Source organism: Saccoglossus kowalevskii, chromosome 2, assembly GCF_978046115.1.
Source record: "Saccoglossus kowalevskii chromosome 2, keSacKowa6.1, whole genome shotgun sequence".
NCBI lineage: Eukaryota > Metazoa > Hemichordata > Enteropneusta > Harrimaniidae > Saccoglossus > Saccoglossus kowalevskii.
The window spans coordinates 8,275,718-8,397,613 of NC_140642.1; the positions used below are offsets into that span (position 1 = coordinate 8,275,718).

Here is a 121,896-nt window from a genome sequence, read left to right on the forward strand (position 1 = left end):
GTAAAATGCAGAGGATTGCCGTCGACATCAAAACCATCCGTTTCGAAAATAGATGCCAAATTGAAGGCGTCTTCAGGTATGATAACCGACGCCGGTAAGTTAGTTATTATCGGTGCTTCATTCTCGTCAGTGATCTGTACAGTCAATACTTTAGGTGTGCCAGCACTAATGGTGGCATGGCCTAGGTCATGACACGTTACACTCAAGGTATATTCATCCACAGTTTCATAATCCAGAACAGGGGAGTTGATGACGTAGATAGAATTAGCTGTGTTAAAAGAGAGGATAATTGTTAGCAAATACATGCGATAATTGCATACAACAGTTACTATAATTCTGGCAATGTAAATGTTGATGTAACGACAAACTGTATTATGTATAGTAATATGTTACACTTTCATCTCATCGTATATCATCTGTTTAATTATGTATTGATCGGAAACTTGTATGCACCCATAAATTAATCTTATTTCAGTATTTGCTTTTTTGATATAGTGAATTTAAAGGTGCGGCATTTGAAAGTTTGGCTTCTAATATCAAATTATATACTTACTGGACGAGGTAAACCCAAAGTTACCATCATTTGGATTGGCAAACATGACACAGTAAAAGTCATCTCCTTCATTATCCACAGCTTGTACAACAAAAATATCTGTTCCTCCTGCACTCATTTCACTAATCTGTATAGTATCGTCCAGGTTGGTGATTTCAGGTCCTAGGTTAGGTAACAACGTGACGTGTAACACCTGATCATCTGTAAATCCTTCTTCATCGCCAACGAAAACGGTTATATCCCAAGTGGCTTGCTCTTGGTATCTCAATCCCGGAGACACTACACTCACCGACCCTACAGAGAAGAACAGTAAGTGGTCGTTAATTCTAATTTTCAAAGCAAAGTGGGCAATTAATTCAATGGAAAGCAGCATACAAATAAGAAGTGTATTTTCTAATGTTGCACATTTTTAGCACTTTTTAATTAGTAAATTTAGTTTATTCATTAGATCAGGCACACTCAAATATGGTCCATACAAACCCCTGTTATGGCCATCAATCATGAACAAAAACAATAAAATGATCTCGTTTTACCAAGATATTCACGCCACAAATTTGCTAGCGAGTTTGCAAATTTACTGCCCCAATATTTCTGAGACTTGCTGTAAATAACCGTATAGAAATTATGCACTCATTATAAAAACGTATTCTTGTTTGTCATTGGAATCATTGCATACTGCCAGAGCTATGCTATTGACTTGACTATAATTGCCTTTAGTAATGGACATAGTGAACGTCTAGTATCCGAGTGTGGAGAAGAGAAACAATACCTGTTGCGTCGATAATAAATGGACCATTGGCCGGCGAGGTAGATAACATCCATACCGGATCGTCTGGTGGATCCCACTCAGCTGAAAATATACTCCCAAACACAGATTCAGATATCTCGATCGAATCTGGTAAATTGGTTATCAATATTGGCTCCCTTTCGTCTAAAACGTGGACAGTTAATGTAGAACTTCTTGTACCCCCTGTTAAATCTGCTGCCTCGATGACTAACTCATAAACGATTGGTCCAGTTTCATAGTCAAGGCCAGGGAGATCGATATTCTGGATTTCTGCAAATGATTGTTATCAATATGTTAATAAATATCACTCATAAAATAAAGACACTATATCACCATTTCGACAAAATGTATTCATCCATTTATATAACGACTTTCTCCTATAGATATCATTTAGTTAGAACTTGTGTAATGATGCACAGATTAAATAACATACTGACCTAGCACCGCGTTATTCCCAATGACTGTAACTGGACCAATTTGAAACGGAGCACCAATCGGATTTGAACTAGCAATGGTAAACGTTATATCACTTGCTTGCCCGTCGGCATCCATCGCTGTTGCTGTGGCTATTGTTTGAGGCGCTGCTGCGAACTCGCCAATGGTAGCATTATCAGGGATTTCAAGGAATACTGGAGCAAGAGTAACTTCTAGAGTTACAACAGCAGTAACTGTGTCACCATTGGCCTGGTTTTCTACCACAACGTCAAATATGTATTGTCCAATGGTTGGATCAAAGCCGGGGGGAACCACTGCAACTATCTTACCAGTATTTTCCAAAGAAGCAGGTCCTTTTAACGGAATAATACATGATGTAATTTTGATAGTATGATTTGTGTTGAATCGTTGACGTGAAATATACGTATAATTGTCTTACCCTGTTCAATTGCGAATGGATATGGATCTGGAGACAGGTCTGGAGTTACGGTGCCAATGTAGAACCAATATATAGCTTGCCCACCAGCCCCTTGTGCTCGGAGATCATTGAATATTACGAAACCATCAGGGTCTGTGTCAGTAACATAAAGTGTAATGGCACTTCCCATATTTCCTAAATTCAGTGCTGAGAACGGAGAAATATTAATTCATGTTGGTCTGTCGACCACGAACATATGATATTTGAACTCATAACTAAATCAAAGCGACTCAGTATGTCTCAGTCACCAACCCCAAAACGTTGCTTCTAATAAACACGCCTTTTCAGTGAATGGGTAAACATGCGTGAGCGGAACCTCTAACATCCCAACCACATACATATAAAACCAATTATTATATATTATTATAATATGTGTAGTCCGCTACTGTACTATGTATTGCATTGCTTTCATAATAGCATTCATATGAATGTAAATGAAATTCTAGATAAATCTGTCATTTTATCATTTTAGTTGTTGTATATGTTGGGTATCGCAATTAGCCAACTGCTTTTTCCAAGATGCTGTTCAAAACTGTGGCGTTTACCATTATAAGCACTGTCAATTGTTTATATACTTATGCTACTATACACAAATATCAAATGATATGTAAATATCACACTTTTCTTTACAAATTTGTCACATTTGGGTTAAGAAAAGTTTTGAATCTTCGTTATCCACGCCCTAGGTTGATCCCGAGCACGCACTTCAGACAGATGCACACATAACGCCTTAAACATTGTTGATTCGGGTAAAAGCAATTACACGTATTAGAATACTGTTTTGCGATGTCACGTAGAAGTATTAACGAGCAAATGTCAGAGCTTTTATTCAATACTGCACATAGTAAAAGCAAAGCTTGCTTTCCGAGTCCCTTAATTCGTCCTGTTATAAGTCGATAATCGCGCGTTATCAAAATACTTACCACAACTGTGGCGTTTTTACTCATAAACAAACTCACAATACTATGAACAATCTGTACCAGATTTCATGTGGACGCTTCGTTTAACTACATTCTGGCATTCAATTCAAGTCATTTGGGGGGTCCCATGTAAATACGATTCCAGCCACTCAACGGGTTACTGATTATAATATCGTCTGTGGATGTTCCCTCCCAAACCGAAAATCAGAAATGACTAAATTTATTTCGGGACAATCAATATTGTATTTACTTCAATCCCTAGGTTTAGTCACGTCCATCGAACACATCAGCCTTTAACCAATATACACATTCGCAATTCATGTGTATGTTATCTATACTAAACTCCATAGTTTTTGCCCAGGTGGGTGGGTCATTATCTCTGATAGCATTTATCTCTCTGAGCATAAAAATTATAATAAATTAAACGAAATTTGGTGGCAGCAATAATGCACTAATTCTTATGTAAAGTTACAACGTTTTGTTTTATGTTCGATCTAAAAGATCATGAATTCATTACGAAAAACCTAAACCTAAACCTAAATCTCCTAAGACAAAGTTATTTTATTTATACTTACCGCACATTGCGTGGTGTACCAGAATCAGAGAAACAAGCCATTGCAACACTCTCTTCCACATATCTAACTCGTTCAGAGCAACTTCAGTGTAGCGTCAACGTTTCGCAGGCATTGCCCATCCACAAGTAACGAGAACCTTAATAAATCACCAATACTGTTCTATAGCCCCCTTAACTTTATGATCGTACTACAAATTCAAAAGTTGGTATGTACGTAATAAATCCATGAACAAATCAAATACAGACTCAGTTAATTGTCTTTTTGTCAGAATACAATGGTTGCTTGGTAGCATTCATATACGGATGTCATACACGAAGATGAAGAATTGTTCTTCCATAAAAATAGCTTATTGTTCTCTATTGTTTTCACCACACAATAAAAACAACGAGGGTCCCACTGACAAATATTCAGTGCACAGTTTACAAATAATTATCGGTGGTTGCTAGTCAATATCGCATCTAATATGTTTGGTTTCATTGGCAAAAAATTCTACCTCAATTTATTTATAATTGACAAAAATCGTTGCATCAAAAAGTTACTTCACGTTTACACGTGAAATTACAAATTGATTTTATTTCAGTTATTATGGTGATTTGTACTCTATGCAACTTCTTCATAACAGATTTAGTACAGTATGTTGGTGCTCAAATCTCGTGTGTGCGTGTTTATTTGTTCGTAATTTGCCTTTACTTATATTAGTTCACCTCAGGTGTGTTTCACTGCTATTACTATGTTATTACCTGAATACGTGATATTGACCATGAATACTTGGTTTTATATGAATGTGGTATGTGACGTTAATGATTAGAAAGTTCGAATCAGGGTCCAAGAGCGACAACACGCAGTACAACGCCTCACTTTCCACCGACATTCTCCTTTCTATGTTCTGTTCTTATATTTCGTGTCACCATTTCAAAGATGGCGTGTTATTTATTTATTTATCATTTATTTCTTTATTTAAAAGCGTGATGAAAAGTACTAAAAATATCAATATACTATCAAATCTTAAATAGAAGGCATGTTCTTTTATGTATTCAGATGAGCTTTCCAAATTAAAACTATGAATGTAATCTAACAATCTGCAAAAATGAATTAGTATTATAAACATGTATACAAGAAGCATAAATCAAACACATCCCAACATAAAATTCAAAATACTGAAAACTTGCACAATACTCTGTATATGTAATTTGAGATTAGTGTTCCAACATAAATAGTTACAAACACTGTTCTAGTTAAAACATTCATTATTATTAATGTGGGTATGACAGTGATAATAGTAACTCAGCTCATAAAGTGCCTGGAAAGTTCGCGTAGTAGTAGGTCACATGGCATTGTACTGTTCTAGCTTATCATTCAACTCAAATTGTTTACACCTGTTATCGTCTCTGTTGTGATTGGGACCAAAGAACAAGGGTATATCGGTGTAAAGTTATTTGTGTTTACGCATAATGGTAGATAACTGTCTATACATATACACCCATGCGTCTCTAATTTGGATTGACTTGAGAAGGTGAAATTCATTTTTTAAACACACAAAGATGGATTAATCCAATTAAAATACGCACTGCACTAAGTTGGATTTGATCGGTAGAATGACAAAACATAATGGAAACCTATATACGTCAATTGATTTAGGATGGTTGTGTGTGATCCGTACAAGTATGCATGTCTATTTAAACTAATTGATGTTGGCCATTTGTGTTCACTCAAAAAGACAAAAACACATTTGAAGCTGTAATAACCCGTTTCTCGAAAATACTTACCGAATACCTTGTAGCTTGTTTTTCCTTTGGTATTTGTGACTGTTGGCGATTTGTGGATGAATTGCTGATTTTAATAACACTCAGTATGTTCTACATTTGATTGCAGGTGCATATTAATTATCTTCGAATAACTATGACTAAATGACGGTCATTTTTTTCATTACGTGCATGTTTGCTTAATATTTAGCTTGCTGTAACTAATTATGTTCAAACATGGTACAAACTGTGAATCATGTAATCCACCTAAATTTGCTCTGTAATTGAATTTGAAAATTACAATCGTTTCCATGTGTTGCTGGTAAACATGATATTAATTTTGCCAGTTAATAACTTATATGTAAATGCGTATCTCGTTCGCACTGATTTACTCATCTGTAAGTGTCAATTTTCAACACGGAAGTACTCTGACTGGTTTACTCCTCTGTAAATATGAATTTTTCATATGGAAGTACTCTGACTGGTTTACTTCTCTGTAAGTAAGAATTTTCCGCATGGAAGTACTTATTTCATACCAACACACCCACTAAAAATAGAGCACTAATGATACCAACAACTTGAAGAATCAATAATTTTGACCACAAATCAATTTAAAACGGTGATAGATTTTACCACTGGCAATCAGGCCTATGGTCACATAAAGCAAGATAAATAACACTTATAAAAATTATTTTCAGCCAACACAGTAAATCGTGGGATATGATCATTGGAACGGTAAGCGTGCAATCGAAGTTTGAAAACCACAAAATTTATAAGATAAGTAGGTGGTACAAGACTCATTGTCTACGCATGATATATTAAAGTAAGTATATATGACTTATAAATAACGGTTATAATAAGAAAAGCAACAATATTGTGTTTGGAAGTTGTGTGTTAATATCAGAATATCAGAAACCATAATATTTGCATCAGCTAAACAGGTCAGTCATGTGGTCGGTGTTTAAATTTAAAACACTCGCCTAAGTGGCTTCATATACGCATAATACTTAGCGCTAAGCCTGTATACGTCACGATCATACAAAGAACTTAAGTTGTGTATTCATATATTGGTTAAGAAAGTGCATTTATTAAATATAGTCATCATTCAATTTCTCAATTCCCAATGACAGTTCAAATGAAAACAAAGGCTAGTTGTAGTAGACTAGTAGTCTATGTACGTCAGTGATTACACCAATCATAATGTAGGATTAGTGCTGGCATGGTCACTTCAGCAAAAAATTATCTTCAAGTTTCGTCAATCACGTATATTCAGTGCATCAGATTATTTAAAAAAATACAATTAGTAAAACATTCGTGTGGTAGTTTGCATCTTACATTGTATCATGTCAATATAATTAGAATGATGTTGCAGACCGTCTCTTTGTTATATTAGTAGATGTATAAGTTGTTTCTCCTCGAAATACGTTTTCTTTTTCTCCTCGCGAATATATTTTCCTTCTTCAGACATGTTTGTTCTGCTTGCATTTTCTGCCTGCTTGAGTTTTCTCTTGAGTTTTTCCTTCGCGGTATGATATTTTTCTGGCGATGTGTTCTCTTCTCGCAATTATTGTATTCGTAATTTTTACTGAAAGTGAATACCAAGAATTTCAAATCTTCGCCTGCCTCCCTATACTGTATGCACACAACAGTTAAATACTCGTCGTATCTTGTTGGTACAAAAACTACATAGCCCGCGTCGCAAAACCTATTATTTTTCAACTTAGCAGAACCATTGATATCGAACCAACCAACCAATCTACGTACACAAACCATGATAGCCTTTCAATTATAGGCCAATCCGTAACGTGGAACATTTAAAATTACGAAACATAAACACAATTCAACGTTACAAAAACATCATTCATCAACATTCTCTGTGAATTCTATATATTGTTTTCTAAATTTTCAAAATATATTTTGCAGTGGCAAAATAGAAAAAGTTATAATCAGACTGCCTATTTTAATGTCTAACTAATTGATATTTTGTTTTATAGATTTTTTTTTCTGGATTTAATAGTTTAAATAGACGTACTATATAATCCTATATAAAGGCCAGATACAATTTACACCACCAACCATCCATTTCAACTGATTAAGTGAACGGCAAACTTGTGAGTACACTTTATAGCGCACAAATGAATATCAAAGACCAAGCTAATAACCTTGCAATTCTTTCAGTCTGGCAAAATACAATCGGGACTCAAGTTCTCAATGAAGAAAGTGATTCTAGGACACCAAGCAACTATAACAGTAATCAATCTCTACGAAATATCGTGTACGTAACTTTTAAAAAACCATTTGTCCATACAACTGAAGGCCAACAGTTAATAGAAGGAAAAGAATCATCTTTACTCAAAACACAATAGACAAAGCTAAAGAAGCACGCCCTCACCAAATAAAAATAAACTCACAAAACAAAAAACAAACTAAGGCTAGCCCACTCGAACCGGCTAAAGAATAACACCCAGAAATACTCAAAATGTATCCTAAATTTGTTAGATAGAACACCATTTTTTTCTGCTCTGGGTAGAGTTAGTTGATAGAGAGGGTCATTATTTTATTTGCAATATATTTTTAGGATTTATTTGTTTGTCTTTGCCCTCACACAATATCATACAAAGTAACTTATTCATTATTTTAGTTATACGTAGGATGGGTTGGAGGAAGAGCACGAGGACTCACTCTAGTTACAAGACATATTTTATACTTTTATGAAATACATGTGTCTATTTAAACTTTCAAGGCTCAGCAACGTGGAAACGTGTAATACACGCTGGATATACTACGGGATTCACGTCGCGAACAACGCACACCGACGTATTGAAATTGTAGACATAAATTTGTGTTCATCGATCGTATCACATTTGTGTAACATAAATGTGTGAACATTTCATGTACATAGAGCTTTGACTTGGACTTGACTGATTTATCTACTAATGTGAAAATATGTAATATATTCGGACACACAGTGATCTTTTGTTTTACAAAATGGAAAGTACCAATAATGCACAATGGCAGTAATTGACAGCTTTTTGGTATACGCAAAGATTCATTTTATTTCGGGCGCGCGCTAGAAATGTAAGTAAACAAACAATGTAGTACGTCGACACACATTGAACACGTCGGTGTGTCCTAATAATACAATTGAGGGCGCAGTATATTCATATAACAGTAGAAAATAGTTGGAGGGAATGTTACAGAACGTTTGTAAGATTGTTCTCACTATTCACACCCTACGCTTGTATAAGTATTACAATATAGTATAGTAAATAGTAAACTTTGCCGATTGCATATATAAAATGTACGATATGTTTGGTATATTTGAAAGATAAGTGTCCAAATCAGTCATTTTTGGCACACAACTGAATTTGAGGTTTCATTTTACGCACTCGATTTATTTATCAAAAGCCTCCCACCTCCACTCATTCGTTCTACCTCAGAGTGAAATTACAATAAATCACCCTCATTATATTAGTTTTATTTCGTCAAAAAAATGTCACATGCCTGGATGCAAACACACATCACTAAGCATTCTAGAAAATATTAAAACTGGGACTCACTGACGAAGGGAAATAAAAAAAACTTGGATCAAATTGGTAATAAGAAAAGAAATAAAACTTTAAATATGGGATGATTACGTCGTAGTGTAGGAACTTCTTCGGACCAGAAATATCAGTTTAAGACAAAGGGTTCACACAGAAGGCACTGTCCAATCATCGTCCTCTTCAATGGTAGGCGGACTCGTAACGACATTTACAAGAAGAAGAAGAAACTACGGAGTATTACCGCACACATATACGGATTTGAGTCCCAAGCGACGATAAAACGGAAAGGCCCATGGATAGACCTTGTTTGTGAACAGCGACACGCTATGGTCGTTTGCCATATGCGCAGGTAATGTTTCCCCCACTTTAATAGGAACCTGACACAGCGAAAATCAAAACTATTCGGTCAAACTAATGCAAGAGAGAAGTTGAAACACTGATCTGAATTTTTAATATCGGAATGGATTTGAAAATAGCTTGATAGAATGATGTGCCAACCCAAGCTCAAAAGTTGATGTTGCAAAAAGTCAATATACAAACAAACTCAGATAATTTTACAACAATACATCAATGAACACACTTTTAAAACTAACTTTAGTATCAACACTATTGACCATACACGTTGGTGTTATTACTACCGATATTTCAGTTCATTATACAACATATTCAATATTTTAAAGTATTTTCTCTCTGGCGACTAGGCATCAAATAAGACTATCAACACTAATGACGATTTATTGGAGACTGATGTCAAAATTCAGTGAAATATGTAACAAATGTTTTTTTAAAAGTTGGGTTAAATAAGACCAAGTATAATAAATACCAAAAACACACAAATGTTTTTACAACTGTTCTTAAAAGAGCAGAAAAGGGCTACTACGCAGAACAGTTTTGTTACCATTGTGATTCCAGTGGTGATGGTGGTGATGATAAGTAGGTAATAAGTAACTCCCATACTTGACGTTGGTGGCGCAAAACATATTTGGGCACGTCCTAGAGAAATCTCTTGAGACCTCCAGTATTTTTTTTTTTAATATTGATTCTACCCCGGTATTAAAACAACCTCTAAATACAGTGATTTATCACCATACTTCACTACCTAAAACAAAAAAAAGATGTGACAATGCTATTGGGTAAGGCCACACTGATTTAATTTTATGGATGACATCCTCTGAAGACCCCAACACTAATGCGAGAGGGCGGAAAAAAAAATCCTGCCAAAAAAAAATGCTGCTAAAACCACAGGACTACGGAGCTGTTATTACGAAAAAAAAAATCTTTATTTGTAGGAGGCACATGTTGATGTACACATCTTGTACTGTATTACTGTCACAGGTATCATCACCTTTGATTTTGAAAAGGCTAGAGGATAAGGCAGATGTTAGCTTTGCCAATGGCATACACATCAACTCAATAATAAAGAAAAACTTACTGTTTTGTATTGAAAAAAAAATTAATTAAATGAACAATAAGTTTGTCAACAGCAACCTGGAAATAAACTTCTTTGACATTCAAACTACAGCTTTTAAAGTGACACTTCAGATAGACTAAGTGTATACACAAATGCTCTAGAACTACTTCAACTATGTAACAAATTAAAAGAGGCTCGATATTGAAAAAATAAACACCAACAGAGAGTCAACACAAATTTGGATGCAGAAAATTATGTACATGTATCTTGATGAAAATTTGTCATATTATCAAATTATTACTGACTGTGTGTGCAAGCAAATTATCCGAATCAGAAAATGAAAAAAAAAATAATAAACTTTTCTTCAACCCGAAAGGGGACTTCGGCCGAAGAGCTTTCGTTGCAGTTTTGTCGACTTCAATGCAGACAAAGCAACCGAACTGACTTGTCGCCTGACCGACTTTTAGGCCACCATACACAACCACTCCTCTCCCATTTCTCTCAGCTCTGAACAATATGTCCTTAAAGTTGTCTGGGCGAAACTCGCTTGCCGCTACTGATCTCTCGTATAGCTGTGTAAATGTCACATCTCCCTGGCCAACGTCAATTGCGTACCAGTCCACAACAATCCCTCCCATTTATTTCTGAACTTTTATGCTCACGTATTTTGGTGTTGTGGTCACCATGTTGGATCAAAATTCATTTATGACAAAATTGGCATGTTTTGAGACAATCTCCTTCCCATAGGTCTTTGCGCTTTACGTAACACGCATCTAACTGCGTGGAATTTGGTTTTGAGGTAGTCCAAAATAAGTTTTACGACAGTTGGCGCTTTGCGACAATACGAGTCGGCAAGTTCCGGACAGAAAACCAATCTGTGGAGACTTGTCAGAGATTTTTTTTTTTTTTTTTTTTTTTTTAGAACAGGCGAAAAGTAATGCACGCGCGGATGTCATCCATAAAAGGACTGGGCTTACTCTGGGAGGGGTAATAGTAGAAAAGTGATGCCCCCATTTTTCCCTTCATTTAGTTTTGTTTCCATGATGAATTAGATGCATTTTTTTGAACTCTACCAGGTATGTTAAGATTTATCTATTATTGATCAAAGCTGGATTTATTTTGAAGTGCAAATTATTGTTTCCCAATTTATAATGGTCAACCTCTTATAACCTATAATTTAAAAATTCAGTGAGAAAACCATAGCAAACTATACAACAGTTTTGGCTTTTTTTTCTTTTAAATATTTATTTAACCTGCTGGCAATCACAAAAGCCTTCTATTATTATTAAATACATATTTAAAAACTACGATCTTAACTTCATCAGATTGGTGTCACAAAGAATTATTAATTTTGTAACTGAATAATGGTAATATCTGACGTTTCTAGCCACAGCAACAATCCAAACATAACATAGTAGACGTTGGCACTTAAACTGTCAAATTTTCGTTTTATTTTTGCAAGTATGTACAAGGGATACAGTGAAATGAAAGTTACAGACTAGTTAATACAGATCCGACTGCCAGCAATGACTAGTTTGGTAATCTTAACACCTTCATTATTTCATCACATTTTGTCCCACATGTGCACTGAATTATGGTTGATGTGCAAGACATAGTACCGTACCATGCACGTAGAAATTTGTGAAATGAAGGCAAAAACAAGGTTTTACTATAACGATAATAAAAAGTTGCACCTAATATTACAATGTATCAAATCTTATTCTGTAAAATACATTATGTCAAGTTGCCATAAGCGTAATACACACCATGCTGACAAGCACACAGGAAAGGGGCAGAAATAAATAATGACATTCTGTTACTACCTAACCAACATTGATATACTGCACATAAAACACATTACTGGGGAACATTAGACTTTTAAAAGTTCTCTGTGCATAGTCTACTGAATAAAATTATGGAGAGCACCTCCTCTCTTTCCGACACATCTTAAATTTATTGGAATGACGTATCATTTTAAAAAACAAATTTGGCACAATCTATTACATCTGTCACAGCTTGTAGCAGTGTTATTCCAGAGCTCTGCACATCACTTCTTGGATCAAATGACAAATTGTAGTGATATGGTAGTTAGTTTTTACCACACATGTAGACAGTTGTAAGAGACCCTGGATTGACTTTTTCAGTGAACTTGAAGGCATTATTTATAGATATTAATAAGCACTTGAAAATGAGACATACCTGGGGATGATGATAACCTGAAAGCTATGTCATCCTGGTTACTGCTAACAACAACTCTGAAATAGTGCAGTGTTCTTTTGAACACTACCATATATTGATGTTATACTAATCATGGTAAATGATGTTGGCATCCTGATTGAATGGAATTTATTCCAGGAAGCAGCTAATTGACTACGATGCAGATGGTCTTCTTGCAACACTGAAAACACCATGAATCCCATCACTACGGATACCAAATACCTCAACATACCACAGTACTTGGGCAGACATGATTAAAAAAGACAGCATCAATACTTCAAACAAGCAATCAAACCTACATAACTGTTGATACAACTTTCTCTATTGTTCCACACATTTTAAAATTCAATCAGCTCACAATTTTTTCCAGAATTTGTAAACATGTACATTTGTGTTAAAGTAAGCACATATCCTATCAAGCTATCTGGAGAGTTATTTGGTTACCATGACAACAACCTACACAAGATATGGGCTTACTAACATATTGTATAAATTCTGCAGATAAAACTGGAGTGTATGGATGGATGATTGGACTAGTTGATTGGAGCACTGCTTCATCTCATGTGTTTCTCCAATGAAAACTTCTTGTTCTCTCAACTATTATTAGGTCTATAACAAGCTGTGCATTTCAATGACGTGTCAAATCACATATACACGTGGACAACATAAAGAATAAGGAAAATAAGGACAAAAACAGTTACTGTAAATGAAATAGTTACTTGTGTTAACCTAGTATAAATATTTAAGAAACTGTACACGGCAATTATTTGCAAGTAAACCAAATACATCAAAGCAAATTACTGCCCTCTATATTTGCAATAAAGATTTTTAAAGTTGACCCCCCCCCCCCCCCACTGCATTTACCTCCACAAAATTATGCCATAATATTGATGTATCACAAAAAAATCAAATACATACATTTATAGCTGTATTTTGTGTTTTAAAATAAAATTACGTCTTTACAACAATTCTCAACACAAGAATTAAAAAAAATTCACCTGATAATAGGGTTTTACAAAAAAAAAAATATATAACTAGGGAATGTATGGTCATTTTATTGAACCATTGATGTGCTCCTGACGTCCAATCATCACAGAAAAGTTGATTGACAAACCCTCCCCTCTAAACGAGACATCATTTCTTTCTAAAAAAAAAGTGTTACACCTCATCAATATCAAATTAAAAACAAAATCTACCTATACATACAACAATCTTCAGTACAATCAAATTCATTTGAGCTGCATGAATGGGCTTTTTGTGTCCAGTTTTTAAAAATAAGTGATAAAATGAATGATTTATATCTGCCCACTGAGTTGTCAACTCAAAATCTTGTTGTAATTAGTGGTGATGACTGCTGCAACTGTTGATTGTGAATGCTGCATTTTAAAACAATTTTTCCCTTCTGTTCTGGAAACGTTTTGACACATTGTCGTGCTGAAGGTTTTTCATGCAGCTGAAATAATTTTGATTTTATCTCTCCCTGCATACATTCAGGATTTGTCTAATACTTTTGTGCAATTTCATCTCATGCTCTTGTTAGCAAATACTAACTCTTACTGCTGACTGTTGTTGTCTTGAGACGTTTCGGCCTGCCCTGAGCCGTTCGTGAATCAGTTGATGAGTCAGAATCTGAGTCTGAACCACCATCAAAAGCTGACAATGGTCCCCCTTTATGATTGGTGAATAATTGGGTTCCATCTGAGTCGACTAGTGATGATGGGTCATAATTTCCAAGTGTCTTTGCTTTCTCTAAGGCACGTACTGAAAAAAAAGGAAGGAAAAAGAATTAATATCATTTTCATTATTCTACATTGCACAGATATCCTACAGAAAGTATACAAGTCAAGTAGTGTTGCATTTTAGTTGAATGAATTCACAATCAATTGAATATGCAAATGAGCTGAATGGTTCAAACCAATGATCAGAAATATATAGGTGACCCATGTAATATAAATTCTTTGAATTAGTTTTTTTCCCTGTGAATTTTATTTTTGCAAAGGTTAATTTGCGGAAAAGTAAATTCCACAAGAGCAGCTAATCAAATATTCATAATTAAATGCTTTCATGACACCAAGCTTGAATGCTAATTTGCAATTTTTGCATGAATGTCATTAGAATAGAATCTATAGTCGCTAGGTTTTCACTTCCTTGTGTTAACCAGTGCTTCACACTGGTGATTTTGTTGATCTCGTCATTGGCATGGTGTCAATTTAGCTTGGTCTACCAACAAACCTAGATGAGGATTTGGCAAACCAGCAGTGGCTAGTGAATTGGCTTGTTTCAGCCATCAAAAAAGACACATTGTTGCATAATGAATCCTGGACAATATATATCTGACTGTTTAGATAGGTAAATTCATTTGATTTCATTGGCAAGCTGTCTGACTACTCAGCCTGGTTTCAGTCTTCACGGCAACACTTTACCTCAGCACATTTTCTGACTGTCAAGGGGAGCTTAACACTTAGCTGGTAATTCTAATATCTAGAGACTTAATGTAGATGAACATGTGCTATAATTGAGACATCAGACAAATAACATATGAAGGTCATTGTGATCTCATTATTACGGATAATTGTAATATCTCAAACACTGTTGCAGACTGGGATATGCAACCAGAGCTGTATTTTAAGGCACAAGACAAAGCGACATGGCTAACCTACAGATGACAATATATGGTCATGTGACCTCATTAATTATTTCAGCATATTAGATTCACTGAAATCCACAATGTTGTACATCACATGTTAATAACCATTCTGCTCAAAACCCAGACATTGCTGCTATATAGCTTATATTTATTTAATTAGTTTACATCAATTAGCCTATGTTTAGTTTTTCCATGCATATATCGATCACCACTAACCAGATTTTTAATGACACTTCATGTTTACTAGTACGTACTCTAGTTTATGGTTGAAACCATGCATATTAATTACTCAATTTACATGAATTAGCCAATTTTTAGTTGTTCTACTGATATACAATCACAGTTCAATGGAACTAAATATTTTTATATTGTGCTTTAATTTACTGATGCAACAAAGTTTATGGTTGAAATACATGAATATTAATTACCTGAATTTGCATAACTTGGGTGATTTTAGGTGATCTCAAAAAGAATTTATTCAAAACAAGTCATTGAAAATGACAGTCCCTGTTAAGTTCTCTTTGTGCTCGTCATATTAAAGCGGAGGGGTTGTCGCGAGCGTGTCCTTGAAACTTGAGTTTCAACAGATTGTTTATTTACATCAAAACACGTGTTTCGTGTCATAGTAATATGGCCAAAATAAAAACAGCCGTTATTCAGCCATCTTTGATCTGATTATGAAACACACTGATATGTATGATGTATGTGCCAAATACGAATGAAAATGGTACATAAATTGTGGAAATATAGTAGTATGGCCAAAAAGTCAGATGGCTGTCAATCGGCCATCCTTGACCAGATTGTGAAAAAAATTGTCATGGATATGCATCCTAACATGTATAAAGTACATGTATGTGCCAAATTTGAATGAAAACTGACAGAGCACGTCCAAGATACCGCATAAAAAAACAAAAACAAGATGCCTGCCAGTCGACCATCTTTGATCCATCATGGACATGTATCCTAACATGTATAATCTATGTACCAAGTTTGAATGACAACTGACAAAGCATGCCCAAAATACAACATTTTCAAAAAACAAGATGGCTGCCAGTCGGCCATTTTGAATCGAATCGCTAAACCACTGCATGTGCATATGTCCCACACAAGGTACTAGGCACATGCAAAGAATGAACGGAATCGGTCCACAGGATTCTGAAATATGACGTTGGATAGACTGACGCAGGGACAGACGGACACACGGATGGACGGACAGACTCAGGAACTCATGGACGGTCGGGGACATGTATCCTAACATGTATGATCTATGTAGTAAATTTGAATGAAAACTGAAAAAAGCATGTCCAAAATACGACATTTTCAAAAAACAAGATGGCTGCCAGTCAGCCATCTTTGATCCAATTGTGAAATAAATCATCATGGACATGTATCCTAACATGTATAATCTATGTATCAAGTTTGAATGAAAACTGACAAAGCATGTCCAAAATACAACATTTTCAAAAAACAAGATGGCTGCCAGTCGGCCATTTTGAATCGAATCGCTAAACCACTACATGTGCATATGTCCCACATAAGGAACTAGGCACATGCAAAGAATGAACGGAGTCGGTCCACAGGATTCTGAAATATGACATTGGATAGACTGACGCACGGACAGACAGACACACGGACGGTCGGACGGACAGACTCAGGAACTCACGGACGGTCGGGGACATGTATCCTAACATGTATGATCTATGTACTAAATTTGAATGAAAACTCACAAAGCATGTCCAAAATACGACATTTTCAAAAAACAAGATGGCTGCCAGTCGGCCATCTTTGATCGAATTGTGAAATAAATCATCATGGACATGTATCCTAACATGTATAATCTATGTACCAAGTTTGAATGAAAACTGACAAAGCATGTCCAAAATACAACATTTTCAAAAAACAAGATGGCTGCCAGTCGGCCATTTTGAATCGAATCGCTAAACCACTGCATGTGCATATGTCCCACATAAAGTACTAGGCACATGCAAAGAATGAACGGAATCGGTCCAAGGGACTCTGAGATATGACTCCGGACGGACGCACGGACGGACGGAGACCGAATTATAAGTCCCCGTTTTCGGACTTCGTCCGAACGGGGACTAATAAACTTGCATAGGTGGGATTGAAATAGAATTTTTTCCCTACATGCATAGTGTGCATGTTGAATTTGAAATTTACCTGCACTAACTTGTTGTGAAATGCACCACTTTTAAAGTTTAAATAAAATTTACGGATTCTTGATTGATGCGATCACGAAAGAATGTTTTTTAGTTGTCTTACAATGGTGGTTGAGCTTAATTTAGGCTTAGTGAATATAATGATAAAATGTTGTGTTAATTCCTACATGCACAGCGTGCACATTACATTTTGAGTTTACTTGCACTAGCTAATAATCTGTGTATTTTGACTCCTTGGGGTTGCATTGCAGGGCTATATTAATCACCAGACTTGTTTAAAGCGGCAATAGTTTTCCAATTTTTATTTTTAATAAAACATTTCCTGTGTCATTAGTATCAATTTGTAATGATGATCGTCGTAATGTGAACACCGGAAGCACAGCATAATACGCTATATACCAACATTGTACATTAAATCACTTGCAAGTGAAAAGTGGGTTACATCCAGGTCTCCAGAGGGCGCCATCTATAGAAATCCAGTTTTGCAAAGTGAACCTTAGGACTACTGTACAAGATGACAACTTACCAGGGGCCCTGGGTGAAATTATGTCAAATACCACTCTGATGGCCTCTCAATGATTTTCATTTTAAGTGCTACTTTCCATAATAGTGTGCATCATAATTTTCGACTGCCCCATCAAATGATCGTTTTTAATTATGGCGATTTCACATCAAATTGTTTGTGGTATTGCTTTGTGTAGGATCACTTTGTCCATGCAATTGTGTCAGAAACAACATTTTGGTGAGATTTGGTCATGCCTATGTGGTTATATCGCTGGACTTAGAGTGCTAGCGTCTGAACTAGGTATAGCCTTAGAGCAGCTTGAGGCAAAAGCCCTGCAATGGAAGTCATTCTCACAAAGCTCTAAAGTTGTCTGAGTTGCGGGTGGGACTGAAGGGAAGTTAGACTGCTAAGTCTTAGATTTTGAAAATCATTCTGGCGCAGTAAACAAAATTACATGTATTAGTTAAGCACCATATCAATGCCATGTTTAAATGCTAAGAAAATCATTAGTGCGATGTAGTGACCTGAAGACACTCGAAGATGCCGAACAGAACAAGTCATTGTCAATGACACGTCCCCGTTCCGTTCATATTTGAGTGACATATACATTCAAAGCAGATCATGACCGAAATGCACCTGCATATGTACAACACATTGTACTAAATCTGAACAAAATCCATCCATGCATGACTGAGATCTGGTTCCGGAATTGTGAAAATACGTGATTTTAATGCATTTTTGGTCTTAAAATGGCCATCATTCAGCTATTGTTAAGCAGATCATGAAACAAATGCACATATCTATTTGTGACATGATGCACCATGTGTGTGTGAAGTTTGAACTTGATCAATCCAGACATGTCTTGGATACGGATCCAGAACTGAATTCTTTAAGAAAATGGCCGCCAGTCGGCCATTTCGAACTTGATCCGGAAAAAAAAAATGACGTGCATCAAGGTCCTATTATGTTTAATGTAAGTACCAAATTTGAACGAAATCCGTCCATGCATAACTGAGATCCGGGTTCGGAATGGTGAAAATGTGCGATTTCAATGCATTTTCGGCCTTAAAGCGGCCGCCATTTGGCTATCGTTAATGGGATCATGAAACAAATGCACATACATATTTGTGACATGATGTACCTTGTGTGTGTGAAGTTTGAACTTGATCAATCCAGACATGTCTCGGATACGAATCCAGAACTGAATTCTTTAAAACAAAATGGCCGCCAGTCGGCCATTTCGAACTTGATCCGAAAAAAAAAATGACGTGCATCAAGGTCCTATTATGTTTAATGTGTGTACCAAATTTGAACGAAATCCGTCCATGCATAACTGAGATCCGGGTCCGAAATGGTGAAAATGTGCGATTTTGATGCATTTTCGGCCTTAAAATGGCCGCTATTCGGCTATCGTTAATCGGATCATGAAAAAAATGCATGTGCATATGTCCCATATAATGTGTGATGTATGAGTGAAGTTTGAACATAATCGGTCCATGCATGTTCGAGATACAGGTGATCACGGACGGACGCACGGACGGACGCACACAGGGCAAAACATAAGTCCCCGTTTTCGGACTCCGTCCGAACGGGGACTAAAAATGAGGATGGAGGAAAGAGAAGAAACCAGAGAAAAGATGCGACGCAACCACGATCCAACCAAAACACCAATGTGACCTTGAACCCCAAACCGGCCTGACCCTGAAAGTACCATTAAGTGCATGAACAGCACAATAGGAAATAAAAGTAGATAAGTAGAAACATTAGACAATATCATGCATATAAATGTACTGACTGGTTTGACCTCAGATTACAACTCAATACTTACTTTGTTTATCCAGTGTATCATTTTGCCTCTTGAGATCATCTATATCTAATTGATGTGCATTGTTTTTACGCCTCATGAATTGAATGTACTCTGTTGCCTTGTTTAAAATCTGAGCCCGAGATGCTTGCTGAAATAAAGAAAATAGGAATCACTAAATATCTCAGGAAACAGAAAATTAATGTCTTTAACAAACTAACCATGGATAAAAGGTAAAAACACTTAAACTATAATAACACTTTTGTTAGTCAAAATAGCGTTTTGTTAAATAAAAGTCTAAATTATTTTTTTCCTGAAACAACTATACATCAGAATGAAACTAACACCGAGCAGAACATTACATATATAATGTTAGATGAAATTTAATCTCATAGTTGGCAGCGTCACTCAAAGCTCTGCTTAATGGTTAGCTAGTTTATTACATGTACATGTAGAATATCAACAGTCATAAATTCTATGAAAAGAACAACATTTGGATTTTATTGTCAAAAGTTCAAAGATCATTCATGGTGTGAATGATTGATTTGTTAAACGGCACTAAATGGTTATAAAAGATAAATTATAAGACTGACAACAAATACTGTTTCTGAGCATTGTACACCTGACCCTTTTATACCCTTGATAATTGAATTTTAAATAAAAAGTGAACAGAGAATCAATCACCAAAACAGTATTTTCATCCCAGTATAATTAGTATTATATGCAATTAGTGACTACAGCTGCATGATCAATATATTAACATAAAATATTAAAATCAATATTAACATTATGGAATATATTCAACAATTTATGAAAGCCAAGACTTGTTTAATTTTTGCCAGTAGTACCCTGAATAGTTCAAAATGATACAATGTATTACCGATACTGACCAAGGCAAAATTTGTGGAATACTGTGGAATACTTTATTTTTGCTGAAAAGACTTTTTGGGCGTTTTGTATGGAATTTATTTTCACTGATTTTTGATGAGTTTAATGTGAAATATAGGAAAAAAAGTATATTCGCTGGATTTTATTTTCACAGAATCATTCCTTCAGCTAAAATAAATTCCAAGCGAAAATAAAGTATTCTACAGTATTTGGGATACTAAACAAGTGACTTACGAGGCAAGCACACTGAAACATGTCAGGGAGAATCATTTTAATTTATCTAAATTAAGGGGTTAGCATACGTTTAATGTGTTTTTTTTCAATATTTTTTTTTATTTTAAATTATTGATGGTTATGACAGTATCTATGACTGCTTTTTATTCTAAACAAAAACTCCATTTTAAAAGGCATATTTCAACGTTTTTTCTATTTCAAAACATTGCCATGTGTGATTGTTTATAAACACCACCAACACAAGCACAACACTCGCATGAAAGTAATCCTAATTGACATTTGATGAAAGATCCGATTTGCATATCAATACTACAAAGTTTATGCAATTACGGTACTCATTTCGCCCAGCTTTCCGCTTTTACACCCACAGCTTATTGCTTGATTTACGACCGCTCGGTCTTGTCCGACCGGAAACTGACAGCATTTTAATCGCTCTTTTTTTCGCTCGCTCGCTCATTGAAAACATTGACTGCTCGCCAAAACACTGATCACACATGAGTAGTCGAAATGGTGGTTTTTCAAATCTAATAGTTGCATGACACTCAATCGCCAAAGCAACTTAACTGGGACCTCTTGTTACATGTTTTCGGTGCTTGTTCTAAATGTAATATTTTATTTTAATGAGACAGTTACGTGAAAAGGGCATAGGTAACTTCTTTCGACAGAACAGAGAAACGAGGAAAATGTTAATGATTAATTCCAAAAATAACGATACCAAAACCACGACGACCCACAGACCCACAGTCTGGTATAATTTGACATTAAATTTTCAAAATTAAGTCACGATCAGTGAATGAGCTCAATCTATACGTACGGTACGTGTTCCCACAAAAAATATTTTGACTAAAACGGCCAAATGCTCTGAAAAAATAGAACAGAGCTTGACATACATGAATAATTCAGAAAAAAAAACATGTCAAATTTAGTTATAGCCATAAATAATTGGTGGCCAGACGACTCATGGCTGAACAATTCGAAAATCAGAATTCATGCGAAGTCCTTCAGGGCTGAAAATCATCAACCCTACTCTGGGTTACCTTATTTCAGGACTAACAAAGAAAACTGATTCGCCATGGACTCAGCTTAGTTTTTCTTCTTTTTGAACCAAGGTCAAATCCCCTCCGTTAGACAATTTAGTAGCTGGTCGCTAGACAGACATGTTTCAATAATTATAACTCCATATTTTTCAAATTTGTTAGGCCTAGTTTGAGATTCATTGACATTGGACGTTTTTTGCGTTTATCTTGAAATTGATTTCTACGTAGTTCTACAGATTCAGTACGCAATTTCTAACAAACGAAAGGTCAGATCGTCACAATTTTTGGTCAACGTTACCGCTATATAGAGTACTGGAGGAATGTTCCTGGATTTATTTCTGTCTGCCTTCGTTTTGATTTTTTGCTTATTTTTATATAGAGACATGTTGTTTTTACTCAGGTATTAACGTCCAAATATTTGAAATAAGGCTACATAAAAACAAATTATAGATGCAAAAAAACGAAGAACATTGTACATGAAGTACCCCTCTATAATATTTACATAAAAAAATATATTCAGTCGTGCTGCAAATTAATTATTAATTGCGTCATTAACCGTTTTACTCCATTTTCGCGTATTCTTGTGATCACGTGACTTGGTATTTGCATAATTTAAAAAAAATTGCCATATTTCCAAAGTTTGAAACAAGATCTTTATTATAGTATATAACATGTATGGGTAAAATGTATGTTTCAGTCTGTAAATTGAGGCCAAAAAATTGAACCTGCCAACGTATGCCATCCCTTAATACATTAAATTAAAGGGAGTACCGGTAAGTTAGTTGTGTAAACAAACTAGGTATTTTGTCATTACAGTAGACGGTTTTTATAATGGGTAATTCTCAATAGTTATTTTGATTGATAGTTCCAAAGACAAAGTAGTATTCAACTGAAGAAACAATTAAAGTACACTGAATATTCAATTTATTTTAAATCAATACACACAAGGCAATGACAATTGATGTGGTTTGTGTTCCTTAACGCAGTATATTTCGCATTCATATGCTGTGTGTATGCATAATGTGAATTGACGTATGTACTTGGTTTTCACACTTTGTTTGAGATTTTTTTTTCTGTGGGTTGACATTTCAAAAACAAAATGGCCGACAAACTGAGAAGCTTGGCAACTTGGCAACAAGAAAACAATGTGATCCACATTGTTGAAGTTTTAAAACTTCAGAAAACAAAAAAAAATTTGAAAATTTCCAGACTTTGTAACCAGCCACTCAAAATCCTATAATTTTTTTTATATAGACTAATAGTAGTTTGCGCATACGCCAAACAAAAGACAGCATCTCCCAAAACATGAGATATCATGTTTCTTTTTATCATATTTCCCAAACTTCTAAATGTAATTTCATTCAGTAACTTAACCTACCGATTGAAAATACAATCTTTACAAAACTTGACTTGTGCAATTTTGTTACATTTTATTTTTAAAAAATTGTTATGGAAATAATGATTATTTTGGTGCAGTTTGGAAACAAATCTATAATCCATCTATAATCAGAATTTTCTAACAATTTGTGAAAACAGTTATATAACTAACACAAGTCATTGAAAATGACACAGTCCCCGTTAAATTTTTAAAAGTTCTCTTTGTGCTCGTCATATTAAAGCGAAGAAGTTGTCGCGAGCGTGTCCTTGAAACTTGAGTTCCAAGTGACGTATACAACAGATTGTTTATTTACATCAAAACACGTGTTCCTTGTAGTAGTAATATGGCCAAAAATAAAAACAGCCGTTATTTTGCCATCTTTGATCTGATTATGAAACACACTGATATGTATGATGTATGTGCCAAATACGAATGAAAATGGTACATAAATTGTGGAAATACTAGTAGTAAGGCCAAAAAGTCAGATGGTTGTCAATCGGCCATTCTTGACTAGATTTTGAAAAAAATTGTCATGGACATGCATCCTAACATGTATAAAGTACATGTATGTGCCAAATTGGAATGAAAACTGACAGAGCACGTCTAAGATACCGCATAAAAAAAACAAAAAAACAAGATGCCTGCCAGTCGACCATCTTTGATCCAATTGCGAAAAAAATCGTCATGGACATGTATCCTAACATGTATAATCTATGTACCAAGTTTGAATGACAACTAAGAAAGCATGTCCAAAATACAACATTATCAAAAAACAAGATGGCTGCCAGTCGGCCATTTTGAATCGAATCGCTATACCACTGCATGTGCATATGTCCACATAAAGTACTAGGCACATGCAAAGAATGAACGGAATCGGTCCGAGGGATTCTGAGATATGACTCCGGACGGACGCACAGACGGACGGACGGAGATTGAATTATAAGTCCCCGTTTTCGAACTTCGTCTGAACGGGAACTAATAGCCAAACAAAGTTTTAAACTATGGTGAGAATTTTTACTATAGAAACCAATGGCAAATAACTCAAAATTCACCATCATCATGGAGGTTTGACCCGTGTTTTGTGTGAAAAATCAGTTTGGACTATATATTTTTCTCAGGATTTTGTGAACAGCATAAAATGAAGCCATATTGCAAAATTCAAAGAAATCTGATGATTTGTTTTTATGGTAGCCAACTACTGTAAACATTAAATTTTACTTGAATGTGCTTCATAATTATCATACATGTACTTCGATGACGTAAGTGTCTCGTTAATTTAGCGTGAAATAATGTTGAGAAAAAATTATCAACTTTTATCGACAGCCTGATTAACACAAGATCTGCCTCTATAGTTTTGAAGAGATGCTGTTGTTGTTGTTTACACTTCCTATTAATTGCTACATTTACACGACAGCATTGAAGACACGGAAGATAAAAATCGGTCACAGTACGGCGACCAATTCCTACTTGGTTTTAAGTTGACAACTGTTACACATATCACAACAGTTGAACAATTACAAGATGGTAATTTTGCATGACAATAACTTAAGTGAATAGGCTGCAACACATTTAGCGAATTTTAGCTGCCGTGTATCCTGTTTATTCAAAATTATTACACCAGTGCATTGTCTCAGACCTCAGACTAGTAATACAACAGACTCGCAACGCAGCGTTTTCTTTTGAAGTAATGCGTGTCACGTTTGTTTAGGTTATCAGTTCTTATCGTACCGAGTAAACGTTGCTGAGCAACAACATTTTAATCATATTTCACAAAATAACGCGAGACCTATTCATATTACAATCAACTATCGCGATGCATCGGGAGACATAAAGACAGGAAGTGACATAGACGACAGTAGTTGTCAGTGAACTTCGAAAATGGCATTTACAGAAAAATTTGGCGAATCCGAGGACGATAATTACGAGTGGAAAGCTATTTTAGGAGAACATTTTGACGAAAATAATGACAATTTTTCTGTAGAACTTTGCAACCCCTGATCAATCTCGTGTTTTTCATTTCCTGAAATTAAGAATAAAAAGAAATATACTGGGCTATTTTTATGCAAAACTATGACGGAAGTCAAACAAAATCAGTGAAACTCGAAATAACAACAATACTGACACACAATAGAAAATTTAAACAGTCACTGAACAACGCGTAGATCGCGTACTATGAAGTCGAACGAGACAAAAATAACACCTCCAGTTTTAACCTTTACCGGATCACGCTGATACGCTGAGAGATACATGTATCATGTACATGACACTAGGTATCTCATGTTTCAGCATCCCGGAACACGAAAACAACACGGATAACACACAAAGAAGTATGATCGTTCAAAACGCAGCGATATGCTCTCTCCGAAAAAATATTGGAAACCTTCCGCAAAATCCGCAACAGCGAGAAATATCGTTTCAAAGTTGCTCATTATATATTCAAAAACTATTTGAGGTAAACACTAAGACATTCAGTTACTTGTAACTCCCCTGATTCTTGGTCGATTCTTAAAATTCACAGCTGCAAAGGTCAAAATGTCCAGAACGTATCTCCCGTTTTTTTAAAAATATCCGGATCCGTTTTACAAAGAAATACGCAATTTCCGAAGAAGCCGAAGTGTGCAGAATATCCAATGCTCGGTAAACTTAGACAGTGTCTATGTCAATGCTACAGAGCGTGGCACACATAGCATATACAATTAAGCCGATTAACACCTTAAACAATGGACGTTGCAAGTCTGTTGTATTACTAGTCTGAGCTCAGACTCATGACATTGAATCGTGCCATGTAAAGAAATAACACAAGCACGCACTAAAATCGTTTTCAGGCATGTTGTATTTGAGGGCACTATTCCGTTTGGCTCTGATCGAACTGAATTGAACTCTGGCAGATCTTGGCTGTTTTTCGACCCTCTGCCATGTAAACACATTGAAGATAATCTGTTAATCGATCGAAGAAGCAGTAGTTCGTCTCTGATATAAATGCTACCAACAGACATTATTGTTTACTAAACCTAGTGCTTTGGCCTTCTTGTGCTGTAAAGGTCACCTGAACAGGGTCAAATAGTCTGTTTGCTTTGTAGTATTATTGCTCAATCTACTTAAATTAGTTTTGGTGTGCCCTCTAAGTCGATATAACATGCCACTGACGCACAAAGATTTGCCGTAACGCAACCATTTGTACGACTTCACTGGCACATCATTGACACAAAAGAAAACATACATTAATATAGAGAAAAACATCTTACTATAATTACTATTTGTGATAGTAGAGAAGGAGAATAGAAAAATAAACAATTTATAAACAAAGTAGAGGCAAAAATAAAGTTAATTAGAATTAACATTTTTGTTTGTGCCTAAAGTCACCTATATAGTCACAAAATACAATTTTTTTTTTCTTTTAGATCGATCGCCAGCGCCAACAAGCTGATTTACCATACTCGATCATGATTTTTTTAAGGGGTGAACGCTTACCTGTTGTGAACCACAATAACAGAGTATAAACTACACTTCCACTATGATGTGTTAGTGAACATGAAAATGAAAGCCAGTAAATACCTTATTCAGTTTAGCTTTCAAAAAATTACCATTTAAAAAAAAAAAATCTTTTGATGAGCCATTTTTCGCTGAAATCCATATCAACTGATCATACTACAGCATTGATAATTCATTTCCACATTATGTTACGAGAATGTCTGTGAATTCTCAAAATATCTGAACTGTATCAGTACGGCAATAAATTATTTGAAAAATAAAAAATTTGATCTTGATCCAATGCATTTTACTGAAATTTAAATAATATTCAGATTCATATCGTCAAAATGTTTTGGACAATGTCGGTATCATTTACTATCTGATCATAGACCTTAGGGTCCATGGTCTAGTTAATATTCAAGAATAAACTGTATATAAAGGAAACCTGTCTATAAACACCAAAAATCTCCAAGACCGTTTTGACGGGTTTGACAGTATATGTCATGGCTACAGTGTATGTGTCTAAACACCAAATACATCATAGTAATGCTATGTGTGCTTTAACACTGTACTGGAATAATTGGACCTCTGCTTTACAATAGTAAATGAAGGACAAAGTAGAACAATAGGATGACATGTGAGTACAGGTATTTATTTTGTAATGTTAATTGTTCTATGCAGCAACTGACAAATATCACAATGTGATTATGTAACTAATGGCTGTAATACTAGTACACTCTATTACAGGAAGCCATCAAAAGAACTCAGTATTTTCAAATTTGAAACCACAAGTTTCATGCATCAGCATGTGTTCAGGCATAACTTATGACTAACATATTGTCATAGTAACAAGTCACACTATGAACCTGGTTCTATTGAAAACTTGGCTGAGTGGTTGCAAAGTTAATTGCTTTTGTGCAAATTCATGACCTACTATAAATAAATAAATGAAATTAAGTACAAATGCTGTAATGTATAACCATGGAATTTTATGGCACAACTAGACACAACAAACATTGCAGGTAACTGTAATACAGGATGAATGTTTTAAAAAACTCACTTTGTATGTAAAAAATAAAAGTTTATCAAGATACACTATTAAAAATTTCCCTACAGACTACAGCACCACCCTAAAACATGATTTTATGTCTACATCTTATTAAATTGCAATTAATTAATGTTGGTGGATATGAATTGTTCAGTCTACTGCACCAATAAATAAGAAGACCACATGTTCACCTCACGTTGTTATTCTGCCACTGTGAGTCGCCATATTGAAATGCAATTGTTGTTTTTCGAGTTCACGACAAGATCTTTGCAAGCATGGAGCATTTCTACTTCCATGTTGCAAGTAAGGTTGCGTAGTGTGTTCCGAAAAACACTGCACTCTAAGCAGGGTGAAAACACCAACAGATAATGATCATTAGCATCCATATGTTAATAAATTACATAACATTAGACCAAGATAAATGACAAAGCAATATGTATATTTATAACAGAAATATTATTACAGCTGACACATTCTGTGATCACAATAATTCTTTTATATAACATGGAATAGTTCAGCATAATGATAAAATAAACATATCAAGGCTGGTAGGGGTTGGTAAAATTAGGAGATCCACAAACCTTTTCTCCCTGTAACGTTGGTACAGATTCCTTTAAACCATTAAAACTGTCTTTGATGTGATCCCTCCTCTTGCGTTCCAGAGCATTGTGGTGTGCTCTCTTCTCAGCCTGCAAGTGACATGAGAATATGATTAAAAAAGACAAAAACAAATGATGTACAATGATCTATAGAGCACTGGCCGACATACGTGCGACCTTACGCGTGTTGACATGTCATAAACATAGACACACGTGCAAATAAAAATAGCGCATGACATCAAGTAGAAATAATCTCAGAATAGCCAACTACGTGAGACGAGTAGAAACTAAAAAAAAACGGTTTAATAATCGCTTTCGCGTATGGCCGACATTAGTAAATCGACATCAAAAGAAAACCTAAACGTACAACCCAGTGAAAAGTGAACCCTGGATTTCGTTTTTCAAAATAGAGTACAGGATATTGTAGCGATATATAGCGGTCACTCGACGTTTTTTTTTTTATTGACTACAAGAAACTTTAAGAGAATCGTTGAATACGTAAACAAAATTGTAATGTCATATGGTCAAAATTTAAGACAAGCCAGGAAAAAACAGAATTCCCGAGATCAATATTTTTTCGGCATCTTTCTACACAGCTTGGCAAACGAATGATCGCTCTTTTAATATGCACGTGACCTTGTGTATACACGCATACCTCGTTCTTGTGACTGGATGGACTCAATGCTTCTTCCTGCAAGAAAAAAAGAGATCGAAAATACACCAATAATTCGCGAATTAATTACAAATAATATCAGGCACGAAATCGCCTTTCTACTGATAGATTCTTACGTCGCTTTCGATGTCAATATCCCTGTCATCGTCGCTCATTTTGAAATATTTCCTTGCACACTGTTCTTTCCGTACACAGCTAACAACTCCCTAAATATGGCGTCCAAACAACGCCACGCGGAAAACATGCCACTAAGCACCAACACACGTGGATTGCTAATCAGCTGATCGTGTCTACGTCCGCCGGGCAGTCAAGGTCTAGTTTATTTTCAAACCCATGCCAGGTACGATCAGCGCGTTTTATTTATATTATCCCATATGCGAAAATTGTCGGTGAAATGTTGAAATTTAGTCTTATGATATTCGTAAATTTAGATTGTATCACTGGAACTATATCGCGTAATAATTTATAAGAGAGAAGTGTGGTTAAAAGGTGTCAATGACATTTCGGTTGTAAACATTGTGATATTTTTATTCGCAAAAGACCTATACATGGTTCAAACATTGAGTGTAAGAGTTAAGATTTGATATAACATATAATCAGATAAACATAATTTGACTGTCAAATTTATAAAGTATTTAAATCCCTCCTGTTATTTATTAAAACTTACTTAGGGGGTTCGCTGATGTGATGTAAGTTGTTTCTCTTCTCCAATGTGCAATAGATTTTCTCGCTTTTTGGAACATGTACAAGATGGCGCACCAGCGGGACCAGTCGAACATTGCTGCTGCTCACCGTATATATTAGGCCGATTGCAACCTGACATCACAGTAATTGTTTTCACTGATCGGAGTGTTGATCTCTATTGCCTGCACTGTTTCTGTCATATAGGTAAGTGCAATGAGTTGTACGATTAATACCGTGTACGGGGGTAAGTTTACCTTTTCCGACCGTTACCGGTGTACTTTTTTGCCTGCGACTCATTCGATCGTTGACAGATGCGTGATGTGCATCAGTAGCAGTTGGAAGTCCATATTACCTGTTATGCTGTTACGTATCTCACCGAGAATACGTACTGCAGTACCGCGATTTCATGCCGCTAGTGTGTTAAATGTTTTATTACAAGTAATGGACTTCAGTGAATTCGAGTATTATATTTTTTAATAAATTGACATCCTGCTTGTCAGTTTAAAATAATGATAGTAATAATGTATGGTAACCTCTACTACAGATAGACAATGGCCGATGTCCTTTTTGAACATTTAAAAAATGATCATAAGTGTACAAATTAATTGGATACACACTTATTTAATAAATAATAAGAAGATTATAGTTATCTTGTTATTAAGTTCGTTGTACTGGAACCAATATCCAAACTATCATATATATAGATTGCATTGCATAAATACTTAATGCTATCTCCTTGTCTACGCACAGTGCATACATGTATATGATAACATTCATGTACCAAGTTAATATGTCCATGATGATAAGTTAAGTTCAATATAAAAAAGTTCAGTATTTCCTCCTGTGTGTGACTTGCATTGCAGTTGTAATACACAAATTTTAGGTATATATATAGTATATAGAGATCAGAATCATGATTGTATCTGTATACAAACAAAGCAACTCATTGCATTGCTTGAGCCCTCCATGTATTGCTCCGTATACAACTATAGACTTCAAAATGAGAGGTCTAAGTTCGATGTTTCAACAGTCTTTAGATGAAAGTGGAAATATAGTTTCTGGTTATGTTGAAAACATAAAAGGGGTAGATAGGGATTATATTCAATGCTATACACAAATGATTAAGTGATATCCTGTATAAGCTTGTAGACGCACATGGTCATATGAAAATCAAGCACTATAATGGTTGCCATTTGAAAACTAAAATGAATTTGACTTGCAGGGCAAAGTGGTCCAAATAAAAATTGTAGTCATCATCATTGAAATTTTCATGTAACATGTAGTCATCATCATTGAAATTTTCATGTAACATAATTAATACAGTATTAATATTGACATGAATCTAAATATTGTTAAAATAATGGAAAAAATTATACTTGCCGTAATTTAGTGAGCTTCCATCTAGTGATAATAGTTTACATGTATACAGTGGGACATTCATTCCCATAATGCATTACATATATGTTCAGTAGTGAAAATTTTGAATTTGGCTCAATTTGCCTTTAAAAACATTTGATTTATGAATAATTTCATCAAGTACATCTACAATAGCTTCACTTTCTTTTTAATTAATATTTTGAGTTTGATCTGTTAAAATATCCATTTTAGTATTTCAGTATTGTTATTACATGTATGTGTATGTATTATGTCACCTCTCTTTTATGCATACTTTATGCGTACATATAATGTCTGTCATTATGTCACGAAATTCTATTTTTAGACTTGAGTGAATCTTTTTGTAAAAGCTGTCACAGAATATCATGACAACAGATATGGCATTGGTCACACATAGTGTTTCACAAACAAAGTCTCCTATATTACTATATTATTAGATATTTCTTTTGTTTATGGCGGAATGATGATAGGATGAGTTAAGATATAGGGATGGCAGATGTTTGTGAGTTTGCCAAACTTTGTACAACACAAGCAATTAATTTCAAATCGTCAATTTTCAGTTTCCCCCATGACACTACTTTTTAGATATCAATACACTTGGATGATCAGGTGACATATAACACCATTACAAAAGTATGTATTCTAATGCATGCAATAAAGTAGTCTAAAAAATGTCATACATATACATGTGTATAATGTCACTACATGTTTGAAATATTATTCTTAAAATATGGTAACTGGATTTGTGTTTTATTTTAAAATGACATGTTGCTCCAATCTATTACTTAATGAACAAACTACCCGGTAATGGGGGGAATTCCAAAGATTGGTATCTCATGGAAAGAACACTGGCTTGTGAATTGGCCACTAGCTAGGTAAGCTAGGTGCTGCTGGCTTGTGATTGGCCACTAGCTAGGTAAGCTAGGTGTTGGTTACTTGTGATTAGCCACTAGCTAGGTAAGCTCGGTGCTGCTGGCTTGTGATTAGCCACTAGCTAGGTAAGCTAGGTGCTGCTGGCTTGTGATTGGCCACTAGCTAGGTAAGCTAGGTGCTGCTGGCTTGTGAATTGGCCACTAGCTAGGTAAGCTAGGTGCTGCTGACTTGTGATTGGCCACTAGCTAGGTAAGTTAGGTGCTGCTGGCTTGTGATTGGCCACTAGCTAAGTAAGCTAGGTGCTGCTGGCTTGTGATTGGCCACTAGCTAGGTGCTGCTGGCTTGTGAATTGGCCACTAGCTAGGTAAGCTAGGTGCTGCTGACTTGTGATTGGCCACTAGCTAGGTAAGCTAGGTGCTGCTGGCTTGTGATTGGCCACTAGCTAGGTAAGCTAGGTGTTGGTTGCTTGTGATTAGCCACTAGCTAGGTAAGCTCGGTGCTGCTGGCTTGTGATTGGCCACTAACTAGGTAAACTAGGTGCTGCTGGCTTGTGATTGGCCACTAACTAGGTAAACTAGGTGTTGCTGGCTTGTGAATTGGCCACTAGCTAGGTAGACTAGGTGTTGCTGGCTTGTGAATTGGCCACTAGCTAGGTAGACTAGGTGCTGCTGGCTTGTGATTGGCCACTAACGAGGTAAGCTAGGTGTTGCTGGCTTGTGAATTAGCCACTAGCTAGGTCGACTAGGTGTTGCTGGCTTGTGAAATGGACACTTGTTAGGTAAGCTAGGTGTTGCTGGCTTGTGAAATGGACACTTGTTAAGTAAACTAGGTGTTGCTGGCTTGTGAATTGGCCACCGATTAGGTATACTTGTAAAAGTTCAATCCAAGTTATTTAGGTAGCCAATCAGGCTCAGTTTTGTCATAAGTCGGACACCCTGACAATTTTCTGTGAAAGAGGAACTCTGGAAGAGGCTCCAGGGGAAGTACTTGTTTTGCTGCTGTTTTTTCTCCTCTCCTGAGGGCAGCAGACTTATTGAAAGGGTATAATTTCTATAATTGTCGGATATGCAATGAGATAAAATAGTCTGTTCTGTTTTCTTGGCATTTTCTGCATAACTTTTTGCATGCCATTAATGCTATATTGTTGAACATTGTTATGATTGTATATTTCAATGTCCAAAGTTACTATCTTACACAATACAAGTATCATAAGCTATGAGGTAACTATGTAATTTAGTAACATTTAATAATTGTCATTATTTTCATGGCAAATTATACAAATTTACAGCTGTACAGCACAAAGTAAAAACAATGTCAACACCAGAGAGCTGTGCTGTTACTAAAGTTTATATACTCTTTAGTTTAGCAGCAAAAATTGAACAATAAATCAATGTTTATTTTCCAAATTTTCAAATCAACAAATTAGAAACTAAAATTGTGTATCATTTTGAAAGCAAATAAAGAGTGTTTCAAAAACTTGCTGGTAATAACACTGAATATCGGGTCTTTGTTGGTATATCCGTGTAATTTTAAGAATAGTTTTTGGGATAGCCTACTGCTTTTATTTTATTTAAGTGTTAAATATCGACTATTTTTCCTTAATGTCTCAGTCTATTAATTATGTGCTTCATTTATCTGAATGTTACCACCATTCACAGAACAGGTTTGAATGACCTGAATTTGTTGGTTTCTTTTGTGCTCTACACCTTCTAGTGTTAGTATTCTATTGGTTTTGATAAAGACATTGCTATTAAATATAGAACAAAACCCCTTCATTATATTTTTTTATTTCCCCAGTAGATATATGTATACTAAAGAGAAAAACTAAAAATAACCTATAATGTTTATATAATATTATTCTAGTCTAGCTACAGTATTCTAGCTATTTAGTGTGTGTATGCTACAACATTATTGGTCTGTTGTGTCAACAGTTATTTGGATTGGAAACCTTTCCAGATGGTAGATCCAAGATAAAGATTATTATAACTCGACCAATGTTTAATTATTAACTCTGTGTAACAGCTAGTGGACAAGTTAAATTGTATTCAATGATTACACATGTGTTATTGCACCAAATCCCCGATAGTTATATTTGTATGTATGTGGACATTGGTTTTATTTAACAACTACAACAGAGTGTAGTATGATGAGATGCAAATTAGAATATTGCATTCCAGGGTAATCATTATACCCATATTTTTAATAGACAGGTCACACAGGAATTACTATCTCTCATGAACTTTGCCCTTTTTATGTTTTCATGAAAAAAAACACAACATGCTAGTCATAGACATTTGTATTAGTTGCTTTGTGGAAAGGAATAATGGAAGCTGAATTGCATTGTATATTGTTTGCCTTATGTTGTGTTAACATATGGTGGATGACAATTAATACATCAGTGTTGTTAATGTCATATATACCACTATATGTCAATGTGCTATATGCTCCTGTTGTGAAGTGATTAAATTGTTATTTCGTATATTTATTTGTTGAGTTTAGCCAAGTCCTTAATTAAACATGTTTGTAGGAAATATATTGATGTATCCTTGTCATTTCGCCTGTTCTTGCTCTATATAAAAAAAAATTCTGTTATTTTTCTGTTATTTTTCTTTCTTATACATGTATTGGTCCTCCTTCAAACAAAGTTCGAAACAAGGGACTTATAATTAAGTCTCCGTCTGTCCGTTCAGAGTTGTATTTCAGAACCCTGTAGACCAAATCTGTTCATTCTTTGCATGTGTCTAGTACTTTATCTGGGACATACATGTATGCACATGCAGTGGTTTACTGATTCAATCCAAAATGGCTGACTGGCAGCCATTTTGTTTTTTAAAAATGTGATATCTTATGCATGCTTTGTCAGTTTGTGTTCAAATTTGGTGCATACATTATACATGTTAGGATACGTGTCTATGACAATTCATTTAGTGTCTGGATCAAAGATGGTTGACTGGCAGCCATTTTGAATTTTGAAGATGTGGTATCTTATGCATGCTTTGTCAGTTTTTGTTCAAATTTGGTACATTGTACATTTTAGATATTTTGATTACATGTCGACAATATGATTACATTTTAGATTACATGCAAACGACAATTTGTTCTGATATTGAATCAAAGATTGCTGACTGGTGGCCATTTTGCTTTTTGTCCACAGTACAATATCTCCAATCTACCATTTTCATTCATATTTTGCACATACATCTTACATATTGGAATACATGTCCATGTCAGTTTGTTTGATAATCAGATAAAAGATGGTCAACTGGCATGCATCTTGTTTTTTGGAAATTTCTGGTTTATTGTACAGGATTTGTCATTTATTTTTCAAATTTGATTCAAACATTATATATGTTGAAATACATGCCCATAATAATTTGTTTCATGTTTGAATCCAAAATGATCAACAGACAATCATCTTGTTTTTTCAAAATGTATCGTTGACATGTTTTTTTCTCAAATTATACATGTTAGAATACATGACATGACAATTAGTTTCACAATCGGGTCAAAGATGGTTGACTGCCTGCAATCTTGCTTTTTGACCATACTACTATATATCTGTACGTGAGCCCGGACAAATGAAATTCAAGTTTGGATACAAAAAATGCATAGCGTATCTCATTTAATTTTTAACCATATATTTCGATTTTGGAAGAGTAATTTAATACATCTAATTTCTGATGATACCTATTACTAATTATGCTTTTGGTCCATAACTATATTTTTGGCATGAATAATATTTTCCCTAACTGCAACAGGGACTATGTCATTAACAATGACTTGTTTGCATACATGTATAAATTATCACAACATAAAAGAAACAAGAAGCAAGTCTATGGTTCACAACAGGCTTCAGTTTACCTTGTCCACATCATCAAAGATGAAGATCAAGGTATACGAAAAGGAAAATACTTTTGTATCTATCATTGTTGTTGATGACTCATCATGAAACTTTTTATTGTAATTACCATACCCAAACAATTCAATTTTTTTCAAACTTGGGTATTATGTTAACCAGTTTGGAGTCTCAACCAAGTTGGATTTTGATACTTGTATCAGTGTTTGCAGTTATGCACAAATATGTGTATCCCATCCATTCAAAGCTGGACTAAATTAGGTGACATTTTATGTATGCAAAAAAAAATGTTGCGACAGTTGGACCAATTGCAGTGTGAACTAGTCAATTCTGCTTTCCAACATGCAACAATAAGTTGCAACTATTGGACCAGACATAGTGCATCAAGTCGTCAAAATGAAATCGACAAATTTGCATGCAACAAATTCAATTTGCGCGTCAAACCACAAACCTTGCCCTTTGCCACATGCCATTACTGGGTTTTGCTGTTACTTATGCAAATATGCAGTCGAATTAGAAAACATTATTTTTATTTCAATTTACTGTTCTAACGCCTGATGTTTCAATTGTTCACACACCATTCAGTCAAAACGAAAATGCTCCCATCTCCACTGACAAATGGCGATTATCGAGTAGATGCCCTGACTTAATACGCAACTCGGAACCACGTTGTTATTCATGCCAACTCTCGACGGGAGTTTATAAAGTACTCTGTACCTTATTAATAGCACAAGAGACTCTTCTTTGCAGGAATGCACTGTTTGACAAAGTTTTGAATACCAGCAAATTTCCACAGAAAGATGACGGACTACGCTATCACTGCCTTGAAGCAATTGATGAATTCAAAGTTACATGTACCATTCCATTTTCTGTGGATCCTTACGAAACATATTCAGACAATTGAAATTTGTCCTGTGGACAATTTTCGTGTAGCTAGCATATGCAATACATTGTATGATTGAATTTGCCTGAAATGAAACAAATGTTATTATTAGGCCAAGAAAAGATTTTAATGTTAAATACCTGATTTTCTTCAATAATAGATTGAATACAAGGTAATTTTAAAATATCATGGTCTATCAATATGATAGATGAATAATCTGTGGTGTAGTGCTTCCCCTAGAAATCATGACTTTCTCCGTTATATTAGACATGACCCTGTTGATATTTTTATTAGCTTGCTTGTTATTACAGTCCTTTCAGAAAAGCCATTACATATACATGTATGCATGTTGATTACAACTATTTTATAACATATTTACCAAATGCTATAATAATTTGTGTGGTGTTCATGCGTGGCAAAGCCAATCAGATTTTGGTTGATACGTCTACACACATGCAGTCTTGGTTGTCCCTTTCAGAAGCATGTATTCATCCGTGGTGACATCATGGCAATTGGGCTGAGTGGTCAATATACAAATTTATAGCTGTTTTATGTTTATATACGATAAATAAAACAGCTTCTCTGAAAGCACTGTATCTATTGGGCCATTCCAGTTTATATCTGCACCCCCCCTGTTGATGTGGTCGAATTTCCAGCACTGTATATGGAGAAACAGAATCTGGAAATCCAGACGAGTATGGAAACAAAATTCCTGGAAATCCAGGCAGTTATGGCTACTAAATAAAATATGGCCTTGTTTATCTCGCCACATACCGGTTGATGAGGTTGGATTTCCAACAGTATGACTGAAAAAAATTGGAATTCTGACTGTATATGGTAAAAAAATTGGGCCAGTATGAAATGGTTATTACTGAAATTAGATAAGGATGGTGGCACGAATGAGCTCATCAACACCATAAGTAGGAATTATAGTTTTGGATTTCCATTACTGTATGGTGAATGGTGATTTTGAAATAAAACTTTGTATGACTTATACACCCATGGAAATTATACCCTGTATGAATTAAACACACAAGCAGATATATGGGGGGTGCAGATATAAACTGGAATGGCCCATTCTCAGTTTTATTTTCATATTCTTCCATATCACATTTGGTGTTTTGATAATCTATGAATTAAATTTTCAGGATAGTGTCTGAGGATGTTACAAAGCCCTTCTGTAACTGCCTACCAGGCTTGATAAATGCAACTACCCGGTATTCTGCACCTGCTGTAATACTTTATTGTGTCCACTATAACTCATGCAGTTTTTCTCTAGTCTTCCCCAAACTTGTGCAAATTATCAATTAATAGAATCCTGGTGCAGTTCAATGGTGTCTGGCACATATTTTTTGAAGATATTGTATTGCCAACTGTAATATTCTTTTTTTTTAATTTTTATTTATCTATACATGTCTTGCAATAGATTAAATATGGTTCATAATAATAAAACTTGTTTGGAAAACATTGTAGTATTAGCCACAATCGCTAAAACTATTTCATTATCAACAGAACCTGTGTTTCATGTTCATGATTTGTTGACATGGAATGTTATATTGGCTGAACTTGCAAAAGATCTGTTTTACAGTAAAATCTGTTTTTCATTCCCAGATAGAAAACAGGTTTCCTCATAAATCAGAATTTTTTACAGACAAGACTTAGATAGTTTTGAAATTTGTTCTATTAGTTGGAGAGATCATTACACGTTTGAGTCTTCATTTTGAGGGGAGGGGTAATATTTGATGTTGCCAAGTAGAGCTATATTTAGAAGAATGACTGGCATTTGAAATGCGTTGTTTGTGACTGGTATTTGCTGTTGCAATAAATTGTAGTTTATAGTTCACTGCCAACCACAGTACATAGTATGTGCATGCTGGAAGCTCTTGCTCATTTAGGAAAAAAGGTACTTTGTTTTTAGCGGTTTTTACTGAAGGGTTTTAACTGGGCTGTAGAGGGACTGTGTTACAACGGGTTCTTATTGAACGGTTTTAACTGGGCTATAGAGGGAGTGTGTTACAGCAGGCTCTTAATTAAGGATTAGCCATGCTATAGAATGACTGTGTTACAGTAAGTTCGTAATGAAGGGTTTTTAACTGGGCTATGGAGGGACTGTATGTGTTACAGCAGGTTTTAATGAAGGGTTTTTAACTGGGCTATGGAGGGACTGTATGTGTTACAGCAGGTTTTAATGAAGGGTTTTTAACTGGGCTATGGAGGGACTGTATGTGTTACAGTAAGTTCGTAATGAAGGGTTTTTAACTGGGCTATGGAGGGACTGTATGTGTTACAGTAAGTTCGTAATGAAGGGTTTTTAACTGGGCTATGGAGGGACTGTATGTGTTACAGTAAGTTCGTAATGAAGGGTTTTTAACTGGGCTATGGAGGGACTGTATGTGTTACAGTAAGTTCGTAATGAAGGGGTTTTAACTGGGCTATGGAGGGACTGTATGTGTTACAGTAAGTTCGTAATGAAGGGTTTTTAACTGGGCTATGGAGGGACTGTATGTGTTACAGCAGGTTTTAATGAAGGGTTTTTAACTGGGCTATGGAGGGACTGTATGTGTTACAGCAGGTTTTAATGAAGGGTTTTTAACTGGGCTATGGAGGGACTGTATGTGTTACAGCAGGTTTTAATGAAGGGGTTTTAACTGGGCTATGGAGGGACTGTATGTGTTACAGCAGGTTTTAATGAAGGGGTTTTAACTGGGCTATGGTGGGACTGTACGTGTTACAGCAGGTTTTAATGAAGGGGTTTTAACTGGGCTATGGAGGGACTGTATGTGTTACAGCAGGTTTTAATGAAGGGTTTTTAACTGGGCTATGGTGGGACTGTATGTGTTACAGCAGGTTTTAATGAAGGGTTTTTAACTGGGCTATGGTGGGACTGTACGTGTTACAGCAGGTTTTAATGAAGGGGTTTTAACTAGAATATAAAGAGCAACAATGTGCACAAAATTTTTGAATGAAGGATTTTTACTGGGCACTGTAATGACTGTGTTATAGACAGTTCTTATTATGAAGGGTTTTAATGGGGCACTTACTTGTTTTATAACTGGAGAACACAGAGTAGTGTGTTTTATAGCATAATATATAAATACATATACATATACATGTACAATGTGAAACATTACATACATGTAGGTACATGTATATTGCTGGAGAACTCAAACAATATTTAAAACATTTACTATAAAAAAAAGTATTTTATATTATTCCACATGTTGGAAATCTGAATAATAAGGTAGACATTGTACTTGGTTCTTCTCATCGCATCATTTCTCTCCACATGCTTCATTGCATTAAGAACATTAAATAATAAAAAAAAATAAGACTACATTGTTTTTACATCCATTAACTGTTATTCTAAAGTGATGTTCTTTACAATGGTGGCAATTTATTGTAATTAAATAGCATGGGGTAGAGATGACAAAACTCACTTAAATTATTTCCTACTGAGAGTTTGTTTCCAGTCTCTCAGCGTGTCAGCTATTACCTCAGCACAAATATTACAATTGTATGTCATAGTTTATCTCATGGCAGTCTGCGCTCCATGATCGATTGATGCCATGGCGTTTGACAAAAATACATGTGTTGTAGCTTTTGATCTTAATGCATAGTAATACAGGGTTTTTTCTAGAAAAAAACTTCAAGAGGGAGCACTGCAATAAAGCGACGCCACCAAGTGGGGGAGATAAGGTTCTCCCTACCAGGGTGTGGAGTTTTTGATAATTTTAAGTTAAAATGGAGCATTCTATGGCTTCCTTGGGGCCAAAATTACTATCAGACAGGTCACAGCTGAAGACTGTCGCCGCATGTGATACCTGGTCAATCAGAATTTTATGGTTGCCAGAGGATCTGCTCCCCAGGGTAAGTAGGCGCATGGCCATGGCATGAGGGCGCTGTGCCTCTGTTCCCTTGCTTGTTCCCTGTTATAGATATCTGCAGTGGTAAGGTAAAAAATAAAAACTGCTTTACTGCTTTGTAATTTTTGACAAGTTATAACATATAAATATAACTACGGTATGTGTATTGTATATCTAATATTCTTTAAAATGTTGGTAATTTGTTAAAATTGTTTATATTGCCTGCATTATATGCTTCACATGTAGACCCATATCAGATCACTGCCCTTATATCTTGGACTTCAATTCACATTCTATGCACCTGTAACAAGTCACACCCCTCGGGATTGTTTGTTACACTAGTACATGTGTGTAAGTATCTTTATTTACATTCGTATTGGTTTACACAACAAATAAATTGTATTTTGTACAGAATACGAAAGTGTCTTTCTTAGACATTCCTTGATTTGGTATATCCAAACTTGTTTCATATGTAATACATATGTAACGCACTTAAATTGTTGTGCTTTAATCCATGTGGGATGTACCATTGTTCAGGTTTCTTTCTTAGATCTAGCTTTGTTTTCAGGATTAGGGAATGGTGACAAGACTGCTCAGTTATTCAGTATCAACCAGTTTTTGAGATACATGTACATCCCTTCTTCCACCAAAAATGAACACTAGCAGCTTTGACTGTACACGTACTTGTTCATTTAGACCTCAGCTTCTAAATGTTTTTACTTCGCTAATAATCTTTCTTTTGTTGCTATTACATCCAAGTGAATAATAAAACATTTCAAATTTCCTCGTCTCATTGTGTTGAGCATATTCCGACAAACATTACTTGCAAATGACATAGCTACTGATTTGGGTTTATGGCTCAATTTATTGAGTAAAAGACTTCAACTGAGTTTAGCAGATAACACACCTATTTCATTGATATCACAATGAATTTAAGTATCAGAACGTGCACCCAGATCTTTATTACATTTGCCTTGGGATATATTTTACTATTGTACTAACAATGGAATTAATAAGACAGTGAAATTATCATTACTAGATATTATTATGTTATCACAGCATGAAACTCTCTCTCCCCTAATAGAATAATACATCTACCATTAATGTTGTATATCGACTTGCATAACATAACTTCTTATTGTACAGCTTGTCAAGTGAGAAACTCAAGATTGACGATTGCAAACCAACAAAATCATAATAGAATATCATTCCTGTATGGAATAATCCGTTTTACTACCGGTACCAATATATATATAAATTACTACTCATCCCTGTACATTCACACACTTGATGACACTACCAAAGGACACAGATGACAGAAGCCAGATTTTGCCAATTTGACGTCCCAGCCAAACACTACACTATTTACAACTGACACATATTTTAATTTATCAAATAGAAAAGCACATTAATTTAGATGGATTCATCTACTAACACATTCTAATAGAGCTAAATACTGGGCTTTGACTTGAAATGACAACAATATTTTAGAAAAGAATGTAAAAAAGTCAGTTTCATTTTTGGTGTTGGCAAAATGACCTCCCTTCTTGGTTTAAGAGGAGAATTGTGAACGGTAGTGCAGATTACCACAAACAAATTATCTGAATATTACTCTAAATGAAACGACAAATATAAATACTAATTAGCATAAATTTGTTTATCACATGTATAAAAAGTATTTCCAGATTCCAAATTCCAATCACTAATTATCTTCAGGTACTGAAATTCAGGAGCAATTACAGTTTCCTAAAAGGTTAGGAAAATTGTAATATATACATATTTCATGGACTAGAGGGCACCCTAGGTAGTTGGTTATTTTACTAGTATATAATCAGTTGTAACAGGAGTGCTTGTATAGCTGACATTCGCTGCTACGGTAAGGTTGAGCAATATCACTATTATGTGTCAGTGTACTATGGTATCATTGATTATTCCAATATTTCACCAGTTGTTTTACTTCATTTTTTTTATATTCTACATCAGAACAAATCAATGAATTGAATTACATATACAGGTAATAGCTCTTTCTAGAACATTATTGTTACCATAAATTAAGTATCAAATAAGAGTTGTGATGAGAAGAGAAGCCAGAGTAATTGGGTTGGTTGTGCACATGTTGAAATAAGTTGTTTGAATGTAATTTAACTGACAACCTCTCCTCATACTTGTATTCAGCAAATTTATAATCAACATATTGTCACATTGTAATATTATCTGCTTCTAATTCTGTCAAACCTTGTCAGTTAGTTATATCATCACTCTGAATAAAAGAGACCGTTCTATTTTCCATATCATCTTCGTCCTTCCATTAGGGAGGTTATGCATCAGGCAAAAATATGTTTTACCGGTATTAGTCATATTGAACCATAAGATACACTAATTAATGTTTGAACCATTCAAATTTGGCTCAATGTACTGACAAATTTTAATGAGTGGAAATCGCAAAATTTTGTATAAGTGAACATTTCTTTGGTGTTCTACAACATGGATTGTCTGTCACTTTGACTTCTGCAAAATTGTGTCTTTTGGTTGCTGTACAATCTTGAGATCGCCGAAATTTCTAACAGTAAAAATTAAATGGTTTACAGTAATTACCTGTAACCTATGTCTCAATGGCCAATATTTTAAATGTATTTGCTTGATTAGAAATTTTTAATTAAAAATGAGTTCCATTTCTATTTTGGGGCGAAGTTCCCTGGTATTTCAATCAGAACTGTAATCTCACACAGTACTATTTTTTTTTTTTTTTTTTGCAAAAACCTCATATTTTAATACATGTATTGGTAAAATGTTATAATTTGGTTATTGCAGATGTCAATAGTACAGTATAATAAACATTTTTATGTCATAACATTTTCTTACAACCAATAAAAAATACATGACTATCATATGTTTCCTTGTTTATTTAAAATTTTGCGGAATGATTTGGTACTGTAATACAAGGAATTTGACATTGATGTGCTCACCAAAGATCAGATAAATTGTTACTGTTGTCATAAAATGAATTTTTAAATGAGATTAATTTCTCTGACTTACTAATTTTGCTTATGGTGTTTACAATGTATATAGTAATGTCTATCATTTATCCAATGTGTCCATAGACTTGTAATGATTATGATTGGTAATATTGATTGCAATGTTGGTTCTTTCAACTTTTGTATTTTATTCCTAATTTGTTCTTACTAAGTCATTTATGTAGAATGTTTCGAACAAAATTTGTATAAAGGAAGCCATACAAATTGCAATAACTACATTTTCTTCAACATTTTTGCTAGATAATGCTAAACTTGACCAAATCCTATCAAACCTACATTTTAGAAAGCATTCTGTGTTTGTTTTAGTGTCCCAAGTTCGTTTTCATTTTTTTGAATCAAATCTGGATGGCAAAATTTATCTGTTTGGTTTTTCTGGCTTTCACAAATATTAGCTTTAAAGGCATTTGTAAAATACATCAGAAAAAGGGTTGTGACCTCAGAGTGACACTAAAAATTGTTAAGAAATGGTTTTCATTGATGTGATGTAAACAGAAATTAGAAAAATACAGTACTTACAGGTGTTTACTGGTATTTTTTGCAAGAATAACCATGTGACTCTAAAACAAACAAAGTTTATGTGAAAAAAATTTTAGGCCAAGATTGTGTAGGTTTTGGCCATTATTAATCCCCGTTCGGACGAAGTCCAAAACGGGGACTTATAATTCGGTCTCTGTGCGTCCGTCCGGAGGCATATCTCAGAATCCCTTGGACCGATTCCGTTCATTCTTTGCATGTGCCTAGTACCTTATGTGGGACATATGCACATGCAGTGGTTTAGCGATTTCATTCAAAATAGCCGACTGGCAGCCATCTTGTTTTTTGAAAATGTTGTATTTTGGACATGCTTTGTCAGTTTTCATTCAAACTTGGTACATAGATTAAACATGTTAGGATACATGTCCATTACGATTTATTTCACAATTGGATCAAAGATGGCCGACTGGCAGCCATCTTATTTTTTGAAAATGTCGTATTTTGAACATGCTTTGTCAGTTTTCATTCAAATTTAGTACATAGATCATACATGTTAGGATACATGTCCCCGACCTTCCATGAGTTCCTGAGTTTGTCCGTCGGTGTGTCCGTTCGTCCCTCAATCTGTCCAAGAGTCATATTTCAAAATCCTGTGGACCGATTCCGTTCATTCTTTGCATGTGCCTAGTACCTTATGTGGGACATATGCACATGCAGTGGTTTAGCAATTTGATTCAAAATGGCAGACTGGCAGCCATCTTGTTTTTTGAAAATGTTGTATTTTGGACATGCTTTGTCAGTTGTCATTCAAACTTGGTACATAGATTATACATGTTAGGATACATGTTCATGACGATTTATTTCGAAATTGGATCAGGCAGGCATTTTTTTTTTTTTTTTTTTATGCGGTATCTTTGACGTGCTCTATCAGTTTTCATTAAAATTTGGCACATACATGTACTTTATACATGTTAGGATGCATGTCCATGACAATTTGTTTCAAAATCTGGTTAAGGATAGCCGATTGACAGCCATCTGACTTTTTGGCCTTACTACTATATTTCCACAATTTATGTACCATTTTCATTCGTATTTGGCACATACATCATACATATCAGTGTGTTTCATCATAATCAGATCAAAGATGGCCGAATAACGGCTGTTTTTATTTTTGGCCATATTACTACTACATGGAACACGTGTTTTTATGTAAATAAACAATCTGTTGTATACGTCACTTGGAACTCAAGTTTCAAGGACACGCTCGCGACAACCCCTCCGCTTTAATATGACGAACACAAAGAGAACTTAATTTAACGGGGACTGTTTCATTTTCAATGACTTGTTGATTTAGTTATAGCCATTAACACTCTCCAAGTAAAATTCTATCCTGCTATTTTAATTTGTTTCTCAGTGAATGGATGAAATGACAGAGATGTTTTAATAAAACAATTAGTCAAATCATTAATTACATTGGTATAATTTCCACAATCTGTGCATTTTTGGTTATATTAGTGACAACTGTCGTTACACTCAATTCGGATTACCCATGAATCGAGTTACCGATAACTCTTGCTTTGTGTAAAGATAATTTCATTTCGGTGGATGTTTCTCTGCATATTCCTTCTTGCTCGATAATATACGGTTTCTGGTTTATAGACCTACGAGTATGAATAACCTAACATACACATCATGTGATAAAATTCACTGTAATAATTGCTGACAACATAGCATGCAGTGTAAACCACTGAGATTCAAACACAGTGGATGGAACCAATGTGTTGTAGGGGTTAAAATAATGGATTGAACTATTGTGTTGTAGAGGTTAAAAACTACCATTTACATGTATACTCAAATAAGATAATGAGTAAAAAAAATCAACATATAGGATATTGATAAAATTAATTCTCTATTTGATTCAATGCAAAAAAACAATTTGAAAATAAAAGCTCCCATTAAGCCGTGTATGTGGTACATTGGTCTCCATCACCTGCATCAATTTTTTCAACTTCTTGAAAACCACAATTCTGATTGCTTTGATACTTTGTCACGTTTGTGCATATGTACCTTGGGTAGACCACTCTCCGATTTGTTTATTTTGTGATGATGTCTTTAAATCTCTAATTTTTCTGAATATTTTGTCATTTTTGGTAAAAAATAATATTTTTAAAACCACAAGTCCGATTGCTTTGATATTATACTTATAGGTACCTCAGGTGTATATATCTCTCAGATTTGTTCTATATGTGGTGAACTTCTTTAATTGAAATGTGTCTTGCTACTTGTTTAATCTTAGTAGACAGCAATATTGCAACTTAAAACATGTAATAATGCAATAAATAGAATCATTCAGAACTATGTGAATGACATGTATGTGTCTATGGTAAACAAAGCTATAATTTAATGATCAAATATACAGTAAATGTAATGTTTTGTCTATGCGTACTTCTAGTAGAGCAAATGCCTGTCAACCGAAACCTAATAGGAACATGTTGCCGTACCATGGCCACTTCTACGATTTTTATCTTCGGTGTCTTAAAAAGTTTCTTCAATTTGATTTGTTCAGTCGTCCTTTCAAGTCTTTGTTGCTTAACTTCATACGCCATTTTTCTGTTTCCCGTTGAACTATCGATCTATTGCAGTACTGGGTATTTCTTTACTCTGCCAAATAGATCTTAGGGCGCGTACCTCTTCGCAAAGCCAGAAATTATGTGAAATTACAAACAATGTTGTCTCCGCCATAATTGAAATAAAAGGTTACTTGAAGAAGACGATTGAGGGCGCGAGTTCGGCTCCAATAGTTGGGTCCCGATACACATATACACGGTCAGAGCCATGTTGGAATACAATCCTCAGGGTTTATTGGAGCCAAGCTTGGCTCGAGCCTAGTGCGTATAGACAGCCATTTTTGCTGGCTTGAGCTGTAGGGCTGCTATAAAATGATGTTTTGTTAATGTAGCAAATGTCATTCAATGTTGGTCTGATAAAATATCTACGCAAGAAAACAAACACAGTGGATGACCACCATTAGTAAAGCTTTTTTATGGCATTGAGTTCTTATATTTCCAGCTTTAAAATCCCTATGTAGGCAAGCTTTGAATACTAATGAGCTGTCTCATAGAGAATGCCTAGACCATGATATCTATTCACTTGACAGATCCTTTGAGAGCTGTGGTTAAAACATATACATTTATCATAGTTTAGTTGATAGTACAGTGACTCCTCGCTAAGTCGTGGGTGATGAGATCCAAGACAAAACAGCAACTTATCAAGGGTCTCGACTCACCAAGGGGCCTTGTGAAATTCACTCCCAGCTCTTGTGATCTGTAATCTGAGTGACAAAGTAGTGGCAGTCATTGATTAAGCCGCTGTCTGCTTGATTAATGGGACAGTATTAACCTGCAAAGTAAGCATAGATTTACATTTAGTTCACTACTGGAGGTTTACCAATCTGTCTTGTATTTTCAATTTTCTTTAGATGTTGTGTTTTGCTCTCCATCACTAATACTGCTTCTAATACCCCTTGTAATGCAAGTTTTGTGTACTTTATGTGTTATCTGGAGGAATCCTGTACTGTCGGTATTCACTCATCAAATCTAAATATCATGTAGGCTTTCATTAAGGAGTGAAAATACTTGATTGCTGTGTAAAATATGGCTCTGAATAATATTGTAATTGAATTAAGATTGTATAACGTAAGTACTCAACTCAAACATGATTAATGGTATCCTGAGTCTGGTGGCTCTAATCAACCATTGCCTGGATTTACATAAACTTGACAGGGTTTTAAGATGTACATGCATTTTGTATGTACCGGTAATAATGAAACTTCTGATTATCTTGAATGTAGGGCTGTATATACATGGGGTTGGAGGCCAGGGTCAACTCTAGGTCTGATGTAATTATTCCCATAGGTAGAACAGCAATTTGGCTTGCGGGTATTTTATATGATTATGGAGAATAATCTTGAGGTGCAAGGTGATAGTGTCATGCAGTAATCTCATTTTTTTGATACCTTTTCTCTTTCAAAAGTCTATCCATATGAATGGCTCATGTCATTGTCTAGATTAAAAGTGGGACCAATAGACATTTAGGATTTAATTTAAAATTCAATGAAAAACAAGGTACACAGCACAGCTAAATACAATATACATGTATAAGACTATCTTGCTACTATTTGTTAACATTTTACTGACACTTCTAATATGTAATGTTAACAAAACGCAACTGGCCCAAAATTAGTTATCCATTATCCAGTGGCTTTGACCTGTGGTATGTCTGGCCAGTGGCTTTGATTTGGTCAATTGAGTCTATGGCAGTGGATGAAGTCTGGCCAGTGGTTTTGATCTGATCAATTGAGTCTATGGCACTGGATGAAGTCTGGCCAGTGGCTTTGATCTGATCAATTGAGTCTATGGCACTGGATGAAGTCTGGCCAGTGGCTTTGATCTGATCAATTGAGTCTATGACACTGGATGAAGTCTGGCCAGTGGTTTTGATCTGGTCAATTGAGTCTATGGCACTGGATGAAGTCTGGCCAGTGGCTTTGATCTGATCAATTGAGTCTATGGCAGTGGATGAAGTCTGGCCAGTGGTTTTGATCTGATCAATTGAGTATATGGCACTGGATGAAGTCTGGCCAGTGGCTTTGATCTGGTCAATTGAGTCTATGGCACTGGATGAAGTCTGGCCAGTGGCTTTGATCTGATCAATTGAGTCTATGGCAGTGGATGAAGTCTGGCCAGTGGTTTTGATCTGATCAATTGAGTCTATGGCACTGGATGAAGTCTGGCCAGTGGCTTTGATCTGATCAATTGAGTCTATGGCAGTGGATGAAGTCTGGCCAGTGGTTTTGATCTGATCAATTGAGTATATGGCACTGGATGAAGTCTGGCCAGTGGCTTTGATCTGATCAATTGAGTCTATGGCACTGGATGAAGTCTGTCCAGTGGTTTTGATCTGATCAATTGAGTCTATGGCACTGGATGAAGTCTGGCCAGTGGCTTTGATCTGATCAATTGAGTCTATGGCACTGGATGAAGTCTGTCCAGTGGTTTTGATCTGATCAATTGAGTCTATGGCACTGGATGAAGTCTGTCCAGTGGTTTTGATCTGATCAATTGAGTCTATGGCACTGGATGAAGTCTGGCCAGTGGCTTTGATCTGGTCAATTGAGTCTATGGCACTGGATGAAGTCTGGCCAGTGGCTTTGATCTGTTCAATTGAGTCTATGGCACTGGATGAAGTCTGGCCAGTGGCTTTGATCTGGTCAATTGAGTCTATGGCACTGGATGAAGTCTGGCCAGTGGCTTTGATTTGGTCAATTGAGTCTATGGCACTGGATGAAGTCTGGCCAGTGGCTTTGATCTGATCAATTGAGTCTATGGCACTGGATGAAGTCTGGCCAGTGGTTTTGATCTGATCAATTGAGTCTATGGCACTGGATGAAGTCTGTCCAGTGGTTTTGATCTGATCAATTGAGTCTATGGCACTGGATGAAGTCTGTCCAGTGGTTTTGATCTGATCAATTGAGTCTATGGCACTGGATGAAGTCTGTCCAGTGGTTTTGATCTGATCAATTGAGTCTATGGCACTGGATGAAGTCTGGCCAGTGGCTTTGATCTGGTCAATTGAGTCTATGGCACTGGATGAAGTCTGGCCAGTGGCTTTGATCTGTTCAATTGAGTCTATGGCACTGGATGAAGTCTGTCCAGTGGTTTTGATCTGATCAATTGAGTCTATGGCACTGGATGAAGTCTGGCCAGTGGCTTTGATCTGATCAATTGAGTCTGAGGCACTGGATGAAGTCTGTCCAGTGGTTTTGATCTGATCAATTGAGTCTATGGCACTGGATGAAGTCTGGCCAGTGGTTTTGATCTGACCAATTGAGTCTATGGCACTGGATGAAGTCTGTCCAGTGGCTTTGATCTGGTCAATTGAGTCTATGGCACTGGGTGAAGTCTGTCCAGTGGTTTTGATCTGATCAATTGAGTCTATGGCACTGGATGAAGTCTATCCAGTGTCTTTGATCTGGTCAATTGAGTCTATGGCACTGGATGAAGTCTGTCCAGTGGTTTTGATCTGATCAATTGAGTCTATGGCAGTGGATGAAGTCTGGCCAGTGGTTTTGATCTGATCAATTGAGTCTGTGGCACTGGATGAAGTCTGGCCAGTGGCTTTGATCTGGTCAATTGAGTCTATGGCACTGGATGAAGTCTGTCCAGTGGTTTTGATCTGATCAATTGAGTCTATGGCACTGGATGAAGTCTGGCCAGTGGCTTTGATCTGTCAATTGAGTCTATGGCACTGGATGAAGTCTGGCCAGTGGCTTTGACCTGTGGTAAGTCTGGCCAGTGGTTTTGATCTGATCATTTGAGTCTATGGCACTGGATGAAGTCTGTCCAGTGGTTTTGATCTGATCAATTGAGTCTATGGCACTGGATGAAGTCTGGCCAGTGGCTTTGATCTGGTCAATTGAGTCTATGGTACTGGATGAAGTCTGTCCAGTGGCTTTGATCTGGTCAATTGAGTCTATGGCACTGGGTGAAGTCTGTCCAGTGGTTTTGATCTGATCAATTGAGTCTATGGCACTGGATGAAGTCTGTCCAGTGTCTTTGATCTGGTCAATTGAGTCTATGGCACTGGATGAAGTCTGTCCAGTGGTTTTGATCTGATCAATTGAGTCTATGGCAGTGGATGAAGTCTGGCCAGTGGTTTTGATCTGATCAATTGAGTCTATGGCACTGGATGAAGTCTGGCCAGTGGCTTTGATCTGGTCAATTGAGTCTATGGCACTGGATGAAGTCTGTCCAGTGGTTTTGATCTGATCAATTGAGTCTATGGCACTGGATGAAGTCTGGCCAGTGGCTTTGATCTGGTCAATTGAGTCTATGGCACTGGATGAAGTCTGGCCAGTGGCTTTGACCTGTGGTAAGTCTGGCCAGTGGTTTTGATCTGATCATTTGAGTCTATGGCACTGGATGAAGTCTGTCCAGTGGTTTTGATCTGATCAATTGAGTCTATGGCACTGGATGAAGTCTGGCCAGTGGCTTTGATCTGGTCAATTGAGTCTATGGCACTGGATGAAGTCTGGCCAGTGGCTTTGACCTCTGGTAAGTCTGGCCAGTGGTTTTGATCTGATCAATTGAGTCTATGGCACTGGATGAAGTCTGGCCAGTGGCTTTGATCTGGTCAATTGAGTCTATGGCACTGGATGAAGTCTGGCCAGTGGCTTTGATCTGGTCAATTGAGTCTGTGGCACTTAATGAAGATTGGCTAGTGGCTGTGACCTGGCCATTTGAGACCATTTCCACTGTTCTGGACCCAGATCTCAATCTTACATAGACTTGCTAGATTTTATTAAGACAGGCACAGGTACATACATTGAATGATGAGTCTGTAATGTCTGTCAAATAACAGAAATTTTGGATTTACAAATGATGTTCCAGAGCCAAGTCTCTGACATGCCTTGACTGATTTACTTCTACATTGTACATCATGTTACACTAATATGCATTTATTTCAAGTTCCATTTCAACATGACTCATTTCAGTGTTGGAACAACATGACTTGTCTAAATTAAATTTGTATTAGTTGCTCTATGCTATTATTTTGATATTCCTTGTGCATTCTTATTCAATACCCTTAACATAGGAGAATTGGCAAACACAGTGACAACTCAATTCCATCAATTCTGATGTAAGGAACCAAAATTGTTTCCACTTCAAGTGATAAAGTGGATGCAATGAGTGAGTTTGTTCAGTTGTGTGTCAGAGATTGTCAAAGCTGCATAGTGTACAAATTGTTCAAAGATATTGGCCAAAAAGACTTGATGACGATGGATGCAGGGCTGCTCCTTGTGATTGTATGATTTATTAGGGTCCAAGTATGGACTATCTACTCTACATGTAATTTATAGTCATGGGGAGTAGTTAGATGTGTTACAATTTTTGGAGGGATGGTGACCTTATTTTTATTGGATTGCCAGCATTACAAATTCTTTTTCAATCATACAAGTGTTAGTTAAATTCTGCTACATGTATATTATTACTTACTAAATAGTCACGTTTAGATTACACCCAGTACAGGCCAAGATTCCCACTTATGTTCACACATAGAAGGGAACAACAATTAACACGGGATAACATCCAAACTCAGAATATACAAATCTTCTACCAGTAGTTTGATTTCTCAGTACAGTAACCAGCAAGGTATACATGTCCTATGGTTATACACATTTACTAGTTCACAATAACAATTCAAACCCAGAAAGCAATTGCAGGAAAACAGGAAGTATTACAGAGTTTCATCATCAGTCCTTTTTTTTTCCCCAAGAATAATTTCTCTGGATGTTGATTGTCATGTCAGAAATGGCATACTGAAATGAATGAACACTTCTTTATCCTATGCTAAGAATCCAGACTGTTTTTTTAGCGCTTACAAATATACTAAATGTTTGCTCACGTTTTCTTAGAACGGTTTTGACCTCTTAGTCAGTGCTAAGGAGGTGTGTGTGAACACATCTAATGGGGAACTCCTCCGGTTGCTGAACCTTGACACTAAGAATAAAATTAATGTTGGTAAATCACCTGAGTGAACTGATTGCTTTGTTATCCTATATTATGATTTAAATTGTATCTAGATTTATTAAATTAAATTATATTATATTTTAATTATATGTACGCTACACATACATGTATAATACAAATCTTTTTTTTGCCCAAAAGTTTGAAAGGGAAAAGTAACGAGATAATTTTGCTGCCAGAAAATTAATTGTGAACAAAACATGAAGAATTAGCATTTTTTTGGCATCAGGAAATGTCAACCTTAACTCTATGTGCAAGTAACATTTTTACTTATCTTGAATGTCCGTTTAACGATGTACAAAATGCAGAAATGTAAAAAAACAATATTGCAAAAATTGAAGCAGACGTTCATTTGTCATGGACAATGTCTGTGAATGCAGTTTTAAGTTTTAAGAATGTAAGTTTTAGTATTTCTGGTGTATAAATAATTGATGGGTTGAATAATTTTCAGGAAGCAACCAACCATTTCATGTCAGCCTTTTAGAAAAAAAGCAGCCATAATGATGTATACCTGTAGTTGAAAATAATCGAAATACAGCTGCTCCAAACTAAAGCTATGAAAAAAGTAAATCACCATTGTCAATATAATGTATTTGTCACAGCTTATCAGTTTTCAAAAATCGTGGTGTTTCTTTGAACTAAACCTGTCAGCTCATAACCTAACCTCACTTATGACAATATCAATTCTCACCACATGTCATTTGCAAACAGTAAAATCAAATTGGAAAACCACTTACACTTTAGACTTATGTTATTACCGCTGAAATTGTTTTCATCAAGTGTCATATAAAAATTTATTACCTACATGCATTGCAATCGTAATCTAGAGTACCTTGTCCTATGCTTGTATGATTTGCACAACGCCGACAATTGTCACACCCACTGCCCTAATTGTCCTATCAGCCTTTTATAAAAATAATGATTAATGATATGAAAATATAGATGAATAATTGGTAGGGGTTACATCTGTCCTCTGAATCCTGTCTGGAATATAACACTGAAACTCAATTCGATGTGACTAGCATGTATAATTTTTTTTAAATATACATGAAAATTTGGCTAAAACAGAATATTTGTTGAACATAAAAGTAAGTGAAGAATTGAAGACATTTGTATTGCTGATCATAAAAACATTCATTTTACTGCTCCATTCAATTTACCCAATCAGTTTTTATGGTTGTTTCACTAACAGATCACTTAGTTTCTCCTATACATTTGTAGTTCATGGGCAAGGTGTTCATTAGTTTAACTATGTTATAAATTTCAACAGATGGTTAAAAACAATTTGATCAATCACAGTGGCTCAGTGAATGAATACTGCCTGTATAGAATTCCAATGTCAATTTGTTGATTGACCCATCACGACAATCTCTTGACAACCTGCACCCACCTGTAGTGACAATTATTCTGTTGAATCACTTTGACTGAGTTTGATGGAATCTATATTTTATGTAAATCCGCCATGAAGGAAAAAACAGAGGCTCATGGGTAATTTGTGTTACAAAATAACTTTCATAGCTAATCATCAGATTCAAACACAAAGGACTTTCAGAATAAATATTATGTATGTTTCCATAAACTATGTTTATCAAGATTATCAAAAGTCATGAAATAACCATGCAAATGTAATACCTGTAATTTTGGTATTTTCACAGCAAATTATGCAAATGAGTCGTTTTCATAATCAGGTGTTGTACAGCTCAAACTAAAAACAATGTTGCCTTTGTTGAAGCTGTAATCTGTGTTTGTTTTTTTCAAAAATTGAGCAACAAATTAAACTGTTGTTTCTATATTGATCAGCAAAGTCAAATCAACAGAAAAACTTTCCCCCATTCTACCATATGTTGCGCACTTCACTCATACACAAAATTGCAAAGAAAGGTACAGGCATGGTAAGATACAGTTTTCAAACTGACAGGTGATGATGAGAAGCAAAACCAGTATATATTTTTTTTATCCAAGACTTGTGAACAACAACATAAAATAAAACTATCGGTATATTTTAAAACAAGAAATCGGATTATCTGTTTTAATAGTAGCCAGGTACCATAATGAGGCTTGATTCAAGGATTGAGTAATTACGTGCATGTTGAAACACATGGTTTTTACCACAGCAATAATGATTGTTGATATGACATGACATGAACACCCACAACAGAGACTGTCACTGTGATTGATGTACTCGTCATTTGTAGTTTACATTATTAACAAAATTAAAAAATATGCTGTTTTTTCACATAATTTCTCTCATTATTTCCTAAATTTACTCCAACAATATATACATTTTTTACACCATGTGTGTGCACTGAATAATAATGCAGAGATGTCTGATGAAATATTCAATACAAGTGGTATGTTTTATCTCTATTTTTAATGCTGCCAATTTACAAGCAATACATTTGCATATAATATAATAGTTGAATCATAGTTTCCTACCAGGAATGTATGAAAAGTATTTTTTATTTATATTAATATTATGGTGTCTGAGTGTATGTTTTTGTTGTCAGGGAAACGTGACTGTTATACACAATATGCCAATTATAAATTCTCATAACACAATTATCAATCATGTAGTGGTGGTTTGTGAATCAAATTCTGTCATTTCATCTGGTATCAAGCGCTCAACAGACTGAAAATATATGTTGGAAAATATGTTGACATCATGTAATACTACGAGGTTATTACGAAGATACCTCAAAGTATGCACGAAGACAGTACAGCGGCAGTATCAGTGAAGGTCGATGCGATAGGGTACTGTCTGAGTGCATACTTTGAGGTATCTTCGTAATAACCTTATTATTATACATCTTTTCCTACCAAGGATACATCATGGGAATGCCGAAATCTATAAAGTTTAGAACAGAATTAGTGAACTTCTTTGTATGGAGTCCGGTTAAATCCTGGTGGCAGCCATGTTTGTTTTTATTATTAGAGGACGCTTAAGCACGTAATAATTCCATATTTGGAATTCGCATTTCCTTATATGGTAGGATGAAAACACCCCAAAAAATACCGCAAAATTACGGCATGCTGTAACTTATGGCGTTACAGTGACAGATGTATAATAATACTAAATATTAAAATCAAACAGTGAAAATAAAATATTTGGAATCCATGGTATACTATAAGTGAGATAGTATTTAAAGCAATATTCAGTGATCTATTTCTTTATTTAATTCCACAATTCTTCTTTTGCCGTTTATCTCATACCAGTAGTAAATCACTACAACATGGATAGCCATGTGAATTTTAATGTTTTTAGCGAAAGAAAAGGTCAGACAAGTCATTTTAATATAATCCTGAAACAGACCATTTTTACAGTCTTGATTTACAGTGTGTGTTGAGAGAGATTCCAACATAATTTCTGCCTCATGTGAGATGTGTGTTGCCATGTCAACTATATATAAAATGATAGCTCTGGAGCAGTAAGAGTCATGGAAATGTGTACTAGCTGTGCTACCATGCATTAAACTAATCCCAGTGGAGTCAATGTTTTACAGAGTTGGAATATTAACTCTCACTATTTCTGAATCATTGGCTACTTGCTTACGTGACATGAAAGTTAAACCTTTAGCATCAAAGTGATGTTTTTCGAAGTAGAAATGGATTATCACTATACTATATGGGTTAATTGATACGCACAGGAATGTCATCCACTTTTTCGTTGATCACCATGGAAATATCAATGTGTTTTTATAGTTAATCACAACTCACAGCTCAAATCTTTTAACAATGAAACATACTGCAACATTGGAAATGTCAACCCCCCCCCCCCTATCACAAAAGAAAAGTCAACCATTATTCAAAAATCGTGGTACTGCAACATTAGAAAAGTCAACCCTCGATCAACATTGGTGGTAGTAATTCAACATAAGTCAACTTTAGAAAAGTCTGCCCTCAATCAACAATGGTGGTGCTGCAGCATTCTGTAACAACTATCGTACAGTATCTGGTCTTACATGATATCAGGTATTTCTGTTGCTTTCTTCAGAGAATAGTACGATTGTTTGGGAATGTAGAAATATCACATTTCTGTGTAAAATAAAATTGTTAAAATAGATGATCCTAAGACTGAGATTGGTGATTCGATCTCTATGCCATATGTAGAGTAATAGAATTCATTTTATCTTTGTCAAGTTTGTGAACTTCTAACCCACTGAAATTACTCAAAACATCAAAATAGCGAAATTATTAAATGGCAGTGAAAATAAATGGTTTTACAGTATTGATATTCTTAATGTTTCAAACTTGGATTGGCATCTGATTTTGTTTAGAACGTTTAATTTTATTGAAAATGACAATGATTGACATTATGGACAAAGCTTTGATGCTATGTACAATAGAATCATATTGTGATTTAATATTGTAAGCGTAGTTAAGTTACGTCTGCCTCTTTAGCTGCATACACTGAGCATCAAAGCAGTAGGCTTTTTGAAACTTTAGGTTATTTTTGTTATAAATACTCACTTATATATATCTAAATAGTATTTAATATGTTATACTATGGTCTGACTTTAGGTTATTTTTGTTATAAATACTCACTTATATATATCTAAATAGTATTTAATATGTTATACTATGGTCTGACTTTAGGTTATTTTTGTTATAAATACTCACTTATATATATCTAAATAGTATTTAATATGTTATACTATGGTCTGACTTTAGGTTATTTTTGTTATAAATACTCACTTATATATATCTAAATAGTATTTAATATGTTATACTATGGTCTGACTTTTGATACAAAAATACCATGAGGTTTTGGAAAAAAACTATTCATTCTTGAAAATTAAAACATTGTACATTTAATTCCTTTCAATACATTGCATACTTACTGTTGCTTGTATGCACAATGTACTGGCAGCCATTTTGGGTGACGAAATAAAATATGTGGCTATAAAAACTCATTTTGCTAAGTAAAACATTTATTATCATTATTTATTACAATTATTATTCTCTCTAGTATTGTAAAATAAATATTTATTTATTCATCTGACTTATGTTATCAATATGCATATTCACAACACTCATATGTAATGTACAGTATGTTGTTGAGAATAAATCTTATGAATAGCTAAATACAAATTAAATATTGTCATGTGATTTTTGAAATACATTTTGCATGTTAAGTGGTCTTACCATTGTAAAAATTGCATGGCTATTATAAAAGGTTTGTAACATTTTAAAAGTTCAGGAGTAGGTCAAAAAAGCTTTTCACATATGTATTTAATACTCTACTAAAATTAAATTGAAAATAAAAAAAATAATTCTTTTGTTGTCCAAAATTGTTATCACCACGAGTACATTTGTACATGTAGTTTTTAGGTTTCATTAAAATGTACCACATCCATACGTGTACGTCATCCATGTAACTGTATTGTAAGTTGTTCAGAAGACCCCTAGGAATAGTTAGTTACAAACAATGTTTTAAATAGCTGCCTGTCCACTCGTCCATGATGGCTAACTAAGGGATAAGGGATACTTTGACCGATTATGTTCAAATTTCATATATTCATTATACATAATGTCATAGATATACAGATATATTGGTTTGATGATCCAATTCAAAATGGCCGAATGGTAGCCGTTTTTTGTGGTAAAAAATCAAGCATTTCTGGAACTGGATCTCGGCCATTTATGGATAGATTTTGTTCAAACTTGGTAAATTCAGTAAACATCATGCGTCCCTGATACACGTCATTTTTTTTTTCAGATCAGATTCAAATGCTGACTGGTGGCCATTTTGTTTTTATGAATGTTGTTCTAGTGCTATATCGCTGACATGCTTTGACTGATTATGTTTAAATTTTATATTTTCATTGTACATCATGTTACAGATAGATGTATTGGTTCGATGATCTGATTCAAAATAGCCAACCAGTGGCCAATTTGTTGAAAAAAATAGACTGGGAACTGTTACCACACAATGGGAGTCTTGGCAGATCTGATTAATTTTTGGTTTAAGTCTGCGCATATTTATGACTCAATTTGCATTTTAATTAGATAGTTTTAAGCATTTTCACTTGTTTTCCCAAGTACTATTCAACAGATTTCAATGAAACTTTATGTATAGGTACATTATAGTTTTTAGCCTTTTCACTTTTTCCCCTAAGAACCACCTGACAGATTTCAATGAAATTATGATAAATAAATAGACTGGGATAATGCACAGACCTGATTTGTTTCTGGCAGCAATATGTGCATAATAATGACAGTGTTTGCATATTCTTTAGCTTTTTCACTAGTATCTCATTCACTCTTCAGATATCAATAAAACTTTGTGCTATGGGATAAGCCATAACTTGGTAGACAGGTGCTATGGGATAAATCTTTTGTTGTCCAAAATTTGTATTAGATTTGTACCACCAATACATTTTACATGTTGTCTTTTTACAAAATATGTGAAGTGGTCAACCCATTATATAAATTGCATGGCTAATAAAAAGGTTTGATGTAACATTTTAAAAATTCAGGAGGAGATCGAAAAAAAAGTGTTTGTATATATTACTATTATAATAGTAAAATTTAATCTGACATTTTAAAAAAGATCTTTTGTTGCCCAAAATTTGTATTACATTTGTAGCACCAATACATTTTACATGTTGTCTTTAGGTGTCATTGAATATTGTCATGTATTTTTTAAGAAATATGTGAAGTGGTCGATCCATTATATAAATTGCATGGCTAATTAAAAGGTTTGATGTAACATTTTAAAAGTTCAGGAGGAGATCGAAAAAAAGTGTTTGTATATATTACTATTATAATAGTAAAATTTAATCAGAAATTAAAAAAAAAAATCTTTTGTTGCCCAAAATTGTTATTACCACCAATACATTTTATATGTTGTTTTTAGATTTCATTAATAATTGTCATGTATTTTTTAAGAAATATGTGAAGTGGTCGACCCATTATATAAATTGCCTGGCTATTAAAAAGGTTTGATGTAACATTTTAAAAGTTCAGGAGGAGGTCTAAAAAAACTCCACTAAAATTAAATTAAAAATCTTTTGTTGCCCAAAATTGTTATTACCACCAATACAAGTGTACACATGGTTTTTCCCGTTTCATTGAAATTTACCACATATTACGTCACAGCTGACTGTATTATACATTATTCACAAACCCCCAAGGAATAGTTAAACACAATTTTTTTAGAAATATGCCATTGTATAAGGTTTGAAAAAAAATTAATAAATTGAATTTAAAAAAAAAAGCTTTTGTTGCCTAAAATTATTATTTGTAGATTTTATGTTATATTATGTCATCATTATCTGGATACTTTCTCAATAGACTGTAATGTAATGTAAATAATTTAATTTGCTTCAATATTTTTAATGGTAAACATTTACTGCAATAATAATTATTAAACGTCTTAGTTTGCCTTTCCAAATTACTGCAGACTCATTAATTATTAATTACCGTTAGTTATTTTTTAATGCTAAATTAAATTCATATTAAATTAACATGTAAAATTATAATAGAACCTAATTTTGTAAATTCTGTGAATATAGTTTCAAAATAATGAATGCCAGTGAAAATTACTTCTTCCCCAAATACTGTTGATTTATAGTAATTATTCTGTCATTTCTGTTTATTGAGAATGTTGAATAGTAAGCCCTAAAAAATACATGTATGGGCAGTACCGGTAGACAAAAACACAAAGAGGATGCAAATCTTCTTAAGCAGAGACCATATGTGCTAAAAATTGTTTTGATAAAAAACTGATGAATATGGCTCTTGATGAATAGTTCCTATCATTATCACTTCATTATAGAATATTGAAAGGTATTAGTAACTTCAAATCACCAATGTAATATGAAGCTTCCACAGATCTTTTGTTAAATGTAACAAACAGGACATAATAAGTATAATAAGTCACTGTATAAGTGAACGGGTATCGTTTCATGACAAGGTACATGTATATTTAAAAAAAAATTTACTAAAATTATTTTTTGCTGTACATATTTTATAATTTCAGTTATTGGGAAATAAATATGTCACATACATCTGTAATTTGTCTGTTTGTCCTGGGTGTCATGATTAGATAGATTTATATGTACATAAGATATAGCTTGTACCCATGTGCTTGTACCGGTACTTATGTACTTGTAAATGATAGGGGTGTATTTGTTGTCAAAATAAGGGATGTTTAAATGATCCAGCATATAGTAAATTACATGTGTTTCTATTTGGAAGCTATGTATTTTTAGTAGAGCAAATACTGTGCATGTGTTTCTATTAATAATGCGTTTAATAATATCTCTGTCTGAAGTTTTTCTTTCCGAGTAAATGCTGAAAAAAGATGCTGTATTAAAACTGTCCTCTGCCAGAAATAAATACCATGCTTAGTACAATAGGCAGTGTTATACTAGTAACTATTTTTATACGAAAGTTTTTCTTGATTTACAAACACTTGGTGTGGATTCAGAATTAAATTAAGTTTCACTGATTTTGCAGCTATAATGTAGTTCATAGGCAAATTAGTCATCCCATCTTTCTTCCTTCTCTTCCCCCGCATACTAAATGGTTGCTGCCATCCTTATATTATGCATCTGGCAAACAGTGTATGATATTGAGTGTTGTATGCCTGGTCTTCCTCAGATGTCCTGCATGTCTGGTGAGTTCTAGCAAACATAATCACAATTATTCAATAATTTGTATATTTCTTGTCTATAACTGTTAAAGTTAATATTTCTAGATGCGTTCCATAATATTGTATATATCAAATGTATATCAACCACGGACGCATGCTTCAACCTTCAATATATGTTTCCCTTTAGGGAATTTGATGTAGATTTAGTATGTGACATGAAATGCCATCAGGCATCTTTATAAATGGACTTCTACATGTACAAATCATTATCTAAGGTCAAAAAAAATAGTATTCTTGTTTCTAGTTGCCGCACACATCAGTTAAAAATGTGTGCATCACAACTTTTTTTTAATGTCAGAATTTTAGAAAAAATAATATAACACCAATTAGTTTTCATAAAAAATCATAAATTTAATGACAATTTCAGAATATGTTGATTTTAAAGAACAAATTGACCAGGAATATATTGTTTTTTTGTCTAAACTCGTAACAGCTTTATTGACATATGTTGTAATTTCCGTTTGATGTGCACATCATATACATGTGCATCTAGGTCCATCCATGATTTTATGCAATTCATGAAAAATGAGATGTCTAGTACAAAGTATGTTCACAAATACAGTGGTTTATACTGCATGACTACTCACCTCCAGTCTATCAGCAATTTAATTGTATGTGTACTCACTTTATTAATCCCGATATTTTATCATGTAGTCGCATTGTACCAACCAGATTGCTGATTATAGTTCAATAAATTCATTATTCCGTGCAGATTATTATTGCCTTGTACAATTACGTGCCCATTGCAGATTTATTTTCAATTACTAAATGGTATTGCATTAATCTGAAATGCAATAGTGCATAATAGGATAACCACATTCAAAAGTCAAAAGCTGACAGAAACATATTATCAATTTTATTTTGTGTTTCAGTTTGATTCATGACAGACTGTCTGCCATTTGTGTTCTTACCTTTCTACCTTGCCTTTTATGACAATGAAAGCCGCAAGACATTTGAACTGAAATGTCTGTGGTAATGGTTAACCATTTTCCTATTATTACTATAGCATGAAAGGTGTTTATCCAATCATTGTTAAACTTGAATACCTTGTCAGTCAGTATAGAATCTCAACCAAGAATTTTGTTAGTGTCGTTTTGTACACTTTTCAAAATGTGGGTAAAAAATTCCTGTTGGTTTAACATAGAGTACATATAAACGTACTTCATAGTAATCCTGGAATACAAAACCCAACTTTTTTCAATTCTTTTTTCCATCATTATTCTGGTAACTAATACAAGTATTTTTCATCATATATTCCCCTAGCTTGCGTAACGTAGTGACAGACAAATATACATTAATAATTAAAACATTCTCTATGATTTACATGTAACCATAGCAATTTATATATTTTCAAGAGGCTGGAGAGTAGGAGAATACACCGTACACATTTAGTGTCTTTATTTGTTGGAGCTGTACATGTCATGTGTTCAGTCTGTACTGCATTACTGAATCTCATTTGTTGGAGCTGATGCCATGTGCTCAGTCTGTACTGTGTGCATGTACATTACAGAATCTGTATCATTTGTTGGAGCTGATGCCATGTGCTCAGTCTGTACTGTGTGCATGTACATTACAGAATCTGTATCATTTGTTGGAGCTGATGCCATGTGCTCAGTCTGTACTACCTTCGTTACTGAATCTGTCTTTTTTTCAAATTACTTTTGTATGCTCTTGCCTGTATGTATGTCTGAATTCTAATTGTTGGATAGATGAGGCCTAGTAGGGCATAATGTCATATGTGTTGACTGAAGGCATATGTCATTGTCAATACATTGTTCTGTAAACATCATAATTATATCTGGAATTAGTTATTCTACTGATGCCTGTTTCTGTAATAATAACAGTGATTAATACTTGTAGACAAATAATTAAAATATGAATGAGTTGATAGAAAAAAGATAATCTAGTGTTTGTGCCAATATTTAAGGCCATATCCACATATATTCCCATTTGTGTAACATCTGTCTCATGACATACATTGTATCATGTTGAGAAAGAAACAATACATTAACTACAAAGGTCAGATATCATGTTTGAGTATTTGCTCTGTTGTGAACTCTAAGTGTAAATAAATGGGATGGCTTTTTGATTTTTTTTTACATGCAAGCACACTCATTACTCTAATATTGTTACACCACTGTACATGTCAATGTGTCATCATGCATGGTGGGTTACTGGTACATGTCAATGTGTTATCATGCATGGTGCGTTACTGGTACATGTCAATGTGTTATCATGCATGGTGCGTTACTGGTACATGTCAATGTGTCATTATGCATGGTGGGTTATTGGTACATGTCAATATGTGTTATCATGCATGGTGTATTACTGGTACATGTCAATGTGTCATCATGCATGGTGCGTTACTGGTACATGTCAATGTGTCATTATGCATGGTGGGTTACTGGTACATGTCAATGTGTTATCATGCATGGTGCGTTACTGGTACATGTCAATGTGTCATTATGCATGGTGGGTTACTGGTACATGTCAATGTGTTATCATGCATGGTGCGTTACTGGTACATGTCAATGTGTTATCATGCATGGTGTATTACTGGTACATGTCAATGTGTCATCATGCATGGTGCGTTACTGGTACATGTCAATGTGTCATTATGCATGGTGGGTTACTGGTACATGTCAATGTGTTATCATGCATGGTGCGTTACTGGTACATGTCAATGTGTCATTATGCATGGTGGGTTACTGGTACATGTCAATGTGTTATCATGCATGGTGCGTTACTGGTACATGTCAATGTGTTATCATGCATGGTGCGTTACTGGTACATGTCAATGTGTCATTATGCATGGTGGGTTACTGGTACATGTCAATATGTGTTATCATGCATGGTGTATTACTGGTACATGTCAATGTGTCATCATGCATGGTGCATTACTGGTACATGTCAATGTGTCATGGATGGTGGATTACTGGTACATGTCAATGTGTCACCATGCATGGTGCGTTACTGCTACATGTCAATGTGTCATGCATGGTGCGTTACTGGTACATGTCAATGTGTCATCATGGATGGTGGGTTACTGGTACATGTCAATGTGTCATCATGCATGGTGGGTTACTGGTACATGTCAATGTGTCATCATGCATGGTGGGTAACTGGTACATGTCAATGTGTCATGCATGGATGGTGTGTTACTGGTAATGTCAACGTGTCATGCATGGTGGGTTACTGGTACATGTCAATGTGTCATCATGCATGGTGGGTTACTGGTTCATGTCAATGTGTCATCATGGATGGTGGGTTACTGGTACATGTCAATGTGTTATCATGCATGGTGGGTTACTGGTACATGTCAATGTGTCATCATGCATGGTGCGTTACTGGTACATGTCAATGTGTCATCATGGATGGTGGATTACTGGTACATGTCAATGTGTTATCATGCATGGTGGGTTACTGGTACATGTCAATGTGTCATCATGCATGGTGCGTTACTGGTACATGTCAATGTGTTATCATGCATGGTGGGTTACTGGTACATGTCAATGTGTCATCTTGCATGGTGCGTTACTGGTACATGTCAATGTGTCATCATGCATGGTGCATTACTGGTACATGTCAATGTGCCATCATGCATGGTGTGTTACTGGTACATGTCAATGTGTCATGCATGGTGGGTTACTGGTACATGTCAATGTGTCATGCATGCATGGTGCGTTACTGGTACATGTCAATGTGTCATCATGCATGGTGGGTTACTGGTACATGTCAATGTGTCATCACGCATGGTGGGTTACTGGTACATGTTAATGTGTTATGCATGGTGGGTTACTGGTACATGTCAATGTGTCATCACGCATGGTGGGTTACTGGTACATGTTAATGTGTCATGCATGGTGCGTTACTTGTACATGTCAATGTGTCATCATGGATGGTGGGTTACTGGTACATGTCAATGTGTTATCATGCATGGTGGGTTACTGGTACATGTCAATGTGTCATCATGCATGGTGCGTTACTGGTACATGTCAATGTGTCATCATGGATGGTGGATTACTGGTACATGTCAATGTGTTATCATGCATGGTGGGTTACTGGTACATGTCAATGTGTCATCATGCATGGTGCGTTACTGGTACATGTCAATGTGTTATCATGCATGGTGGGTTACTGGTACATGTCAATGTGTCATCTTGCATGGTGCGTTACTGGTACATGTCAATGTGTCATCATGCATGGTGCATTACTGGTACATGTCAATGTGCCATCATGCATGGTGTGTTACTGGTACATGTCAATGTGTCATGCATGGTGCGTTACTGGTACATGTCAATGTGTCATGCATGCATGGTGCGTTACTGGTACATGTCAATGTGTCATCATGCATGGTGGGTTACTGGTACATGTCAATGTGTCATCATGCATGGTGCGTTACTGGTACATGTCAATGTGTTATCATGCATGGTGGGTTACTGGTACATGTCAATGTGTCATCTTGCATGGTGCGTTACTGGTACATGTCAATGTGTCATCATGCATGGTGCATTACTGGTACATGTCAATGTGCCATCATGCATGGTGTGTTACTGGTACATGTCAATGTGTCATGCATGGTGCGTTACTGGTACATGTCAATGTGTCATGCATGGTGCGTTACTGGTACATGTCAATGTGTCATGCATGCATGGTGCGTTACTGGTACATGTCAATGTGTCATCATGCATGGTGGGTTACTGGTACATGTCAATGTGTCATCACGCATGGTGGGTTACTGGTACATGTTAATGTGTTATGCATGGTGGGTTACTGGTACATGTCAATGTGTCATCACGCATGGTGGGTTACTGGTACATGTTAATGTGTCATGCATGGTGCGTTACTTGTACATGTCAATGTGTCATGGATGGTGGGTTACTGGTACATGTCAATGTGTCATGCATGGTGGGTTACTGGTACATGTCAATGTGTCATCATGCATGGTGCGTTACTGGTACATGTTAATGTGTCATTATGCATGGTGGGTTACTGGTACATGTCAATGTGTCATGCATGGTGCGTTACTGGTACATGTCAATGTGTCATGGATGGTGGGTTACTGGTACATGTCAGTGTGTTATGCATGGTGGGTTACTGGTACATGTCAATGTGTCATGCATGGTGTGTTACTGGTACATGTCAATGTGTTATGCATGGTGGGTTACTGGTACATGTCAATGTGTCATGCATGGTGTGTTACTGGTACATGTCAATGTGTCATCATGGTTGGTGCGTTACTGGTACATGTCAATGGAAATGTCTGGACTGTAAATAATGAACAATATTTGAGTGAATAATATTGATGGCAATAATACAATTCTGTACTGTCTCGGCATAATCTAGTTTTGTTGACATTTGCATGTACTTTGTCAAAGAAAAAGATGTCAACTGCACATTTAGCTGAATTATTAATTTTTAAAACAGATATAAATATAATTCATGAATATGCAATATATATTTTGATTAATTGTCCATTAGTATGTGTCTCTGTAAAATTCTTTTTTACCTATATACCTATATATTTGTACATACATATGTATGTTATATTTTGATGTCTTTCTAATGTGGTATAGGGTTCATATACATGTATGCGTTTCCCACCAACTTGATTTTGAAAATGTTGGTGGTAGTATTGTAATATAATCAGTAAAGTGTTGATTATACCACTCTGTTTTGACTAGTTCAACTGCAAATCACTCACATGTCATTATTCTTCATTTTTATTCCTTTGGGAGTGGTTATAACGTGATGTAAACCTGACCATCAGATAAAATGTTTGAGTCATTAGTAAGTTTCTTTCCAGTTTCAAAATGTCATCAGTACTAAGTGGATTATCTTTGTACATTTTTTGTACATTGCATGTCATAGCGACGCACATGATAATTCGAGCTGCCTCAGTGACTGCATCTCTCCCCAATGCCGTACATGTTTTGAATTATAATATTATGCACTGCCTATTATTGAAACGCTGCTTTCTCATCAATACGATTTCATAGTATTGTAATTGAAATAAAAGACTTCACACTTTCCATCAGTGCGTGATGTCTTGATCAACATTGTTTGCCTAAATAATGGGCTTGACTGTCTCGCCCATTATTATGTACATTCTCATAATTTTCCTTTAATGGATGGTGATTGTCTTTTATTCCTATTATTTTAATGACCAATTTAGAATTGTTATTTTTGAATAAATTTTTGTAACATCTGTCCACAGACTCCCATGATCAGCTAGCTGTGCGTTATTTTCACCAAGATGAAGACATTATGGAAGTTTGTCATTGCTCTGCTATTTTTCTGGTTTGTCATACTTCTCTATCTTGGCGGTGCAATCGGACCTAATACGGAAATTAAACTATCCAGCAGGGATTTAAACAAAATGATCAGTGAAATCGAACTCATGAAAGACCAAAATGAAAAACTTCGAAAACAGGCAAATGAACTTAGGTAAGTACATTCTCCATTACTAATTGCTGTGTCTTTTAGGTTGACATATGTATTGATTATTTTCTGTTCATCAGAACATTCTGGCAATTTTCTGTTCACTCCATGATTGTGCATAATGCGTGAAAGCTGCGATTTGAAGTTGAATTGTTTTTTATAGTTCAATGTCAAATTTTCCTGTCTTTGAAAGAGGAATATGAAGTTGAAATATCTGACTTCATCAAATTTGACCATAATCAAATGTGTATAGCATTATTACAAATGTATTAATTAAGCAGGGAAATAACCAAAAAATAGTTTTGTGTTTGCTGATTCCCATGCGATATTCTGACTCCACTGTGACCTTTGTTTGTCTTGTTTTATTTCATACATATCGCAGGATCTCTAAATGAACAGAAAATGGTCTATACAAACATGTAACATGTAATCTAGTAATTGTTGTGCAATTACTGGGAATTGATGTCATCTCATTATATATTGATACATGACAACTCTGGTGGAAAACTATTATATATTCATTAAATCTTGTGAAAAACTGCCACAAATGGTGACATAATCATAAAATCATTTGCCTCTTTTCATATCACATACTCAGTAGCATACTCATAACTCCAACTTGATCCAAAAATCTGTTTTCCCTTTCATCACCAGGACAACTTTTTATTTTTTTGTATTTACAGACTTCAGCATTTCCAATTCTTCTAATCTTAAAGTGCCTGTAAATGGCTGCTATTTTCTCGCCTAAAATCATTCTTTGGTACATCAACATTATTAGTTTTTATGTTTCTAAGCATAAAATATTTAATTAATCTTAATTAAGATTCTGTTAATTCATGCATGGATTTAATTTCACAAAAGTGGCATGTAGCTATGTTAACATGTAGTGTGTTATGTTTATGTTGAATCTTGGTGACGTGCACAGAATGAATTTGAATGTGGTAATGATATCTACGTCTATGCTGTACAGTGTTCAATAGAAGGATTCTTCAACATTATTTTGATTATTAACATGAAGGCATATATGAGGCATACCGATTTGTTAATAATTTAACTGCTATATCGGTTGTCATTTACATATGTACATGTTTAACCACATTTCATTGTTTTTGAATAGTAAAAACTGTTTCAGCCATTTGTCTTTTCTGGGCAATGTCTACATTTCATGACTACTGGGGTCATTATGTCATGCCATGAGGAAATGCTTCGCACTTGTGTGACATCGCACATATGAATTGTGTACAACATGCTTGCAAATGTCATGCAATAATATTGACGCTACAAACCCTCTCAGACTCCAGTTAACAGATGTTATTGCAACAGGGATTTTGTTTTTACGGAGTCCATACTGTACGATATGTAGGTATCAGTGTTGCGTTGTGACATCCAAATGCGTGCCATGCTGATCATGTTACCTGAACATGGAGAATCAGATTCACCAGTCTGTTGTCACATCCTGGTATCATTTGATCTTAATCCATAAAGGTATCTTGTCACCTGATATCATTTGTTCTCAATTCATAGGGAGATTGCCTTATTACGAGGGGATTCAGAAATGAGTAAAGATGAAACAGTCAAGTTTATGCAACAACAGTTGGAGAGTGCACAAAATCAAATTGCTGATTTATCTCAAGCTGTTGGTGAGTAACCACCATTGAACCCATTATGATGTACCGTAGTATTATGAGGTTATTGCGAGAATACCTCAAAGTATGCATGAAGACAGTACGGCGCGCATCGACCTCTGCTGCGCATCGGTCGATACTCCAGCTGGATGTATCAACCGATGCGCAGCAGAGGTCGATGCGCGTCGTACTGTCTTCATGCATACTTTGAGGTACAGTTGTATTCTTGTAATATCCTTATTATTATACATCTTTTCCTTCCAAGGATACATCCAAAATCCAAAAAGTTTAGAACAGAATCAGCGAACTTCTTTGTGTGGAGTCTAGTCAAACCCTGATGGCAGCCATGTTTGTTTTTATTATTAGAGGACGCTTACGCGCCTCTATATTTGGAATTTCTTTATATGGTAGGATAAAAATACCCCGTAAAATACCGCAAAATTACGTCACGCTGTAACATATGGCGTTATGGTGACAATAATATCATGTAACTCCATAGTGTATCCATTGTTATGTTGTCAGTATAATCATGTAACCTCTTTAAAGCGATAGTATTCCTCATTATGTAGTATTACCATTACCAGTAAATATGCTTAGAGTGATAGTATCCATCGTTACGTGGTGTTATCATGTAACCTCTTTAAAGCGGTAAATTAAATCTTCTTCATTATGTAGTATTATTATTACCAGTAAATATGCTTAAAGTGATAGTATCCATCGTTACGTAGTATTATCATGTAACCTCCATAGAGTGGTAGTATATTCATTGTAACATATTATTTATATATCATCCCAAATATTTTTCTTGATTACTGAGAAAATATTGTGGGAATATGTATTTATTACACGCATATTTCCACACTCTACAAAAGTGAAACAGCGGAGTATTGGAAGTGGAACTATTGCTTAAATAACACAGAATACAAATATATCATTGTGCACACCTCATACATGTATGCTGATTTAGCTGACACAATGATGCTCTATTTCATGTATGTATGGGGGTCTAAAAACTATCTCTGCGACGCGATTGTGCGACTCGCCGAATGTCGATTATTGCACTCTGCGACAGGATCGCAGTGTCACTCTGTGAAGAGCACGATTCCTATTGGTTGGTTGGTCGAACAGCGCGAATCCCAATGGTCGATGTTCACCGCAGGTCTTATAAAAAATTAAGTTTTAAATGGTAAAAAAGGTACGGTAAAAAAAGTGTGTAAACACTATGTACCGGCGACATGCCGCACTGTTCGGTGATCGGCAAGCACATGGAAGACAAATTGTGGGACCAAACAAATGACACATGGTTTACGGTTTTTAGACACATCACACCGCTGGCTAGAAAAATTAAATAGTGTAATGTGCACGTTGGTTTTGACGTTATTGCCATCTTGGAGTTGTAAGGCTTCGTCCGCAACTATGCTCATTAGGATAGACGGCAGCTTCAAAGCGAGTGGAACGCGAAGTACTTTTCAAGCGTTCTGCAACGAATCTTGTACGTCTGCTTTGACTTTGTTGAGTGCATCAAGGAAAATAATTTGCATGCAGTGAAAAAAAATCATTCATGACGTGCAACGTTTGCCGTGACAGCAGTTGTTTGCAATCGTCTGCCTTCGTTTAGATCATAAACGGACTCAAGACTTGTGGTCTGCGATCGATCAGCTGGTATTTTAACCACCAGAAATGAAATACTTTGCAACAGTTGTGAAAAGTAAACAAAAACAGCGTTTGTTTGTGGTATGAATGTAATTATTTTTGTATCATAATTTTTGAAGTCAGTATTACTGAAAATTGTGGTTTATTTGGCCAAATTTCGGTGGTCCATATTGATCTGTAGCGGGAAGGGAAATTCTTCTTCTTTTTTTCTTGATTTTCCAATAATTGATAAAACGATTACTTTGTACCTTGATTCATCATCCCAGCTTTTCGAAATTTCGGAAAGACCAGTGCTTAAACGCTAACACTACTACCGTTTCGTTAATATTTGCACAATGTTTATACCATGTATATGTATACTACCGGTTATACTCTGTTGTTGATGATTCTGATAGAACGGGTGACAAGCTTCCTGTCGCAAACAATGCATATTTATCTAACATCCATTGTCAGCATTGTTACAGTCAAGACTTCGTCTGAGAAATCGTTTTATTTTCTAAGTCTATATTCTATTTTAATAACACCATCTTACTAACGCAATGGCGATAAAAAAAGAAAGCAAAGACGCCAATGACAGACGAGGCAAAGAAAAATCTGCAACTCAGGGTCATATTTACTAATTTAGACTTGCCTGCAGCCTGTTGTAATTCCGATGCAAAATTACAGGACTTTCGCGTTCACCCCTCGTTTATGCAATTTATATTTATTTTTTAAGAACTTTTCATCGGAATCGCAACAGATAGCAAGCACGTCTAGGTCATATTATGACCAACCTCGCGAGTGGTTCGAAAGGGGCGATTAGACTGAAATATTCACATCAACGCGAGAGTTTCTACTACTTAACCGATGACGACACTGATACGTGAGACCGTTGAGTGCCGGTGATCAGACAAGGAAGTGAGTACAGGAAAACAAAGCCATCATTTCCGTTTATGCAGAGAGCGTGCACTCATCTAATTTTCCGTTGACACTGCCGTTTTAGTTTTCCATCTTCAGCAGTAGTTTCAATCCATTCACACAGCTTTACGTTTTTTCTCTCTTAATATTCTTAATAAAACGATATTGATTGCCTAGAAACAGTTTGAACCCGCTACACGCTTTATTTGGGAATTCAAAGTGATGAATATTGTCATAACAAATTATACTTGCTAATGACAAAAAAAAGAAAGTAACATTGTGTGCCCCGGATCGCGTGAAACGTACTTCACGCTCTACTCGCTTTGAAGCTGCCGCCTATGCTAATGAGCATAGTTGCGGACGAAGCCTTACAACTTCAAGATGGCGTTAATGTTACCAGCTCTCTCATGTTACACCGTAATAAGGCACCCAACACCAACGTGCATGTGTTTTGTAACCCCTCTCATCCCCTCCGGGGGATGTTATACATGTTAATAAATCAATGTTAAATACTTGCTGATTACCGAACCGTGCGGCATGTCGTCGGTAAATACTTGTTTACTCGGCGAAATAACCATTTAAAACTGAACATTTCTATAAGGCATGCTGTGTACCCTTACATCGATCGACCATTGGGATTCACGCTTTTCGACCAACCAACCAATGAGAATCGTGCTCTTCACAGAGTGACACTGCGATCTTGTCGCAGAGTGCAATAATCGACATTCGGCGAGTCGCACAATCGCGTCGCAGAGTTAGTTTTTAGACCCCCATACATACCTCTCTATTTCACACAAACACCTCACTTATGCTGCATGACGAATCTTCTCATTCATAATAATTCTCTAGGATTTGTTTTCAACCATTCAATCATGAAGTCACAATGCTGCACCTACCAGTATGCGATGTATTCTCATGATATCACAATGTTCCTATGCAATGTATTCTCATGATATCACAATGTTCCTATGCAATGTATTCTCATGATATCACAGTGTGTCTATGCAATGTATTCTCATGATATCACAGTGTGTCTATGCAATGTATTCTCATGATATATGTATCACAATGTTCCTATGCAATGTACCACTAACAATTAATTGCACAAATATCAAACCTATTAGTGTACTTGCGTTTCTGAACTATTTTGATAACCAATAGTGTCATCTATCTTTTCAGGTAAAAACACAAAAAGTGACGTTTCACTTCACAGCGGACCTTCTCCTGATCATGAGAAACTTAGAAGAAGAATTGATAATGGTGTCACCGAGATTTGGTACTACATTAAATCAAAGCTGAACAAAATCAAAAAGACTTCTGATAAAGATCAGATCGATGAGCAAATAGATGAAATTTTAGTCGATGGAGGTGATCAGCAAAGGTTAGTAACATTTCAATCTCAGAGATACTCATTTGTTGATTTGTTATGATATTATAATTTACATTATTGTTGCATTATTACATGTCCTTGCTATCATTAGATGCAGTTATTGATGATATAAAAACCCCTGCTCTGTGGTAACACAAGGTTTATAGACTAGTTCCTTAGTAGAACCCTTTGGAATCCCACAGTTCATGTGTAGTGGAAACTCCCATCCAATCCTTTACCACATCAATTGCATGCCAGCTACATTATCTCTGTATTGCACACTACCCATATTATCTGTGCACTACCTGTATTGACACAATGTGCAATTTAAACCTTCTTGATAGGTCTATCCTGACAGATATCTACCTTCTTGGTGTATCCGGGGGGATTGATATGTGGCGAGAAAATGAAGCCAAAGAATTGGAACAGACAGTGCAAAAAAGATTAAAGTATTTACAGGTATGCTTTTTGCCCTGCCACCTTTGTGAGCTACATCCAAGAAAAATCCATCCACATGAACTGGTATTGAATGTTCAGAATAAAATTGAAAAGAAAACATCGAAAACTGACACATTTTCTCTTTTTTTTATCAAGAATCCAAAAGACTGCAGTAAAGCTAAAAAATTGGTGTGTAATTTGAATAAGGGATGTGGGTATGGATGTCAGTTGCATCATGTCGTATACTGTCTCATTATGGCGTACGGTTCGGAGAGGACGTTAATCCTTGAATCCAAAGGTTGGAGATATGCTAAAGATGGATGGGAGAAGTTCTTCCAACCATTGAGTAACACTTGTGTCACTATTACAGGAACAAGTAGAAATGCTTGGACAGGTAAGTGTCATACAGTTGAAGGTAACATACTGATGTGGGTAACCGTCCAAGTATTCACAGACAGACAGACAGACAGACGGACAGACAGACATCTATGGTGAAAGTCTAGGCAATACTGTGTTGCATAGTGTTTTAAACACCAGTACCCATTAATGATTACTACCACCACACATAGCACTCGGACACCAATGCAGAATTTAGCATGCAGTTAGCATGTCACTTTCAGACAAGCATCCAGTACCTCGACTATGGTATTGACATGGCTGTGGAGTAAACGATTAACTGGTGGAGCAACAACATTTAATTAGGTATCAGACAGTGGACTTTGCAATATGAACTACATCATATTTTCAATATCTTTGTCACAGAATAACTAGCTGCTGGGGCAGGCTGATAACTATGAAATTATTGCATCTTTGTCACAGAATAGCGAGTTGCTGGGGCAGGCTGATAACTATGAAATTATTGCATCTTTGTCCTCTTGAGAGGTGTTATCCTGGGTGTTGCCCACCTTCACTCTAAAACTTTGCCCCATAATGTGTTCAGAATATTTCCTTTGTAGAAATTTTAAAATAAAATTGTGCTAACAGAAATAAAGACAGGGAACATGTGGAGAAGCTGTTCTTTCATTTAACAACAAAAATACATTCATGCATACAAAATGTACTGTTTGTTATAAACAAATGGCTGTAGGTTGTTTACATCTCAAAATAATGGTATCTCCCATGCCGCCGACAACTGAATGGAAGAAATCCCATAGTGGTGTTTGAAATTGTAAAAGCAGGCACTGGACACTTGTCTGAAATCAAAATTAATAACTGACTAGCCAATTTGTTAGCTAACACACTACATTGGTGTTTGAACGTTACATGCAACCGAAGTATGTACGAGGTATGAACAGTTTATCATATAATACACCTGTATAATGTTTTATTGTGTAATTAACCATACATGGAATATGTCTTGGTCATTATATGATTTTAATAATAGAATATATCTAATTTTCAGAAGAATCTCGGATAAAAGACGTGCAAGTTGTTGATTTACCGATAGTTGACGGTCTTCATCCGAGACCCAACTATTTGCCTCTTGCAATACCCGAAGACCTTTCTGAGAGGCTATTGCGTTTGCATGGTCAGCCTGCAGTCTGGTGGATAGCTCAGTTTATAAAATATGTTACAAGGCCGCAGCCAGTTTTACAGTCGTTCTTGGACGAAACAAGAAATAAAGTGAAATTTGAAAATCCAATTGTTGGGTAAGTTAAATATGCTTTATTGAAATTATGGCTACATTGTGTCATTGTGGTATCACTAAATATATCGGCTTTATTTGTAGCACATGTGCTTATGTAAATGTCATATTTTCATGGTCTATTACACAGTAAATGCATGAATTTATGCATGCTTCCATTGGATTGTAATATTACAAATATGGTACATCCGTTGAAATTTTGTTTATAACATTGCCCCCTGATACTACCCAATAAGTCATATTTAGCTTTATTAGTCCCTGTTCGGATGCAGTCCTAAAACGGGGACTTATGTTTTGACCTCCGTGTATTCGTGTGTGCGTGTTGGCGTCTGTGTGTGCGTCCGGACCTGTATCTTAGAAATGCCTGGACCAATCACAATCAAGCTTCACACATACATCATACATGATATTATACACATGCACGATCTGATTCAAGATGGCCGAATGGCGGCCATTTTTGTGCTAAAAATCTTCAAAATCAAGCATTTCTTGGCTGTTTACAGATGGATTTTCTTCAAACTTGGTACATACATTAGACGTTATAGGACCTTGATGCAAATAATTTTGTTTTTCAGATAAGATTCAAAATGGCCGACTGGTGACTTGCTTTCACTGATTATATTCAAATTTTAAATATTCATTATACATGATGTCATAGATAGATATATTGGTTTGACGATCCTATTCAAAATGCTCGAATGGTGATCATTTTTGTGCCAAAAAATCATCATATATCAAGCATTTCTGGCAATTATGGATGGATTTCGTTCAAACTTGGTACATACATTAGACGGGTTCCTGATGCACATCATTTTATTTTTCAGATTGGATTCAAAATGGCTGACTGGTGGCCATTTTGTTTTAATGATTGGGCTTCTAGAGCCATATCTCTTAAATGCTTTGACTGATTATATTCAAATTTTATATATTCGTTATACATCATGTTATATATATACATGTATTCAAAATGGCTGATTTTGAATGCTGTTCCAGAGCAATATCTCTCAATATGGACAAGTACTTGTTTGACGATCAGATACAAATGTCAATCATTTTAATGTTAAAAAATTATGTTCCTGACATGGTTATATTCCAGCTATATTACTATAAACAAAACTATATATCTTAAATTTGATAACTAACTGGGCCGGACTGTGCCATGCATGGCTTGTTTACCATAAAACTGGTCAAGAAAAACTCACCTTGGTCTCTTAAAGAAGACGAATCTTTTTGTGACAAGCTTTCAGGTGGACACAGTTACATCTTCTTTAGAACAAAGAATCAGAGATCTCATGAACCAGCCAGCTGTCACCTGTCAAAAACGGGAACTAGTATGTTTGAACCTCAGTGTGTGTGTGCTTCTCTACTTGTATCTCTGCATAATCATATTTAAACTTCACAAATACATCACATATCTTAGGTGGCATATACACATCCATTGGTTTCATGATCCAATTCAAGAGGCCGAATGGTGGCCATTTTTGTGCTAAAAATTCATCAAAATCAAGCCTTTCTGCCATTCTGGAACCATTTCTTGGTCGTGTATAGACAAATTTTGTCAAGCATGTTTAAACTTGGTACAACATTATAGGACTTTGATGTATGGCATTTTGTTTTTCAGATCGGAGTCAAAATGGCCAACTGGCGGTCATTTTGTTTTAATGAATGCAGTGCTGTATCTCTGACATGCTTTGGCTGATTATGTTCAAATTTTACATATTCATTATATTCATTCATTGTATAAATCATATAGTCTATATACATATGTATTCAAAATGGCTGACTGGAGGCCATTTCATTTTAATTAATGCTGTTCCAGTACTAGTTTGATGATCGGATACAAGATAACTGAATGTCGACAGTTTCAATGTTAAAAAATCATCATAATCAAGCGTCAACTTCTGGATCTATATCTTTATGTTCCAACTATGTTACTACATGTATAAACAAAACTTAAAACGCTTAAATTTGGAACTAACAGGTACTGTGCCATGCATAGCTTGTGTTTTTCAGATTGAATTCAAAATGGCTGACTGGTGGCCATTTTTTTTTACAAATTCGATTTCAGATCTTTATCTCAGACATTACCTGACCAAACATTTCCAGACTTTAGTTATACATTATACATCATAATGCAAATATGCAAATGTATTTGACAATTCTAAAAGTGGTCTAAAAGTGACTATTTTAATATTAAAAATTTATCAAAATCAAACATTTCTGCGAATCTTGATCTTGGTCATGCATAGATTTTGTTCAAACCTGGTATGAACTCTATAAGACTTTAGTGTGTGTCACTTTTGCAGATCAGTCGGTTACTGGTGGTCATTTTGTTTTAGTGAATGAAATTTTCAAGTTTTTGACTTTTCATGTTCAAACTTTATATATTTCTTAAATGTGCGAACTCACAGGGACTGTGTAATGCAGGATCTGAAGGTCACTATATATATGTATATGGAGCTCCATGTCTCAGGAAAGTTTGTTTGTATTTTGTGTTTAATTGGTTTTGCTGGCCATGTTTAATAACTACATTTGAGATTTTATCTCCTGCAGTTGCTTTATTAGGTTTTAATTGTTCAGCATAATTGACCAAAACGTTTTCCATACAGTATTTCACTTTTTAATGCAGTACCATATCCTGAGAAGATAGAATGAGTAATTTGTTAAAATATGATTCAGGCGTGATTGATTTATATGCGCATTCATAAGTAAAGTCACTATTTGTATCATGCAATATCTTCTATTTGGATGAATCACTTGTTGAATTTTCCTGCAGCATCCCAATTATATTTCGTTTACAGAGCTTCTCAATCACAACTTGGGTTGTTCAATAACAGTGTTTACTTTTATTGATAGAGAAATAGTGCAGTAATCTGATATTATTGTGTAATTGCTTTGACGTTATTGCATAACCGATTTTACTACTACTGTGTGGTGTATGACATGTTAGTTGTCCGGTCGTGTCGTCTATAGTGAAGTCGTTTAAGGATGTAGTAGACTTTCGTTGGACAAAACAGAAAAAGCTAGATAAAAATTATAATAATGATTAATGACTAACAATTTTTACATGTTATTGTAGCCCTTGCAACACTCTATCAAAAAATTATTATAACAATAATGTCAACATTAATTACGTCACGTGACTGCTAAATAAACAAAATCGATTGTTCTGCTATTTTTACTGCTAGTAGTAAACGAAAACAGTTAGCCAATATATTTTTATGAGAAAAGGAAGACTACAATGTTCTTAACAATAATGTAAAATAGATAGTTTCTGAATTGTTTGGTTCTTTTACAAAGTGGTGGAGAAGAATTCTATAATAAATTAGAGTGCTCTCTTTTCACAGATCAATTAGTAATGAAATATTACTGATACTTGAAAAATATTTTACATTTTGTTGTCAATTGAACTTGAGTTCAATCTCTGAAAAAATCAATGGAATCGGACAAGAACTGTTCGCGTAATCGTGATTTTTGTGGTTTTAGACAAGTTACGTTTCAAATGGCTGAAAAGACTCAAAAACCAAAAGTAGCACAGTCGAGAGGATATTTTCTGTTCAGCGCATCGTATTCAGTTATTTTTTGATGTTTAATATAGCTATTGTGTTGGTTTTATAGAAATCAGAAGAACACGTTTGGTACATGGCCGATAAAGTTATGAAAAAATCGATAATTTGAAAAAAGCAACGTGAAAACGAAGCATGGCCGCCCTTGAATAAACAGTGTAATCCCGTTATCAATTTAAGTTTATTTGCTTGACAAGCTTAGTTTCGAGTGTTATACCATATCACAACAAACTTGGCAATTGTTTATGTACAGACGTAGTATGTGACCGTTAAATGTGAACACTGTCGTGTCTAACGCTCCTTTTCTCGCAACTTTCTCGTAAGCCACGGCACCTGAACTACATAATGAGACGCGAGTACTCGGTAAAGCCACGCTTTTTATTTTTACTAAATATCGGCGATGACACTTTTGTTGTTGATTATCAATTAAAAATTGTAATTGAAGTAAAAATAGGCCTACTATTTGCTGACTAAATCCGCTTGAAAGCAAGTCAGTCAAGCTTGCCGACAGTACTGCCGTGAATTACAGATCGTCGTTTTTGCTCTGTAACTCCTTACAATCGGAGTTTCGTTTAGTTCAGTTTTGTCGACTTGCAGTACGATTGTTATCAAATTATTACCAGCACAAAACAGTTTTCATTTCCAAGAGCTAAGAATGTACATGTAACTGCTTTGTCTACGAATCACCGATGCGTCACTGAAATTTGAAAGTCAGTCTGCCGTCCCACATGACACAATGGACCTGATTAGTCTATTTTTGACTACCTCGTATTCTTAGCCAATCCGCGTGCATGTGCTATGTTCGAAAGGCCGCATGTGCACCGGAAACTAAAGTGAGATTCCCATCCATAACGAGATTCTTCATGGATATTTATTTTTCCCTTTTTACACCGAGAACATTTACAGTGGTCAGCCAGATTCGAAATCAATATATCCCGGTCGACGAGCCTCGTGTTATTCGCTTCACCGCAAGCGTTACCAGATACTGCAAACTTCGTTGGCGATATTTTTCGTTTCGACATCATGCTCATCCTGTATGTTGATGTTGTGTCGTCAGCCTCCAATGACAGTATAGTGGTGTCCTCATCGTCAGCATTCGAGGTAGTTACGGTGGTGTCCCCAGTCTCCAGTGCGGTGGAGCAGATGTCACTTGGGTTTTCACTCGACTTGTCTGTTGTCGACTCGTCCGACTTTGTTTCGTAGAGGGACTGTGTTTCGTAGTAAAAAATACGGTTTCTGCTATTCATAACCTTGCAGGTTTCGCCTGTCATTGGAACACTCTTTTTCCATTTTGGCACAGATCTAGAAGCAGTACCTACACACGAATTGGTGACGTCATAAAATACATGACCTTCAATCGGGGTCGTTTCCTCGGTATATACGAATTGGTATATACAAATTACAATAAAGATACTTAAGACATTACACATAAGGTAAAACAAATCACGTGACAATATAATGATAATAACGGTAATAAATCCTAGCTTAACAGTTGAACAGAACGCTCATATAGTCAGTCGGGTGACGCCGAGGGTCACGAACTGTGTTGCAAAATGGCCGTGTGGTTGAAACTGGGTCATGGCGTGACGGGTGAGGAAGACATCATTAAACACTCAAAATCACAATAAAACGGGGAAGTGGTTGCATATTACGGCGTAGCTAAAATGGAAAATAAAAAAACGCCCAATACAAACGACATGGGTTCGAATCACACTAGATACACACTCACCAGAACCGAAGCAATCAGAAACCAGCAATCGTTTTGGCTTTTCCGTTCAACTCATCGGAACACTGGAGTAGTTAGAAAAATGAACACCACTTAACGACCAACGTCGTGGCGTGGTACACAAGCGTGCCATCAAAATAAAACAAAATCAGCTTGAAAAGACAGTGGGTTCGAGTCCCGCTCAGAGCTACCGTAAAAACGTAAATCAAATAAACTGAAATCTTTCAAACCGTAAACAAGTAAACAAAGAACGTCGCAAAAAAATAATAAACCTCACAAAACTCCACCATACAAAACTGAATGAATAAATAATAAAATAACTAACGTCTTAAACTGGACGACGCGCAATTTGTTCAACAGTTTCCAGATTGTGACATGAGATGAGCAAGACCCAAGTCAAGGTAAGTTTTGTTAAAGTGTCGATGGCGTTCCCTATATTACGAAAACAATTCAGGCAACAGACGAATATCTTCTGTGGTGTTGTGGAATTTATACCGTGTCTGCGGAATTGTTGATTGAGGGTTCGAAGCCAGCAGTTAACATTTTGTTAGAAAGTTTCACAATTAAATCAAATATCCAATGATACCAGTATATTTATTTCATTATTTTAACAACTTGCAATGGTGGAAGTTGGTCAAACACGAGTTCTTACACCTAAATAAGTATCAAATATTTGTCGACACATTTATTCTCTCAACCTTGTAGAGGTGGAAATTAATTAAACAACAGGTATTTACTCACAAATATAATGGTCAATATTTGTCCATACATTCATTCTGTCAATTTAAGAACTTGTAATTGTTGGAATTAATCAAATGAGAGTTGTCTACACCAAAATAAGTTTCAAATACTTGTCCATACATTTATTCTCTCAATTTAACAACTTGTAATGGTGTAAAATAATTAAACGAGAGTTGTCTACACCAAAATAAGTCTAAAATATTTGTCCGCACATTTATTCTCTCAATTTAACAACTTGTAATGGTGTAAAATAATTAAACGAGAGCTGTCTACACCAAAATAAGTCTAAAATATTTGTCCGCACATTTATTCTCTTAATTTAACAACTTGTAATGGTGTAAAATAATTAAACGAGAGCTGTCTACACCAAAATAAGTCTAAAATATTTGTCCATACATTTATTCTCTCACGTTAACAACTTGTAATGGTGTAAAATAATTAAACGAGAGTTGTCTACACCAAAATAAGTCTAAAATATTTGTCCGCACATTTATTCTCTCAATTTAACAACTTGTAATGGTGTAAAATAATTAAAGGATAGCTGTCTACACCAAAATAAGTCTAAAATATTTGTCCGCACATTTATTCTCTCAATTTAACAACTTGTAATTGTAGGAATTAATCAAATGAGAGCTGTCTACACCAAAATAAGTCTAAAATATTTGTCCGCACACTTATTCTCTCAATTTAACAACTTGTAATGGTGTAAAATAATTAAACGAGAGCTGTCTACACCAAAATAAGTCTAAAATATTTGTCCATACATTTATTCTCTCACGTTAACAACTTGTAATGGTGTAAAATAATTAAACGAGAGTTGTCTACACCAAAATAAGTCTAAAATATTTGTCCGCACATTTATTCTCTCAATTTAACAACTTGTAATGGTGTAAAATAATTAAAGGATAGCTGTCTACACCAAAATAAGTCTAAAATATTTGTCCGTACATTTATTCTCTCAATTTAACAACTTGTAATTGTAGGAATTAATCAAATGAGAGCTGTCTACACCAAAATAAGTCTAAAATATTTGTCCGCACACTTATTCTCTCAATTTAACAACTTGTAATGGTGTAAAATAATTAAACGAGAGCTGTCTACACCAAAATAAGTCTAAAATATTTGTCCATACATTTATTCTCTCAATTTAACAACTTGGAATTGTGTAAAATAATTAAACGAGAGCTGTCTACACCAAAATAAGTCTAAAATATTTGTCCGCACATTTATTCTTTCAATTTAACAACCTGTAATTGTGGGAATTAATCAAACGTGAGTTGTTTACATCAAACTAAGTATTTAATATTTGTTGAGACATTTATTCTCTCAATTTAACAACTTGTAATGGTGTAAAATAATTAAACGAGAGTTGTCTACACCAAAATTAATCTCAAATATTTGTCCACACATTTATTGTCACAATTTAACCACTTGTTAATAGTGGAAATTACTTAAACGCGACTTGTTTAATCAGTTGACATCAATGCAACTTACCCGCAGACAGTGCACAACAGAGTATCATTATTGAGCAATTATAAACAGGAAGTGTCTTGGCATTAGGGTTAGGGTTGGGTCAGGTATGGGCAACGGAATTATTAACAGGAACGTGTCTTGACATTAGGGTTAGGGTCGGGTCAGGTATGGGCAACGCAAATGGCAAACACCCAATTGGCAAGATGTACACTAACGGGTTATGGCATGCATATAGTTTACACAAGTAAAAACACAAAATTGGCAATTTTTTGGACAATTGTAACTCAATAATAGAAATATGTTGTATTTCTATATATATACACACTATATAGTCTTATCAAATGCAAACACATCCAGTTAATCCATTGTGGTCTTGTGGGTCAGTTCTCTACATAGTCATCAGGAGGACCTGGGTTCAATTCCCTTGCCTGCCCATCTTTTTCTCGCAAACACCATTTGGCAATAAAGCTAAATATGACAACAAATTATTTAATTTGCATGACCACCCACATAGCTCAGTTGATTTGTACTATGACAGCAATGTGAGCGATCGCTGGTTCGAATCCAGTATGTTTAGTTAGATTTTTGAATGCTAGTGAAGACAGTGCTCCTATGAATAGGACTTAAATCCTAACTCCTGTGTGAAGACACTCGTGGTACAGTGGACAAGACAGTGCGCTGGGAACTAAAAGATCGCAAGTTCGAATCACGGATTGGACACACCTACAAAAGACATGAAAGACGTTAAAAACATAAACAGCGGATTCAAAAGCTTAAGTCAGGAAAACAGAACACAAGAATACTACCCCACGTGGAAGCCAGCCGAAGTCGTCGAAGAACGAACACAGTCGAAGAACGAACACAGTTGACAGCTGTAGGTCACGTGCAACAACAGACACGAGGAGCATGGCTGCTCTCCAAATGGGTCCCTTCTTTTGTATTGACCCCCCTAAGGATTGCTAATCCCCCTTTCTAACTCTTCCCCCAAAAATAATATATCGCCCCTTTTAAAATGTATTGAGCCACAAATTAATGAATATTCATGAGCACAGAAACTGCTACGTCATGAATAAATTAGCATAATTTTAAAAAATTTGCATAAAGTGTAGGTACTCCTTCTGGAGCTCTGCCTCCATTTTTTTCCCTGTGCCATTTTTCAAAATAAACTTGGTCAAAACAAAATAAATGAACAGTAATATATAGTAGAGAAGCGATGCAATGAACTATCAGCAACGAGTGAGTGGATCCGGTCATTTGACCGGAAGCGTACGCGCGATGTTTATTTGCGGGATTAAGCTAATTACAAATGTTATTGTTTTGACTCAGAGGGGCTTAGCTGAAGTGCACATTCCCGGGGTTTCCGTTAATTGTAAATTATTTTTTATTTTTTAAAAAGCCGTTTTTTTCTTGAAATAAAAACGTGATTTAATAAAAAAGCAAGGTCGTATGGCTGCCTATAGGTATAAGTCACCATTTAATGAAAGAAAAAAAATCACCACGAAAGTCTACTACATCCTTAAACTGACAAGATTGCAGCTGTGACATAATTAGATCAAATTTCATCCAAATCTATTTCTACTATAGTTAATCTTAGATTTGAAAAAAATAGAACACCCCAGTTTTTGCTGTTTCTTACATGTATGACTACACCAATACTGATCGCCCGTCTTTTTTTAGGGTATACGATGAATGAGTGTGTATTGCAGAAATGTGAATTTCAGTTGTCACGACAATGTATGATCCTGTTTGTTATTTCTAGTTTGAGTTAGATAATTTTCCGAGTCCAGATTATGAATCTTTTGCTTATATATGGTTGAAAACTAGTTTTGTGACTCCCCTGTTGTTGAAATCAATTCCATTTTGTGCATCAACATTTCTTGAGGTTAGCATGTTTCACTATGTAGCCTTTTCAAAGAATAGTTTCATCAGATATTATGTCGATCGATCTGGTTGTTCATTGTGTGATTTTTGTCATGTCTTTTGATTACTTCAAAAACAATAATAGCATTTTTCACCATCCATATTGTATTACCGGTAGCACGTTCATGCTCTACAGTTAATGCATTTGTTTTCTCAAAGCGCCTTCTACACTTTGTATCCACCCTCCATGCTCTTCACAACTTGTACTACACAGATAAATAGACGATTCATGTTTGTATTACAGCGTACATGTTCGTCGTACTGACAAAGTTGGTACGGAAGCCGCTTTCCACAACATAGATGAATACATGGTACATGTGGAGGAGTATTACAAGCGATTATCAAGAATTCGTGATGTGCCGATCAAAAGAGTTTATTTAGCAACAGACGAACCTAAGCTATTATCAGAAGCAAAGCAAAAGTAAGAAAAACTATTATAATAGTGGTGTAATACCTTGATATAAACAACATATTGCACTGATAATTGGATACAACAAACACATTATTGAATATATATACATGATTGATGTAACAATAATTACATCAAAATCATCAGCAAGCTATATATCCATTTGGTAATGAGTAATGACTAAGGCTTTGTACATTGTTATATTCAATCTGCTGAGACGGCTAGTCCTCGCTGAAATCATGGGCCACAATGATGAAAAACAGTTGACTGTGTTATGACAACAATTCAGTGTATTTGACATTGAATCATTGCTTATACTGACTAAATTATTGTAGGTTTCCTGACTACATCTTTGTGAGTGACAATGACATTTCAAGGACAGCCGGTCTGGGTCAGAGGTACTCTGAAGAGTCTCTGAAAGGAGTTATTGCCGACATCCACTTACTGTCTGAGTCTGATTACCTGGTTTGCACATTCTCATCTCAGGTGAATTTTATTATTTTATCTTTGTTTATAATCAGTATGTAGGATATCTGAAGTAATGATTACTGACTCTAACTACATAGGACATCTTTTGAGCATGACTGTTAACTCTCAGATTAAAGTGTCTATAATCACCTTTACAGGATTGTGACTGTTAACCCTTGAAGGAATGAATACTATTTCTATGCTTGACATTAAAAAAATAAAACAAATAAACAGTAAACCACAGCCCCACATATGAGTAGTGTTCACGCTACACAAAGTATGTGCTTAGATTTAAGCTAATCTCATATGTTTGCCTATCAGACCCAAATGCGTTCACGCACTAGAGGAAACATTGATTAGCATGGACTAAGGAACTTCTATATGTTAGTTCCACGATTACAAAACAATACCAAAGCAAATTCAGAAAGTGTAGATTGCAGAATAACAGGAAGTATCACATAGTCTCATTGTCAGTTAATTTTTTTTCCCGAGAACATCTATTTATGTGTCTTGACATTGATTGTCATGTCAGAAATGGCATGCCAAAATGAATAGTTATGAATATAATAGTAAATATTTCAAATGAACATTAAATACAGTTGCCTTTTGGATGCTTAGCCTGAGCTTAAGTGTTCGCGCAAACTTTGTTAGCCCGTGCTAAGGATCTGGACCGGGTCTTAAAAACAGGCCAGATATAATCCATACTGATCATTTCTTAGCCTGTACTAAGTGTTCACGCACGTTTTCTTAGCATGGGCTAAGGTATTTGACCTCTTAGCCTGTGCTGAGGAGCTGTGCATGAACGCTACTATGGACACGGTTTGTGTTATTTTGACTCTTCAAAAATTGGTGAGTCAGTGTTTTTACTGGAAATGTTTGCGTGAGAATAACTGATCATTAAGACAACAGTAAGGTTCAATGCAAACAGTAGAAACCCATGTGTTTCCCTTTTTGCTCAACTTGACTAATTAAAGTGAAATTGTATTGTGGCGTAATACGTGATTGTATATTTTATGTTCTCCATTTTCAGGTGTGTAGGGTAGCATATGAAATTATGCAAACACGATTCCCAGATGCCTCCACTTTTTTCCATTCGCTGGACGATGTCTACTACTTTGGTGGCCAGAATGCCCATGACGAAAAAGTTCTGTATACTCACATACCACGTAATGGGGAGGAAATCCCACTAGAATTGGATGATGCAATTGGCATTGCTGGCAATCACTGGGATGGTTACTCTAAAGGTCATAATCGACGAATCAATAAATCTGGCCTTTATCCGTCATATAAAACAGAAGACAAACCAAACATAGCGAAAATGCCAACGTACCCTGAAGCCGACAAAGTTGAACTTTGACACTAAGTGCAATCTGTAGTGCTAGCATTGTATAGTGTTCTGAATCACACCATTGGTGCTATACACTCCTAGTTTTTTTGTACATAAAAATTTAGCTATTCTATGAAAAACTTATTTTTATACGCGAAACAAATTTTCAGGGAATCTATGTCATTTTATTCACCAATAATTCTGTAAGAATTGAATATGTATCCGCACAAATGAGTTATGGTTTGCCATCTCATTTTTTAAATTCTATTTTACTAACATCGTCGTTATTTTAATCATATTTGATTGAGTTTATTGTATCATTTTGATATTCCTCTCACTGATCAATATGGTTTTGGCTTGTCAAAGATTTTTCACACTTGTGTGTACTTAGTAAGTTAATTTCTGTTTCTGTCCATATTTGCAACACTTGTACAAACAGTATCTGTGCATTATCAGTTCTAAAATTATTTAGCCAAATGTTAAATTATTGTTTCAATGGCATTTATTCAAATTGCACATGTGATAATACATGTATGTATGTGACTGTTTCCTATAGTTGTGAGAATACGGTGCTGTTTGAATTGACATAAAGCCATTACCGGTAGTTTCTATTTCTAGTACATGTAAAAATCACCTGTCACAATGAATAGCTAGTTAGATTACCATGGGACAGCTGGAATATCTTCTGTGGCAATCATATAGTATAGGTCATTGCTGTCATACTTATATATATACCACGTCCATGGGCAAAAATTGAATAAACACACAAGTCATACCCACCTGATTCGCAATGAATCCAACAAGGATACCCGTCTTGATCTGTTAATATCGAATGATTGTTTTCTACTTAACTAGAATAGCCTGTTTTTATCTGCTAATGTGTTACCATGTATATCTGTAGATGTGTCATCATTTGAATCTACTTCAATGAACAAAGATGTAAAATGTTGTTTATCATATCAGCTAGAATTTCCTTTGCGAATCACAGAGCGAACCCAAAACATGTACACATCTAATTTAGCTTGTCAATTATTTTGTCATAACTGTTCCATTAACTGTTTTGTTCTTGTACATTGTAGTTCATAGTCACACACTAACACTTATAAGTGATAACCATCGCAGGTCAGCTGACTTTTCTAGCCAAACTACAAGTTTTTAACCCTTCGAGCTCCATATTTGTTTCCCACTCTGATTTGGGTGAATTTATTCAGTTTCTGCATTTTTACTGATTCATTCTTAATTTGGAACGAAACATTTTATAGGGAAAAAAAAATATAAATGGAACTATCTGGAACTATAGCCAGTAAGATTGTTTGTCCAAAATTATCAAATAAATTTAAAAAAAAAAAAACATACAAATAATGCGTCAAAAGAACAAAAATTAGGACATTCAAAGGTTTAATACTGACATAAATTTCATTTCCCAAACTGGACATACCGGGTAATAAATTTCACTGGAAGTTCTCTCCCATGTAAGTGTGCAGATAATCCACCTAAAAAATCAGAAATAGGAAAGTTTTAGCCTTTTCATTCAAACCTTGACCTATCAACAGATATATCAATGAAACTTGCTGCAAAGGTGCTCTGGGATACTCCACATACTTTGTTAAAATGTGTGCAAATTAACAATCTAACTGCATATTAAATAATTATCAAATAAGCTTTTCTATTATCTCGAGAACCACTCAATACATTTCAATGAAACACGGTACAAAGGTGCTCTGAGGCATAGTGATAAATCTCCAGTAGGCTGGGATTGCATAGAACATAGCCAATTTGTAGTTCTCAAGAACCACTATGACCACTATAAATTTTAATGAAACTTGAATACATGGGTGCTGTAAGATGTCACAGATTGCTTTCACAGTGTCCGTCTAAACTAGAGCTATGTTAGATGACAAGAATCTTATTAAATAGGCTAATCTAAACTCTTCTTTCAGTCAATGCCCTCAGCACTCTGAAGTTCTTTCTTACTTTACGGTGATTTCACTAATAGTGATGCATTGTCATCAACTTATCATAAATGAAAGAACTTCTGATGATGATGGTTTTAATTTTTCTAAAACACAGTGTCATTGTGTGGGTAAACTCAAGATTACATCAATCTGAAAGTTGTGGATTATGCCCCTTTTGTTTTTTACTTTGCACTGAATATCAAAATTTGACAATAATTTGTTCTTTATTTATTATTATTCAAAAAACAATTGGTATAAGTAATAATCTTGTATAACAATATCTACCGTAGATACAATCATCTTTTTCATCCAAATATATAATAGCACAGTTCACATAATTGTTATATCAATACATGTGTTGTAGTATAAAATTTATTAGAATGTATGATTTCATTCTTAAAATGTAATTTCTATAAAAATTATATATATATATCAAAAAATAAAAAAAAGTGTTTTGTAAAAGGTTTTTGTGTAATTTTTTTAACTTAATGTTAATACTTACTCGTAATGTTTGAGAAAATTGGTCATAAATTGCATGACAATGCTCATTGATTTTTTGTATAAAATTATGTCACCAGCCTACTATTTAAAATATGGCATAATATCTCTGCCATAGGAAAATGGCAAACTATCCACTAAAATACAGCCATCATTTTCTCAAAAATTAGGTTGGTGGCCCCCAACTTTTGTCAAGTCAATATCATTACCTGGGAGTACAATTTATTGCAAAATGAATAAATTCCGGGTTGAAGTTGCAATAATCCTGGTGAAACCATTCATGAATGTACTCTCCAGCATCAAAGTAATTTGTTTGGATCACTTACTCATGGTCTTCTGTGCATCATTCACCCATCTGTTGTTCAGTTTCATCAAGATGAGTGAGCGTCAAGCATGTCCATCAGACAGATAGACTGCTTGGTATGATTTATTTAAAACAAACCAAGTCAACTGAGTCATCGGTGACACTAATAGCGTCAATCTTGTTGAGTCAAGTGTGAACACCCATCTAGGCTGTCCTGCTCAGATCAAACACATACATTTCGAGGACCAGCTATAATATTATGCTCCAATCACCAGTTAGTGGCAGCACCAACTGGTTCCACCAGAGCCACTGTAGGTACTACCATACTTCTCAATTATCTTTCCATGCCCCAGCTTTGTCCCCTATAAGGCTAATACGCTAATGGGTAAGAAAGTGCCATCTACAGTGGAAAAAATCATCAGTTATTTATCTTGATAAATATATTGGAGATATGTACAACAGGACCATAATGTTCTTTCAGACCTGTCTCAAAATGGCCAAATGCAAATGCTGTTTTATGATCATGCCTAGTAGACTGGTCACAAACTTTTACAACAGCGTATACGTTATACATCATGTCACGTTCTTCATGTACTGATTACAAATGGATACTATTGAACAAATGGAAAGTATTTGTTTCAGTCATTCTGAATTGTCAATATGAATGTTCCGGCAAAGCACTGGGATGAATGTCTGCAAGGGAACAACACCGTGCAGGTCAGGGGCGGCGGCACGAAATCGTGCATGAGGCGAGATCTGAAATGTAGACCCTCTAAAACGCTTTTTCCTGCATTTTGAGGGTCAATTTTTTTCAAAGGGTTTCAGTGATATTGTTTCTGGTGGGAGACCGCCCCCTCTGACCAAAAACAAAACGACCCCCTCCCCTAGTGATGGTTTCAGCACGTTTGCAGGGTTGAAGAACTGTTCGACTTCTGGCCACTTCTTATCGATATACGAGAACGATGATTATCGATGTGTGTGCTCATATACTGTGCGAATGTCAATTTATTTCATTACTTGACCATTATGTATAATTCTACTGACAATAATGCTGTATAATTCACGATACATTGATTTTGAAGTTGTAGTTAATCCATTAAATGTGAGTGTAAATGTTCATGATATATTAAAGTCACTGAAAACGAGAAACGAAAGTTTGCATGTACAAGTGTTACCATGCGATGATTTAACTGTTTTCAAGTTGACAAAAACAAATTTAATGCGCGAAGTTTACTATAATAGAACGTGATATTATTTGTATACCAGCAGATACGACACATACCGAGTATCTTAACCAAACCCGTGAAGGGTTGTTGAAACACGTACGAGTCAGAAACACCAACTTGAGTTCAACCCTCAAAACTGACCTGCAGAATACTAGTATACATTGAATGACCTTCTATATAAAACTCAGAAAGATTGTCAAGTTAAGCGTAAAAGTGTTATACTAAATACAAAACTGTGATTAAAAAGAATATGCTTGAATCAACACGTTTAGAAAATAGAATCTGGTGTATTGAATAGGGAAAAAAATAAACAAGAAAAAAAAAAGATATCATGTAGATAGAATGCCAAGAAAAAGAATTTCACAAAATACATACTAAAATAAAGCTGCAATGGCTCAACTTGAATTGACTGTGATACAGTATATCTCGATTTGGGTAAAAGAGATGGAGTTGAAAGGCTCGAATTGCAAGACTAGACTGCCTACATCATTGGTAAGACGTATTTGGCTGTTAGAGCCACAATGGGAGCACCAGTCACAACGGTATCTGGATAGAGACCAGATGAACCAGCAATGTCGAGATGTGAGTATGGTAGAGGCTGACTGGAATCAATACCATGCTGTAAAATAAAAACAAATTTAGACGTGTTAAGCAAAACACCATACATGTATATTGAAGTCTACTATTACTACAAGAGTTAGAATAATAAAACTAGACAAATAATACAGGAAGAAAATCTCTTGTTTAGTTAATGTAATCTAGCGATTAGTCATTACCTGATCCAAACCAGATGCCATGATGAGAAATGCAGCTGGGCTCTGATGCCCTCTAGACGTGGCACTGGAAGGCTGTGTACCAGCCTGTAATACATCTTCAGCTTCAGTTTTACCTTTGTGAAATTCAAAGTCCTGTGAACGCAAAATAGAGTTTTATGTCTTAAGTTGCTATGGTTTTCATCCATGAATACGCCTGCCTAACCAATTGTGCACTCTTTCAAATTCGATTCAGTAAATGCCCTACCTCTCTTCTAATTGTTGATATCTCGAATGGATCAGCAACATCATGACCAGCTACAATACAAAAAATCACAATCACAGTATCAATATAAAATTCATTTAGTATATTTATCATAATATCCAAATATTGTATTCATTCCATAATTGCTCACCATTTTGCAGAGACTGAGCATGCTTAATCTGTCTTGCTGGCCCGTTGTCCAACACAATCTGGATTAAAAGAAAACAAAGTAAGTGCATTCAAATATGTATAAGCTGAAATCATATCTGTAAATTTGTCAAGTTTGTGAGAATAGCTTGTCATACGTACCGAATAAGCAGCTCCGGCAGTTCTAATTGCATGTCCAGTCAGGGTAGCAATGGTATAGATATGTGGGTTGATTTCATTCTTGGCCTGTGTAATTTAACATACTGGTTAAATTGTGTGGAGACGACAATATTACTGACTGTTTTAATTTGAATGTCAGATTCAAACGCACACGATCTTGTACGTATAATAGTGACAGCTTTTTTCGAGAGGTAATAATCAGTATAATCAAAGGTGAAATTAATTTGTAAGCAATTATGTGGTTTATATAGTATTTACGGTTTATCTTTACCTGGTCTTTTATCTTACACAATGGATCACCCATTGCCATGCGACCTTCTGCATCAGTATTACCAATCCTAACTCTTACACCAGCAAGGGAGGTGATTATCTCATCAGCAACGTACGAGTCTACATGAATAAAGACAACCATTGGCCCCGGTTGTGAAATATAGTTTCAGACTAATATAATACACATATTTTCACTATAAACTTACGAACATCTGAATAATGATAATTAATAAATAGTAATAATAAAAATTTTCAAGTATAGGTCACAGAAATAGTTTTAGATAAACTAAACTGGTCTGTCGTCCTAAGCGTCAAAATCTAAGTTAACTATAGGTTAGAGCGTTTATAATATTGTAAACTGTATGAATTGGAGAAACGTTTAAAAACTATGGAAACAAAATCAACCAGTAAAATAATCGATTTGTTTCAAGTCGTACAGTATTGTTATCAATTTAATGTGTCCTGTCTTACCTGCACCAACACTGTTTCTTACCATTGTCATCACTCCACAAACTTTAGTGTTTTTAGGTTTCAACAAAGACAATATTCTAAAGAATCCAGCTGTGGCTGCAGCACCACATTTATCCCTGAAAGATGCAATCAAGATATATGACAGCGTGCTTTGGATACACTGTGACAACGAAACAAGACTTTATGTCGTACAGTGTTGATAATGCACCAGATTTCAGCACTATCAATATAAACGTGCTAGCCATCTCAGAGACTTTACATTGATAACAAAAGTACACCCTAGCACTAGAATTAATATGCATATACTTTAACGAAGCTAGTACATTTACCCATATTTAAGCCTATCATGGTAAAGCATTTTTTTAAATCTTACTATATCTATAATGTGTTTTTGTTTACTAATACAGGAACACCTGTTAGATTACCGAGAGCGGCTGTATCGATTTATAGACCAATTTATTTGCATCATGGAAGATATGATTACATGTAAACGTCTTGATATGAGTACAGTATGTTATTTACCTATGCATCCCTGCCATTGCACCACCAACTTTCACATCAGCACCTCCTGTATCATAGGTTACACCCTGTCAAAACACAACACAATGTTTTGTAACACATAATTTAATACACAAAGCAATGCACGTTTTGTTCCTCGAAGTCAGTCTAGATCAGCAAAAACATGACTCACTCGAACAATCAAATCTGTTCATTGATACATTAGGCATATTTTTCAGCATACAACTGACCTTGCCAACAATCATAGGCGTCTGTTTGATGTCACCTTCTCCTTTATACTCTAATTCGATTATTCTTCCTTTGTGACGGTCTATGTGACGGGCACATCTATTAACAGCGGCATGTAATGGGTACTCTTTCGCCAGAGTATCTTCATCTGAGATCACGTTCAACTGTTACGAAACACACATATTTAAGTATCACATTCACTGTAATGGTAATGATTCTGTAATGAAGTTTATTAATATTTATGTGCATCTGCAATATGTACAATATGTAGCCTTACCTGAATACATGTATCTTTGAAGACGTCTTGTACATATTCTTCAACTTTTTTGGGTGCCATACGCTCGGGATCAGATCCACCAATATCACGGTAGACAATCCTGTCGTGAAATTCACCATTTTATCTTAAATATCCGTTTAAAGGGGTGAACACAACCAAGTTTGTCAATCAGTTGTAATAATTATCTGACATGTCACCAGACTAGTGCTAACATTACCTGCCACTTTCAATTGCTGAAGCCTGATGTACGATTTTCTTCCCAACGTCCCCATCTTCTGACCATACACCTATCTTATCAGCTTTGCTGGCTTTACTCGGTACATCTTCTCTAAGTTCCAATGGCTGACCGGGGAAACATATATTAATCACCATTTCATGTTTTGAGTATTGCATTTTGTTACGAAGAATAATCATCCAGTGGACTGATTTATGAATACGATTGCCTATTTGAACTTTTGGTTCGAATGATATTTTGGTGATGTTCGGATGCGGAAAATTAACATGGACTTACCACGTATACTGCACTCAGAGCTCCTAGTACGGACACCAGTACTGCCTGGTCATAATTCGAATTTGATGGGCACACGAGCAATGGAGATTTACACCCCGCTTTCAAAGCCCTAAAAGGTTGACATTAATTAATTACTTAAATAGTTTTCTGGCTTAATCTTCCAATTCCTCATCGTTCAATCATGATTGTTTCAGTATTTACATAAAAATAAATAACTTTTAACAATGAAATGATACATTGTGTTTTCTAGGTATACTATGGCCGAATGCTGGACCAAACGTACCTTTTAAGGCCAGCACAAGCAGCTTCACCAAATCTTCTGACATCGTCATAATCTCTATTCAAAGGTCCCGTGGGTGCGAATATCAGTCTAGTGATCGCATGATCGACCAATTTCATTAAAATTACATCTTTTTCAACTGCACTGTCAATCTGTTAAACAGATACAAACTGTGAATTATGTTACATAACAAAACAATGTTCAAAATTTAGAGAATAGCTTCATATTACCTGCATCAATTCCTGAAGTGGCGTTTTTAGAAATCCCAGACTAGACGGAATATTGGCAACTGTGTCTATTACTAACACAATTCCGTCATATGACGCATCATCGCAGTTGGTCGTGGCAACCACGTCACACGTTAACGGTCTAAAAAAACGGATAAATGCATATGTTATTTTACGTTTACCGTGTACAGCTTACCTATATACAACACATAGATTTATTTGACGGAATAGACCAAAGTCTGAAATGGAATTCGTGACAAGTACAAATATTTCGGGTATATTATTGGCTACATTGTTAGCACTTCTTTGGTCACATCTGCAGATGACAATCACATTGTTTATTTAATTCCGGTATCATTCTGGACTCCCAACGAGAAAAGTTTTTCATTGTCTGTTCCCAAGTCGACACTTTTGTTAAATGGGGGTAATCAGAGTGGATACTATTCCTCGCAATCAATGATTCATGTTACAAAAATGTTGCTGCAGTGCTAGGTGTGAAAATCAAGCACGCAGACGACCCAAGAAACGAATTGGCAGTACCAATACCATTCAATGATGACTATATAGGTACAAACGCCTAGATACGAAATATCATTTTATTTCAGCCCGGATAATGTGGACCTTTACGTGTAGCTATTTCCACTTAGTAGCAGATCATTGGCAGACTGGGAAACTACGACGTTCCTGAGCTACCATTGTAGAATATTAAAGCGGGGGGTGTCGTCACCTGCGCATGCGCCAGACGGCCATAGCGTGTCATTGTTTACAAACAATAGTCTACCCATGAGTCTCTGCGTTTTTAATGTGTGTTGTTATTGTCGTCTGGAACTCAATTCCTGTGCGTGTGCAGGTGACGCCCTCCCGCTTAAGGGTCGCGCGGGGTTAACATGGTCATTTATCTTATTTCAAGGTGTAATAATGATCGTAATAAATGTAGAAGACATATTTAGACCAGAACCTGCAGTGCAAGTATCCAGGGTGTTATGGTGGCCCAAGCCACCCACTCGAACGCAACTAAGTAATACATAGACTTGTTGTTCCATGTGACTAAAATAACTGTGTTACTTGGAAGCTAGAGTCAAATGTTGCCAAATGTCACATATATCTAATTTATATAGAAAGGTTGAACAGAGGACATACTTATTCAATACGCCAGTCAATACATGGCATGGTTCCAGGTGCAAATGTTCCCAAACAAATGTCAGCAGGTAATACTTTCTTTCATTCAATCGTCAACAGAACGACTTGCATCAACATTTTTATTTCTTGTAGCCAAATCTTATTGCTGTTGTTATAGTTGTTATTTTCCCATTTACTGTGAAATTTAGAACCACGCCTTCTTCACCGTGACTGTTTGCAATAATTTAATTTATACATATATTCAGTGTAAAAACCGGATATCGCTGTGCACGTGCGCAACATTGCCGAGATCACTACAGTTGTATACCCCCTCCCCCTGATTGTTCTCCTTCAATAATATTTAGTTAATAGGGTTATGCGATAGGTCATGTCACTGACTAAATTATGGTTTATTATAAATTGTTTTGACCATGGACCATCTTTTTAGGGTCCATAGTTTGACATTTGTTATTGAGTTTATGCATAATTAATGAGTTATTGCCAAGTTCTCTACCTTTCTGAGATCTTACAGTAGTTATTACAATTTCATTTCCTCTAATTCTAGGCAACTACGTTATCATTGAGTAATTATGACGTCATAATATATGCAGTCGTAATGGCATGAATATAGAGCCCATTATTGCCTTAAATAGTACCATATTTAAACAAAATTTGTAAATAGAATAATGCTCAATGTAACATTCGAATAATGAAAAACAACGCAATCGACAACAATCTGTTTATGTTATTGGATGAAAGCACGCATATACAGAAGTCGAGACATAAGACTGGTTTACGTCTTAGCAATTCATGGAAATGGTGCGTTACCACGTACATTGGCTGAATATACTTTCACTTTCACTGAGAGCGTTGGATTGCAAATAATCTAAGACGTAAACGTGTTGTTATGTGGCACAGCTAAACTGTACAATCGTGCAACGAATTTAGAGCCTGATCAACGAGCTGTCATGAATTTGTTTTCGCGTATCTGTTAAACGACTTAATTAGCTGATTATTAGCGAATTGCTGTGTTATGTCTGTCATCGTTTAGGCCTATTTGAAGTTTTGGACGGAACTTGGCTCAGTGATTTGGAACTAATTACCAGATAACCGTCGCGATTCTGACAGTGGGTATCCATAGTTATTAATGTAGTGAACGATTAATCAAAAGATATGACGTATTCAGTGCTTAGTGTGATTGGCTTTATGATTGAAGGTTACGCCCTAGAGTCTTTTTACTGTTTTGTAATTGGTTAGAGTTTTGAAAATGAATAAAGAGAGTTTGAGTCGGTCTTGGCAAGTACTCTACAATAGACGAGTCGAGTCCAGTCCTGGAGAGCCTTGGGGCGAGCCTTGACGCAGTCTAAGAGAGTCTTGGGTCAGCCTTGTGAGAGTCTTGGGGATTTTTTTCCCCAGAGCGCTGTGTCTTATAGAGTGCTCGATTGACCGACTAAGACGAGAGCTGAAACGTATTCCGTTGTGTGTGTCTTATTTGACTGTAAAGCTTAACTGACTTCCCCGATCCCGTACCTCAAGGGGACGAGATAGAGAGACGAGACGAGATTTCCCCCTGACAAGTGTGGAGAACCCCCATAGAGAAGAATTTCCCCCGTGATAGAGCCTTAAGGTAATAGAATTGTCTGATGTTCACGAAACAGTGGTTACGTCATCACCCGACGTTCCAAAGACATTGACGAAGATGAAAAGAGCATTTTTGACAGAATTGTAATAATTTACCAGACGATCGTTTTGCCGATTTATCCTAGTGAAAGAATTAATGATTTTCATAAATATTGAAATTGTTTATGCTGAAATTTAATTAATAATTCATCGAAATAATGTTATTCTAGTTTTCAGAACCAGACTTTTAATTTAGGACTAGTACACTTTATTTTTCACTAAATCCTAAAGGTCCTGATTGGAAATTGTAACACGGCCTTTGTTTTATAGGTGAAACTACGAATAAAAATAACTTATATTAGAAACTCATTATAATCACTTACTTGTACATGCTGCTCTGATGTGCTCATTGGTCCTACAATGATGATGTGCTGTGCGTATTGGTGTTCAACTAACCTTATATACTATGCCAATAATAAAATATTCATGAGCGGGAACTACTTTCTTGCATCAAGTAACATCGCAATCTGGCACTGCCCCACTTGCAATAATAATAGCATGCGTTCATTTGGCGGTCACATGACATAACATGGTTGTGAAGCACAATAATTCTAATAAATTAAAAACCTTTTAACTTCATTATATTCATCCGCAACGGGGGCAGAGGGGGCGGTCGACCCCCTCCTCCAATCAAGCTGAAACCCTTTGTGTCAGCAAAATTTTCCCATCAAAATGCAGTAAATAGCGTTTCAGAGGGTCTAGATTTCAGATCTCGCCCCTCATGCAAAATAAATAGATTTTTGTACATGTTGTATCTTGCGGTTTCGGTAGTTTACTGAGTCACACAGACGCAAACTCAACTTTTCCAGGAATTTCTGTTTTATTCAGTCAATGAGTTCAACGTACGAATATCTATAGGTCAACAAGTACCCTGTAGAATGCTGTGTGGGTAATATTTTTATATTGATTTTTGCAGCAAATAGTTACCAAACATTGAGAAATCTATTGGATTGAATATACCTAACAGGTGGCTTCACATGCATAGTTCAAGCCTGCCTAACCGGTGCTTATACCAGGATTTAGTTACAGCTTCATGTTCCCAGTAATCGCAAGAAATTGACATGACAATAGAAATTCGTGAAAGACTGGCACTCCCATGCAATTAACAGCGAGTTAAATTCTTGGGATTGAAACATATATTTTGAAGTCACTGATGTAGGCAATGAATAACTTAAAGTTGACATAAAGACGAGGTAGTTTATGATTTAATCAGTGCTCAACTGGAGGCTGAAATTATAATTAATTTGTTTATTTCAATTTCTCCTGAAGTCAAATAGAATACACTGGTGATACACGATAGTACCCATGGGCGAAAGGATGTTTTGGGGTGTAGTTTACATTGTGTATGGAGTGGTAGGGTCGGGTGTAATTTGTTCATTTCCAACTCTTATGAAGTCACGTAGAACTTCACTTAATTTATTTTTGCTGACATGTTTTCAAGCATTATATGTGAATCCAATTTTCACTGTGCTGTGTCTCAATAGAGTGTGAGGGAAATGGCATTTTCACTGGAATTTATTTCAGGGGGAAAATGTTTTCAGTGATAATGAAGTATTATGACAGAACCCCATACCCTCCCCGTGGCTTTCATTGCGTATGGAAGTTATTTTCACGAGTGATGCGGTGTATCCTGCTGCCGTACTTTCACGAGCGAAGCCACTGGGAGGGTATGGGGTTCTGTTATTATTACATATGTCCCATATTTGATTATTTCATTTTAAAGAAAGAACGTGCAACAAATCGGGATAGAAATTTAGGTCGGGGAACCCAATTGCCCATTAATATGCTCCAAGACAGTGCTGCGAACTAGCAACGCGTGTCAGTGTAGAACGCGTGTCACTGTACGTGTGAAAATAAAATAATCGGACGTCTAAACTTGAGTCATTGTCCGAATAAATACTGCTCAAATTGACTAAGTGTTCAAAACGTCATAAAAAAGACGCCGCCGACGATGCGCGTCGCACAATCTTTTTGCTAGCTGTCAAACAACTTGTCAAGTCAAAACATCTACGCGCCAAAGTGAAAAGGCTGATTTTACTGCGGGTCCAGGCTGCGGGTGGATGTTCAGAGAGCCCTTCAAGATTGATAAAACTCAGTTTCCAGGTGGTCAACATACATTAAGTTCTCCCAATCCTAGTATTCTATGTGATGTACATCTAACATGCCAAAAATGAACGATTGGTGAACGATTTGAACCTGACAAAAATAGCAGACGGAAATGTGTTTACAAAATAAAAATAGTGATTACTTGATTTAGATACCAGGAAGGGGAGGGGGTAAAAGAAAAGTTATATAACATTTTATTATTCAATAATTTATTAAAATACACAAGTTTGTCCAATTCCCTGTGATACAACACCTCAGACATAGCTCGGTTTGAGTGTGGGTACAAAGTTACTATTTGAATTTTTTATATCTTTTTTCATTAATGAGAAATTTGACCCCAAAGTTAGAGTAACTGTTCACCAGGAATGGCTTTTTAACTCTTCTGTGATTTTTTTTTGGCTTGGCTGATTTTGTTCAAACTTGATAGGCAGATCGTACCATCACTAATTGGAAAAACAATCCTGACCCACCACTACCATGGCAACAGCCAAAATCTGTTTTTTGAATACTTTCGCCCCAAATTTATTACCTCCTACCAGTCTTGTAATAGCAGTGGTCAAATGATCATGCCTTTTATTCTGGCTACGTTGCGCACAGGTAAGAGATCACTGGCGCCGACATTGTTACACTGTCAACGTAATCCCAATTGAACTTTGAATAAAATCTAAATGCTGCCTCCAATCTAGAAAATACTATCGCAAAACGGTTGGAAATAATACATTTAACGGCTGAATACGTCCTAGCAATAAAATAAAGTGACTTCTAAAGACTGAATGTTATTTTGCGAACCTCGTATAAGGTGCCTGGTTTTAGTTATAAACCGACGTTAGCTTCACGTTCATGTCCTACCATGGTAACAGCCGAAAACATATTGCTTGTTTTTTACCGGCTTGTTTTCATTGGCAACCGAAGTATTTTTATTTTGTAAATAAATGTTCGTCTGCTATTTTTATCCAGTTTAGCAACATTTTTTGCATATTAGGTGTACATCACATGGAATACTACGATTGACAGAACTTGGTGTATGTTGACTGAGTTTTATCATAGTACGAAGTACCAGGAGGTTTCTGCTGGCGACGTTGCGGCGTTACCCAGTTCCAAATAAAGATTACCAACGCCAAATGAGCAACATTTTAATCAAGATTCATTCAATCCACGGCTAGCAAGCAACATCAGAAGCGAAGTTGTAGCATGCAGTATTAGTAAGTCATCCCGTCAGTGGAGTACCACAGTAGCACGGCATGCTTGCCTTCAGCATTGTATTCAAATGAATCACGTGGTGTGTCGTTCTCGTTCAAACCCGGAATTCGATCAATAGGGGAGTTTCAGTAAAAAAAACACATTGCAAATCATGCAAGTTCAACATTTTCAAACCAATATACTAAAACAGGAATGCTCAGAGTGCAAAAGTATGATAGTTATTACTTTCCAGTATACACATCTCTGTTAATACTATCCCTCACATATTCTACTCCCAATTACTCCTGCGTATAATGGACTAGCCTCTTTTCATGTTGACATTCAGACTAAAATCATGTGACAGGCTGTTAAAATTGGCTGTTGCATACTTTTTCGCCGGTCTGGGAAATGTGTTTAATTATCTCTCATTCAAGCAACAATGCAGATTTCCCAGTGGGGTGAAACTATTCGACTCTGTCATTAAAAAATAGGGGTGTTTTCAGCAAAAAACGAATAACCCTGGAATGCACACAAAATACTGAATTTCGGAACAAATCGTGCATTACTTACAGCCGCGGAATACCACAGAAATATCAGACGAAACATGAAAACACTATATATTGTATTTCGGCCTGAACCCTCTATATTGCAATTCAAGGAATTAACCCCTTATGTGCATCCATTTCCCACCTTGGTATCACCCACCCCTGAAAACAAACTCTTAATACCACGCTGAAGCGTTTGGTAATAAACGGTCAGACCATTCACCACACTCGCCTTTCAACTGAAACGAAGCAAATACAAACCGGACAGGGCTGTAATTTTGCAATGAAAAATGACATGGCAAGACAAAAACTCACGCGTATTTTGTAAACGCTCGGCCATGCTTTTAATAACATTACATAACATAACTTTATTACACAACTGGACTATCTATGGGAACAATATCATAATGGTAAATATAACCATCAACTGCAAAAACATGCGTTCAAAATCTCCACAAATCTCGTAACTCAGATGTACATGTATATAGAGTGTATAATATTATCAGTGAATACCTAAGGTACCCATTTCGACTAGATCACTGAGTGTAATTACACCCGCTTTTCTAGAGTATAAATGAAATTGTAAGAACATTATTTACCACTGAATATTAAACCATATCTGAATCAAGATCAAAATGGTTAGTAACTACTGCAAACTTTATGATAATCCACTTATTTTTTTTTGAGTTATAAATGAAAAATGAATCCCGAATTAACTTGCCGTTTTCATGATAACCGTAAGTATATCAACATTTGATGGGTACGTGTTCGTATCAATCCCGCCTTAGACATTTTATGAGATTCCATTTAAAACCTTTTTAGTTATCCTGCCAACAGACAAACAAACCAACAATAAACTGTTCCCATTGTAAAAATATTGTTGTAATGTCTTAAATCATGGTACGAAGGTGCTTACATTCACTATATTGTGACTCTCCCCTAGTTGACTGCACATTAGAGTAGGCCTCCTCCCCTCCCAGTGAGTACTTGTACCATGACCAATCACATTACGATTTGTGGAGATTGTGTTTAATATCGAGTCTCTCTAAAATCATGGCCCTATCATTCTTCGCTTTCAAGACACACCAATCATCGACACGCGACTATCAACATACCACTTCAGTTACGTCACACCAGTAACCATTGTATAGAGACTATTGTTACAGCATTGTGTAGTAGACATCTGTTGCTAGGGAATAAACATAAGAACCATTCCAAATAGATGATTGACAGTATGTAGTCACTCATTCTTAGAAACAAGGCTCTCTTGCTGGTCAACAAAAGTTGAAACAGAGTTCATTTCTCGCGATTATTGACTAGTGTCTTTTATAAGAAGAATGTAGACCGAATAGCTGGAATTTACATGTTTTACACGCTTGTATGTAGTATAATGTACAGTGAGTAGATTAAACGACTTTGTCTTTGTTTCATTGATATCCTGTTGCATTGACCAGAGTAAAATCAATATTACACAATTATTATTTTATTTGTGTATTGGACATTTAAACAATGAGAGATTAGCCTGATGTGTTAAGACAGTGTTAGACAGAACATTTGTCCATACCAATGTGTACTTAGTCTGATGTGTTAAGACAGTGTTAGACAGAACATTTGTCCATACCAATGTGTACTTAGTCTGATGTGTTCAGACAGTGTTAGACAGAACATTTGTCCATACCAATGAGAACTTAGTCTGATGTGTTAAGACAGTGTTAGACAGAACATTTGTCCATACCAATGAGAACTTAGTCTGATGTGTTCAGACAGTGTTAGACAGAACATTTGTCCATACCAATGAGAAGTTAGTCTGATGTGTTAAGACAGTGTTAGACAGAACATTTGTCCATACCAATGAGAACTTAGTCTGATGTGTTAAGACAGTGTTAGACAGAACATTTGTCCATACCAATGAGAACTTAACCTGATGTGTTAAGACAGTGTTAGACAGAACATTTGTCCATACCAATGAGAACTTAGTCTGATGTGTTAAGACAGTGTTAGGCAGAACATTTGTCCATACCAATGAGAACTTAGTCTGATGTGTTAAGACAGTGTTAGACAGAACATTTGTCCATACCAATGAGAACTTAGTCTGATGTGTTAAGACAGTGTTAGACAGAACATTTGTCCATACCAATGAGAACTTAGCCTGATGTGTTAAGACAGTGTTAGACAGAAAATTTGTCCATACCAATGAGAACTTAGTCTGATGTGTTGTCAAGTCAATATCATGGCCTGGGAGTACAATGTATTGCAAAATGAATAAATTCCGGGTTGAAGTTGCAATAATCCTGGTGAAACCATTCATGAATGTACTCTCCAGCATCAAAGTAATTTGTTTGGATCACTTACTCATGGTCTTCTGTACATCATACACCCATCTGTCGTTCAGTTTCATCAAGATGAGTGAGCGTCAAGCATGTCCATCAGACAGATAGACTGCTTGGTATGATGTATTTAAAACAAACCAAGTCCCTTTTATTAACTGAGTCATAGGTGACACTAATAGCGTCAACCTTGTCGAGTCAAGTGTGAACACCCATCTAGGCTGTCCTGCTCAGATCAAACACATACATTTCGAGGACCAGCTATAATATTATGCTTCAGTCACCAGTCAGTGGCAGCACCAACTGGTTACACCAGAGCCACTGTAGGTACTACCATACTTCTCAATTATCTGTTCATGCCCCAGCTTTGTCCCCTATAAGGCTAATACGCTAATGGGTAAGAAAGTGCCATCCACAGTGGAAAAAATCATCAGTTATTTATCTTGATAAATATATTGGAGATATGCACAACAGGACCATAATGTTCTTTCAGACCTGTCTCAAAATGGCCAAATGCAAATGCTGTTTTATGATCATGCCTAGTAGACTGGTCACAAACTTTTACAACAGCGTATACGTTATACATCATGTCACGTTCTTCATGTACTGATTACAAATGGATACTATTGAACAAATGGAAAGTACTTGTTTCAGTCATTCTGAATTGTCAATATGAATGTTCCGGCAAAGCACTGGGATGAATGTCTGCAAGGGAACAACACCGTGCAGGTCAGGGGCGGCGGCACGAAATCGTGCATGAGGCGAGATCTGAAATGTAGACCCTCTAAAACGCTTTTTCCTGCATTTTGAGGGTCAATTTTTTTCAAAGGGTTTCAGTGATATTGTTTCTGGTGGGAGACCGCCCCCTCTGACCAAAAAAACCCGACCCCCTCCCCTAGTGATGGTTTCAGCACGTTTGCAGGGTAGGAGAACTGTTCGACTTCTTATCGATATACGAGAACGATGATTATCGATGTGTGTGCTCATATACTGTGCGAATGTCAATTTATTTCATTACTTGACAATTATGTATAATTCTACTGATAATAATGCTGTCTAATTCACGATACATTGATTTTGAAGTTGTAGTTAATCCATTAAATGTGAGTGTAAATGTTCATGATATATTAAAGTCACTGAAAACGAGAAACGAAAGTTTGCATGTACAAGTGTTACCATGCGATGATTTAACTGTTTTCAAGTTGACAAAAACAAATTTAATGCGCGAAGTTTACTATAATAGAACGTGATATTATTTGTATACCAGCAGATACGACACATACCGAGTATCTTAACCAAACCCGTGAAGGGTTGTTGAAACACGTACGAGTCAGAAACACCAACTTGAGTTCAACCCTCAAAACTGACCTGCAGAATACTAGTATACATTGAATGACCTTCTATATAAAACTCAGAAAGATTGTCAAGTTAAGCGTAAAAGTGTTATACTAAATACAAAACTGTGATTAAAAAGAATATGCTTGAATCAACACGTTTAGAAAATAGAATCTGGTGTATTGAATAGGGAAAAAAATAAACAAGAAAAAAAAAGATATCATGTAGATAGAATGCCAAGAAAAAGAATTTCACAAAATACATACTAAAATAAAGCTGCAATGGCTCAACTTGAATTGACTGTGATACAGTATATCTCGATTTGGGTAAAAGAGATGGAGTTGAAAGGCTCGAATTGCAAGACTAGACTGCCTACATCATTGGTAAGACGTATTTGGCTGTTAGAGCCACAATGGGAGCACCAGTCACAACGGTATCTGGATAGAGACCAGATGAACCAGCAATGTCGAGATGTGAGTATGGTAGAGGCTGACTGGAATCAATACCATGCTGTAAAATAAAAACAAATTTAGACGTGTTAAGCAAAACACCATACATGTATATTGAAGTCTACTATTACTACAAGAGTTAGAATAATAAAACTAGACAAATAATACAGGAAGAAAATCTCTTGTTTAGTTAATGTAATCTAGCGATTAGTCATTACCTGATCCAAACCAGATGCCATTATGAGAAATGCAGCGGGGCTCTGATGCCCTCTAGACGTGGCACTGGAAGGCTGTGTACCAGCCTGTAATACATCTTCAGCTTCAGTTTTACCTTTGTGAAATTCAAAGTCCTGTGAACGCAAAATAGAGTTTTATGTCTTAAGTTGCTATGGTTTTCATCCATGAATACGCCTGCTTAACCAATTGTGCACTCTTTCAAATTCGATTCAGTAAATGCCCTACCTCTCTTCTAATTGTTGATATCTCGAATGGATCAGCAACATCATGACCAGCTACAATACAAAAAATCACAATCACAGTATCAATATAAAATTCATTTAGTATATTTATCATAATATCCAAATATTGTATTCATTCCATAATTGCTCACCATTTTGCAGAGACTGAGCATGCTTAATCTGTCTTGCTGGCCCGTTGTCCAACACAATCTGGATTAAAAGAAAACAAAGTAAGTGCATTCAAATATGTATAAGCTGAAATCATATCTGTAAATTTGTCAAGTTTGTGAGAATAGCTTGTCATACGTACCGAATAAGCAGCTCCGGCAGTTCTAATTGCATGTCCAGTCAGGGTAGCAATGGTATAGATATGTGGGTTGATTTCATTCTTGGCCTGTGTAATTTAACATACTGGTTAAATTGTGTGGAGACGACAATATTACTGACTGTTTTAATTTGAATGTCAGATTCAAACGCAAACGATCTTGTACGTATAATAGTGACAGCTTTTTTCGAGAGGTAATAATCAGTATAATCAAAGGTGAAATTAATTTGTAAGCAATTATGTGGTTTATATAGTATTTACGGAATATCTTTACCTGATCTTTTATCTTACACAATGGATCACCCATTGCCATGCGACCTTCTGCATCAGTATTACCAATCCTAACTCTTACACCAGCAAGGGAGGTGATTATCTCATCAGCAACGTACGAGTCTACATGAATAAAGACAACCATTGGCCCCGGTTGTGAAATATAGTTTCAGACTAATATAATACACATATTTTCACTAGAAACTTACGAACATCTGAATAATGATAATTAATAAATAGTAATAATAAAACTGTTCAAGTATAGATCACAGAAATAGTTTCAGATAAACTAAACTGGTCTGTCGTCCCAAGCGTCAAAATCTAAGTTAACTATAGGTTAGAGCGTTTATAATATTGTAAACTGTATGAATTGGAGAAACGTTTAAAAACTATGGAAACAAAATCAACCAGTAAAATAATCGATTTGTTTCAAGTCGTACAGTATTGTTATCAATTTAATGTGTCCTGTCTTACCTGCACCAACACTGTTTCTTACCATTGTCATCACTCCACAAACTTTAGTGTTTTTAGGTTTCAACAAAGACAATATTCTAAAGAATCCAGCTGTGGCTGCAGCACCACATTTATCCCTGAAAGATGCAATCAAGATGTATGACAGCGTGCTTTGGATACACTGTGACAACGAAACAAGACTTTATGTCGTACACAGTGTTGATAATGCACCAGATTTCAGCACTATCAATATAAACGTGCTAGCCATCTCAGAGACTTTACATTGATAACAAAAGTACACCCTAGCACTAGAATTAATATGCATATACTTTAACGAAGCTAGTACATTTACCCATATTTAAGCCTATCATGGTAAAGCATTTTTTTAAATCTTACTATATCTATAATGTGTTCTTGTTTACTAATACAGGAACACCTGTTAGATTACCGAGAGCGGCTGTATCGATTTATAGACCAATTTATTTGCATCATGGAAGATATGATTACATGTAAACGTCTTAATGTGAGTACAGCAATCCAACCAATTGCATGTTATTTACCTATGCATCCCTGCCATTGCACCACCAACTTTCACATCAGCACCTCCTGTGTCATAGGTTACACCCTGTCAAAACACAACACAATGTTTTGTAACACATAATTTAATACACAAAGCAATGCACGTTTTGTTCCTCGAAGTCAGTCTAGATCAGCAAAAACATGACTCACTCGAACAATCAAATCTGTTCATTGATACATTAGGCATATTTTTCAGCATACAACTGACCTTGCCAACAATCATAGGCGTCTGTTTGATGTCACCTTCTCCTTTATACTCTAATTCGATTATTCTTCCTTTGTGACGGTCTATGTGACGGGCACATCTATTAACAGCGGCATGTAATGGGTACTCTTTCGCCAGAGTATCTTCATCTGAGATCACGTTCAACTGTTACGAAACACACATATTTAAGTATCACATTCACTGTAATGGTAATGATTCTGTAATGAAGTTTATTAATATTTATGTGCATCTGCAATATGTACCCTTACCTGAATACATGTATCTTTGAACACGTCTTGTACATATTCTTCAACCTTTTTGGGTGCCATACGCTCGGGATCAGATCCACCAATATCACGGTAGACAATCCTGTCGTGAAATTCACCTTTTTATCTTAAATATCCGTTTAAAGGGGTGAACACAACCAAGTTTGTCAATCAGTTGTAATAATTATCTGACATGTCACCAGACTAGTGCTAACATTACCTGCCACTTTCAATTGCTGAAGCCTGATGTACGATTTTCTTCCCAACGTCCCCATCTTCTGACCATACACCTATCTTATCAGCTTTGCTGGCTTTACTCGGTACATCTTCTCTAAGTTCCAATGGCTGACCGGAGAAACATATATTAATCACCATTTCATGTTTTGAGTATTGCATTTTGTTACGAAGAATAATCATCCAGTGGACTGATTTATGAATACGATTGCCTATTTGAACTTTTGGTTCGAATGATATTTTGGTGATGTTCGGATGCGGAAAATTAACATGGACTTACCACGTATACTGCACTCAGAGCTCCTAGTACGGACACCAGTACTGCCTGGTCATAATTCGAATTTGGTGGGCACACGAGCAATGGAGATTTACACCCCGCTTTCAAAGCCCTAAAAGGTTGACATTAATTAATTACTTAAATAGTTTTCTGGCTTAATCTTCCAATTCCTCATCGTTCAATCATGATTGTTTCAGTATTTGCATAAAAATAGATAACTTTTAACAATGAAATGATACATTGTGTTTTCTAGGTATACTATGGCCGAATGCTGGACCAAACGTACCTTTTAAGGCCAGCACAAGCAGCTTCACCAAATCTTCTGACATCGTCATAATCTCTATTCAAAGGTCCCGTGGGTGCGAATATCAGTCTAGTGATCGCATGATCGACCAATTTCATTAAAATTACATCTTTTTCAACTGCACTGTCAATCTGTTAAACAGATACAAACTGTGAATTGTGTTACATAACAAAACAATGTTCAAAATTTAGAGAATAGCTTCATATTACCTGCATCAATTCCTGAAGTGGCGTTTTTAGAAATCCCAGACTAGACGGAATATTGGCAACTGTGTCTATTACTAACACAATTCCGTCATATGACGCATCATCGCAGTTGGTCGTGGCAACCACGTCACACGTTAACGGTCTAAAAAAACGGATAAATGCATATGTTATTTTACGTTTACCGTGTACAGCTTACCTATATACAACACATAGATTTATTTGACGGAATAGACCAAAGTCTGAAATGGAATTCGTGACAAGTACAAATATTTCGGGTATATTATTGGCTACATTGTTAGCACTTCTTTGGTCACATCTGCAGATGACAATCACATTGTTTATTTAATTCCGGTATCATTCTGGACTCCCAACGAGAAAAGTTTTTCATTGTCTGTTCCCAAGTCGACACTTTTGTTAAATGGGGGTAATCAGAGTGGATACTATTCCTCGCAATCAATGATTCATGTTACAAAAATGTTGCTGCAGTGCTAGGTGTGAAAATCAAGCACGCAGACGACCCAAGAAACGAATTGGCAGTACCAATACCATTCAATGATGACTATATAGGTACAAACGCCTAGATACGAAATATCATTTTATTTCAGCCCGGATAATGTGGACCTTTACGTGTAGCTATTTCCACTTAGTAGCAGATCATTGGCAGACTGGGAAACTACGACGTTCCTTAGCTACCATTGTAGAATATTAAAGCGGGGGTGTGTCGTCACCTGCGCATGCGCCAGACGGCCATAGCGTGTCATTGTTTACAAACAATAGTCTACCCATGAGTCTCTGCGTTTTTAATGTGTGTTGTTATTGTCGTCTGGAACTCAATTCCTGTGCGTGTGCAGGTGACGCCCTCCCGCTTAAGGGTCGCGCGGGGTTAACATTGTCATTTATCTTATTTCAAGGTGTAATAATGATCGTAATAAATGTAGAAGACATATTTAGACCAGAACCTGCAGTGCAAGTATCCAGGGTGTTATGGTGGCCCAAGCCACCCACTCGAACGCAACTAAGTAATACATAGACTTCTTGTTCCATGTGACTAAAATAACTGTGTTACTTGGAAGCTAGAGTCAAATGTTGCCATATGTCACATATATCTAATTTATATAGAAAGGTTGAACAGAGGACATACTTATTCAATACGCCAGTCAATACATGGCATGGTTCCAGGTGCAAATGTTCCCAAACAAATGTCAGCAGGTAATACTTTCTTTCATTCAATCGTCAACAGAACGACTTGCATCAACATTTTTATTTCTTGTAGCCAAATCTTATTGCTGTTGTTGTAGTTGTTATTTTCCCATTTACTGTGAAATTTAGAACCACGCCTTCTTCACCGTGACTGTTTGCAATAACTTAATTTATACATATATTCAGTGTAAAAACCGGATATCGCTGTGCACGTGCGCAACATTGCCTAGATCACTACAGTTGTATACCCCCTCCCCCTGATTGTTCTCCTTCAATAATATTTAGTTAATAGGGTTATGCGATAGGTCATGTCACTGACTAAATCATGGTTTATTATAAATTGTTTTGACCATGAACTATCTTTTTAGGGTCCATAGTTTGACATTTGTTATTGAGTTTATGCATAATTAATGAGTTATTGCCAAGTTCTCTACCTTTCTGAGATCTTACAGTAGTTATTACAATTTCATTTCCTCTAATTCTAGGCAACTACGTTATCATTGAGTAATTATGACGTCATAATATATGCAGTCGTAATGGCATGAATATAGAGCCCATTATTGCCTTAAATAGTACCATATTTAAACAAAATTTGTAAATAGAATAATGCTCAATGTAACATTCGAATAATGAAAAACAACGCAATCGACAACAATCTGTTTATGTTATTGGATGAAAGCACGCATATACAGAAGTCGAGACATAAGACTGGTTTACGTCTTAGCAATTCATGGAAATGGTGCGTTACCACGTACATTGGCTGAATATACTTTCACTTTCACTGAGAGCGTTGGATTGCAAATAATCTAAGACGTAAACGTGTTGTTATGTGGCACAGCTAAACTGTACAATCGTGCAACGAATTTAGAGCCTGATCAACGAGCTGTCATGAATTTGTTTTCGCGTATCTGTTAACCGACTTAATTAGCTGATTATTAGCGAATTGCTGTGTTATGTCTGTCATCGTTTAGGCCTATTTGAAGTTTTGGACGGAACTTGGCTCAGTGATTTGGAACTAATTACCAGATAACCGTCGCGATTCTGACAGTTGGTATCCATAGTTATTAATGTAGTGAACGATTAATCAAAAGATATGACGTATTCAGTGCTTAGTGTGATTGGCTTTATGATTGAAGGTTACGCCCTAGAGTCTTTTTACTGTTTTGTAATTGGTTAGAGTTTTGAAAATGAATAAAGAGAGTTTGAGTCGGTCTTGGCAAGTACTCTACAATAGACGAGTCGAGTCCAGTCCTGGAGAGCCTTGGGTCGAGCCTTGACGCAGTCTAAGAGAGTCTTGGGTCAGCCTTGTGAGAGTCTTGGGGATTTTTTCCCCAGGGCGCTGTGTCTTATAGAGTGCTCGATTGACCGACTAAGACGAGAGCTGAAACGTATTCCGTTGTGTGTGTCTTATTTGACTGTAAAGCTTAACTGACTTCCCCGATCCCGTACCTCAAGGGGACGAGATAGAGAGACGAGACGAGATTTCCCCCTGACAAGTGTGGAGAACCCCCATAGAGAAGAATTTCCCCCGTGATAGAGCCTTAAGGTAATAGAATTGTCTGATGTTCACGAAACAGTGGTTACGTCATCACCCGACGTTCCAAAGACATTGACGAAGATGAAAAGAGCATGACAGAATTGTAATAATTTACCAGACGATCGTTTTGCCGATTTATCCTAGCGAAAGAATTAATGATTTTCATAAATAATGGAATTGTTTATGCTAAAATTTAATTAATAATTCATCGAAATAATGTTATTCTATTTTTCAGAACCAGACATTTAATTTAGGACTAGTACACTTTATTTTTCACTAAATCCTAAAGGTCCTGATTGGAAATTGTAACACGGCGTTTGTTTTATAGGTGAAACTTCGAATAAAAATAACTTATATTAGAAACTCATTATAATCACTTACTTGTACATGCTGCTCTGATGTGCTCAATGGTCCTACAATGATGATGTGCTGTGCGTAATGGTGTTCAACTGACCTTATATACTATGCCAATAATAAAATATTCATGAGCGGGAACTACTTTCTTGCATCAAGTGACATCGCAATCCGGCACTGCCCCCACATGCAATACTAACAACATGCGTTTATTTGGCGGTCACATGACATAGTTGTGAAGCACAATACTTCTAATAAATTAAAAATTATTTAACTTCATTATATTCATCCGCAACGGGGGCAGACATGACATAACATCGTTATGAAGAACAATACTTCTAATCAATTAAAAACCCTTTAACTTCATTATATTCATCCGCAACGGGGGCAGAGGGGGGGGGCGGTCGTCCCCCTCCTCCAATCCAGCTGAAACCCTTTGTGTCAGCAGAATTTGCCCATCAAAATGCAGTAAATAGCGTTTCAGAGGGTCTAGATTTCAGATCTCGCCCCTCATGCAAAATAAATAGATTTTTGTACATGTTGTATCTTGCGGTTTCGGTAGTTTACAGATGCAAACTCAACTTTTCCAGGAATTTCTGTTTTATTCAGTCAATGAGTTCAACGTACGCATATCTATAGGTCAATAAACGGTCAGACCATTCACCGCACTCGCCTTTCAACTGAAACGAAGCAAATACAAACCGGACAGGGCTGTAATTTTGCAATAAAAAATGACATGGCAAGTAAAACACTCACGCGTACTTTGTAAACGCTCGGCCATGCTTTTAATAACATTACATAACATAACTTTATTACACAACTGGACTATCTATGGGAACAATATCATAAAAGTAAATATAACCATCAACTGCAAAAACATGCGTTCAAAATCTCCACAAATCTCGTAATCCAGATGATACATGTATATAGAGTGTATAATATTATCAGTGAATACCTAAGGTACCCATTTCGACATAGATCACTGAGTGTAATTACACCCGCTTTTCTAGAGTATAAATGAAATTGTAAGAACATTATTTACCACTGAATATTAAACCATATCTGAATCAAGATCAAAATGGTTAGTGACTACTGCAAACTTTATGATAATCCACTTATATTTTTTTGAGTTATAATCGAAAAATGAATCCCGAATTAACTTGCCGTTTTCATGATAACCGTAAGTATATCTGTACCAACATTTGATGGGTACGTGTTCGTATCAATCCCGCCTTAGACATTTTATGAGATTTCATTTATAACCTTTTTAGTTATCCTGCCAACAGACAAACAAACCAACAATAAACAGTTCCCATTGTAAAAATATTGTTGTAATGTCTTAAATCATGGTACGAAGGTGCTTACATTCACTATATTGTGACTCTCCCCTAGTTGACTGCACATTAGAGTATGTAGTATAATGTACAGTGAGTAGATTAAACGACTTTGTCTTTGTTTCATTGATATCCTGTTGCATTGACCAGAGTAAAATCAACATTACACAATTATTATTTTATTTGTGTATTGGACATTTAAACAATGAGAGATTAGCCTGATGTGTTCAGCCAGTACTTAACCTGATGTGTTAAGACAGTGTTAGACAGAACATTTGTCCATACCAATGAGAACTTAGTCTGATGTGTTAAGACAGTGTTAGACAGAACATTTGTCCATACCAATGAGAACTTAGTCTGATGTGTTAAGACAGTGTTAGACAGAACATTTGTCCATACCAATGAGAACTTAGTCTGATGTGTTAAGACAGTGTTAGACAGAACATTTGTCCATACCAATGAGAACTTAGTCTGATGTGTTCAGACAGTGTTAGACAGAACATTTGTCCATACCAATGAGAACTTAGTCTGATGTGTTAAGACAGTGTTAGACAGAACATTTGTCCATACCAATGAGAACTTAGTCTGATGTGTTAAGACAGTGTTAGACAGAACATTTGTCCATACCAATGAGAACTTAGTCTGATGTGTTCAGACAGTGTTAGACAGAACATTTGTCCATACCAATGAGAACTTAGCCTGATGTGTTAAGACAGTGTTAGATAGAACATTTGTCCATACCAATGAGAACTTAGTCTGATGTGTTAATACAGTGTTAGACAGAACATTTGTCCATACCAATGAGAACTTAGTCTGATGTGTTAAGACAGTGTTAGACAGAACATTTGTCCATACCAATGAGAACTTAGTCTGATGTGTTAAGACAGTGTTAGACAGAACATTTGTCCATACCAATGAGAACTTAGTCTGATGTGTTAAGACAGTGTTAGACAGAACATTTGTCCATACCAATGAGAACTTAGTCTGATGTGTTAAGACAGTGTTAGACAGAACATTTGTCCATACCAATGAGAACTTAGTCTGATGTGTTAAGACAGTGTTAGACAGAACATTTGTCCATACCAATGAGAACTTAGTCTGATGTGTTAAGACAGTGTTAGACAGAACATTTGTCCATACCAATGAGAACTTAGTCTGATGTGTTCAGACAGTGTTAGACAGAACATTTGTCCATACCAATGAGAACTTAGCCTGATGTGTTAAGACAGTGTTAGACAGAACATTTGTCCATACCAATGAGAACTTAGCCTGATGTGTTAAGACAGTGTTAGACAGAACATTTGTCCATACTAATGAGAACTTAGTCTGATGTGTTAGGACAGTGTTAGATAGAACATTTGTCCATACCAATGAGAACTTAGTCTGATGTGTTAAGACAGTGTTAGACAGAACATTTGTCCATACCAATGAGAACTTAGTCTGATGTGTTAAGACAGTGTTAGACAGAACATTTGTCCATACCAATGAGAACTTAGTCTGATGTGTTCAGACAGTGTTAGACAGAACATTTGTCCATACCAATGAGAACTTAGCCTGATGTGTTAAGACAGTGTTAGATAGAACATTTGTCCATACCAATGAGAACTTAGTCTGATGTGTTAATACAGTGTTAGACAGAACATTTGTCCATACCAATGAGAACTTAGTCTGATGTGTTAAGACAGTGTTAGACAGAACATTTGTCCATACCAATGAGAACTTAGTCTGATGTGTTAAGACAGTGTTAGACAGAACATTTGTCCATACCAATGAGAACTTAGTCTGATGTGTTAAGACAGTGTTAGACAGAACATTTGTCCATACCAATGAGAACTTAGTCTGATGTGTTAAGACAGTGTTAGACAGAACATTTGTCCATACCAATGAGAACTTAGTCTGATGTGTTAAGACAGTGTTAGACAGAACATTTGTCCATACCAATGAGAACTTAGTCTGATGTGTTAAGACAGTGTTAGACAGAACATTTGTCCATACCAATGAGAACTTAGTCTGATGTGTTCAGACAGTGTTAGACAGAACATTTGTCCATACCAATGAGAACTTAGCCTGATGTGTTAAGACAGTGTTAGATAGAACATTTGTCCATACCAATGAGAACTTAGTCTGATGTGTTAATACAGTGTTAGACAGAACATTTGTCCATACCAATGAGAACTTAGTCTGATGTGTTAAGACAGTGTTAGACAGAACATTTGTCCATACCAATGAGAACTTAGTCTGATGTGTTCAGACAGTGTTAGACAGAACATTTGTCCATACTAATGAGAACTTAGTCTGATGTGTTAGGACAGTGTTAGATAGAACATTTGTCCATACCAATGAGAACTTAGTCTCATGTGTTAAGACAGTGTTAGACAGAACATTTGTCCATACCAATGAGAACTTAGTCTGATGTGTTAAGACAGTGTTAGACAGAACATTTGTCCATACCAATGAGAACTTAGTCTGATGTGTTCAACCAGTGTTAGACAGAACATTTGTCCATACCAATGAGAACTTAGCCTGATGTGTTCAGTCAGGACTAAGTCTGATGTGTTCAGACAGTGTTAGACAGAACATTTGTCCATACCAATGAGAACTTAGCCTGATGTGTTAAGACAGTGTTAGATAGAACATTTGTCCATACCAATGAGAACTTAGTCTGATGTGTTAATACAGTGTTAGACAGAACATTTGTCCATACCAATGAGAACTTAGTCTGATGTGTTAAGACAGTGTTAGACAGAACATTTGTCCATACCAATGAGAACTTAGTCTGATGTGTTAAGACAGTGTTAGACAGAACATTTGTCCATACCAATGAGAACTTAGTCTGATGTGTTAAGACAGTGTTAGACAGAACATTTGTCCATACCAATGAGAACTTAGTCTGATGTGTTAAGACAGTGTTAGACAGAACATTTGTCCATACCAATGAGAACTTAGTCTGATGTTTTAAGACAGTGTTAGACAGAACATTTGTCCATACCAATGAGAACTTAGTCTGATGTGTTAAGACAGTGTTAGACAGAACATTTGTCCATACCAATGAGAACTTAGTCTGATGTGTTCAACCAGTGTTAGACAGAACATTTGTCCATACCAATGAGAACTTAGTCTGATGTGTTAAGACAGTGTTAGACAGAACATTTGTCCATACCAATGAGAACTTAGTCTGATGTGTTCAACCAGTGTTAGACAGAACATTTGTCCATACCAATGAGAACTTAGTCTGATGTGTTAATACAGTGTTAGACAGAACATTTGTCCTTACCAATGAGAACTTAGTCTGATGTGTTAATACAGTGTTAGAACATTTGTCCATACCAATGAGAACTTAGTCTGATGTGTTAAGACAGTGTTAGACAGAACATTTGTCCATACCAATGAGAACTTAGTCTGTGTTAAGACAGTGTTAGACAGAACATTTGTCCATACCAATGTGTACTTAGCCTGATGTGTTCAACCAGTGTTAGACAGAACATTTGTCCATACCAATGTGTACTTAGCCTGATGTGTTCAGACAGTGTTAGACAGAACATTTGTCCATACCAATGAGAACTTAGCCTGATGTGTTCAACTGGTGTTAGATAGAACATTTGTCCATACCAATGTGTACTTAGCCTGATGTGTTCAACCAGTGTTAGATAGAGCAACTGTCCATACCAATGTGTACTTAACCTGGTGTGTTCAGCCAGTGTTAGATTGACCAATGGTCCATGCCAATGAGAACTTAGCCTGATGTGTTCGACCAGTGTTAGATAGAGCAACTGTCCATACCAATGTGTACTTAGCCTGGTGTGTTCAACCAGTGTTAGATAGAACAACTGTCCATACCAATGTGTACTTAGCCTGATGTGTTCAACCAGTGTTAGATAGAGCAACTGTCCATACCAATGTGTACTTAGCCTGGTGTGTTCAACCAGTGTTAGATAGAGCAACTGTCCATACCAATGTGTACTTAGCCTGATGTGTTCCACCAATGTTAGATAGAGCAACTGTCCATAATACCAATGTGTACTTAGCCTGATGTGTTCAACCAGTGTTAGATAGAGCAACTGTCCATACCAATGAGAACTTAGTCTGATGTGTTAATACAGTGTTAGACAGAACATTTGTCCATACCAATGAGAACTTAGTCTGATGTGTTAAGACAGTGTTAGACAGAACATTTGTCCATACCAATGAGAACTTAGTCTGATGTGTTAAGACAGTGTTAGACAGAACATTTGTCCATACCAATGAGAACTTAGTCTGATGTGTTAAGACAGTGTTAGACAGAACATTTGTCCATACCAATGAGAACTTAGTCTGATGTGTTAAGACAGTGTTAGACAGAACATTTGTCCATACCAATGAGAACTTAGTCTGATGTGTTAAGACAGTGTTAGACAGAACATTTGTCCATACCAATGAGAACTTAGTCTGATGTGTTCAGACAGTGTTAGACAGAACATTTGTCCATACCAATGAGAACTTAGCCTGATGTGTTAAGACAGTGTTAGATAGAACATTTGTCCATACCAATGAGAACTTAGTCTGATGTGTTAATACAGTGTTAGACAGAACATTTGTCCATACCAATGAGAACTTAGTCTGATGTGTTAAGACAGTGTTAGACAGAACATTTGTCCATACCAATGAGAACTTAGTCTGATGTGTTCAGACAGTGTTAGACAGAACATTTGTCCATACTAATGAGAACTTAGTCTGATGTGTTAAGACAGTGTTAGACAGAACATTTGTCCATACCAATGAGAACTTAGTCTGATGTGTTAAGACAGTGTTAGACAGAACATTTGTCCATACCAATGAGAACTTAGCCTGATGTGTTCAGTCAGGACTAAGTCTGATGTGTTCAGACAGTGTTAGACAGAACATTTGTCCATACCAATGAGAACTTAGCCTGATGTGTTCAGTCAGGACTAAGTCTGATGTGTTCAGACAGTGTTAGACAGAACATTTGTCCATACCAATGAGAACTTAGCCTGATGTGTTAAGACAGTGTTAGATAGAACATTTGTCCATACCAATGAGAACTTAGTCTGATGTGTTAATACAGTGTTAGACAGAACATTTGTCCATACCAATGAGAACTTAGTCTGATGTGTTAAGACAGTGTTAGACAGAACATTTGTCCATACCAATGAGAACTTAGTCTGATGTGTTAAGACAGTGTTAGACAGAACATTTGTCCATACAATGAGAACTTAGTCTGATGTGTTAAGACAGTGTTAGACAGAACATTTGTCCATACCAATGAGAACTTAGTCTGATGTGTTAAGACAGTGTTAGACAGAACATTTGTCCATACCAATGAGAACTTAGTCTGATGTGTTAAGACAGTGTTAGACAGAACATTTGTCCATACCAATGAGAACTTAGTCTGATGTGTTAAGACAGTGTTAGACAGAACATTTGTCCATACCAATGAGAACTTAGTCTGATGTGTTCAACCAGTGTTAGACAGAACATTTGTCCATACCAATGAGAACTTAGTCTGATGTGTTAAGACAGTGTTAGACAGAACATTTGTCCATACCAATGAGAACTTAGTCTGATGTGTTCAACCAGTGTTAGACAGAACATTTGTCCATACCAATGAGAACTTAGTCTGATGTGTTAAGACAGTGTTAGACAGAACATTTGTCCATACCAATGAGAACTTAGTCTGATGTGTTCAACCAGTGTTAGACAGAACATTTGTCCATACCAATGAGAACTTAGTCTGATGTGTTAAGACAGTGTTAGACAGAACATTTGTCCATACCAATGAGAACTTAGTCTGTGTTAAGACAGTGTTAGACAGAACATTTGTCCATACCAATGTGTACTTAGCCTGATGTGTTCAACCAGTGTTAGACAGAACATTTGTCCATACCAATGTGTACTTAGCCTGATGTGTTCAGACAGTGTTAGACAGAACATTTGTCCATACCAATGAGAACTTAGCCTGATGTGTTCAACCGGTGTTAGATAGAACATTTGTCCATACCAATGTGTACTTAGCCTGATGTGTTCAACCAGTGTTAGATAGAGCAACTGTCCATACCAATGTGTACTTAACCTGGTGTGTTCAGCCAGTGTTAGATTGACCAATGGTCCATGCCAATGAGAACTTAGCCTGATGTGTTCAACCAGTGTTAGATAGAGCAACTGTCCATACCAATGTGTACTTAGCCTGGTGTGTTCAACCAGTGTTAGATAGAACAACTGTCCATACCAATGTGTACTTAGCCTGATGTGTTCAACCAGTGTTAGATAGAGCAACTGTCCATACCAATGTGTACTTAGCCTGGTGTGTTCCACCAATGTTAGATAGAGCAACTGTCCATAATACCAATGTGTACTTAGCCTGATGTGTTCAACCAGTGTTAGATAGAGCAACTGTCCATACCAATGAGAACTTAGTCTGATGTGTTAATACAGTGTTAGACAGAACATTTGTCCATACCAATGAGAACTTAGTCTGATGTGTTAAGACAGTGTTAGACAGAACATTTGTCCATACCAATGAGAACTTAGTCTGATGTGTTAAGACAGTGTTAGACAGAACATTTGTCCATACCAATGAGAACTTAGTCTGATGTGTTAAGACAGTGTTAGACAGAACATTTGTCCATACCAATGAGAACTTAGTCTGATGTGTTAAGACAGTGTTAGACAGAACATTTGTCCATACCAATGAGAACTTAGTCTGATGTGTTAAGACAGTGTTAGACAGAACATTTGTCCATACCAATGAGAACTTAGTCTGATGTGTTCAGACAGTGTTAGACAGAACATTTGTCCATACCAATGAGAACTTAGCCTGATGTGTTAAGACAGTGTTAGATAGAACATTTGTCCATACCAATGAGAACTTAGTCTGATGTGTTAATACAGTGTTAGACAGAACATTTGTCCATACCAATGAGAACTTAGTCTGATGTGTTAAGACAGTGTTAGACAGAACATTTGTCCATACCAATGAGAACTTAGTCTGATGTGTTCAGACAGTGTTAGACAGAACATTTGTCCATACTAATGAGAACTTAGTCTGATGTGTTAAGACAGTGTTAGACAGAACATTTGTCCATACCAATGAGAACTTAGTCTGATGTGTTAAGACAGTGTTAGACAGAACATTTGTCCATACCAATGAGAACTTAGCCTGATGTGTTCAGTCAGGACTAAGTCTGATGTGTTCAGACAGTGTTAGACAGAACATTTGTCCATACCAATGAGAACTTAGCCTGATGTGTTCAGTCAGGACTAAGTCTGATGTGTTCAGACAGTGTTAGACAGAACATTTGTCCATACCAATGAGAACTTAGCCTGATGTGTTAAGACAGTGTTAGATAGAACATTTGTCCATACCAATGAGAACTTAGTCTGATGTGTTAATACAGTGTTAGACAGAACATTTGTCCATACCAATGAGAACTTAGTCTGATGTGTTAAGACAGTGTTAGACAGAACATTTGTCCATACCAATGAGAACTTAGTCTGATGTGTTCAACCAGTGTTAGACAGAACATTTGTCCATACCAATGAGAACTTAGTCTGATGTGTTAAGACAGTGTTAGACAGAACATTTGTCCATACCAATGAGAACTTAGTCTGATGTGTTCAACCAGTGTTAGACAGAACATTTGTCCATACCAATGAGAACTTAGTCTGATGTGTTAAGACAGTGTTAGACAGAACATTTGTCCATACCAATGAGAACTTAGTCTGATGTGTTCAACCAGTGTTAGACAGAACATTTGTCCATACCAATGAGAACTTAGTCTGATGTGTTAAGACAGTGTTAGACAGAACATTTGTCCATACCAATGAGAACTTAGTCTGTGTTAAGACAGTGTTAGACAGAACATTTGTCCATACCAATGTGTACTTAGCCTGATGTGTTCAACCAGTGTTAGACAGAACATTT

At 35.9% G+C, this 121,896-nt stretch overlaps 4 protein-coding genes across 5 annotated transcripts; 1 reads left to right on the forward strand and 3 right to left on the reverse strand.

Annotated features, from left to right (window-relative positions):
• Positions 1 to 14,171: 14,171 nt before the first annotated feature.
• Positions 14,172 to 29,402, reverse strand: LOC100377027 (protein max-like). Of its 2 annotated transcripts, XM_002735426.4 has the most exons (5): positions 29,241 to 29,399; positions 29,107 to 29,142; positions 28,434 to 28,541; positions 19,821 to 19,947; positions 14,172 to 14,424 (listed from the first exon to the last, which is right to left on the reverse strand). In XM_002735426.4, the coding sequence occupies exons 1-5, from the start codon at positions 29,277 to 29,279 to the stop codon at positions 14,210 to 14,212; spliced, it is 525 nt and encodes a 174-aa protein (XP_002735472.1). In that variant the 5' UTR covers positions 29,280 to 29,399; the 3' UTR covers positions 14,172 to 14,209. The 2 variants fall into 2 exon arrangements, with proteins under 2 accessions (XP_002735472.1, XP_085346722.1); XM_085490596.1 differs by lacking the exon at positions 29,107 to 29,142 and having other exon boundaries at positions 29,241 to 29,402.
• A 454-nt stretch (positions 29,403 to 29,856) lies between these two features.
• LOC100376876 (alpha-(1,6)-fucosyltransferase-like) lies at positions 29,857 to 88,405 on the forward strand. The gene is made up of 10 exons (XM_085490604.1): positions 29,857 to 30,012; positions 67,646 to 67,875; positions 69,394 to 69,509; positions 73,224 to 73,425; positions 73,758 to 73,872; positions 74,008 to 74,245; positions 75,254 to 75,500; positions 85,167 to 85,343; positions 85,667 to 85,817; positions 86,830 to 88,405. The coding sequence occupies exons 2-10, from the start codon at positions 67,685 to 67,687 to the stop codon at positions 87,154 to 87,156; spliced, it is 1,764 nt and encodes a 587-aa protein (XP_085346730.1). The 5' UTR covers positions 29,857 to 30,012; positions 67,646 to 67,684; the 3' UTR covers positions 87,157 to 88,405.
• A 2,453-nt stretch (positions 88,406 to 90,858) lies between these two features.
• LOC146748093 (putative aminopeptidase W07G4.4) lies at positions 90,859 to 98,413 on the reverse strand. Its single transcript, XM_085490613.1, has 15 exons — positions 98,359 to 98,413; positions 95,240 to 95,378; positions 95,013 to 95,161; positions 94,730 to 94,838; positions 94,436 to 94,560; positions 94,219 to 94,318; positions 93,944 to 94,105; positions 93,717 to 93,781; positions 93,195 to 93,310; positions 92,725 to 92,843; positions 92,436 to 92,519; positions 92,278 to 92,335; positions 92,130 to 92,179; positions 91,886 to 92,017; positions 90,859 to 91,728 (listed from the first exon to the last, which is right to left on the reverse strand). The coding sequence occupies exons 1-15, from the start codon at positions 98,364 to 98,366 to the stop codon at positions 91,591 to 91,593; spliced, it is 1,554 nt and encodes a 517-aa protein (XP_085346739.1). The 5' UTR covers positions 98,367 to 98,413; the 3' UTR covers positions 90,859 to 91,590.
• Positions 98,414 to 105,159: 6,746 nt separating this feature from the next.
• LOC102809219 (putative aminopeptidase W07G4.4) lies at positions 105,160 to 112,739 on the reverse strand. The gene is made up of 15 exons (XM_085490620.1): positions 112,672 to 112,739; positions 109,557 to 109,695; positions 109,330 to 109,478; positions 109,047 to 109,155; positions 108,753 to 108,877; positions 108,536 to 108,635; positions 108,270 to 108,431; positions 108,043 to 108,107; positions 107,504 to 107,619; positions 107,034 to 107,152; positions 106,745 to 106,828; positions 106,587 to 106,644; positions 106,439 to 106,488; positions 106,195 to 106,326; positions 105,160 to 106,037 (listed from the first exon to the last, which is right to left on the reverse strand). Exons 1-15 carry the CDS (start codon positions 112,677 to 112,679, stop codon positions 105,900 to 105,902), a joined length of 1,554 nt encoding a protein of 517 aa, XP_085346746.1. The 5' UTR covers positions 112,680 to 112,739; the 3' UTR covers positions 105,160 to 105,899.
• Positions 112,740 to 121,896: the final 9,157 nt, after the last annotated feature.

Bases quoted from the DNA above. Each gene is read 5' to 3' on its own strand.
- LOC146748093 (XM_085490613.1), bottom strand. The intron at 94,839-95,012 runs GTACGTTTGGTC...TCAACCTTTTAG, and splicing joins GCTTGTGCTGGCCTTAAAAG to GGCTTTGAAAGCGGGGTGTA. The intron at 93,311-93,716 runs GTAAATAACATA...TGCATCTTTCAG, and splicing joins GCAATGGCAGGGATGCATAG to GGATAAATGTGGTGCTGCAG.
- LOC102809219 (XM_085490620.1), bottom strand. The intron at 109,479-109,556 runs GTAATATGAAGC...TCTGTTTAACAG, and splicing joins CACTTCAGGAATTGATGCAG to ATTGACAGTGCAGTTGAAAA. The intron at 108,636-108,752 runs GTAATGTTAGCA...ATTTCACGACAG, and splicing joins TCAGCAATTGAAAGTGGCAG to GATTGTCTACCGTGATATTG.
- LOC100376876 (XM_085490604.1), top strand. From the start codon at position 67,685: ATGAAGACATTATGGAAGTTTGTCATTGCTCTGCTATTTTTCTGGTTT. The intron at 69,510-73,223 runs GTGAGTAACCAC...CTATCTTTTCAG, and splicing joins TGATTTATCTCAAGCTGTTG to GTAAAAACACAAAAAGTGAC. The intron at 74,246-75,253 runs GTAAGTGTCATA...TCTAATTTTCAG, and splicing joins AAGTAGAAATGCTTGGACAG to AAGAATCTCGGATAAAAGAC.
- LOC100377027 (XM_002735426.4), bottom strand. From the start codon at position 29,279: ATGAGCGACGATGACAGGGATATTGACATCGAAAGCGAC. The intron at 29,143-29,240 runs GTAAGAATCTAT...TTTTTCTTGCAG, and splicing joins ATATTGACATCGAAAGCGAC to GAAGAAGCATTGAGTCCATC. The intron at 19,948-28,433 runs GTTTGTGGATCT...TCTTTATTTCAG, and splicing joins CAACGTTACAGGGAGAAAAG to CAAGCATCTCGGGCTCAGAT.